General features: G+C 43.7%; 3 protein-coding genes across 4 annotated transcripts; all 3 read left to right on the top strand.

Annotated features, from left to right (window-relative positions):
- Positions 1–11,290: 11,290 nt before the first annotated feature.
- LOC129324775 (serpin A12-like) lies at positions 11,291–32,371 on the top strand. 2 transcript variants are annotated; one of them, XM_054972168.1, is made up of 5 exons: positions 11,291–11,392; positions 15,904–16,602; positions 25,489–25,759; positions 29,192–29,339; positions 31,219–32,371. In XM_054972168.1, the coding sequence occupies exons 1-5, from the start codon at positions 11,386–11,388 to the stop codon at positions 31,408–31,410; spliced, it is 1,317 nt and encodes a 438-aa protein (XP_054828143.1). In that variant the 5' UTR covers positions 11,291–11,385; the 3' UTR covers positions 31,411–32,371. The 2 variants fall into 2 exon arrangements, with proteins under 2 accessions (XP_054828143.1, XP_054828146.1); XM_054972171.1 differs by lacking the exon at positions 11,291–11,392 and adding an exon at positions 14,994–15,032.
- A 13,979-nt stretch (positions 32,372–46,350) lies between these two features.
- Positions 46,351–80,223, top strand: LOC129323641 (alpha-1-antiproteinase F-like). Its single transcript, XM_054970170.1, has 5 exons — positions 46,351–46,358; positions 55,602–56,285; positions 75,230–75,500; positions 77,689–77,836; positions 80,032–80,223. Exons 2-5 carry the CDS (start codon positions 55,622–55,624, stop codon positions 80,221–80,223), a joined length of 1,275 nt encoding a protein of 424 aa, XP_054826145.1. The 5' UTR covers positions 46,351–46,358; positions 55,602–55,621.
- Positions 80,224–90,719: 10,496 nt separating this feature from the next.
- On the top strand, positions 90,720–106,226 carry LOC129324805 (alpha-1-antiproteinase F-like). The gene is made up of 5 exons (XM_054972211.1): positions 90,720–90,783; positions 96,957–97,640; positions 101,701–101,971; positions 104,083–104,230; positions 105,921–106,226. Exons 2-5 carry the CDS (start codon positions 96,977–96,979, stop codon positions 106,110–106,112), a joined length of 1,275 nt encoding a protein of 424 aa, XP_054828186.1. The 5' UTR covers positions 90,720–90,783; positions 96,957–96,976; the 3' UTR covers positions 106,113–106,226.
- Positions 106,227–120,199: the final 13,973 nt, after the last annotated feature.

Genomic DNA, 120,199 nt, shown 5'->3' on the forward strand with positions numbered 1-120,199 from the left:
AGGGTTACAGAGGCAGGCAACAGCAAACCACCTCTGTTAGTCTCTTGCCATGAAAACCCCACCAGGGGATGTCTTAAGTCAGCTATGACTTAGTATGTATAAGACATTAAATACCTTAATTCTTCATAGGGTTTTCCCCCCCTGGTACATATTTTTCTAAATGATGAATGCCTGCTTAGGACAGATATCACTTCAAACGGATGGTGCAAGCTAGGAGATCTCTCTCACACACATTTCTGATTCTATATGATTATTCTGGCTAACCGATTGGTTCTGGCTGTTTCAAGGTGTTTTTTCAACCCAAGTAACATACCCTTCACTCCCCTGTACTCTCTCTTTTCTCTCCCCCTCCACTGCCATCCCTTACCCTTTGGACAAAAGCTAGAGAGCATGCTTTTTATTTTATTTAATTATATACTTCATTTATACCCTACTTTTCTCTCCAAGGGGGACCCAAAGTGGCGTACATCATTCTTGCCTCCTCCATCTATCTTCATAACAACCCTGTGAGGTAGGTTACACTGAGAAAGAATGACAGGCCTAAGGACACTGAGCAAATCTCCACGGCAAACCTGAGTCTCTCAGATTCTAGTCCAACCTTGTAACTACCCCACCACTTTGGCTCTCTCATCATCCACTTCCCATCCTTCTTTCAAAACTTGGCAGGTCTGTGCATAGTAGAAACTAAAGGTGCGCCAATGCACAGCTTGGCCTCAATAAGTTGGGTCTCATGGTAGTCTGTTATAAACCGAGAGCACATCCTACAACTCACGGCACATTTCATGGGAAGATCATCATTGGTGAGCCAGTACACCAACTGAGAGCCAAGCTACAAGTGACACCTGACACAGGTTGGACACTTGTTAGCTTACCTCAAGTTTTGATGGGAAATGTAGGTGTCCTGGTCTTACAGCTTGGCTCTCCATTTAATTAAAGTTTACAGAACCTCCCCCCCCACACACACACAGAGGAGGGGAAGGGGGGCGCCCGGCAAGAGCCCGATGCCTGAACTCTCCTCCCGACCGTATGTTCTCCCTCCCATAGACTGCTGCTCTGTAAACTTCTGTAAGCTGCAAGACCAGTATGCCTACATTTCTCATCAAAACTTGAGGGAAGCTGACAAGTGTCCAACCTGTGTCAGGCGTCACTTGTAGCTTGGCTCTGAGGGCGAAGCTACAAGTGACGAACGACACTTGAACGGCAAGTGTATTTCTCCCTGTTCACTTGCGCTCCACTCAATCCACTTGCTGTTCAAGTGTCATTCGTCACTTGTAGCTTGGCCCTGAGGCACCTTGATGACTTTCTAAGGAACCCTGGGCTTCCTAGTATTAGAAATCATTATATTTAGTTTGGTAGCTCAGGTGAGTCTGATCTTGTCAGATCTCAGAAGCTAAGCAGGGGCGGCCTTGGTTAGACCTCCAGTGAAGACCAGGGTTGCAGAGGAAGGCAATGGCAAACCACCTCTGTTAGTCTCTTTCCTTAAAAACCCCACCAGGGGTCAGCATAAGTCAGCTACGACTTGAGGGCACTTTCCACCACAACAGAGTTACTTAGACCTCCTTTTTTGCAATCATAGGCTCAAGGCAGGACTTTGCCTGCATCTATATCTCACCTGGAGAAAGGAAGGCAGATCACCAAACGAGAAGCAGTTTAACAGAGAGTTTAGCTTGCCTTCAGAAAACTCAAGCATCTGAAATGTTTAAAAAGATTTTCCAGGGCTAGAAGGCATGAAGGAAAGAAATATAAATGGAGATGGAGGGGAGATCTATTCTGAAACTTGAACTATATACTATGCATTGTATATACAATGTATGGTATATACTAAATATAACTAGGTTATAGAATGTTTTGCTTCTCTCTCCTCTTTAATATCTTTTTATTGCTATATTTTAATGAGTAGATGAATTTCTTTATATACACAGGTCAATTTATTAAATTTAGAATATATAATTAATATTAAAATAGATTAACTATTGAGCTAAAGAGCCAAACTAATAAGTTAATATACTAAATAGTATGAGGCTGAACATAAGGTTGAACATAAAATGCTTAAAGTTTCGCCTAATGCTGCTGAATCTTTAAAATATGTTATTAGATATTTTACCTAGTAGTATTATAGTATGAATAGGTGTTTATGGGGAAATTAGCTGCTTTTTTATATAATAGACCAATCTTAGAATTTTAGAAAAAATAGAAAAACTTGTTTCTTTTGAATAGGTGGTAGTATTCTAAAGGAAACTAAAAATGCCTACTGTTCAAGTGGATTAATTTTAAAGTCAGTATTTTAGAATGTTGAATAGAAAATGCTTGCTGAGTAGGAGAAATTTAAGAAAAATGAAGAATGGCCACTGTCGAAGTGGATCAATTGTAAAATCAAAATTTTAGAATATTGAATAGAAAATGCTGAGTATATGCAAGTAATAAGACGGAGAGAAGAAATAGTCTCTAGTCATGTGTTATACCTTTTGCTTTTTATTTTCATGTAACTGATCTTCATTCTCTTTGTATTACTCTATGCACTGTTTCTCTCTCCTTTGTTGTTTACTACCTATAACCATGTTATATTGTGCATGGTTTACTATTTTTATTGTTACTGTAATACTCTCTATTTCTCCTTTTAAATAAAATCATTTAAAAGCTTTTTAAAAAAAGATCTCCTGGGACTCTTTTTGGAGACCCGCTCATTTCCCTCATATGACTCCAAGGCCAACACTAGGCCTCCAAACATGAGAGAAATAGTCGTACTCGTTAAAGGAAACAACACCACTTGGCAGCTTTGCTTCCACCTAAGACCGAAACCTCCCACCTACCCCTACACACCCAAGTCTTGCATCTTCTTTGCCCTGATACATGAGCCAACCATTAGACGAGCCCTGTTTCCTAACAAAGGTTTCCTAACAAAGAGAAAATAAGCTCTATAATTAATCTTTCACAGTTAAGCAGTAGAGAGCTTTGCAGCCTCAGCAGCTCCTGGGGACCTTTGAGTGGGTGTGAAGGCCTCAAGACTTGCCCTAGGAACTATTCACCTAAGGCTGTGAGCTTAACCTGCTCCCCTGCGCTTGGAGCCCTTACATGGGATATTCACTATGAATCCCAGTCCCGTAATGGTAAGAATCTAGTCCTCTGCTCTTGCCTGGTGAGTCCTCTGCTCTTGCCTGGTTAGTCCTCTGCTCTTGCCTATGGCATTTTTTATCTGATCTTTCCTTCAAGGAGCTCAGGGCTGCATTCAATAAACTGCCTCTAGAATTTCTAGGCAACTGGCAGGAGAGTGGGAGGCAGGGAGACGTGTGTGTGTGTATGAGCAACGTCAGTTATGAGTATGACATTACTTCCAGGTAAAATATCCCATTCCATCTGTACATGACAATATACAAAGCTGTACATGTTTCACCTTTGAAGCTAAAATGACAAAACTGAGTCTATCGCACTTTGATCATATCATGAGAAGACAAGATTCTCTGGAAAAGCCAGTAATGCTAGGAAAAGTGGAAGGCAGTAGGAAAGGAGGAAGACCTAAAATGAGATGGCTTGACTCAATAAAAGAAGCCACGTCCTCCCATTTGCAGGATCTGAGCAGGTCTGTTAATGATAGGACATTCTGTTTCATTCATAGGGTTGCCATAGGTAGATGACTTGACAGCACATAATACACATGCAGGGCTGGCGCGCCCATTGAGGCCAGGTAGGCGGTGGCCTCAGGGTGCGAGGGCACCGGAGAGGCGCTGGGAGGGGATGTCGGGGGCGGACGTGTGCGCTGTGGAGCTGGCGTGGCTGGCCTGCAGCTGCTGCAGCCAGCCAGCCCCATGCCACTGCCGCTGCCACATGCCCCCAGCTGGGCACAGCAGTCACGAGTCGCTGCCGGGGTGGCGTGCGGACTGCAGAGCAGCCTCCACCTGCCACCCCAGCCATCCACCGGTGAATGCCTCCGGCTTGCGCTGTGTGATGATGTCATTGCGCGATGACATCATCACGCAGTCCATGCGCGTGCGCTTGGGGGGGTTGCCACAGGTGCCAGAAACCCTGGCGCCGGCAGTGTACACATGTTACACCAGAAGTGCTACAAGGTCCAACTGAGACTTCAGCTTAGACATGGAAGAATCTCTGCTGTCAGTGCAGGTGTAGGCTGGTTGGAAAGGTGCTGATTCCGCCCCCCGCCCTTGACCTCAAGAGAACTAGCATGGAAATATGACCTGAATCAACAGAATGTCCCTCACGGACATCTTGCCATATCAGACCAAGGCTTCTTTTTTCAACATTCTGTTTGCAACACTAGCCAATCCAGTGACTCGGAGGGCATAAGCAGGGCATGAAAAACAATGACGTCGTCTTGCTCAGAGGTATAGTGCCCCTGCTCATGGAGGGCCCATTTCATTATTGTGATTAATAAGCATTGAGATGCCTGTCCTTCGTGAGTCTCTCTCTCTTTTGAAAAGCCATCTAAGATAACTGTCATCATCATCACATCTTTATGTTTATTTTTATTTTACTTTATTCAGCTTGCACCCCACCCATTCCCGCAAGTGGGTTCAGGGCAGCTTACAACAAAAATATATAATTAAAGCATCATTACAGCATAAAACCAATTTTACAGCTAAAACCCAGGTGCCTCTAAACAATACCAGTCTACTGCAAAACTACTATAAAACCACGAACACCACCATAACATAGGCCCAGGGTGGTTGCAGAGAGGGGCGTGGCCGTTAGAAAAGGGGACAACATGCTGGCTGTAAGTCAAAGGCCCAGTAGAACATCTCCATCTTGCAGGTCCTGCGGAAATGTAAAAGGTCCCACAGGGCCCAGATCTCCATTGGGAGAGCCTTCCACCAGGCTGGGGCCAGGGCAGAGACTTTTAGTGTATGAACGAGTACAGTGTCCTGTCTTCCTCCTGTAAAAGGTTGAAAGTTGGACGTAACTTCTGGATCTGCAAGCAATGCTATTTAGTAGACAGCAGCCAGACAGCTGGTGCCCATTGCAGAAATGCTGTCTATTGTGATTTTCCATAGATGCCTGGCACTTACCTTTCCCAAGGCCCCTTGGAACACTGAAAGGGTTTTCCCCCCTCCTTTGCTTAAATTGCTTCCACATTTCTATGGCGAATCTCAGTGAGGTAACATTTCCATTTATCATTCCAATCGCTAAAACCAGAACCTCAAATCTAAATGAGAGGGGAAAGTATCTCTAAACAAAATGTTGCCTAGACTCTCTTTGAGTGTATCACTGCTCCCCATAGAAAACAGACTTTGTTTATGATGGCATAGTTCTGCTCTTTATCTGTAACTATTCGTACATTCTGGCTTCCTTCCCCCCTTCCCCTACACACACTTCCCCAAATCCACGTTTCCGCTTTAGCCTCAGGGTTTGGAAACATCACTGGATTCTCTTTTCAGTTCTCATTCAAAAATGCACATTCCATACTTTCAGAAAAGCAAACTTGCTGTGACCAAAGCACATGTTCTGGGGACCAAATACGTATTGCCAATTTGTCTTTCTAATTTGCTGTTCTTCCACAAAATGTGTTATTTATGGTGTTCCTGCAAGACAGAAAGTTTTAACAACACACAACACCACAGACCTTAACACACAGCACAGGCCTTTTCAATCTCTTTCCTAGGTGAAATTTGTACAAGTACGGTTCTAAACGCCTAGTGACTTTGCTGTAAACCAATGATGGAGTGTCTCCCCTGAGTGCTGCTGCACAATGAAACCAGGACCAACAACTAGTCTTGTTCTCCAGCCCCCCCCCTAAATGTTGCCTAGAATGTCTGCAAAAACAACCTGCTTCAGAGACTTATAGGTTAGCTCCACAGAGTTCATAATAACCAAGGAGAATAGCAGGGGAGGGGAGACCCAGCATCATTACTTTGTTCTGCAATTAACAATGGCATACAAATGCCAGAGAAATGTGCTATTTAAATCAGAAAGTTAAAAAATGATCAGGCCAAGCCTAGACTATACATTAAATGGATTGGGACAAACCTCGACGAATTCACATTTAATGTGTGATCCAGTACTACTCACCTTAAAAACAGTGTGTACATGTGTGTGTGTGTGGGGAGGGGGGAATCAGCTCTCAAGAACACATCTGGCAGCACAAGAGGCTTCACTATTCCTTCCTTTGCTTTTGCTCGCAGAAAAGGGCCTGGGAGGTGACCTGTTTGTCTCGCTGCCAGTTCCATGTGTCTGCCCACCCGATTTCCCTGCCCCATACATGCTCATTATTTTTAGGTGAGTGCTAGGCCACGAATTAAACACGAGTTGGGTTGGGGTTTTCCCTCAACCCAACTCATGTTTAACGTATCATCTGATCAGACCCTTACTTGCCCCAAAGGGTCGGAGCAGAAAACACTGTCACTAAGAGCTGTGACTCTGACAACAGCCAGAGCTGAACCAGTTGTTTATAAGGGTGAATGCCTCCAGCTGTAGCCGTGGGCTGAAGTCCACTGGCAATTGCAACAGGACTTTGGTGCGGCCTCTTGCAAAGCCTCGTGGGGGAGCTTGATCTTCTAATGCCTGATGTTTCAACATCTTTGCACTGCTGTATACCATTTTGTAAAACTCTTACTCGTATTTTCCGTTTATACAATTTTATTTCCTATTTAAGGGGTGGCTTTTATTTGTATTAATTGTACTTTTTTGCCTTTGTGGTTCTATGGTGGCGGGCGGGCAGGGGGAGTGTCCCAGAGACCACAGAGTGGCTTGCATGTATTTCTCTCACTAGAGATGACAAGCTGTTTGTTACACTATCAATAGACATGACATCTCTTTTGGCAGCAAAGCCAATGCCACTCCTGCCAGCTGACATATAGCGCAAGCTGGTTTGCCAGAGGCTGTTGCCTCCCTCTTAATTAGAGCTCTGAGGAGCTGCTGCGGTTTCCATGGGAAGGCACAGATTGATGTGCTCTCTGCAAACATGTGCACACTTAAGCCATGTTTAGGTTTGGCACACTTTAAGGAGGAACTCTCCATTTCATGAAGGGGGGAAAAAAAAAAACCTTTTTCCAGATTCCCACAGTTGTGAAGGTCAATCCAATACCACCAATCCAAGCTTCTCCGTTTCTTCCTCTGGCAGCCTCACCGTCAATACTCTCTCATTTAGATTTTCTTGGTCTTTAAACCCCATTGATCATGGTCAACCACTTTCAAATTTCTTGCACTCTTCAAGACTTCTAGAATGGGTGGTCCTTACATCAAATTTGCAGGAATGTAAGCCTGTAAAGAAAGGGCTCCAGTGATGCTCTTAGCGCATGGCCTTAAGGAAGTTTAATCTGGCGCCACAATCAGGAGAATCATAAAAGTTTTCCAAAGCAGGTACTTTATCTTAGCCTGATATAAAAGGCGATGGAGTCCCTAACTTAAGATGAGACCAGCCCATTTTTCAACCTACCATCACACTGTCATTAACAGTAACAACAACAACAACATTCGATTTATATACTGCCCGTCAGGATACTCAGAACACTTTACAAAGTATGTTATTATTATCTTCACGACAATTACCCTGAGAGGTGGGTGGAGCTGAGAGAGCTCCTAGAAGCTGTGACTGACCCCAGGTCACCCAGCTGGCTTCAAGTGGAGGAGTGGGGAATCAAACCCTGTTCTCCAGATTAGAGTCCCGCGCTCTTAACAACTACACCAAACCTGATTTGCTGCAATTAGCAAGTATTAGTGTTTGTTACTAAGCTGTGAAAAACTTCTGCTCATTTCATTGGATCTGCACAAGATTTTCTTCCCATGTTTCCCCTATTTTAAGCTGTTGGGGAAAGGTGAAGGGAAGCCAAAATATTCTACATCTAAATTGGGTTTTCTTTTGAGTTATCTTTCTGGATATTTGAACAGAACGTGCCATTTTCTCCAGATTCACAGCTATGGAACCGATTCTCACTTTCTTGGTTACCTGATATTTGAGTGCTGGTGGGTTTTGCCCATACACATTTAATCCTTGCGAGCCCCGTGCATGCTTAGCTGAGCCCATGCTAATTTTCTGAAGTAGAAGAGTATGATAATGGCATTGCTATGTATTGTGTACTGAGCCTGGAGCTCAGAATGATTTCAGCCCAGAGTGATTCAGCTCAAACAATATGCTTTATTGCCAACCAGAACAGACAGACATTCAGCAGAACAGAACCCCTCAATATATACATACAAACCCCGCCCCTGGTTTAACCATAAACCAATAATAACGAACCTTCCTGGATACTATCATTTGCATGAACTATATATAATATAACATATTTACAAGAATGTGATTGGCCTTTATTTAAAACGGGCCGTTGGCTGCCTGCCAACTGAAACCTCCAATGAGAATCAGGGTCAGGGAAACCTAACTTTTATTCAAGCTAGGGCCAGTACATAACACCTCTCCCCCCTAAGCTTGGGACAACCCGTTGCAGACAAAGTCCCGTAAGTGACCCGTGGGGTTCCGAGTCCTTTGAGACCTACGTAACTCCCGGGGAGTTTCAGGCTCACTGGCTGGCAGCCGACCGTCTGTTGCGGGCTCCCTTCTCTCGGCAACAGATCTCTCATTGCTTCCAGCAGCTTCAGCTCTGCCCTCTATAGGTCGCAGGTTAGGATGGGTCCTTCCCAGGGGGACCCCTTGGCTCTCGGTTGCCACAGCTGAAACAGTCCGGTTGTCCACAGCAGCAGCAGGGGCAAGTCCCATACTTGGCTCCTGTTTGTGCTCCACCCATTACCATCAAAACTGGTCTATGTGCTGGTGGTAGACCTTGCCGGCGGAGTTGGCCACTTTGTAAGACACCGGCCCTGTGGGATGGGAGATGGTTGCTAGGAACCACACAGGCCTGCTTCCGTAGCTCCGTGCATACACAAGGTCACCTTCCTGGAACCTCCGAGGTGCCTCAGAGGCCCCGGACTCTCTCTTGATGTCCGGGGCGAAGTCAGGGTGCAGGCGGTCAAGTAGCATTGTAAGCTGCCATCCCGTAAGCAGTCCAGTCGGGCTCCTACCGGTGATGGCTTGTGGAGTGATATGCTTCCTCCACCCGGCACTGACCCGATCCGGGCTGTTTTGGCCCCGATTGTGGCCGGTTTGGCCTGAATCAAGGCCTAAATGGCCCAAAATGTTTTAAAGTCAGGTGGGCGGGGCCACTTGACTTGGGGGAACTACTGGAACGGCGTTCTGGTGGGTTCCCCCTTGAAATGAAACCTGTTTACTTCATTTATACCCTTCATTTCTTCACAGTGGGATCCAAGCAGCCCCCCCTCTCCTGCATTTTATTCTTATAACTGCATTGTGATATAAGTTAGCCTGAGTGTGTGTGACTGGCTCAAGGTCACCAAGTGAGCTTTCACCCCAGCGTGAGTTTGAACCTGTTTCCCACTTAGAATCTGAAATTCTAACCTTTATACAGCACTGCTTATCATGAGTTGGTTGCTATTGAACAGTATTAAGAAGCCAGGCCTCGGTGGATTATGCAAGTCGAGTGATACCACGTTGCCTAGAGGCTGTTGCCTGGCCCTGATGAGTCCTTGCTCAAAGGCCAAAACAACACTGGAAAGGACTCTAGCCCTCTCCCTGCCTTTTGTTGACAGAAACCAAGACTTGAAGGCTAGTAATACTCTTGTGGTTGCCTAGCCACAGCCACTGAGAGTTTTTCTCTTAAACTTACAGTCACTGCTTCTATAATTTTGGAGGGTTTAAAATTACACAATTTTTTTTTTAGATTTCAGATTTTTCTGCAAAACTGGGACTTTTCTCAGATTAGTAGAAAGATCTGTATTATTGCCCCAGTCTCCAGATTTAAGTATCCACTGACGTGGCCACACTGAGAGTTAAATATATACAAACAGGGCCCGCAAACATTGCCGACAAGGAGGGGGGATTCCAGGGAGCCTTGCAAGGCTTCTGTCCCCTCTCTCAGTAGCACAGGGCCTTTCCCTTTTGTACCTCCCTTCTAAACACTAAAAGGGCCTGGGGAGGGAGGGGGGCCAAATGGGAAAGTTGTTTGAGATGGGGGTGGCAAAGTGGAAAGGTGTTTAGGACGAGGGTGTGATGGATATAGATATAGATGGATAAAGGGGAAAGTTTTTCGGAAGGTTCCCCCCACACTCTCTAACACCTTTTCCATTACCTCCCACCTCCCAGCCTTGGAGCTGCTCCTTACTGTGGCACCAGCCTCAGTGCAGCTAGTTCCAGCCATGCATGGCCTCACCACAGCTTGGAGATGTGGCACCCATGCTCTCCCAGCCTTGGGACAGCTCGTTCCAGACACGCACAACTTCAGTGTGGCTCACTGAGCCGGCGCCTGGGATCTTCCATCCTTGGCATGGCTTGTTGAGGCCACAGCAGGGCTCCTTACCATGGTAGCAGAGCTCTACCAGCCTCAGGACAGCTCACAGTGGAGCTGCCCAGGCTAGGGGCAGGGAAAGATGAGGGCTGGCACTCAGGTTGGCAACTCTGTGGTAAATTCTGTGGTAGCATTTCTTGCCTCTGCCCCAGTGCCTGCTGAGAATAGTTTGCTGTGCTTGCATAGTGAATTGTTCTCGGTTTTTCAGAGTTTTTGGAACCCTCGCCCCCTTTTTTCCCCTTCAGATTTTTTTGCAAACCCGGGGGGGGGGGTTCCCCAAATTTTGGAGGAAAATATCCCTTGTGTCAAGGTGGCCCCAATCCATGGATTTAAGTATCCGCAGATCAGGGGCACTTAGTCATTGGTATATAAAATATGATATTTTTACAAAGATGATTGTCATCAACTTTGGCCACATTTAATGAAGAGCACAATTTTCAATATATCTACATGCTTATGATGTAACACTTTGAATCTTCTTTAATCTGGACACTCATACTTCTACAACTACTTAGTATAAATAAACACTTCCGAAAGGGGTGGTGGTGGTCTTTATCACTTTCAGTCAGCTTTGTATTAGCAATACCATCCATTTATTTAAGTCTACATTTCAAATTAATTTTCCCTGTTAAAATATTTTTAAACATGCTAGCTGGCTAAATGTAGAACAAGGAGCTCCTAAAAACCTCCGGCTGTTTCTTCCTGGATAGATCTTGTCTCTACCTATCTAATTCACGTTGTTTGGATTTAATTGTAATTTTTAACTATTTCTTTTGTTTATAATCAGTTGAAAGATTACAACAACTGAGGTGTGGATGGATAATTATTTATGCCTTCACAAGGGATTAAGTTTGATGAAAAGCTGTTCCCAAGCATCAAGACATAGAAAGGTCATATAAACTAAATCACATGTCTCTTCAGCCCCACTGAAAGCCTAGTAAAACTAGTTCTCTTGTGGTTATGAGTCAGAACCTTTTGAGAAACTAGTTAGCCAACACAAAAGATGCTCTGCTCCCTTTGCCATTTCCAAAGGAAGTGAATGAGAGGTATTGCAGACAGCAAGAGAAAAACTGGATCATATTGAATGCGCCGTAAGTAAAGTTCTCTTGGAATAGTGGCATTTGTGTTATGTTATATGAGAGATAATGACTTATCTGAAATGCAGGCTTCTTTATACGTTGCTGACAAATCATAACAATTTTTGTAAGCTTGTGTAGGGTAACATGCTGATCATAAACACATTCTGAACAAAGTTAACTCTAGTAGACTTATTGACTTCAATGAATTTAGATGCGCTCAGCTCCACTTAGGATGGCAGACAACCAGCTGCAAAGATGATAAAGTTTTTTTAAAAAAATGTAATTAAAAGTGTAAGATATAGGGACTATTTATTTGGAAACTGTCAAATTGTACAAAGGTACAGCGACAAAATGAGAAAACCAAAATGAGGGGGGAGTGAGACATGCACGGACTTGAAATTTTAAGAGAGGAAGAGCAAATGAAACACAAAAATATTTATTACAGTTGAATAGAGAATGTTTCAGTGGTGATTTCTGCAGCTGAGGTCAGAGGGAGTGTGGAAGTTCAGGGGCAAAAAGATGGAATGAGGATTTAGCTATTTGTCCCCCTCCCCCCCACCGCTGCCTGCCAGCTGATAGTTTAAAGGGATCTACCTCTTGCAAGGCAGGAAAGGCCCCTTTAAACTGCCAAATGCCCCTTTCCCTGCAGCTGCTAAATGGCCGGAAAGAGACATTTAAATCCCACGAACCACAAACCACGAACTGGTTCGTAAACTGGACCCAGTTCATGCCAGTTTGTGATTCATAGTTCGTGGGGTTTAAATGCCCCTTTCCGGCCACTTAGCAGCTCATGGTTCGGTTTTTTTTGTGGTTCGTGCCCACGTCTAGTTTTTAGCTACCATTTCGACAGTTTTACTGTTTTGGTGTTATTTTCTCTTTTTTTTCAACCAATGTTTTTAATTTTTTTAATTTGATTTATTGTTTTGGGGTTTTTATTTTATTGGTTGGTATTTCATTTTATTTATTTATTTCATTATATTTATATGCTGCCTGCCTGGCATTATATTCAATATGGTTTATAATAAATGGTAGGCAGTCCCTGCCCTGAGCCTGCCCGTGTGGGGCGGGCAGAATAGAAATTGAAACAAACAAACAAACAAACATGCACAACACAAAAGGAAAAGAAGAGAGGGGAGAAAGCATACACATTGCTCCCCTCCTCCAATTTATCCCCAGAGCTACATTTAACTAGGTGACAAAGTATGACTGGCTCAAGGTCAACTAGCAAACTTTTAGTTGAGCAGGATGTCCTCAGACCTACTCCAGTTCCCTAGCCACTATACCACACACAAAATTTCATAGAATCATAGAATCATAGAGTTGGAAGGGGCCATACAGACCATCTAGTCCAACCCCCTGCCCAGTGCAGAATCGGCCTAAAGCATCTCTGACAAATATTCATCTCAGCCTCTTCTTGAAAACTGCCAGTGAAGGGGAGCTCACCACATCCCTAGGCAGCTGATTCCACTTTTGAACTACTCTGACAGTGAAAAAGTTTTTCCTAATATCTAGCCGGTACCTTTGTGCATGTAGTTTTAGCCCATTGCTTCACGTCCTACCCTCTGCTGCCAACTGGAACAGCTCCTTGCCCTCCTCCAAATGACAGCCTTTCAAATATTTAAAGAGAGCAATCATGTCCCCCCTCAACCTCCTCTTCTCCAAACTAAACATTCCCAAGGCCCTCAGCCTTTCCTCGTAGGGCTCAGTCTCCAGACCCCTGACCGTTCATTTCCTGACCGTTCATTCCATAATAACCAGATGACATGATTCCTAGGAATGAGGGAACCAAATTACAGTTGGTGTAAGGCTGTCTGATGGAGCAGGACTTGCTGACTCACACACTGTAGATTACAAATGTCTGTAGAAGTCAAGTATGAATTGTGGCCTCTTTCCAATTCCTGTACATGCCATGCTGCTTGTGCAGCCTGAGAAAATACTATTTGTGGAGAAGGGGCTTCAGTCTCTCCCCTCATGCTGTTTTCCTGACGTGAAATGGTCCCGGGAACGTGAATAGGTCAGCTGGGGAATCCTACATTACCGGGGTTATGTGTAGGGTTGCCAGGTCCCCTTACCCTCCTGGGGGTGGGGGTGAATGGCACTCACATTGTGTTTGCTCCTCATGCTTGTGCACTTCGCAGCAGGCCAATTTGCGCATGAAATAGGTGGGAAGTGATGTTGTCATGCTGCCCCAGGAGTGTGCCTGGAAGGCCCGTTTCCATGCCTCCCCCCCCCACTGGCCAGGTGAGTGGTGGCTGGGGGTGGAAGGTGGGAGTGGTGAATCCCCTGCCCCCACTGGAGGACATGGGATTCCTAGTTAGACGGGTTTTCCCAAAGGAACAAATAGTGCCTACTCAGGCGAGAATTTCAGGTCAGAAAAATGGGCACTGGATGCATGAGAATTGTGAAGTTCTCACAATTTATGTCTGTTATATAGGACAGGGACCTCAGACCCAACCTGTGTACTATGTAATGTGTGAATCTGCACACACCACCCTCCCTTCAATGCAGTAAACATAGTATCTTATTGATGTTGGGAGCCACCCCAAACATTTTATGAAGAGTGCAGTCAATAAATATTTTAATCTTGATTAAAAGAAATTTTATTGGGTAGGTTAACATACATTTCACAGATTACATATTCCATCCATTTCCTTTTCAATTTCCAAGTACTAATTGTCTTACGTTTATCAATTAAAATACATATTTCCCACCCTCCCTCCCCCTTTTACCTTAGACCCCCAACAGCACTAAAACCTGTTTAAGTCTTATAATTTCCTTCTATTCTAATATTTGTCCCAGTTCTCAAACGTAAAGTTCTTACATAATTTCTAATTCTATTATCATATACACATTAATAACTATCCATAGACCATAGTTGTCCTTTTACATCCCACTTGTTTTCCAAGTACTCTTTAAATTTTTCCCAGTCCTTTAAAAATTCATTTGAGCTTTGTTCTTTCAATTTTCTTGTCAATTTGTCCATCTCCACCATGTACAACAGTTTTTGTATCCAATCCTCAATTTCTGGTATCTCCTCTTCCTTCCAGTATTGCACATATAATAATCTTGCTGCCACCAACATGTAGTACAATAATGTCCTGTCCAGTACATTAACTTTTTCCATATTAAGCCCTAACAGAAACAGTTCAGGGCATTTTGACAAATTACCTTTCGTAATTATCAATATTTCCGCATATATCTTAGACCAAAATTGCTTAGCTTTATCACAAGTCCACCACATATAATAGAAAGAGCCTTCATGTTGTTTACATTTCCAACATTTGTTTGACATAGCATTACTCATATTTGCTAATTTTTTCAGTGTTAAATACCATCTACACATCATCTTATATCCATTCTCTTTTAAAAACACATGTAGATATTTTCATAGTATTTTTCCACAAAAATTCCCATGCCTCCATTGTAATCTCTTTATTAAAATTTAATGCCCATTTGACCATTTGTGTCTTGACCGTTTCATCTTCTGTGTACCATTTCAGTAACAATTTGTAAAGCTTAGAAATTATTTTTGTTCCCTCTCCAAGTAGAAGTTCTTCTAACTCTGAATTTCTAGTTCTGAAACCTACTTTCCTTTTATCTACTTCAAATATATCTTTAATTTGTCGGTATTGTAACCATCCATATTTAAAAGGTAAGTCTTCTTCTTTCTTCATTTTAACAATGTCTCTTTCTATCAACAATAATTCCTTATACGTTATCCAGTCTTCTCCTTGATAGTCTGTATGTGGTTTTATCACCTCTGCCGGCACAATCCACATAGGCCTTTTCTCCTCTATATATTTTTTGTATTTTTGCCAAACCAAAAAAACATTTCTCCTTACAAAGTGGTGTTGAAACATACCATCCATTTTATATTTTTCATTACATAAGTATGCATGCCAACCAAACAAATTGTTATGACCCTCCAAAGTTAACAGCTTATAATTGGATAAATTTACCCAGTCTCTTAACCATGTTAAACATATCGCTTCATGATAGTCTCAAATTTGGTAGTTGTAATCCGCCCCTTTCTTTTGCATCACACAAATATTTTAATCAATCTATCAGTTGTTAAAAGTTTAGTCAATTGATAGATTGATTAAAATAATCCAAAATTGAGGGTATACCACAAAGCAAAAAAGAAAAAAGTCCCATGGAAATAAAGGGAATTTCTTCATGGATTGTGTCTTCTTGACACCAAGGGTGAAACTACACAGATTGACCGCAAATCCATGTGGGGAAACTTGGATCTTACCCAATCACTTGAAAAAATATGGTGGCATCTGATATAAAAGACAAAAGAGGTACATGGGGAGGAATAGGCAACTGTCCCTAAATCTTGCCCCCCAAGGTGATTATTTCCCTGTCTGCTTGGTTTCTGATACCGGAAATGTGCGTGGCCTGGGGTGTGTTTTACTGGAACACATAAGTTGAACCAATTCCATACTAACAAGGCTTTGGCAGAAATCATTCTTGTTTAAACATACAGAACTGATGTTTTTTTCTTGGTTGTTGTTTTTTAGGGAGAAAAATGAAGCCCATTGTTCTTCAATTTTTTGTTTCTGGGATCCTAGCTAACAATGTTTTCCCTCCCAGTTCTGGAAATCAATACTATAATAACAATTGTGATCACCTTCAGTATCCCCTAGAAAGGAACCGTCCAAATCAGCCCAGTCAAGGAAGAGGTCAAAATCGAAATGAGATTGTGGTAGACAGTAATTCCAAATTTGCATTCAGATTCTTGAAGCTGGCTTCTTCCAGTGGAGACCAGAGGGACAATTTAGGCAAGAAGAACCTGGTCTTTTCTCCCATGTGTATCTCATCTGGGTTTGCTATGCTGGCTTTGGGCGCCAGGTCACATACTTTAGATCAAATCCTCAAAGGACTGACCTTTAAACCAACAGAGATTGCAGAAAGAAACATACACGAAGGTTTCCATGATCTCATCTATATGCTGAACAGTGAGGACTCTGGCCTTCATATGGAAATGGGGAGTTGTCTGTTTGTGCAAAACAAGCTGCATCCACAACCAGATTTCTTATATGGACTCAAAAATATTTACAGAGGAGATATCTATATGGAGAATTTTAAGAACACAGCAGAAACCATGCAACACATCAATAGTTATGTTGAAAGGAAAACTCACGGGAAGATTTCTAAGCTTGTGGATAGAGTTGATCCGATCACTGAAATACTAATGGTTAGCTACTTCTACATAAAAGGTAAGGGATGATAGTCTGCCTTTAATCTCATCTGTTTGCACCCTAGACAATCTAGACTGTCACCACATTTCATAGAATTCTAAGTGGAACTTTATTCTCTGCACTGAAATTAGGGGTGGTTTTAAATTTCTGAACCAAACTAGTTTAAAAAATTATTCAAAAATATCTAAATTACATTTTCATAATATTTATTATCTATGATCAACAAATAAGATAAAACATACACTAAATGAACCTTTGTTACAAAAATTCCCGTTTCCTTTACCTTCTTCCTTGCATGAATCAATCCGTTCTAAGGATCCTTTTTTTTGCACCATTTTCTCTTTCCTCGTACCCAGATTTCCCCCTAAAATGTACTGATTTTTCAATTTCATCTATGTGTTAATATATTAATATTGTACATGTGTCTTATACATATAGATGATATACTGTAGGCATAAGTACAATATAATTGCATAGTAAAACCATAAATGTCCCTAAAGAATGTCAATAAGTCTACAAAAGCAACAGCGGAAAGCAGAGATTTGGAACTGTTAACAAAAATACATAAACCTTTGCACAGCTCATCCCTTTCCCCTTAGAAAATCTATTTGGACTGGCCATTGATTGTGTTCCCAGTAATATTCTGACTGTGATATTTCAGTAGAAATGCTAAAGAAATGGACATTCTCGACTTATCAGTCCTATTACTCACCTTTAGCAACAAGCAACTACATGTTTAGGAACACCATGAGTGCAAATTGTTTAAAAATCAGCTACAAATTATATCAATCATTTATAATGCCAAGTATTTTCAAAAATCCTACTGTTCGGTATTTATCAAGGTATTTCTTAGCAACGTGAATGGCTGCTGATTTGTTTGGATTAGCAGCATTTTCACACATGCACAGCTTTTGGGGGGAAAACACACCTGTTTGTCAAGCTTTCAGTTATGCAGTGCCAAGCCAAACATAACCAGTAATCAGCTCACATCTGATCAACAAAGTCAACAAATACATTCAGTGCAAAATTTGCAGTGTTCCTAAGTGGGATCAGCATGAGGGGTGGAAGTCACATTTTCAATGTAAAAATTCCTGCAGTTCTTAAAAAAATTAATGTAACAAGGAGAAATGCTGTAGCTCAGCCTATTGTACTAGCGTTGCAATTACAGGGAATTAGTAACATAATCGTTTTATTTATTTGATGCATTTTTATCCCATCCTAAATGCAAGGTGGCATACATAGTTCTCCTTGGGGCTTTTTTTCTGGGAAAAGAGGTGGTGGAACTCAGTGGTGGGACTCAGGACCACACAATGACGTCACTTTGGGTCAGCTGGAACAAGGGGGGAGTTTTTTAAAGTTTAAATCGCTCTTGGCGAAAATAATCACATGGCTGGTGGCCCCGCTCCCTGATCTCCAGACAGAGGGGAGTTTAGATTGCCCTCCATGGCAGACATGGAGGGCAATCTAAACTCCCCTCTGTCTGGAGATCAGGGGGCGGGGCCACCAGCCATGTGACCATATTCAAGAGGTGCCAGGACTCTGTTCCACCACGGTCCGGCTGAAAAAAAGCCCTGGTTCTCCTTGCTTTATTTGCATCCTCACAACAATCTATGAGTTAGGTTGGGCTGAAAGATCACCTAACTTATTACATGGCAGCATGGAGACTAGAACACGGTTTTACCAGTCCCCTTGTCCAATGAGGGTTGCCAACCCAGCACTGGCAACTAGAGGGAGACACTAGGGGGCAGGGACATGTAGATTGCCATTGCCACAAGGCACAATATCAATTTTGGCACAGTCCTGGAAGGACAACATTGTGTTGGGCTGACACTAAAGAATATTCCACTGAAACTCTAAGGATTTACCGTAGAGGTTCAGTGGAACACTAGAGCATCACCCGCAACAGGATGCTGTCAGTTCTGAGTTTGTGCCGGAAGTGACATCACCTAATTGGAGCAATGGCAATTCCTCCCCCCCCCCACACACACACTGCCCAACGGATCAGAGCTTTCAGGGTGGAGGTCTCCCACTATAGCACAAGACCTGGCTACCTTAAGTCAATACAGTATATACAAATACAGAGGAGTTAGGCGTGTTAGTCTGTAGTAGCAAAATAGAAAAGAATCCAGTAGCTCTTTTAAGACTAACCAACTTTACTGTAGCATAAGATTTCAAGAATCCCAGTTCTCTTCGTCAGATGCATGACAATTACTGTATACAAATACAGTAATTATTATACCATTCTGGCTGTCAAAAACTTGAAAAATTTAATCCTTTTCCTGCAGTCTGAAGTGTAAAATCCATCCCACCACCTCAGCACTCTGCTACCTCATTCTGCTACACGTGTAATCCAGGTCTATGTTTTGTGTGATGAACTGATACAAGAAACAATAGGAAGATCTGCAAACAATTGCCTAGACTCCATAATAAATGACTGAGCAAATACCATTTCCTGTCCACTTCCCCCTGAACAAATATGAATGGCATAGGCTGTCAAAAGACTGAATTACATTCCCGCTTTTCATGTTATTTATGACTGTTAAAGGGATGTGTGCCCCCCCTCCTCATTTTAGCCACCATCTCCCATTGCAAAACAGAATGAAGGTGACTCTCCTGGCTAGTGAGGGCAAGAAATGCTTGGTACTTTAAACTTTTCTACATTGTTTGAATTATTATAGTCACAAAGCAGCCACTTTGATGTTCCAAAGTATTAATTATTTCTTAGGACACTTCCAGTAGGTAGGAAAGCATTAGTGACCCCGTATTACAGATGAGGAAACAAAGGGTGTATCAAAGGATTATGAGGCTTGCCCGAGGTTTCCCCATGACTCACTGTGAGAACTGGGATCTGAACTCATGAGCCTACTGTTCTCCATTCCGGGTTTAAACAACAACACTGGTTTCTTAACTGGCATGAGAGGATTGTTTTGTTAGCTGTTTTGTTATCTGTGCGTCTGGAGGTGTGTGGGATTACCTGGGATTAACCATTTCTAAATACAATCTGTTCTCACTCATCCCCTAAGTTCCCTCAGGGCAGCATATGTAGTTAGTTACCTTTCTCCTCCATTTTGTTTTGTAAGATAGTTTGGTTGAGATGTGGTAACTATCCCAAGGTAACAATATGAGTTTCATTACTGGGTCAAGATTTGAGCCGAGGTCTCTCTAGTCCAGAACTTGAACCACTATACTGCACAGCTGTAAGGAAAGTTGATCCCCTCTGACTTTTCCATTTCTTTCATACCGCTATTCACCCAAGAATGAACTCAGGAATAACTGCATTCACAAGCTCTTCCAAGCAGTCACCCAATAATATACCAGTGGTGCTTTGTCCCTGTCTTATTTACACAGAAAGGCCTTTAGAATGGCCTTCAGAGTAGCAAAACATTCAAGACAAGTGAATGCCAAAAAACAGTGATAAGGGCTATCAGAGAACTATACCCTTTTGGTGGCAAGCTGACCGGGACATTTATTTTTATTTATTTATTTGTTGGATTTATATCTCACCCTCCCCGCAAGCGGGCTCAGGGCTAGTCACATCATAAAACCAGTTTAAAATACAATAAATAACAGTTAAAATCATAAAACAATAAAATCAACAGATCTCATTGGCCAGTGGCGCAGAACAAAACAAAACAGGCAAGGGATCAGCAGGGTAGTTCACCAGCTCCTCAATCACTCTCATAGGTCTGGCTTAACATCTCCATTTTACAGACTTGGCAGAACTGTAATAAGTCCTACAGGGCCCAGGTCTCAACTGGGAGAGCATTTCACCAGGCCAGAGCCAACCAAAAAGGCTCTGGCCCTGGTTGAGGCCAAGCAAACATCCTTGGGGCCAGGGACCACCAGCAGATGTTGATCTACAGAGTGTAATGCCCTCTGGGAAATATCCAGGGAGAGACAATCCTGAAGATATGCAGGACACAGTCCATTAAGGGCCTTAAAGATTAGCACCAGCATCTTGAACTTGACCCAGAATTCAACAGGGAGCCAGTGCAGATGGTACAGTACACGTTGATTATGTGTCCTAAACAGGGTTCCCTTGAGGATACGTGCCACCACATTCTGGACCAGTTACAATTTCCGGGTCAGTTTCAAGAGAAGCCTTGCATAGAGTGAGTTACAGTAGTCCAATCTGGAGGTGACCATTGTGTGGATCACTGTAGCTAGGTCATGGATGGAGAGGTAGGGAGCAAGTTGCCTGACCTGCCGAAGATAGAAAAATGCAGATCTGGCAACCAACGAGACCTAGGCTTCCATTTATAAGGAGGCATCCAGAATCATACCCAGGCTCCTCACTGGTGACGCAGGCATCAAAGGCACCTCATCTAAGGCTGGGAGATGGATTCCCAAGCTCAGCAACCCCGACCTAGATACAGGACCTCTGTCTTCATAGGGTTCAACAGCTGACTCTGCTTCATCCACACAGTCACAGTGTCCAAAGCCCTGGCCAAAACATCTGGGATGGCATTCCGGACGGCTGTCCATCAACTGGGTGTCATCAGCGTATTGATGTCATCCCAGTCCGAAACTTTGGGCTAACAGGGCAAGGGGGCGCATAGAGATATTAAATAGCATTGGGGAGAGAATCGCTCCTTGAGGAACACCACATACCAGTGGGTACCTTAGCGACATCTGCTCCCCAAGCACCACCCTTGCATTGCACATTGCACTCAGGTTCTGCATTTAACAAATGCTGAACAAGCTGTTTGATTCTGGGCTTCTCTGTCTGCCATTAGGCTGGTCACTAGTTACTTTATTACACACCCTTTTCTTCAACAAAGAAAGTATCACTCAGATATACCATGATGCTTGAAAATGATGCGTGTTCATCTTGTAGTGAGGGAGCAGGTCTCCATTGGCTCTCCATTCCCCACTACTGCTTCAAAGGCTGGCTGGGGGGTGGGGGTGGGAATTGTCAGGCTATGGATGACAGGATATGGCAGACAGATTCCTGGACCATTGTAGCAAGACACAGGTCATTGGTTAAATGGTTTTTATTCAGAAATCACATCATTTCCATGTATATGTCCATAGGACTGCTCAGAAGCAAGGTAAGCACCTGAGCAGCAAGAGTAAAAGTTGATAGGAATGACATCATGTGAGAGAGACTTCTCTTTTAACATTCAGGTCTGCTCTTTTCCCCCCTCCCAATTATAAACAAGGTTTTGGCGCTCTCCTTGTGGGAGAACGTTCTACATATTTGTACTATCAAGTTGAGTCACTAGGAAGTAAGACATAGCAAAGTCTGAGAGGGAATAGCATACAAGGTCAACAACACTGGAAACCGTTGCAGTTCATTAAATAAACACCTGTGAAAGCTTGGGAGAGAAATAGTTATGACATTGGTAACATGACATTTAGTTACAGCAGGATACATTGGTTCAGAACAGCAGGATCATTAAAATTAGCATGGATGGGGCTCAGACATGACAGGAATGGAGATGTTCATCAGCACTGAACAAATGCATGACATCACTTCTGGCACAAAATCAGAAGTGACATCATCAGGACCAGTTCCAGGTTTTGAGGCCCTGGGCAGAGAGTGCTCAGGCCCCATGGTATACCCACTACTAGGCTCCTCTTCTTACCCTCCCACCAATGTGCCCGCCTGCCTGCTCATTCTTCCTTTGCCCACTCACAAGCTGTCCCACCACCTGCAGTCATAGGTGCCTATGCTGCTTGCACACCCTTTCCCCAATGGTGCTGAGCGTAGCTAGAAGTTACCACTGCCATTGTCATCAGGAATGCTGATACCTTGTGTTCCACCCACATCCCCTTCTCCAGCAGTGCTAGGTAGCATATGCAGGTGGGAGCAGAAATGGCATGTACTCACGAGCAGGAAGGGTGTAAATGCAGGCATCAGAGGAGAGATGTGTGAGTAGGGTGCAGTAGTGGGCCCCACCAGAATCCATGCATCTCACCAGAATCCAGGGGAACCTGCCTCACCTCACCATGTGCTAACACTGGCCTTGAATGTCATCTTGTCAAGATGGCATTCTAGGATTTGCCTAAAACTATATGGTTTAATCATAAAATTTGGGACAAATCCTAGAGTATTGTCCCGATGTAATGACATCACTTGTTTTTGTGCCAGAAGTGACTTCACGTTAGGGTTGCCAGGTCTCATTACTGTCAGAGCAGGAGGCTGGGAACCTGGTGCTTTCCTGTCTTTCATGCGAGTGGCCCCACACCTGCACAATGACGTTACTTCCGTTGATGTCACTTCCAGATGACGTCACCGCACGGGTGCAGGAGCATGCATGCACTTTGCAATGGGCCGATTTGGGCCTCAAATGGGTCCAGTTCAGCTCATTTGGAGCCCAAATTGGCCCACTGCAAAGCGTGCGTGCTCTTGAGGTGCTGCAATGATGTCACTCCTAGGAGTGAAGTCGTTGTGCTGCTCCTGGGAGCGCCCCCAGGAGGCCCATTCCTGCATTCTTCTCACCCACCTACTTTACGTGTTGGCAGGATGCTGGCAAACCTGGCTCCGATCCCCAATTTCTCCCAGCAGTTTATCAGTTCTGAGGCCTAGATCCCAGTATCTGGGATGCATCACTGCTTCGGACTGCAGTTTGGGCTCACAAATTGAATGCTTTCCCATATACAGTATATTTCCTTCACAAAGAATATAAGATGTCAGGGTAGGGTTGCCAACTCAAGAAGCCTGTGGAGGGCACAGAGTATGGGGAGGGGAGGGTCCTCTCACCAAGGTATAATGCCTTGGAGTTCAAAAATCCTCAAAAGGATTTTCTTTAGGGGAACTGATCTCTGTAACCTGAAAGATCTCCAGGCCCCACTTCGAGATCGGCAACCCTATATCAGGGACCTCCTTTGTCACCCACCTTTCTAATTGTAGGAGGTTTTTTTTTTTAAAATGGAGGAGCATTTAGCCATGGGAGCACCCACTTTTCATCTGAAGAAGTACAGTCCAAACAGATTATCACCATATTGAGAACAAGGCCACAGAAGAGAAATAAAATAGGCCGGTCAATATTTGGCATGCATCCCTTAGTTATATATTTAAAAGCCTCAGAAACACAGCTGCGGTGTGGCTGTGGGGAACCTGAGTTGGGACTGGGGAACTCTTTAATAACCTGCATGTCTAGTTTGACCCTAAGTAATTTTCCTTTCCTAGAGCTCTTAGCACAACCAGCCTAGGTTTTCTTTCCTGCCATTTTCCCATAGAGCCAAGTTCAGTGGCTGGTAAGCCATCTACTGACAATTTTCATTAAGGCTCAGGAGAAAGGAGAGAAAAAAACTTGCTAGGGAGAGAGAAAACCCTGTGGAGATTGCTGACAGATAGATTAGGTTGTCATACCTATTCTGATAGACTTGTTGATATTCCTCTTGAACCAGCCTGGAGATGCTTTGCTGTTTATGGAGAGTTCCTTACACTTGAGTAGTGGCTGACCAGTCTATTGACTATGGGCTGGTGTTGTTAAGAGAAATTGTTGTAATTCCTCTTTACCCAGTTTCTCTCTGAAATCTAACATTCCATTTATTTTCCTGTATTTGGAGTCTGTTTCTAGTCAACTTAGTTTTCACCAAAGAGAAATTTGAAGCAAGTAGCAACAGGAATGAAGTTTCTGCAAAATTTCAGAATTTCATTTCCCAACCTCTTCAAGCCTGTGGGAACATTTGGAATTCTGGCATGGGGTGGTGGGTGCAGCAACAAAATGGCTGCTACAGTTTACCTTCAATCACATAGTGAAGATCCTTGTGCTATGGAAGCAGCTTCTGCTAAAGCAATGTTTTAAAAAATCTGCACAGCCAATCAATATGCCATTGGCCAATCAGAAGCCATGTTTTGCAAAAGCCCCACCTATTTTCTACAAATACTTGGCAGGCACTGGAAAAGATGTTGGTGGGCACAATTACCCTTACAGGCACCACACTGGGCATCCTGCTGTACATGCTCAGAGACATAAAGTGCCTTCCCAAACATTCCAGTCCTCCTGATAGAGAACCACCCTGTGGTATGTTACATAAACAGCCGCGAGGGCAGAAGTTATAAAACAGTGTACTGATTTTTCTTCAAAAAGGAATGAAAGACAAATCTTTTTAAAAGAAAAAAAGAGAATAAAAGGAATCAATGGATACATCTAAAAAAGTGAATTTCAGAAAAAGAAATTCCCCTCCCCTTAACAATGCTACTAAATTCAGCAAGTATTTATGGCACCTCTGCAAAGTTGCCGATAACAGAGCTGCAAAGGGGAGGATTCAATTATGCACGCACTGACAAAACAAAAAGAATCCATGATGTGCAAAAAGTTAACCTTTAATGCAATCAAGTTAAGAGGGTGCACAGAATTTATAAATTTAAAAAGAATGGAGAATTTATAAAAGAATGATCTTTCTTTACATACAGGCATGGATGTGTCCTCTCCCTTCAGTTGGAAAGAGTGACCCTTCTCTAAGTCCTGACTGGAGCTCAGACAGAGCCTATCGTTTAAGGCCCACTGAGGAAACCTCTGTGGTCATTAAGAAACATTACCATTCTTTTGTCATAGGTTCTACCTCCCTCTCTCCCCAAGTATGCCACATTAACCCAAGCCCAGAGGACAGACTGATCCACAGTAACAAGACAAACAAATAACAATATTCTAAATTTATGTATGCAATGCAATGGTGAAGAGTGCCATCAAGTCATATCTGACTTATGGAGACCCCTGCTGGGGTTTGCAAAGCAAGAGACCAACAGAGGTGGCTTCTTATTGCCTGTCTCTGCATAACAACTCTGTTCTTATTTGGAGGTCTCCTATCCGGGTATTAACCAAGTGCTTCCAAGATCTGATGAGACTGGGCTATCCAGGGCAGGGCAGGCAAGAATAGGGTGGTTTTAATTAACAGAATTTGTATGCCTTCTACTTAAAATGTCCACTTATTATTCCTTTCTTCTGTAAGCCAAATGGAAGAAGCCTTTTAATCCAAAGTACACTGTTCTGCGTGAGTTCTACGTCGATCCTTACACAGTTGTGAAAGTGCCAACTATGTTCCAGATGGGCATGTTTGAAAATGGCCGTGACGACCAGAGGGCTTGCACAGTTTTGAAAATGCCTTACGAAGGACATGCCGATGCATATTTTATCCTTCCTGACAAAGGAGAAATGGACAGGGTGATCAGGAGCTTGTCAAATGAAGCTGTGCAAGCTTGGAAGAGAATACTCTTCAAGAGGTAAGCGTTTGTTGATTTTGGTGCTGACTGAGCAACTCGGTTTAACAACACTGATGAACTTGAGGGATGAACTTTTGGAGAAAAGGCCTTGCTTGATGAATCAAAAGAAGCCAAAAGGGCCTCAAAAATTATTTGAAGAGGACTGAAAACGGGCTAGAGGGGCTGGAACGTTGAGAGCAGCTGAACATCATTTAAAGGGGAAGGATGGGGGTAAGAAATCAGCTTGTCAAGATCCCAAAGGAGCCAATTAAGTCTGACAGAAAAAGGGCTGAGGCCAACGTGGATAACAAAAAATATACAATAAGGCCACTCACAGACAAAAGAGGGGACTGGTGCTATTACAGGGGAAGGAGGGAGAAGCAGTCTCCTAGAAGTCTTTCGGTTATTGTCCACGGTCAGAATGTCTGTCCCCTCATTTCTATTGTCTCAGGGTTCTCTCTGGGAAATGGCAAGAGCCAATTCCTTGCATGAATTAATCCCCTGACTGGAGTTATTATGGCTGATTGTTCTCTTGTCAGTGATTAGAACAATACATTTTTGTAAATTAAAATTTCCTCCATAAACTATGTTGAGATTTTCTAGTTGGTATCCCAAAGTATGATTACAATTCAAACATCAGTTTCCCTGAAGGACTTGAAGAACGCTAAAGCTAGAAATAGGCAACCAGGTTATGAAGTGTTGGTCTGTATTGTATTTTAATGTGTTTGTAGTGTATTTAAGTCAACCATTGCTATGTTCATGGTTTGCAAAACCAAATACCTCATCAGTGGTGTATATGACTAGTTAACAGGGTTGGAGTGAGAGCAGAACCTGTTCTCCTGTCATCCAGTTCTTTGATCTATGGGAGTCTGTAATTATCTACCAAATGGAGAACTTATCATGGCTGGTCATAATATTTGTTTGGATACTTTTAACCTGCTTTTCTCTGCTTAGCATGGACTGAAAGTAGCTTGTGGTATGAGAAAACATTAGTAAACCATAAAATACAACAAATCTACCAAGATCTGAGCAGAGTGGAGCAAGTAGTAAAAGCCCAGCCCCTGATGCCACAATCTCTCCTCAGGCACCTCTTTATTCCTTCCAGGAGGCAGCTTTCCTTCCAGGGGTTAGAGGAGAGGAGCAGAATAGGTGGTAAAAGCTCTGCCCCTGGGGGCAACAGTCTCTCCCCAGGCACTTATGAAGGGATGGTGATTCTAGTAGGATTGTCTGCTCTATAGTGATATTAGCAGGGCCACATTATCCATAAGGCTGACTAGGCTGAAGCCTAGGGGCCTTTTTGCTGAGGCACTGTCACCTGCGCCCAGCTCACGCAATAAAAATATTTTAAAAATGTGAATAGAATTCTTCAGCAGACCCTCAAAATGGATATAGGGCTATGTACTGCAGTCTAGTACCTACCATACCAGGGACAGGCTGTCAGCTGTAGTGGGATGAAATATTGAAGTGCCAGAGGGGGCCCGAAGAACCTGAAAGCCTAGGAGCCTGGCCATTAGGGGAGATCAGTAGCACATATTTGATTATCTGCCACGAGGATAGTTTTAAGTGGGTATCCTTGTTGTTGTGCACTAGAACAGTAGGATTTGAGTCTAGTGGCATTCTAGAGATCAACAAGATTTTCAGGGTGAAAACTTTCGATAGTCTGAAGAAGGGAGTTCTGACTCTTGAAAGCTTACACCCTAAATATCTTGTTGGTCTCTAAGGTGCCACAGGACTCAAATCCTGTTGATTATCTACGTGTCACATCCATTTACACAACGCAACCATACATATTTTAAATGTGGTTCACCTGTTTTTGTCCAACCAATAAAGCATGCACATAGCTCTACTATATAAGGAAACAGTTACACAACTAAACAAGGATGTGGTACTGGACAGCAGATCCTCTTGTGGTCTTTTAGGTGCACCTCAGTACTTTCAGTTAACAAGGAAAAGGAGGGAATTGACTAGGAGTTGAGTACTAATCTCCCAACACTTCTCTCTGTATCCTAGCCTGGTTATGGCAATTTAAATTATAGCCACCTCTCAAGTAAGACTCTGAAGAGATGGCACAGAAATACCCTAGACAGACAGAGTGGGCTTCATGGGGAACCAGAAGCCTACTCATAGCTGATACGGGATCAGCTGGAAAAGGACTTCTGAACTCCATTCCCTCTGAGAAAAACTGTTATTCATTGGAGATCAGCAGTTATCAACTTCTTGATAGCTTGAGAAGGAGAGAAGAGATCTGTTTCTTTCCCCCTATCCCAAACAGAGAGCTTGGGCTGAGGAGAACAAGAATGGTCCCCTCCATTTCTATACAGGCTGAGCTAATAATTTAAGGTGGAGAGAAGATAAAGAGAATCAGCTGGCTTCTCATCATCACCTCCCCCTACCCCATCTGTCAATTAATTGGCTGCCTGATCACCATTAGCAAACAGAATGTGATCCGAACCAGCATTTATTTGAGCAGTCCTAGTTTAAACATGCCTCAGAATGAAATGAGGTAGAGGTGGTAGAATTCTGAGGTGCTAGAAAAAACAATACTACACAGGGCCAAGCTAGAAATGATGAATTACACTTGAATGGCAAGTGAATAGACTCAGAGCCAATCTACAAGTGATGCCTGACACAGGTTGGACACTTGTCAGCTTCCCTCAGGTTTTGATGGGAAATGTAGGCATCCTGGTCTTGCAGCTTGGCTCTCTGACTGCTGTCCAAAGGACATTTCAACTGTCACTTGTCCAACATTCTACCAAGCTGCCTACATTTCCCATCAAAACTTGAGGGAAGCTGACAAGTGTCCAACTTGTGTCAGGCATCATTTGTAGTTTGGCTCTCACATGAATTCCTCCCTGTTCACTTGCACTCCACTTGATCGAGTGGAGCACAAGTGGAGCACAAGTGAACAGGGAGGAATACATGTCTGTTCACTTGCCATTCCAGTGTAATTCGTCACTTCTAGCTTGGCCCACAGAGACATTATTGACTCTGGAAAAGTCAATGCTGGGAAAAGTGGAAGGCAGTAGGAAAAGAAGAAGACCCAAAATGAGATGGCTTGACTCAATAAGAGAAGCCACATCCTCCAGTTTGCAGGATCTGAGCAAGTCTGTTAAAGACAGGACATTTTGGAGGTGTCTCGTTCATAGGATTGCCATAGGTTGGAGGTGACGACGGCACATAACACACACACACATGGAGACAGATGCCCCATATTTTCAAAAGTCCTGAAAATGAAAAAGTGAGGTTCTCACCTTCTCACCTAAGCCTTTGCCCCCTGAGCTATTTCCTATATGTGTAAATCTATTGGGAAGCATCAAAAACATGGCCTGCATTCCCAAGTGGCACAGCCTCTTCCATCATCTCCTTCTGCTCCATGTATGGACTAAGTCTGATGAATTACATATTTTGTCCTAGGTTTAACAAATCCTTCTCTCTCTCCTCTTTTCCAACTAGCTCTGTAAATGTGTATATCCCAAAATGTACAGCTAAGGGAGAGGTGAATCTGAAGGACATAGTGTATTCCATGGGGATGGTGGATGTCTTCACCGAGAAAGCCGATCTGTCTGGAATCACAGGGCAGCCTCAGCACAGGCTTTCTGGTGTAAGTTATGGCATTTCCCCCCTTATACCTGCATGGACTAAGTCTGACGGATTATGCAGAAGCACTTTTCATATGCATATGTATCTATAATTTGTGTTCTAAAGAGGGGACAACTTGCCCTACTTGGAAAGTGTTATAAACATGTATGTCTCTACTCTGCTGCATATCTGCACACTGCTCACTTATGTTGGCTTGATGGCAGTTTCAACAACATGGCCTTCCCCAAAAGAGCACTGTTAGCTATCTCTAGCCCCTTTCACAGTTCCCAGGAGTCCCTGGAGTGAGAAAAAGGATTATTAGACCAGTTTTGTTATGGTTTCAGGGCCAAACTACATGTGGCTATATGGTCCGCTTTTTCAAAATGCAGTTGCTGAGACCCTGTTTGAGAGCAGAGCTGTGGTTAAGAGGAGAAGGATGGTTTAATCCTTATCCTTTTCTCACTCATTGCATCTGACAAAGGGAGCATTGACTCACAAAAGCTCATACCCTAGAAACCTAGTTGGTCTCTAAACTGCAAATGGACTTGAATCTTGCTCCTTACCCACTGTGCAGTTTTCCTCATGAAAGTCACAGACGTATGCATGGATCCTAGAGCTTAACTGCCCCCCTCAAGGCAAAAAGCAGCCTTGTAAGGTTATTTGTATCAGGAATATGGGCCAGGGAAAGAATGAACTCATGCCAGGGCTCCATGCCAGATCACTCCCCAGATTTCTTCGAGCATTTTAAAAAGTGCAGAAGGTTCACAGTGGCATTGAATCCAGTGAATTTAGAAGGGTGGTACTCTGCTTAGGATGGCACTGACTGTCATAGATCTCCTGCAGCCATGACTCATTTGGCCCGTACCAATAATTGTGTCAAGGACATCTTGGGCATCTCTCATGAAGCAAGGTACCCCATCCATTCTTATCCCTCCTTTCTCCAAGGCACTCAGGGGAGTGTACACACTTCTTCCCTCCCCGCTGTGTCCTTGCAATAACCCTAGGATGTTGATCAGAGAAAAAATGACTGGCTCAAAGTTGCTAGTGAAGTCCATGGCTTCAGGCTTCATTGGAATCTGAGTCCTCCCAGTCCTTGTTCAACACTAACCACTCCACCACATTGTCTATATCTCCGCTACCAATTGGGAAGGAAAACAACCTTAAGGAGTAAGTCTTATATGCCAATAATCAACAAAACCATCCTGCAGGATTCTGTCTATTGACTTCTGTCAATAGATGGGTAGCTGTGTTGGGCCAATTCCACACAGCTTACCTGAAGCTGGGACGTTGCGCTACGTTGTGGATCATGCCGGGAAAACCGCGAAATATCGTGTTTTCTCGCGCAAGTTTTGCATGACGTCGTGCAAAACTCGTGCAAGAAAACGCGATATTTCGCATTTTTCCTGGCATGATCCGCAACGTAGCGCAACATCCCAGCTTCAGGTAAGCTGCGTGGCATCGGCCTTGGTCTGTAGTAGAAGAACAAGATTCAGTTCTGGTTGGCACCGTAAAGACCAACAAGATTTCCAGGATATAAGCTTTTGAAACTTAAAGCACTTGATGAAGGGAGATTGATTCTCAAAAGCTTATCTGATGAAGGGAACTCAAATCTTGAAAGCTTATACTACCAACAGGTCTTTAAGATACTACCTGACTTGAAATTTGTGAAACAATAAGACAATATCCAATGATGTGTAGTTTGAATTTTTTAAAATTGGCTTTAACAATGAGGACCAGATGCTAAAGATGTATCTTCACAGAATGCAAAAAAAATAAAAATAAAATGCGGGAAGATAACTGAATTTGCAGTATTTGCAGAGTATGTTTGTAATTGTGTAATGGCATAGCCAAATTTATCTCTCTGTAGAATGAATGACACTTGAATTTTCTTTTCTTCCTAGGCCATGCATAAGGCTGTAATGATCATAGATGAGAAAGGAACAGAAGCATCAGCAGCCTCTGCGATGGATCTGGTGCCCATGTCTATGCCAACTATAATTAAAATCAACAGAGCTTTCTTAGTTATTGTTGTTGACGAAATGACCCACTGTATTACCTTCATGGCAAAGATCTCAAACCCTGCTGAGAGCTAAATAAGCAAAACACCGATGCCTATTAAGCTACAATTATTTCCTAATCATTTTGGCCTGATCTATGCTGAATTGACTTTTCATCTTTCCCACATGTCCTCCATGGTTAAACTGTAGAATTGGATTATGTGAAGAGAGGAAAGGGGAAGCAAAAGTAAGCTATGGGTAAAATTGGAAGACCTCATTCATAATACATCTCAGTGTAGTGACTGCTGGTCTGTTCTGCATACTGTTCATGCTTATTGCCTTGCTCAGCAGATTAATGCTCAGCACATGGTTTACCTCCAGTCAAGTAATAAATGTTCCTGATATTGACTTGCAGTGGCATAGAGATACACCACACAGTAGTAGCTAATTTGGGCAGGAAGCAGGTACACCAGAATGCTTCGTAAGGCTGAGCAGCTGCCCTGTGGAGGAAATTTCAAGGCAAATGTGTTGTCTTGAAGGATGCTCTTAATACATCTGCACTGAATATTTTTTCCAGCTCACTTTCCTCTTACTCTAGATATACTTCCTGGTGAATGTAAATAGCTGTTGAATAAGGAGCTTCTTTAGAATATTTATATAGGTCTACAGCTACAATCCTGAGCAAATTCACAAGTGAGTAACTCCCACTGAACTCCCTCAGACTTACTTTTGAGTAAACATGGTTAGGATCACATTGTGTGTTGTCGGTTCGCTTATTTGTTTCTCCTCTATCATGTCATGCTACTCTTAATTGGTGCTTTGCTGCCTTTCTGTTTACACGGCAGCAATATGCAAGCTTTTAGTCAGTCTCCCTACAAATGGGAATTGTGGATTACGGAAAATGTTATTTGTCTGAAAGGAACATATGTAGGAAAAGAGAACATTAATAAAAATTAAATTAACAGGTCCCAATGTCCCTGGATCCTTGTGGCCTGGATAGCCCAGGCAAACCTGTTTCTCATCAAATCTCAGAAGAGAAACAGGGTCAACCTTGGTTAGTAATCAGATGGGAGACTTCCAAAAAAGACCAGGGTTGCAGAGGCAGGCAATGGCAAACCACCTCTCTTGCCTTGAAAACCTCTGCAGGGTCACCATAACTCAGCTATGACTTGATGGCACTTTCCTCCACCACCGATGTCCCTCACTTCAGTTTTGTGGACCAATAATTAAGCAATTAAATAATTCAATTTCAGGTGTGGTAGAATGTGATAGCTTGCCTCTTAATGGAAGTAAATCACCATGAGCATGTTAGATCAAGTCTCCAGTATGGATGTTTTCAAATGTCTCAATCTCGCTGCTTCAACTTAAAAATCTTTGTTTCAATTTTGCAACTCCTTCGTGCCTACCAAACCCATGATTCTTTTTCCTCATGCCATTTTCAGTTTCCTACGACACATTTCTTCATCAATATATCTAATTCTCAACATAGCCAGATCTGTGGATACTTAAATCCAGAGAATGGAGCCATGAACAGACAAGACCTCACCTCTCACTGGGCAAGCCCAAGAGTATCTTGTTGTTTCTTAGCAATACCCAACACAGTCAGGCTCCACATTGCTGTGCATCCCGTCATGTTAGCAGCAGCCAGAGTCACTAAGTTTGGGTTGCAAAATTCCTGGAGGTTTGAGGGTGGAGCCCGGGGAGGGCAGGGTTTTTGGCAGGGGAGAGACTTCAGTTGGGTATAATGTCATGAAGTCTACCCTCTGGAGCAGCCATTTTCTCCTGGGGAACTGATCTCTGTTTCTAGCAGTAGCTTCACAAAACGTTGCTTCAGAGATAAATCTCAAACAGTACTTTGTTGGTTACAGATCTTGCGGGAATGAAAGGAAGGGCTTTGTCTTCTGTTGGTGGAAGTATATGTAGAAAAGGCTGTTGTGCCTGCCTGCACCCCTGCCGACATTTTCTCTTTCTTCTCCCCAGTTATAAAGGCAGGTCACAGTGGTACTGTATTGTGGAAACAGAAATGAAATAGATGTGGATGGATACCAACAATCAAAGGAATTTGTTGTGCAGATGTGTTATGCAATCCTCCACTTGAGTCCCATTTCATTAGGATTGTTACCCACTCTGTGCATAGGTAGAATGTATGCTGATGAAACTATGAACATCAGGCGAGAAACCTTGACAAATATTTATTATTTATTATCTTCTTCAATCAGTATTTACTTTCTGTTTAATGTTTAAACAAGGACACTCCATTTAAATGTTTTTTTAAAAATCCATGGAGAACTACAGAGAAAGATCTATTTAATGGAGTGTGCTCTGCCCTTTAATTAGAAATATCCTTTATCTAGCGACCCCTGAGATTGAATTTCCACACAAAGCTTGTATTCTACCATTGAGCAATGGCCTTTTCTCTTCATCAAACACTCAGGATGGAGAGATGGACCAGCTAAAACTGCAGAAGTGCAAATAAACTCATAAATAAACTCACTGCTCAGTTGCCTTTCCTAGAAAAAGCTTTTGGAGGACAACCTTGAAAGCATGGGTCCCAGCAATGCAAAGCCTTGCGTGTTGAGCCTTGGAAGCAGAGCTTAGCTGTAGAAGAAGGAGCCAAGCTGAGACAAACTCATGTTTGGAGAAAGGGAGACAGAGTTGAGGCTGAGAGTAGAATGAATGAGCGCTCTTCTATATACCTAATTCCTAAGTGGCTCCACTGTGTGGATCAAAAAATCCTCACAATGAGGCTGCCCTGAACTACAGGAGATGTTAAATAAACCCATGGGAGCCTCCAGGATTACAGAAATAGGTGTATAGAAATTGCTAACCTGGGACTAAGTCTTTAGAGAAAATGGCTGAACTTAAATTCAGGTTGTAAGTATTGTGAGGTTTGTGGCCTAGCACAGGAATGTGTTTGCTGGAGATGACTGGGAACACCTGCGGAACAGTCGCTAAATTCCCTAGAGATTTGACCTTGAAGAGACTGTTCTCAAGAGAGCTCATGGCTTAACTCCCTAGTTTTCACACAGCTGTGATGCCAATTAAGGGTTTAACCCTGATAAGTTCCTGCATCACTGGGTGATTCACTGAGGCCTGAAATGATGGCTCCTCAGTAGAGATGGGTACGAACAGCAATACGAACAACAAAAAAGCCACGAACAGCCCAATCTTTTGTTCGCAAGCAAGCTGTTCGTGAGGCCCCATTCCCGGTGAACATGTGTTCGTTCCAAGCCCTCGTCATGGCATTTGTCAGCCGTTCGTAAAGCCAGACAGTCTGGTGCCTTTCAATCAATTCCCCTGGCAACATAGGCATGGACTATCTGAACTCTGTTTGAACTCCTTCTGGCTTTCCTTCTGGCTTGTAACCCCTCAAAGTAGCTTCCAGCAGACAGTCCAGTTTTTTCCACTGTGAGAATGACAGGAAAGGGAGGGACCCATGGATCGTAGCTTTCCCAGGGTCCAATGTCTTTGAAACTTGGGGGGGTCTTCAAAGAACAGTGAGGACTATGTCCCCTGCATATTTGGTGGGTATTGGACATTGGGAAGGTCAATTTGTAACCACTCAAAGTAGCTTCCAGCAGACAGACCAGTTTTTGCCACTCTAAACAGAAAATGACATGAAAGGGGGAGACCCATGGATCATGCCTTTCACGGGGTGCAATCTCTCTGAAACTTGGGTTTTTTTCAAAGGACAGTGAGGACTATTTCCCCTGCAAATTTGGTGGGTATTGGACATTAGGAAGGTAAGTTTGTAACTCCTCAATTAGCTTCCAGCAGACAGTCCAGTTTTTGCCACTGTGAAGAGAAAATGACATGAAAGGGGGAGACCCATGGACTCTCCTTTCCCTGGCTCAAGTTCAGCTAAGTCCCAAGGGGGCCATTCTGGCTCCCACGAACTTTCAACTACGAACATCTTAAGAAACTGGAGATGAGAAAGCCTAGCCTTTGGGAAAGGGAGAGCTTTTAATCTCACAGTTAACTTGAATCACATTCTGCCTGCCTGGTTTGTGGAGTGGCTGTGGGCGGTGCTCAGAACTGGGAGGTGTGGTTGTGGGTTCGTACAAGTAGGGTTACTAACCACTAGGGAGGGCCAGACGTTCTTCTAAAATTGCAACTGCTCTTGAGGCTATAGCAATCAGTTCCCATGGAGGAAGTGGTGGCATTGGAGGACAAGTTCTATGGCATCACGTCCAGGTTCAATTCCCTCCTTTCCACAAACTCTGCTCTCCCCAAGCACTGCTACACAAATCTCTAGGGATTTTCCAAGCTTGATGGGGCATCTCTAATACAAGGCCTTAATGCTTTTGCTTTACCGGGTTCAGTCTTCACATCCAATGCATTAAGTATCATAAGTGTAGTGAATAATAAATGGCTGAAGATTTTGTCTTTGATTTGAATATATTTTAGATAATTTGATTTCTTTATGCTTTTGTGGGTTTTTTTCAATATGTAGTACATAATTTCATCTTTCCCTTATTTTATTTTTTACTTAATTTGTACCCCACCTTTGTCCCCAATGCGGACCCAAAGTGACTTGCATTGTTCTCTTCTCCTTCATTGTATTCTCACAACACCCCTGTGAGGCAGGTTAGGCTAAAAGTATATGACTGGCCCAAGATCACCCAACAAGCTTCTCTAGCAGAGTGGATTCGAACTTGGGTCTCCCAGACCCTAGTCTGATATTCTAACCACTATATAAGCCTCTCTTAGCCTTCATCTGAACCTGAAGAGACGATTCAATACTTTTTTCTTCAGATGAGGAATAAGTATGGGGCTACAAAGAATGAGAAACTAGTGTACCTTCAATTTCTGTGGTTCACAGAATATTTTTTTTCAAGTCTACATTTCTTTAAGCATTATCCTTCTCATCACAGGCCACTAGATGCCAGTATAAGTCCAAGGGAGTCATCCCTATTTTCTTTCCCCTTCCTTTTCTGAAAAGGCAAGATCCAGCTGTACTCACATAGCCATCGTTTTCTATTTGGAGAGGGCTTGGCTTTGTCTCTCTCCTGCAACAGCTGCAACCCAGGGCCTGAGAATACAGCTCATGTAAGAAGAACTGGAGAAGCAAATCAGATGCCTTGGCTTGGATTGCTATTGTTGTTGTTGCTCACCTCAGTGTCACTTGGGTCCCCCCAAAAGCCAAGCCTGCTGTAATCCAGTTCAGTCTCTCTCCTTTCCTGCTTTTCTACAACTGAGGCAAAGTGTGTACTGCCACACACACACACACACCCAGCAATAGATGGCAAGATGTGGACTGAGTGGCTCTGCCTCTGAGAGATATTTTGTAGTCCTGCTTCTTGAAGCAAAGCCTGGCTGTCTGAGGGCTGGTCATCATACCTGTTAACATTTGCGGATATCTTTTCTCCTGTGGCCCTTCCCACACAGTGTCTGAGATGAATTGTTTCACAGTGATTTTGTAATCAGTGGAGAGGGAGAAAAGAAGGCACGAAAGGTCTTTATAGTCAGAAAGTACAATTGCTAAGCAATGGCTGAGTTCCAGAACTAGGTCTGAAAAATCTTTAACAGGGAACAACCAGAGCAGTTCCAGAGAAATGGCACTTTGGTGGATAGAAGATCTGACCCAGCACATCCATGTGCTACTTCCAAGCAGAAGTGTGCATGATTTTGGCAGCTGAAAAATGCTCAGGTGACTCTCAAAACTGGATAGCATCAAGTGAAACTCTGGACATGTGTGTAATTTGCTTTATGAATTTCTGGCCATCGAGCAGAGTATGAAATCCTCTGTGACAGACTGTGCTTGAAAGCAGGTTTTCTAAGTGCAGCAAACAGAGAACTGGAAGGGAAACAGTTAACTCATGCTTGAAATAGAAAGCTGAATGAGAGGCTGCTCCCTCCTCTCTGATTTGTCAGTTCAACCAGCCTTTAGGTTGACAATGGGTTTCTGAAAGGATTTGAGGGAGTTTTTGAGTAAGTCTGACAGAGAAGGTTAGACAGGTTCCACTCTCAAGTGAGGGAATCTTTTGCCTTAACTGTAACATCACTGTCCTGAAGAAGAATATTTAAGAATTCAAAGTATGTGTCAGCATAAGCTGAAGCCTGCTTAACAGACACCATAGAACTGGGAGTGTGTTTTGGCAAGAATGATTGGGTAGTAGGTTGAGACTCCCTTTTAAGCCCAGTTTCTAGTTTGGCTCTGAGGAGGACCCTGGGTCTGTTGTTAAGGGAAAACAGTTTTAAAATAACTCCAGGAAACCTGAGCTGTCATAGGATACTGTGAAGAAACATGTTGCTTTAACTAAAGTATTAAGTAAAACACCTCTTACTGCTAAGAACCAAGAATATAAGAAGCTAAGCTTCAAAGAAACTATTTTGCCAGTTATTCAAAGTGTACTCTGTACTGCCAACAAAATTTTACCTCAGCTTTTTCATTCCCTGACTGAACTTATCCAACCCCTGTCTGTTAAATAAAGTTATTTCTTTTTGAATGTTGTATACAGTCTCCAGCACCATTTCCAACAAAAAGGAAGTGGGCTTCTGCTTCTCCTCAAGTTCCTGGGCTGGGCTAAAATGCCAAAATTATATCTCACTGTCAGTGTGGGACAAACAGACTTTCAAACCACAAAGATTAACGTGCTACTTGGGGCTGCTCAGCCAAAGCAGGCAAACTGAATTTTGAAGGGAAAATCTGCCTCAAAGTGGAGTATTGAAAGGATTGAAAGACTGTCATGTCTTCATATAAGAAATCCAACCTGAGAAGAAAGTACTCACTCCAAATTCTGTTGCTGAAGTTGCCGGGCAAAGAGGGAACATACCAAGTTTCCCTGGTTGGGACAATTGTTCTAAGAAGGCTGGGGAAATTTGCTCTGTCTTTTATCATATGGTATACTTTACCACCCATGCTTTTGATGAAGATTCATGGGTGTAGGCTTACCGTATGCCAGCTTTTGGCAGGCAATCTCCTGGCAAATGTTAGTGTTGGCCATCACCACTCTAGGAATTGCCAAAAACTCTATGGTAAAATTATAGAGTTTACCATAAAGTTTCTGATGATTCCTAGAGCTTCCAGGTTGTATCTTGAAGTGGTATAGTGACGTTGGTGATGTTGCACACCTCTCCTCACATCCCCATCCCCCAACCCTCCCACTGGTTGCCAGGCTTGTCCTGGCAACTCTACACACTACAAATAGCTGTCTCTTGCTCCTCCCCCAAAACAATGGTATCAAAATTAGTATTGCATTCAGCAATCCTGGAATCTCATTCCACATTCAGAAGGGGCATTTATATGTGAGTATACACACAGACAAACAATGTGGGGGTCAGGAGGTCTCCCACCCCATGCTTCTGGTCTCCTGCTGCTTCCTGATGCAATAAAGGAAAAAATGGAGGTGAAGAGTGACATCACAACAATGCCATGTCACTTCTGGTCATATAACTACAACAAGCAATGTCACATGTCACTGTGATGCTGTAGTAATTCCCCAGAATTTAATAGCATGGGTCCCCAACCTTTAGGCACACGAGGGTCGCATTAGAGTGTCCAATGCCTAAATCTTAAATCAAAATGCAACAACATTATTAACCTGCCTCTTTAGAGCAACAGTAAACATTCAGAGGTCAGTTGAGAAATGTTAACTTGAATGCAATCCAGTTTGGAACAATATTTTACTGTCGAATCCTTTTATCTAGCTACACATGCTAGTCAGTGTAGCTAGATAATCACACAGTGATTATCTGTGTGATTTTCGTGATTGTTTTCTGTTAGCCAAGGCATTAATGTCCAAGACAAGGTTTGTGACAGACACCCTTATAATGTCATGTAAATGGTCATCTTTAAGTCTTGACTTACATTTGCATTTCACAATTTTCATCTTGAAAAAGGTTTGTTCACAGATGTATGTGCTGCCCAAAGACTGTGAACATGCCCGCAGCAAATTTCTTTAGGTTGATAAATATATCAGGTAGACCACAATAGAAATCTAATAGATTATTTTCTTTGTAAATGTCTCTGAGATGATGATTGACTTGCAAATCAATTTGTTCCATCTGAAACAAGTTATTTGCATCTTTTTGTTCTACTTCAAATGGATTCTGAAACATTCTTATTGCTTATGGCAATCAGTGAATGGTTCACCATAATACATCCTACACTCGAGTATAATGGAGGTAGGGCAGGCAGGCTGCAGCAGAGAGGCTGACTGGGCAGTTCGCCCATGCCAAGGGTTGCCAGTCCCTCATTGGGAAGCAACGACACTCAATGTGCAAAATCTCTCTTATAATAATAAATATTTGATTTACAAAGTGCACGTGCCTCTTACTTCTTCAAACAGTGTTACAAATCCATTCATAACTACAATTCCTAAACATACAATAATCCAAAGACGGCGCAGTATACAAATGGACTTAGGTTTGGTAGAAACTCAGTCCAGCTCCAGTCCTTCAAATACTTCCTTTAGTTAGTTTGTTCATTCTTCTCATGTTGTTATTTCAATCCCAGGTTCTTCCAGGTAGGTGATACCGTTCTCAACGTTAAGGGGAAAGAAGGACCGCCACGCTCAATCTGGGGCCGGCTACGAACACAGATTTCGTGCCACCTTCTTCAGGAGCGTGTCACCTGTGGTTGACAAGGATCTATGAGTCTAATACCAGCTATAAACACTTCTCCCACATTTATACTTGTCATTTTGTACTCACACTCCCCCTCCGAGGAACCATCACCACTTCATATCTCTCCCGTCCTGGACAATGGCTAGACCTGCGCTCTCTTGCGTATTCACCCCTGTGAACTGCACCCTTATCTTCTACACCAGTTGATTGGGAACACTCCTTCTTAAAAAGACAGCACATAATTTTCACATCACCTAGCATAATCACTGTTCTACGTGGACCACTCACAAAAAACAACTCAAGGACAGTTCATTGTTCAGTCCCTTGGGCCTGACGGTATCAAGTCTGTGTATCCAAAAGGCTTCTTGGCGGAGAAGCCAAGTTTGTAATGTGTCAGCACTACTCCTAGTAATGACCTCCAGAATCATTACCTTAAGGGCATTCTCTACATGACTATACTCCTTGTAATGTTGTGTAAGGGGGGCTTCCTGAATGTTGTTGCGGATGCGTGATATGTGTTCTAATATTCTCACTTTCACAGGTCTTAACGTGCACCCCACATACAACAATCCACAGGAGCACTCCAAAGCATATATGACCCCTTTAGTATTGCAATTTGCAAAATGGTCAATGGTCACCCTAAATCCTCTTATCATAATTTCCTTCCCCTCACAAAATACATTACATATTTGGCAGTGGCCACATCTGAAATTCCCCCGTGGTAAGTTGTGTAACCTGTCTCCGTCTTTAATATCTGCCCGTATCAGATCATCTCTCAAGCTTTTAGTTTTACGAAAGCCTATTCTGGGTTTCAATTCACAGCCTTCTATGCCTTCTAACAGCGTCCAATGTTGATACACTATCCTTTTGATCTGATTGGCTCTCGGGGTAAAATCCAAAGCCCAGACCATTCTTTTTTCCTGGTCCCTAACAGCTGGTTTAAAGAGCGACTCCCTTCCTACACTGTTTGCTCTCTCCCAGGCTGTCTGTACAACCTTTTGAGGATAGCTCCTTCTACTGAACTGATTGCAAAGCTTCCTCCCGTCTGTCTCAAAATCAATTGTGGAAGAGGAGTTGCGCTTAATTCTTAGTAACTGGCTGAAGGGAATATTCACACGTAGGTGCCGGGGATGGAAGGACTTAAAGTGCAAGTATGAGTTCTTGTCAGTTTCCTTGTTGTAAGTCTTTACCTTAAGCTCATTTCCCACCCCCCTGAACGTAATCACGTCCAAATAATTGATTTCATGTCTATTATATTGCCAAGTAAATTTCACATTGGGGTCTCTAGTATTAAGCCACCCACAAAACTCCTCCACTGTACCTATTCCTTTGTACACAAAGTAAAGATCATCAATGTACCGGAAGTACTGGATGATCTTTGTTCCGAATGGATTGGATGGGTGTAAAATATGTTGATTCTCCCATCTACTCATAAATAAATTTGTTATGCTCGGCGCTGCCGAGCACCCCATGGCTACTCCCCTACGTTGAAAAAAGAACTGGTCCTGGAAGCGAAAATAATTTTTTTCTAGCACAAGGTCTAATAATTGCAACAGGAAATTTTTATCTAGTTGCTTCCCTGTCTCACATTCCAATGCCTCTTCCACTACTATTCTAGCTAGGTCATGCGGGATGATGGTATATAAAGACGCTACGTCCATGGTGAGGAGACAAGCATCCTCCTCCATGTAAGTGCCTTCTATCCTCTTAATAAAGTCTCTGGTGTCTAATAAGAGAGGGCGTATAGCTGCTACTGCTGGTCTCAGGGCCGAGTCAATCAGTATTGCTAATGGTTCCAAAATGGACCCACACCCCGAGATGATCGGGCGGCCTGGGGGGGGGAGTCTTTTTATGTATTTTAGGTAGTATATAAAAGACCGGAATGCGTGGTGTCTTAGCCTGTAATAACTTGTGCAATTGGTCATCAATTTCCCCCATTTCCCTTGCCTCATCAATGACCACCTTAATAACGTCTTTGATGTGGTCCGTTAGATCAGAGGGAATCCACAAGTAACTGGAGGTATCTCCTAATTGCCTCATAACTTCCCCTATGTACATATCACGGTCCATTACTACCACCCCTCCTCCCTTGTCAGCCTGTTTTATTATTATGTTCCTGTCATTCTTTAAGGTGTTAATTGCTCTTTTTTCCGCACTAGATAAGTTTTGCCATACTCTCATGGGTTCCCTTTCCAATCGCTCAATGTCCCGCATGACCATATATTCAAACGTGTCGATCCTGTGATCAGACGTGGGAGGCATGAAAGTGGATTTTTGTTTAAGGCGGTTTGGTATCTCAAACTCTGGGTTGTTGTTACTCCCAGATGTGCCACTGAAAAATGCTTTTAATTTTATCAGCCGGATCAATTTGAAAACATCTATTCTTGTTTGAAAAGACTGGTATCTAGGTGTGGGCACATAGCCCAACCCTTTGTTAAGCACCGAATACTCTGCCGGTTCTAAAGTGCGTGTGGAGAGATTGACCACTAAGGTTTCTGTCTGGGTTTGGGAAATGGTCTTTTCTTGCCTTTGCCTAAAAAAGGTTCCCTATTGCTGGAAAATATCGTTCTGCTCCGCAGTCGGCGGTTGCTAGGTCCCTCTTCCCCAGAGCTGTCAGAGGGGCCAGAGGTCTCTGTCAGAGAAGGATCCTAACGGTTCTGCCCAAGTGACCCTGCGATTTATGTCTTTACTGGTGTTGGAAGTATCCCACCATAAATATACTCTGTTGTTTGTGTAATCTAAGGAGTCTCGCCGAGAAGCCTTTTGGATACACAGACTTGATACCGTCAGGCCCAAGGGACTGAACAATGAACTGTCCTTGAGTTGTTTTTTGTGAGTGGTCCACGTAGAACAGTGATTATGCTAGGTGATGTGAAAATTATGTGCTGTCTTTTTAAGAAGGAGTGTTCCCAATCAACTGGTGTAGAAGATAAGGGTGCAGTTCGCAGGGGTGAATACGCAAGAGAGCGCAGGTCTAGCCATTGTCCAGGACGGGAGAGATATGAAGTGGTGATGGTTCCTCGGAGGGGGAGTGTGAGTACAAAATGACAAGTATAAATGTGGGAGAAGTGTTTATAGCTGGTATTAGACTCATAGATCCTTGTCAACCACAGGTGACACGCTCCTGAAGAAGGTGGCACGAAATCTGTGTTCGTAGCCGGCCCCAGATTGAGCGTGGCGGTCCTTCTTTCCCCTTAACGTTGAGAACGGTATCACCTACCTGGAAGAACCTGGGATTGAAATAACAACATGAGAAGAATGAACAAACTAACTAAAGGAAGTATTTGAAGGACTGGAGCTGGACTGAGTTTCTACCAAACCTAAGTCCATTTGTATACTGCGCCGTCTTTGGATTATTGTATGTTTAGGAATTGTAGTTATGAATGGATTTGTAACACTGTTTGAAGAAGTAAGAGGCACGTGCACTTTGTAAATCAAATATTTATTATTATAAGAGAGATTTTGCACATTGAGTGTCGTTGCTTCCTGCAGGGAATTTTCCCTTCTTCTTTCCAACCGGTATTGTTGCAGGAACAGCCATTTTTGGGTTGCAGTCCCTCATTGGGGGCAGGGGATCCCCTACTTCCACCCTCCACCCCCACTTAACTGTTCAGCATGGGGGGGGGAGACATGCCTCCCGGGGTGTGCTCCTGGGTCATGTGGCGAGCTCCTGGGCCATGCGGTGTGCTGCCGTGCACTGCAGAGGCCTGATCTGGACCTGAATCAGGGCTGGATTGGCATGGATCAGGCCACTGTGGAGGGCAGCAGCACTCCACAGCAGTCCAATTTGGGCCCCTGTGGAGCACAGGAGCGCTCCCAGGGTGGCCTGTGCCCTGCATGATGATGTTACTTCCCAGAAGTGATGTCATTGCCCAGGCCGGGAGAAGTACCGGGCCTCCCACCTCCCACCCGGGGGGTAGGAGGACCTGGCAACCCTACCCACGCCTCAACCACTACTATAGGCCTGGTGGGACATCTCCATCTTACAGGCCTGGCGGAACTGTAACAAGTCCCACACGGCCCATTGTACTCCTTTAATACTGAGGCAATTTCAAGACATACCAGGCAAACTACTTTATCCTTGTTAAAAACAAAGAAGTACGCAGTAGTCCATTTGTCATCAAAGACGTCGTTCTCATCTGCAATTTTTCATTTCTTTGAAACAGCACTTTCTTTTCCAAACATCTTCTTACAGAATTTTTAGCAGAGGAGTAGAGATTCAAGATTATCCTTGAATAAATAAAAATATGAGGAGCATAGTTGTAGGAGACTAACGCTTCCCTTTCCCATCAAATCCACCCCACTCCAGCTGCTGTTAGCTGAGAATTTGCAGTTCAACCATGCCAAAGAAGAGACATTTGCCTCTACAGTTCTCAGGCATATTGGGCCTTATGCACAGGCTAGGAAGATTTTTTAAAAAATGGATTATGAATCTGACCTACCAGATGGCACAATTGCAGCCCTAAGAGCAGCCTTCCACCTGGAGCAGAGGATATATCATTGTTGGCTTCAAATTATATGCAGGGTGCACTACACATCACTGCCTGCCAGCCAAGCCTCACTCAAGAGAAGCAAAATGGCAGCTGGGGGGAGGGGAACTTGGCTGGAGGAAGATGTCTAAAGGGGAATCCCATAAGCTTCCCTGCTAAGAGAGTACTCCTTCCCTCTCTACCTAAGAGGCCGCTCACCGGCTTCTGCAATCACGAATGTATGAGAAGACTTCTAGCTGGAGTGGGTGGGAGAGGAGAGACAGAAGCAAGCGAGGCAAAAAGCCAGAACAACCAGCTCTTGTTGAGGAAGGAAGAATGCTTTTGCCTGCAGCAGCAACCTCCCTGGTAACCTTGGAAGCCACTTGGAGCAGCCTTGACGGGTGGAGCATCTAGAAATGTTCAGCATGCAAAAGACTTTGTATCCTTTTTTTATATGTGCAAAAATACCAGCCCTTTTGCTGTCCTTTAAAAGTCATATATAGCCTTTAACATGGTAATGCATAGAGAGAAGGAGTGAAAAAGCTAAGTGGTACAGATACCTGAGTTTTGCTGGCCATTAAAGCACCCAGAACAGCCTGGTATGGAGGATAAGACCAAGAGGAGGCTGACAGAAGGATCTATGGAGACCAGAAGAAACAATGGTGCTATTGTGTTTTTTGCCATAAAGGAACAGGAAGAACAGCAGTCGGAAGAGGCAGGAAGCATATCGTGGGTCTGAGGGAAAATGCCTTGAGGGTGATAGCAGCAAACAAGCAGGTTGAAGTGCCGCACAAAAAGAGCTCAGGGGCCACAGGCAGCCTATGGAGCACAGGTTGGGGACCGCTGCTCTATAGTAAACCCATGAAGTTTGGGGGGATTGATAGAGCATGTGGCAACACGTGACATCACTTCTGATTAAGTGACCAGATTTGGCATTGCAGCATGGTTTTTATGTATGTATGTATGGTTTTTGTACAATAATTTCATAAGTCACAATTCCACAAGTCTCATTTATAGTAGAAGACAGACAGGAACAAAAAGTCAATGCTAAAAAGCAGAGAACCTCAAGCCTCTATAAATAATCCTATTATAGCAAGAAATTTTACTTCATTTAAAGTGCTAATGCCGGTAAGTCCATTCATAAATAAGTTTCAAAAAACATCTGCAAAGTCCTGCTACATAAGAAATAATCCAAGGAGTCCAGGAATCACATGAGAAAGTCCCAGTCCACCTGTGACTACAACGGGAATCAGGCTGTAGTCCTGTTTCCAGAGATCTTCTTCAGAGTCAGTGGTATAACGTGATAAATGTAATAAAAATTACAAAAAGTGGAATTTTGAATTGTGACATGTAATCATTGTACAAAAACCATACATATTTATTTAAATCAAATATATTTATTCTTCCTTGCACTTTACCAAAAAGATATTGATATTGCTATAAAACTCTTGACAATTCCTTAACTGTTTGTCATTAGCTTTCACAATGTTCTGTTAACTATAGTTCTTGTTCCGTGATACTCTGCTGCTATATAACCACTTGGATGCTGGCAAGTTGGCAACTCTATTTTCAGGCAACGTCTACTTCTTAATTAATAGACATGGTTGCTACATTACAGCAATAATAGCGATTTCAGTAGGGATACTCCATAATAATGGTTTCCTGCATTGCAACCTTATTATCAGAAAACAAACCACAAGAAAAGTGATTTGTCAGTTGTTCTGATATGGGACCAGAAATTGCTCTTATGCATCATCCTGACAATATATTTGCTGTGGCTGCTTGATCTAGGGGACAATTGGCAATGGACTTAGGACTCAGGGTGTCCATGAAAAATAATTCTTGATCAATATTTGTTCTTCTCGCGCCAGCCTTACAGTATCTATTTATTGTTTAAAGGAAAGCATAGATTTCTCAACAATATCCCACCATATAAATGATAGTTTTACACAGAGATCTCCTTCCTCCTCCCCTCTCATTTTCAGACAGAGACCTTTGAATGTAAAGGTAAGTCTTGAAAGACTCTTTTCTGACCAGTATTAAAACTGGTCAGAATGGTTTGCACAATAGCTGATTGGTTTCACTGGATGAATTTTTAACATTTCTGATTTTTCAGGAGGGACTGTATTTCACTGCATCCATTCTCTTCCCCAAGTCATGAGTGTATTGTCAACCACAGGTGAAATACAGAGTGGTTCTATATTGACTTTCTTGTGGTCTCAAGGGAGAAAAGATATAGAAGACCATCGAACATTGTCTGAAAAGTTTTTGAAACAGGAGTGTGGGTTACAAATGTTCTAAACAAGCAGAAAAGAGAAGATTAGAGTCTAATAAATAGCAAAGTACCTGCTAAATTATTGCTCTTGCACCATGTAACTAACTCCACAAAGAAATGGTATAACTTAGAATCTATCAAGTGCTAATTCCAATTTTCCTTCCCTGTTTCATGTTGTTTTTACCATTGTTTGCATTGCCGCCTGTTTCCCCCAGTCCTTCTCTTTAGCCCCCTTGCATCTGGCCGCTACTGGGCTGGCTGACTGCAAGGTTTGGAGGTGAAGGGCAGCCTTGGTTCTTCCTGGTGCCTGTCACTGATCCCTCCATCAGAGGAGTTGGGCAAGCACTGCAAAGAAGAGAAGCAGCAGGGTCAGAGCTGGCAGTGAGCCCCTCGTTGCCAGGGCTCTTGGCTCAGTGGTACTGCCTCCTGTCACAGTCTCCTTGTCTACTTCTGCTCCTTCCCTCAGGCCCCTGCTGCTTCCTTTTTTTTCTCTTCCCCCCCCCTGCATCCACCCAATTTTCTATACTCCCCATAGTACTAGTCTCTTTTCTTTGACTCTTCTGTGCCTCTGTCTTTTCCCTCCAACTTTCCTTCTGTCAGGCCCCTTGCCAAAGTCTGCTTTGTCCTGTGGCCCCTTGACCTGATGTCACTTTCCCCCACTTCTCAGCTTCATTCCCACCCAGGGGAGGTCCTTCCTAATGTCCCAGAATCAAAATGAACCAGTGGCTATGGCTATGGTATATAAGCTTGGATGAATAAATGGTATGTAATTAGTAGAGTGTATGGTTGTTGCATTACCAAAACCACAGAGAATGGAATTTTCCACATAGGGTCAGCATTTTGTGGTTTCCCTGTTGCTGGTACAGCTGCAGATAAAGCACATCAGCAACGAGGCTTCCGCATAGCTGGTTTCCTCACAGTTTTCCTGCCCCAATCCCTCAGAAGTGACTACCCGCCTTCCCTCATTCTTTTTTTTTTTTAAAGAAAATGGCAGTACAATATCATTATATCAATTATATCATTATAGCCAGTTTGGCATAGTGCTTAAGAGTGCAGGACTCTAATCTAGAGAACCAGGTTTGATTCCTCACTTCTCCACTTGAAGCCAGCTGGGTGACCTTGGGCTAGTCATGGCTCTCTGGAGCTCTCTCAGCCCCATTCACCTCACAGGGTGTTTGTTGTGGGGATAATAGTAACATACTTTGTAAAGTGCTCTGAGTGGGTGTTAAGTCATCCTGCAGGGTGGTATATAAAGCAAATGTTGTTGTTATGATGATGATGATGATTATATACCACAAAAGTAGTTGTAGCAGGTTTGCTGAATTCCCAGTTTTCATTTAAAAAAAATAAGTCTCTAGCCCCTTCCCTTGCTGAGATGTAAGGGGAAAGGTATATCTTTGCAAGGGAAGGGACTGCAGCTGGGGATTCAAATAAAATAAAAAGCACCCTGCTAGCAGGAGAAGAAAGGGGCAGCTGCAGGGACAGGGTCTGGGAAAATGGATGCCATGTGGCTCAAGAATCCAGATTTCACACCCACATAGCATCCATTCAGGCTTTACTGTGATCTTTCACAAAACTTCAGAGCAAAGCATGTTTGAGAAAGATTTGAGAAAATCCAGGGGGACCCATGTAGGTGCATGAGTGCATTATGATCCTGTGTGGAAGCGGGAAAAAATGCTTCCCAAAAGCATTGAACTTGGGGCAGATAAGCAGAATTTAAAACCCTAATGTGTTCTTGGGCTGGATCTAGTGGAGGATTTCCACAAACAGAAGGGATGGCCATAATGCAGAACTCTGACACCCCTATCATGCTATTCCTGGAGACCCTGTCCCCCAGATACAACTTTGGGAGGATCATTTGTCCTTCTGCAGGAGAGGAGAGATGAGGAAGTCGCACTCTGCAGACAGAAATCCATTCTGTCTGTAGAAATTGTGTTTAGATCCAACCCCTTGCTCCCCAAAGTCCTACGCTAGCATATAGGTGTGTACCTAATGGTAGTTTGTTGTTAGGACTGCCAAGACCCCAGCAGGGGCAGGAGATTCCCCCTTTCCAAGCTCTTATTTCCAAACACTGCTCCAAGTGAAGGGGGTAAATAAAGAAAACAGCACTGTCACAAGAGTGATAATATCATTTTTGTGGTTTCCCAGATGGTGGGTAGCTCTATGGTAAAACCATAGTGTTTGAAGCGATTCCTAGAGCTACCAGCCATCATACCATGTCCTGCCCCTAACCCTCCTCTATTTGTTGATTCTGTGTCCAAGCTGATTCTGACTCATTTTATCCATAACAATCTTTGCCCCCTATAACAGATCTCAAGATTTCCTTAGATGGTGGTGAAATTTTTGAATTAAAAACCCTGCAATGTTTCACAGATGAGAATCAGATATATTTCTGAGCATGACTGCGGAAGTCTGTGGACAATAGTGGAGCCAACATGATCACGATTAAAATGTTCCATAACCTGCAAACCATAAGTCAAATCAATTATCTACAGCAGGCATATATACCCTTAATGACATATTCAATTCTAACGACATTTGTTCCACTTTAAAGAAGAGGGACAATAAGGCACAGTCATAATAACTCACTCAATGATCTATCACAGAGAATTCTGATTCTGATGAGGCATAAAAGTTTAGTAATGAGAGAAGAGTGCCTCTGAACATATGCAGAGTGCTTTCAGAGTGAGTGATGGCAGCCTTCCTCACTACACACCTTGAATGAAGGAACAGCATGCATTTGAATGTAAGCAAAGTGACTTTCACTTCCAACTCAGCCTCTCTTCTCACAACACACTTAAAAAGCGGTAGTGATGGGATATCTCACATGTTTATTAAAGTCCTAGAACTCCTAACTAGTTGTGCTCAATTATTATCTAGAACCTGCTTGACAGTTTGGTGTAGTGGTTAAGAGCACGGGACTCTAATTTGGAGAGCTGGGATTGATTCCCCACTCCTCCACTTGAAGCCAGTTGGGTGACCTTGGGCAAGTCACAGCTTCTAGGAGCTCTCTCAGCCTCACCTACCTCACAGGGTGTTTTGTTATGGGGATAATAATAAACAAGGAAGGTGCAAGCACAAAAGTAGGCATAAGCAATGAATCAGTTACAAAGTATCAAATGTGTTCTATTGGAGTACCAACACTCTCCAATATATCAAGAAATAACATTCAACAGTGAACACAAAAACAGTTAATTGACCAGTGTACAAAGAATCAAAATAAGTACAATGGTTAGAGAATTCCAAGGAAGAAATTGGGTCCAAAAACGGTAAGTCCAACAGAGTAAATATTTCTTTTCAAATAAACTTCCTTTCTTCCAGGTAGAAAAGGGAACCAAAGGGCTGCTGAATAGCTGCCTGTTGTGCCCTGCTGAATAGCTGCCTGCTGCGCCCAACAGTCAGGGCCGGCTGAATACTGCTGTTTCGTGATGTTCACGTCATCAGGGGCGAAATTCTATCATTAACAACATAAAAAAGTGTAACAGTGCACATATAATCAACCATAACATGATACTTATAAAGAACAAAGTATGAAAGACTTACCACCAGTCAAAAGTAAATTCTTACAGAGTGCACATGAAGTCAAAGATGAGTCTCAGCCAGTATCATATGGCACAGTAGCACCATGCAAAGCCACCGGGGCAATTATATATCAATGAATAATAGCAGAGAAGAGATCCTGACAAAACTTACTGTTTTGTATATACATCAACAAAATACAACTCACAAAAAACAGGAGAGATCAAGGTCACTATTCAAGCCTCTGGGTCTAAGGCTCTTTAAGGTAAATATCCATTGTGCTTCCTTTCTGAGTAATACTTTCTGAAGATCATATTTAGGGATCCTTGGATCAGAGAACAAAACAGTGAATTTGAAATCATCATGTCTATGATTATTGTTCACAAAATGTTCCACCATAGGTGCATCCATTACTTTGAGTCTAATTCTGGACATATGTTCCAGTAACCGGGCTTTTAAATGTCTAACTGTGCTACCTACATACACCATATTGCATTTACATAGTATTAAATAGACAGCACCCGCAGTTTGACAGGTAGTAAAGGTTTTAAGTCTAATTATCTTGTCATAAGTAGGAATCTGGACTTGGTCTCCTGTGATAGCAAGAGAGCAGAGATTACAATGACCACACCTAAAGTGGCCAGTAGGACGATTACCATCAGCTGTAGATGTTTTAAAGTCAGAGTGGATAACTAAATCCTTCAAGTTTTTAGTACGACTAAACCCTATTGAGGGGGGCAATTCACATCCCCCAATATCATGCAATAAAGACCAATATTTATGGACAATGTTTTTTAACTGTTGTGCCTTCGGTGTGAAATCCACTGCCCATCTAATGCGATCCTCATAGGGCTTATGTTTAGGTGTAAGTAACCCCTGACGTGATGCTAATTGTGCACACTCATGGGCGGCAAATAAAGTCTTTTGGGGGTAACTCCTGTTGTAGAATGACTGTAACATCTTTCTGGATTCCTGCCTAAACTGGGAATCTGCAATGGCATTACGTTTCAAACGGAGTAATTGTCCAAGGGGTATGTTAGTTTTTAAGTCATGGGGATGATAGGAGCCAAATTCTAAATAAGAATTCCGGTCTGTGGGTTTCTTATAAGGTCTGACTTCTAAAGTGTTCCTAGGAGATCTGTAGACTGTAAGATCAAGAAAGTGTACCTATCCAAACTGGCTGTCCATGTAAAGTGGATGTGTTCATCAACTGTATTGAACCATGTTCCTATCTCATCAAAGTTATCCACACACTACATGCATTTGCACATGACCTCCTTATGTGAATACCGTAGACTACAGCAAATTCCACGTGGTCTGCGTATGAATAAGCCTCCGGGCATGTTTGGAGAAAAGGATGCTTTTCGCCAATGCTGGGCCGCTATCCTTAATAAATGCAGCCTAGATTTGATTGCTTTGATTTTGGAAACTTGCAAAGAGGAGATAGCAGATCTTGACAAAGAGATCACTCGGGTTTCAGAAACACTAAAAGTGTCGGTACCCACCACTGAGTTTGATAAAAAATTGGAAGATTTAAAGAGACACATTCAGGAATATGAGTCCAAAATTAGGACAATTAAAGCCAAAAATTAAAACGTGACTCGAATGATTATGCCACTGGGAAAATATACCCATGGTGGGACCAGGAGTCCTTTAAGAAAGAGAGATTCACTTGGGCTAGACCATTAACACAATACTCCGACTTAGATACTTCGGAACCCTCCGAAACTGATAACTCAGGTGATGAGGGTACCAGCAGCCATAATCTCAGAAACCACACCGTTTACCCTAGGTCCTCTTTTTTGGCCAAACGCTCCTTTCACCGCAACAGAAGGAAAGTTTATTTTTTAATTTATCCTCCAGACAGCTTAATTCCATTGAGATGGATGTACTTAATAAAGGTCTTTTGTTTGTGCCCACACCTTCTTATAATGCCTTTCCGAGCAGAATTGATTTATTTAAACTGATTAGGTTAATCAAATTGAAAAAGTTTTTTGGCAATGAGCACAGCCAGGGGGACACCTTTAAGAAACTGAAGAGTCATTCTACATTTGTCCCACCAGTATTTGATTCCAGTATCACTACTTTTGAGAAGATGGTGCTTAGGGACCTAGAGAAAATAGAAAGCTCCCCTGATCATGTTTGGTATAACTTTACTAAAATGGAATGGGAGGCTCTGAGATCCCTTGATCAAGGTCCTACTATTACTATCAAAGCAGCAGATAAAGGAGGAGGCATTGTCATCCTTGACACTGATGTTTACGTGGGTGAGATCATGAGACAACTTACTAACACAGAGCATTATCTCCGTATTGCTCATGACCCTACTCCCCACATACAATTGTTAATTAGGACAGTTCTGGATGAGGCATTATTATTAGGAGAAATTGATGATAAGACCCATAGAGCCTTTTTGAATCCTTCACCTAGGATCCCTCTCTTCTATATAATGCCCAAAGTCCATAAGGAGGTATTTCCACCTCCTGGCCGCCCCATCATTTCAGGGAGTAATTCCATATTAGAACCTTTGGTGAGATACATAGACTCATTTCTCCAACCTGCTGTGCAAGTTACATCATCCTACATCAGGGACTCTTGTGACTTTATACATCACATTGAGGGCATGTTGATTGACAAGCAAGCGTTGCTAGTTACTATGGACGTTACGTCCTTATATACAAGTATATCCCATGAGGGTGCTCGCAACATTATTGAGACAGTTTTGCGTGCACGCCCTGTTAAAATGCCATCCACAGAATTTCTTATTCAATTGTACGATCTGGTAGTTGAAAAGAACTTTTTTCGATTTGGTAGTCAGTTTTACTTTCAACAAAAAGAAGTAGCCATGGGGTGTGCTACAGCCCCCAGTGTGGCTAACCTTTACATGGCTAGCCTGGAAGATTCCTTCATATCTAATAGACTCACCAATCCATTTTTTGAACAGATTGTCTATTACTGTAGGTACATTGATGATTGCTTTTTGGTAGTATGGGGTGTAGATAACTATGATGAGATAGGAACATGATTCAATACAGTTGATGAACACATCCACTTTACATGGACAGCCAGTTTGGATAGTGTACACTTTCTTGATCTTACAGTGTACAGATCTCCTAGGAACACTTTAGAAGTCAGACCTTATAAGAAACCCACAGACCGGAATTCTTATTTAGAATTTGGCTCCTATCATCCCCATGACTTAAAAACTAACATACCCCTTGGACAATTACTCCGTTTGAAACGTAATGCCATTGCAGATTCCCAGTTTAGGCAGGAATCCAGAAAGATGTTACAGTCATTCTACAACAGGAGTTACCCCCAAAAGACTTTATTTGCCGCCCATGAGTGTGCACAATTAGCATCACGTCAGGGGTTACTTACACCTAAACATAAGCCCTATGAGGATCGCATTAGATGGGCAGTGGATTTCACACCGAAGGCACAACAGTTAAAAAACATTGTCCATAAATATTGGTCTTTATTGCATGATATTGGGGGATGTGAATTGCCCCCCTCAATAGGGTTTAGTCGTACTAAAAACTTGAAGGATTTAGTTATCCACTCTGACTTTAAAACATCTACAGCTGATGGTAATCGTCCTACTGGCCACTTTAGGTGTGGTCATTGTAATCTCTGCTCTCTTGCTATCACAGGAGACCAAGTCCAGATTCCTACTTATGACAAGATAATTAGACTTAAAACCTTTACTACCTGTCAAACTGCGGGTGTTGTCTATTTAATACTATGTAAATGCAATATGGTGTATGTAGATAGCACAGTTAGACATTTAAAATCCTGGTTACTGGAACATATGTCCAGAATTAGACTCAAAGTAATGGATGCACCTATGGTGGAACATTTTGTGAACAATAATCATAGACATGATGATTTCAAATTCACTGTTTTGTTCTCTGATCCAAGGATCCCTAAATATGATCTTCAGAAAGTATTACTCAGAAAGGAAGCACAATGGATATTTACCTTAAAGAGCCTTAGACCCAGAGGCTTGAATAGTGACCTTGATCTCTCCTGTTTTTTGTAAGTTGTATTTTGTTGATGTATATACAAAACAGTAAGTTTTGTCAGGATCTCTTCCCTGTTATTATTCATTGATATATAATTGCCCCGGTGGCTTTGCAGGGTGCTACTGTGCCATATGATACTGGCTGAGACTCATCTTTGACTGTTTGACTTCATGTGCACTCTGTAAGAATTTACTTTTGACTGGTGGTCTTTCATACTTTGTTCTTTATAAGTATCATGTTATGGTTGATTATATGTGCACTGTTACACTTTTTTATGTTGTTAATGATAGAATTTCGCCCCTGATGACGTGAACATCACGAAACAGCAGTATTCAGCCGGCCCTGACTGTTGGGCGCAGCAGGCAGCTATTCAGCAGGGCACAACAGGCAGCTATTCAGCAGCCCTTTGGTTCCCTTTTCTACCTGGAAGAAAGGAAGTTTATTTGAAAAGAAATATTTACTCTGTTGGACTTACCGTTTTTGGACCCAATTTCTTCCTTGGAATTATCTAACCATTGTACTTAATTTGATTCTTTGTACACTGGTCAATTAACTGTTTTTGTGTTCACTGTTGAATGTTATTTCTTGATATACTGGAGAGTGTTGGTACTCCAATAGAACACATTTGATACTTTGTAACTGATTCATTGCTTATGCCTACTTTTGTGCTTGCACCTTCTTTGTTTATTGTTGATTAGTAGCTGCCTCTCTTTTGCTAAGGTGGGGATAATAATGGCATACTTTGTAAACCGCTTCTAGTGGGCATTAAATTGTTCTGAAGGGCGGTATATAAATTGAATGTTGTTGTTGTTGCTTCTTGGCAATAGGGAGCTGGTGGTGGGCACAGTTTTGCCACTGGGGAGAACCTCATGTTCCCTGGGTTTCTACGGTGGGCTCAATAGATCATTTTGAGTCAGGAAAGTGGGAAGAGCCAGTTTGGTGTACTGGTTAAGAGTGCGGGACTGTAATCTGGAGAACTGGGTTTGATTCCCCACTCCTCCGCTTGAAACCAGCTGGGTGACCTTGGGTCAGTCACAGCTTCTAGGAGCTCTCTCAGCCCCACCCTCTTCACAGGGTGTTTTGTTGTGGGGATAATTATGACATACTTTGTAAACTGCTCTGAGTGGACATTAAGTTGTCCTGAAGGGTGGTATATAAATCAAATGTTGTTGTTGTTATTAGGAAGAGGGGAAGACGGAAGCTCATGGTATTCTGTATTCCCAATCGAAACTGGGCTCCTCACACACAGGAACTGAGGTGATCTCATAACTGTCATCAGTGTTATAAAGGGTGCGAACTCCAGACCTAAACTGTGTGTTCTTCAATGTATGAAGTCAAGGATGGCACATTTTGATTACAGGGCAAATAAACATCTTTCATTATATTCTTGAGGTCTTCAATGTGAATATGACTCTCTTCTTTTTTGTATAGGTCCTCTCCCAAAGGGCACCATGTCGAATATCTACCTGTGTGTGCTACTTGCTGGTCTCTGTGTGCTTGCCAACTGCCATCATGTCCCTGGACACCAGGGTGGCCACGATGGGCATGAACATCCACAGGAGGACCAACCACCAACTGAAAGTCACCAAGAGAATGGCCTTTTGTCCTATTGGAAGATAGCCCCAAGTGCTCTTGATTTTACCCTTAAATTCTACTACCAGGTGCATCCCGACACTGATGGAAAAAACATTTTATTTTCTCCAGTGGGCATTATCAATGCCTTTTTTCTGGTAGCCCTGGGAGCTAAAGGAAACACGGTCGATCAGATTCTTTCAGGACTTTGCTATAACCAGTCTGTGAACAGCTTGCAGGAAATAGATGACGGAGTCTACCACCTCCTACAATGGCTGTACCGTCCAGAGGCTAAACTTAAGCTGAGGCCTGGGAGTGCCCTTTTCACAGCTGACAAATTTCAACTGCAACAGGAGATCCTGAATAAGGCTCAAGATTTGCTCCATGCAGATGTCATTCCTGCAGATTTCAAGAACACTGAAGAAGCTGTGACCCAGATCAACAGCTACATAGAAAGTAAAACCCACGGGAAACTGGTGGATGTTGTCAAGGGTCTAGACCCAGAAATGGCAACGGTTCTTGTAAACTGTGTTTTCGTGACAGGTGAGGCACTTTGTTTTTCCAGGCTTATTTTATTACAGAACACAATCTACATAATATTATGTTTTAAAACCAGCACTGTCATTAACAACTTCTTTCTTATTTTATTTTACTCCTTTTACGTAGTATTTAGATGTCCATTAGATTTCATAGAATCATAGATCTGGAAGGAACCTCTAGGATCATTAGTCCAATCCCCTGCACAATGCAGGATATTCAGAACAACCTCCCCTCCCCACACACCCAGTGACCCCTTGCTCCATGCCCCGAAGATGGCAAAACACTGTCAGGATCCTAGCTGAATTGGCCTGGAGGAAATTGCTACCTGACCCCAAGGTGGCAATTCTCATTACCTTGGGCATGTAAGAAGGGGCCACAAGAACTGAGCACTGATGTAACCCTTCCTGCCTCCCCTCTCTTGATCTGCCTAGGTTCACAGAATCAGCATTGCTGTCAGATGGCAGTCTAGCCTCTGCTTAAAAACCTCCAAAGAAGGTAACCTTTTTGGGGTTACCTGCCCACATTAAGGCTGTTTACACTCTGAACTCCACCTTCTCAGAAGAAGCAGAAGCTAGCTTTTTTCAGTTGTTAAGATCTTCTTCTGGAACATCTTCTGGAAATGTGGTTATCGGGTGTATTTTTAGCCTTGTTACACTCTGAACAATTAGGGTTATGGAATGTATGTTCTGAAGCTGGAACTTACGAGTAGAGATGGGCACGATCGGCATTACGATCGGAAAATACCCCCGATAATGGCGTTCGTGCCATCGGGACCTGGCTGATCAGTGCCGTCCACGTCAACAGATCCAGCGGTCGGGGGCGGGGGGAGCTTGTTCAGGGCTTGATCAGGTCGATTGGTATCTGATCTGGATGCAGACACTCTGATGCCAGCAATCTATTGCCCTGGCAACAGAGCCAGGGGAATGCCTGAGCTGTGTTTCCCCTCCTTCTGTTGCCCTGGAAACCTGAATGGAAGCCCAGATTTCCTTGATCAGCAGGGCTTCCTTCCAACCACAGAGCAGCAATGCACTCACCAGTTGGGAGAAGACACCCAAGGGAGGGAGGGGGAAGGGGTGTTCTGTAGCCATGGGCACTCCAATCTCATCCCTGCAAACCCTGAGAGGCAGCTCTGACGGCCAAACACAGCCCTCCTGTATTGGTCTATGGGACCCAGGCTTATAAATAGCCACGTGCGCCGAGGCTGGATTTCACTTTCTCCTAGCGGTGGAGTGGGACAGAGCTGTTGTTTGCCGCTTTTGGAGAGAAAGAATCATAGAATCATTGGGTTGGAAGGGGCCATACAGACCATCTAGTCCAACCCCCTGCCCAGTACAGGATCAGCCTAAAGCATCTCTGACAAGTATTCATCCAGCCTCTTCTTGAAAACTGCTAGTGAAGGGGAGCTCACCACCTCCCTAGGCAGCTGATTCCACTTTTGAACTACTCTGACCGTGAAAAGTTTTTCCCAATATCCAGTTGGTACCTTTGTACATGTAGTTTTAGCCCATTGCTTCGCGTCCTACCCTCTGCTGCCAACTGGAACAGCTCTTTGCCCTCCTCCAAATGACAGCCTTTCAAATATTTAAAGAGAGCAATCATGTCCCCCCTCAACCTCCTCTTCTCCAAACTAAACATTCCCAAGGCCCTCAGCCTTTCCTCGTAGGGCTCAGTCTCCAGACCCCTGATCATTCTTGTCGCTCTCCTCTGCACCCTCTCAATTTTGTCCACATCCTTTTTGAAGTGAGGCCTCCAGAAATGCACACAATACTCCAGGTGTGGCCTGACCAAGGCAGCATAGAGAGGGGCTATGACCTCTTGCGATTTCAATGCTATGGCCCCTTTGATAAAACCCAGGATTGAATTAGCCTTTTTTGCCACTGCATCACACTGACTGCTTATATTCAGTTTACAGTCCACTCTTACCCCAAGATCCCTTTCACATATACTACTGCCCAGAAGTGTATCCCCCATCCAGTATTTGTGCTTCTCATTTTTGTGGCCCAGATGTAATACTGTGCACTTGTCTTTGTTGAATTGCATCCTATTCACAGCTGCCCACTTCTCCAGAGTATTCAGGTCTTGTTGAATTTTAATTCTATCTTCTTGGGTGTTTGTTACTGCTCCCAATTTGGTATCATCAGCAAATTTAATGAGCAGCCCTTCATCCAGATCATTGATAAAAATATTGAAAAGTACCGGGCCCAAAACCAAGCCCTGCGGCACCCCACTGGACACCTCCCTCCAATCTGATGAAACGCAGTTGACCACCACTCTTTGAGTGCGGTCCTCCAACCAGTTCCCTATCCACCGAACTGTCCTATAGTCTACTCCACAGTCTTCCAGTTTGCCCATCAGAATGTCATGGGGACCTTATCAAAAGTTTTACTGAAATCCAGATAAATCACGTCAACAGAGTTCCCCCAATCCAGTAAGCTGGTCACTCGATCAAAGAAGGAAACCAGGGATTCGGTTTCGTTTTCTCAGCCATGTCGGACGCTCCTCTCCGCGGGTCCGGGAGGAAGCGCCCGAGCACCCTGACCGGGCGGCTGATCTGCAAGGATTAGCCCCCAGGACTCCCAGTTAGGGAGGCAGGGTCCAGGACGCTGCGGGAAGAACCCCCCGAAATCTATGCGGGGGGGGGAATTGCCCATTTGTCCCTATGGAGGCCGGCAGACGTGCGCGGCGCCTTGAGTGCCGCCGGGCAATGAGAAACGGCAAATAAAAGAAACAGGCGGAAGCCTGTAAACAAGCGAATCCCTTCTGTTCTACAAGCGTTTGTGAAGGAGTGGTGGATCTGAAGAAGACTCGCTCTTCCCCTTCGGTGAGTTCCAGAATTCGGCTGGCGCCCCCCCCCCCTAAAATGGCTGCAAAGAAGCAAAGTCCCGCTCTGGGTAAGTCAATCTCGGCTACCTTACAGAAGGGAGACTCGCTCGAAGAATTGGTGCGCAGGGCGGGGGTGGAAGCTATAAAACCCTTTGTTGACAAGCTGAACGAAACTGATCAAAGGGTGGGCTTAATTGAAAGCGAAGTGAAAACCATTAAGGAAGCAGCGGGGGGGGCAGAGAAGTCTGCTCTGGAAAGTGCGTCACTTGTGAAGGCTACGAAAAAAGAGCTGAAGTTGGTGGAGAACCAGCTGATCGGGCTACAGGTGGAACGAACGCAGACAATTTTGCACCTCCAAAATATGAAAGAGGAGGAAAATGAGGATCTGTGGGGTTTGGTCTCGGAACTACTGGCGACACCCGCGAGGACAACTAAAGAAGAGGTCAAAAGCGCCATTTTGGAGGTCCGTCGGGCTTCTTCAAAATATGCAATAAAGCGACAGCTGCCTCGCGAGATCATCATTGACTTTTCATTTAAAAAGATTCGGGACACTATCCTATATAACTCATACAATGCGGATTTGGACTTTATGGGCAATAAAGTCAAGATTCTGAAGGACGTTCCATTTCTAGTCCGGAAAAGACGTTTTAAGTACAAAAAGTTCGCAGCTCTTCTGAGGGACCGTGGAATAAAGTATAAATGGTTACTTCCGGAAGGAATATGGTTTGGACATAAAGATCAAGCCTATAAGATATTATCAGAAGATCAACTAAAGGATTTTGAAGAGAAAAACCCGGAATTCCAGTGCACCAAGCAGGAAGAAAGGGAGAAGTCTGAGGGGGGGGGGGAGGAGACGAGCACCGCAGTGGCGGCTGCTCAGAGAGAATTGCGTCCGGGACCCAGAAGGTGGAGGAATGTTTAATTAGAATTTGGAATGTGTATTCTGTATGATTAACCACTCCATCATTATCTTATTGAGCTATTTTTTTTATTATGGCAGTACGAAGGGAAAACATTGAAGTGTAGTGTTGATTGTAGGTTATCCTCCCTTTTTTTTCCTAATCTCCCCGCTCCTTTCCCTTTTCTCCATCTTTTCCCTTCCCTTGTGATAGTCTTGTGTAGTGTTTTGTATATTAAAAAATAAAAAATTATTAAAAAAAAAAAACAAAGAAGGAAACCAGGTTGGTCTAGCAAGATCTGTTAGGAACAAAACCATGCTGACTTCCCCGGATCACTGAGTGGTCCTTCAGATGCTTACAGATTGATCCCTTTAAAATCTGCTCTAATATCTTCCCAGCAACAGAAGTCAGATTGACCGGCCTGTAGTTTCCCGGGTCATCCTTCCTCCCTTTCTTAAAGTTTGGGATAACATTCGCTCTTCTCCAATCTTGTGGCGCATCCCCAGTCCTCCAGGAGGCCTTGAAGATGATGGACAGGGGTTCTGCAAGTTCTCTGGAAAGTTCTTTCAGCACTCTTGGGTGCACCCCATCCGGCCCAGGGGATTTGTATTCATCCAGTGCAGCCAAACGCCTCTCCACTACCTCTCTGTCAATGTCAATTAGCCACTCAGGTGTCCTGCCACATTTTCTACTATCTCTAGATGTCCCTGAGTTCTTCAGGGAGAAAACAGAGGCAAAAAAGTCATTAAGCCTGTCTGCTTTTTCTCTGTCCTGCATCAGAGTTTCTCCATCTACTCCCAACAGCGGTCCAATTGCCTCTTTTACCTTGCGTTTGCTTCTCTCAAAGAGAGAGAGAGAGACTGAGAGAGTACAATTGTGCTGGGCTTTAGTGGATAGGGAATTAGGGATCTATCTCCTCTGCTTCCAGGGCTGCTGCCTGGCTCTGGGACCAAGCTCTGTGGGCACCTTGGCTGAGGGCTCACATACATTAGTGCCTGGTCATGTCTGTGGGAGTGGTGGTGGGCTAGGACTCTAGTCCCTCTCTCTCTCTGGTTCCAGGGCTGCTGCCTGGCTCTGGGACCAAGCTCAGTGGGCACCTTGGCTGAGGGCTCACATACATTAGTGCCTGGTCATGTCTGTGGGAGTGGTGGTGGGCTAGGACTCTAGTCCCTCTCTCTCTCTGGTTCCAGGGCTGCTGCCTGGCTCTGGGACCAAGCTCAGTGGGCACCTTGGCTGAGGGCTCACATACATTAGTGCCTGGTCATGTCTGTGGGAGTGGTGGTGGGCTAGGACTCTAGTCCCTCTCTCTCTCTGGTTCCAGGGCTGCTGCCTGGCTCTGGGACCAAGCTCAGTGGGCACCTCGACTGAGGGCTCACACAATGTCATCTCCTCCTGAATTGTTGGCTAGCACTATGGGGCTCTGGGTGGGGGACAAGAGTGGTCGTGGGGGGAAGTGCATGGATTGTCCCAGTTGCAGCACCGGAAGCAGTGCTGCACAGGGCTCTGGAGCAGCAGGGAGTCCCACTCCCCCCAAATCATCAGTTGAGGCTGTGGAGGAGGCCCAAGAGCTCTTGCTGGCGGCGGAAGAGGAACTCCTAAAAATTTTTGGGGAGGAGAAGGAGGCCGAGGGATCTTTGGAGGAATGGTTGGGGTTCGAGGAAACCTCCAGCCTGTCCCCATCCCAAACTACCGGTGCTGCTGTCCCTGCCTGCAATCCACCCACCACTCCGTCTTCCGTTGCCAGCACCGTGGCACAGCCAGCAGCAACCCTTCGTCCTCCCTCCCCTGGAACCATAAGCTGGCCACGGTTGAAAAGCAACGTTTGGAGGCACTTTTGGGCCATTGGTAATGATCCCCGTGCGGTGCTGTGTGTGTGGGCCCCTGGTGCAAAGAGGCAACAACCTGCAGCACCTGTCATCGTCGAACCTCACTCTGCACCTGAAAAGGTACCACCCGAGCCTGTGGTCTCTGTCCTCAGGCAGCAAAACTTCTGTCGGGGGAAAACGGAGGGCCACCAGTGAGTCTGATCCAGGATTGGTGGGAGGGTCTCCAGAATGCACCCAGAGCAAGAAGCCTTGCCCCGAGGATGCGGCTGGTGGGAGCGGAAGGCTCAGGCAGGCCTCCCTGGGGGAAGTTGTTCCCTCAGGGTCGAGGGTGGTGCCGCTGAAAAGGGTGAGGTCAAGGGCTCAGGAGGCGGAAATTCGTGCAGCGGCACAGATGATCGCCCTGCAAGGCTTCCCCCTGTTGGTCGTGGAGGGCATGGGTTTCCAACTGCTGTTTGAGCACTTTGCCCCATGGTTCTCGATGCCATCACAGTGCACCATTTGGCGTCGAGTCATGCCTGCCCTGTATGAGGCGGTGCGAGACATGGTGCACAGAGACCTGTCAGCCACCAAGGGCAGAACAGTCCACTTCACGGCCGACCTGTAGAGCGGCTGCCATCACGAGTACCTGGCCATCACTGCCCACTGGTGGCAACCACAGGAACTCCACCTCCCCAGGCCAAGATCTGGTCGATGTAAAAAGGCGCCCAAATTGAGCCCAGACTATAGAGTGGTTCTCCTTCAGGCCCGGGGGATGGATGAGGTCCACACCGGCAAGAACATCGCCACCACTGTCAAGGCGGCTCTGAGGGAGTGGATGTCTGGGGTGGACCATGGCTACATGGTCATGGACACGGGAGCCAACATGTTGGCAGCCCTGAGAGAGGCATCCCTCCCGGGCCTGGTGTGCATGGCACAAAAGCTGCACCTTGTCATGCGGGACGTGCTCGGGCTGGGGAGCAAGCTGAGGGACAGCTGGGACGAGGGAACCTTGCGGACGCGCAGTGTGCTGGACAGCTGCCGTCTCATTGCTTCCCACTTCTCCCGCAGCATCAATTCGTCCCGAGAGCTGTTCCAGAGGCAGAGAGAGGAAGGGGACCCCGAGCACCAACTGTTCCAGGACCTGCCCACGCGCTGGAACTCCACCTACGACATGATCTGTCGTCTGGTGGAGCAGCAGTGCGTGGTGCAAGACATCTTATTGTCCTCGGATGTGCTGAGTAGGGGAGAGGAGTTGGGCCTCAGCGCCATGGACTGGAGAGTCCTTGACCAGATGTCCCAGATCCTCAAGCCCTTCAAGGATGCCACAGAGCTCCTATACTCCTACGAGGCCAGCCTGGGTTAGGTCCTCCCCATGATCCATGGCCTTGACCAGTTTCTGGCCCAGGAGCTCCAGCGGCAAGAGCTGCTCCCCAGGGTCCGGGAATTTCTCCAGAGGATCCATGCCTGTGTCGCTGAATGCCTGCATCCTCTCCACCGCGAGGCACCCTACTAACTTGCCTCCCTCCGTGACCCCTGCATCAAGGGCAGCATTGCCATGCAGGTGGGGCAGATGCAGCACTGGAAGAAGGAGCTCCGCAGAGCAGTGCTCCGTTTCCAGAGACAGAGGGCAGGAGACAAGGAACTGGGCAGCGGCGAGGGGCAGGCGGCGGAGGAGGAGGGTGAGGGGCAGGAGGTGGGAAGAGAGCCAGGCAAGGGAAGAGCCATGGACATCTTCAATCTGTGCGCCTCGTCGGTGGGCAGCGTCGTTGGCTGCAGCACGGCGGGCAGGTCCCACCCGGGTCCCACCCAGTAGAGGACTCAGCAGGGGCCATGGTGCGTGAGTACCTTTCGGAGCCCACCGAGCCTCCCCCCCATGCCAACCCATTGCAGTATTGGGCGAGAAAATCAGACCGCAGGCCGGACCTGTCTATCGTCGGCACCAACATCCTTTCCACCAGCGTGCAGAGCGAGTGGGTGTTCTCCCACCTGGGAGACCTCTTCCGTCCCCGCCTGGTGAGCATGTTGATGTTCATCAAGGTGAACCTCAACCTACTGGGGCACCCTCCCGTGGACCTGGACCTCCCCGGGCTCTGAGCCCCCCTAGGGTTGTGGCCAGCCCAGCTCATCCACAGCGGGCTCAAGCCTCCCTCAGTTCTCGGGGCTGTTTCCATGGATGATGACCCTTTGCCCTCCTCTTCCAGACGAGTTCCCATTCCCTCTTCACACCTCTGGATCTGCTCAGATGCCTCCCAACCTCTCCTGTCTTTCCCATCCCGTCCTTTCCGCGAAGGCTGGAACGTGCTGTGCTGCTTGCTGATGCTGCTGCTGGCCACGAGAAACAGCTCTGCTGCTGTTGCTGATGTCAGAGTGGCACTGTACGCCCCCCCCCATCCATGGCACCTGGTGTCCCCTCTGAGCAGGGGGTATGGCTCCCTCCCACCCTTTCCACGAAGGCAGGGGTGCTGTCTGCTGCTGCCCGTTTGGACCCCAAGGGGCAGCTCAGCTGCTCATGCTGAGATTGACAGGTTCGAGCTGCATGGGGCACCCCTATCCATGTGCACTGGCTGACCTCTCTGTGCATGGGGGGAATGGGTCCCACAACTGATGTCCTTTCCATGAAGGCAAGAAGGTGGGTGGTGCCGACTGCTACTGCTCTTGAGCACGGGGAACTACCATGCCACAGCCACCTTCTTTGGGCCTTTCCAGTCCTGCTCTGCCATGTGTCTTTGACAAACAACCGTTTTTGCAACTCTTCCAATCAAGGTCATGGACATTCCCTCATTCGAACTCACCCTCTCTGAAACTGCTCCAACTCCTCCCCGCGACCTCTCCTTTCCAGGCCACCCCATCCTTTCTGCAAAGGCAGGAAGGTGGTTGATGTCTGCTAGTGGTGGTTTTGGCCATGAGGGGCAGCTCAAGAGCTGTTGCATATATGGTTGTGCAGCATGGAACGCCCCTTTCCATGGGCACATGCTGTATGCGAGGGCAGGAAGGTTGTTGAGGTCTGCTGCTGCTGCTTTGGGGCATGAGGGGCGGCTCCGGAGATGTTGCCGATGTGAGAGTGGGACTGTGCGTTGTCTCCCCCTCCTGTCCTGCCCATCCCCCACATTCCGCAAAGGCAGGATGGCGGGTCAGGTCTGCCCCTGCTTCATAAGAGACGATCCTGTTACTGCTCCCTCCTTGGTTACACAGCTTGGTTGCGATCGAGCAGCCGATTGTACCATATAGGGGAAGAGTTGGTTGACAACGTGGTGGTTACCCTGTCTACGGGACTGATGGGACCTCTTTCAGCTGGGTGGGAATGTGTCCTGCAATTCTGGTCCTTTATGGTGAGGCAGGAAGGTGGATGGGTGCAGTCAGCTGCTGTCGGCTATCTTACTGCTCTCCCTTTGGTTACACAGCTTGGTTGTGATCATGCGGCCGATTGTAAGGATGCAGTTGGTTGACAATGTGGAGGCTCCCCTTTCTTTTTTTTTAATTTTTTTTTAATTGGGTGAGTAATAAAAGACAGGAAAAAAATACAGATTTTCCATTAATCCCCTTGTTTTCTTATTCCTCCACCCTTTCTCCCCTCCTTATCTTAGACTTCCAACAGTTTTCCAACCCGCTGTCCACCTCTACATCTAATATCTCTATTTAACTTCTATAATTAATTCTTATAGCCTTAATTACCTTCTTTAAATGCTTTCCATATTAAAATACATTTCTAAACCATAAATTACATTTCTAACTTACCTATATTTCTTGTAAAGATCAACATCTCCTCTCTAGTTATTCAGTTAATAATTATCTAGCCCCCATAACTCCCCCTTCACGTCCCATTTCTTCTCTAAATACTGTTTCAATTTTCCCCAGTCATTAAAAATTTCTTCTGAATTCTGTTCTCTTAGCTTCCTTGTTAGTTTGTCCATTTCTGCCATGTACAGCAATTTTTGTATCCAATTTTCTATGGATGGTATTTCTTGCGTCTTCCAGAGCTGAGCTTATAAAATCCTTGCCACCGTTGTCATATAAAATACTAGTGTTCTGTCTTGTACGGGAACCCTTTCTAAATCCAAATTTAGCAATAGCAATTCTGGGTTTTTACTTATTTGCCTTTGTAAAATTTCTGACATAGCTTCTATAATATTCCCCCAGAACTGCTTTGCCATTTCACAAGTCCACCACATGTGATAAAACGATCCTTCATGTTTCTTACATTTCCAGCATTTATCTGACATTTGATTATTCCCATTTGCTATCTTCTTTGGCATTAAATATCTGTACATCATCTTATAGATATTTTCTTTAAGATTGGTACACATAGATATCTTCAAAGTATTTTTCCACAAGTATTCCCATGCCTCCGTTGTTATATCTCTGTTACATTTTATAGCCCACTTCACCATCTGTACTTTAACAGTCTCATCCTCTGTGTGCCATTTAAACAAAATCTTATAAACTTTAGATATAAATTTTTTGCCATCTTGCAATATACATTCCTCCAATTCAGAGTTCTTCATTTTAAATCCAGATTCCCAACAATCTGAGTCATACAAGTCTTTAATCTGTGTATACCATCCGTAGTGGGAGGATAACTCCTTATTTGTTTTAATCTTGATCATATTTTGTTCCACTTTCAGCATTTCCTTGTAGGTCAAGCATTCCTCTCTTTTATAAATTATTCTTGGGTCAATAGCTTCCGGTGGCACCACCCACATCGGAATACCTTCATCCAACTATTTTTTATATTTTAACCAAACAGTGAAGAGGCTTCTCTTTACATAATGATGCAAAAACATAGAGTCAGCTTTAATTTTATCGTACCACAAATAGGCATGCCAACCAAAGAGCTTTTTATAACCTTCAAGTGTTAAGAGCTTAAGGTTTTTTAATAACATCCATTCTCTAATCCAGACAAGACATATTGCTTCATGATATAATCGTATGTTTGGTAGTTGTAGTCCCCCTCTTTCTTTAGCGTCACATAACACTTTCATTTTCACTCGGGGGTTCTTCCCAGCCCATACAAAGTCCGATATTTTTCTCTGCCATTTATCAAATTGTTTGTTGTCTCTTATTATTGGTATCATTTGCAATAAAAACATAATTCTTGGTAACACATTCATTTTAATTACTGCTATTCTTCCTAACCATGACAGACTTAACTTATTCCATTTAATCATATCTCTATCTATTTGCTGCCACAGCTTCTCGTAATTGTTCTTGAATAAATCAATATTCTTTGCAGTTAATTCACTTTATGTGTTACCTCACAGCTGGTAATGTCCATTAATTCTTGTTGTTTTTGCTTGGTCATGTTCTTACACAAAATCTTTGATTTTCTTTTATTGACATAAAATCCTGCTAAATCTCCAAACTCTTTTATCTTAGACAACAATTTAGGCATATTTTGAATCGGATCTTCTACTATAACCATTACGTCGTCTGCAAAAGCTCTTAGTTTGTATGTAAATCCCTTGATCTTCATGCCTTTTATTTCGTCATCCTCTCGTATCTGCATTAACAAAATTTCCAAAACCATAATAAACAACAATGGAGACAATGGGCACCCCTGTCTTGTTCCTTTCTGTATTTCTAATCTCTTAGTTAATTCATCATTTATCACAATTGCTGCACGTTGGTCTTTGTATATTGTTCTTACTGCTTGAATAAAGCCTTTCCCCATCTGTAATTTCTCCATTATGGCGATCATAAATCCCAATTTAAATTGTCAAACGCCTTTTCAGCATCCACAAAAAAGAAACCAACTTCTTTTTCACAATGTCTGTCATAATATTCTATTGCATTTAACACTGTCCTTAAGTTGTCTTTAATCTGTCTGTTTGGCAAAAATCCTGCTTGCTCTTCTGGTATAAATTCAATCAACCACTCTTTCAGTCTTTCCACCAATATTTTAGCAAAAATTTTGTAGTCATTGTTGAGTAAAGATATAGGTCGATAGTTCCTCATGTTAGCCAAATCCTGCTCCTCTTTTGGAATCAGTGTTATATTTGCCTCGTTCCACGTTTCTGGTATGTCCTGTCCCTTTAATATTCCATCCATCACTTTTTTCAGGAAAGGCCCCACTTCTTTAACCGTTACCTTATAAAATTTACCCGTTATCCCATCAGGTCATGGTGCCTTCCCCAGCTTTGTCGATTGTATTGCCTCTGAAATCTCATTCTAAATTATTTCTGCATTTAGTTTTTCTCTCAACTTTTCTGGTATTACTGGTAAGTTAATTTTGTCCAAATATCGGTCAATAGCGTTCACATCCACCCTTTTACTCTGATATAATTTAGCATAAAACTTGTAAAACACTCTACTTATAGCTGATTGGTCCGTTAACATTTTGTCATTCTCCACAATCTTAGTTATCATTCTCTTTTCTCTTCTTTTTTTCAATTGTCAAGCTAAATATTTCCCCGGTTTGTTGGCCCCTTCAAATGTCTTTTGTTTTAACTTTTTCAATTCCCACTCCAATTCCTTATTCTCCATAACTCTTATTTATTCTTGTAACATCCATATCTCTTGATGTAATTTCTTTTTCCCTGGTCTTTTCTTTAATTGCATCTCTTTAGCTTTAATTTTTTCCTGAATTTCTTTCCGTTTTTCCTCTTTTCTTTTCTTGTCTCTTGCATTTAAGTCCATTAAGATGCCTCTCATAACAGCTTTATAAGTGTCCCATACCTTATGCGTTGGCACTGATTTGTCTAAGTTGTATTGTATAAAAAATCTGATTTCTTTCTGTAACATATCTAGGTTGCTTTGGTGTTGTAATAAGTCTTCATTAATTCTCCATCTATACTTTTTCACACATTTTCCAAATTTCCACATGATTGGGTTGTGATCTGAGCTCACTTTAGGCATTATTTTAACATCCTTAGTCCATATTGTTAAGTCCTTTGAAGCCCAGATCATATCAATTCTCGATAAAGATGAGTGTCTCACAGAATAAAAAGTATATTGCTTAGTCTTAGGATTACTTCTTCTCCAAACATCTTCTAAATTCTCCTGATTTTGTATTTCAAATTTCTTTTGTATTCCCTTCATTTTTTTGTCTGCTTGCAAATTTGCCACTCCATTAAAATCGCCCACCAAAATTATTTGAGCATATGTCACTTGATCTAGTTGATTCATCAATTCTTTAAAAAAATTATCCTTCGCTCCATTTGGTGCATAAATTCCCACTATCAAAATCTTTTGCATATTCCAAATAAATTCCACCGCCACATATCTGCCTTCCAAATCGTTAAATATCATTTTAGGTTGTAGCTCTTCTTTAATATACAAAACAACTCCTCTTTTCTTTTGTTTAGTTGCAGTCACAAATTCTCTACCCAATTTGCTATATTTTAAATATTTTAGATCTTGTTTTTTAACATGGGTCTCTTGTAAACAAATTACACTGCATTGTTGTTTAAATAGCCAATGAAAAATAGCCTTGCGTTTGGAAGGTGAATTTAGTCCATTTACATTCCAAGATATTACTTTACACTCCATAATTATATTCTAGGTCTCTTAGGTAAGTCTTTTTCATTCTCAAGAAAGAACATCTCCATCTCATGTCGTGATCTGATGGTACTTCTAGTTGATTTGAATTCAAAACACAAACCCTCTGGTATCTCCCATCTGTATCTTATATTTAGCTCCTTCAGGATCTGGGTAAGTTCTCTATATTTTTTCCTTTCCATCAAAATTCTCTTGGGTAGCTCTTTCATTATTCTCACCTTTTTCCCCTCGATTACCAGTGGATTTTGGAAATGTCTGCTAACAATTTCTTCTTTCATTCTTTTTGTAATAAACTGTACAATCATATCTCTTGGCATTTTTTTTTGAGCTGCGTATCTTGAATTAATTCTATACGCCACATCCAAGTTACTTGTAATCTCCTCCAATGTTTTATTCAGAAATCCTGTTAAAATCTCCAAAATCTGTTCTTGGGCAGTTTTTCCTTCCTCCTCCGCGACGCCCCTAAATCTGAGTTGCCTATCCATGTATTTGCACTCCATCACAGCCATTCTGACGCTTAACACTGAGGTTTCCACTTTGAGAGAAATAGCTAATTTTTCTGTCTTTTCTTCAACTTCATTAACTTTTTGCTGCATCGTTTGCAGTTCCTTCTTAACATCCTCCATATTCTTTGCCAGTTCAGCCACTTCAGATTTAATTGTTTCCTTAAGATCTTTCAGCATCTCTTGCATGGTGTCTTTTAACTCCTTATTACCTTCCACCATCTTTTTGTCCAGATTATCAAATGCCGATTGCCAGTCCTTTTTCAACATCATGGGGCTTAATTTAGTCCGCTCCCACGAGTCTGCTCTCTTCCTCAAATCCGTGATTTAAACGTTTTATCTCCACTATCTTAATCTGTTAAAGTCAAGTTGTTTTTTCTGTAATTGGCACTTTATGTCATCCAAAATGTCGGGCGTCTTTTCTCTATGGTTTTAAAGTTGAAGTCTTCCCCTTTCCCTTCTTCAAAATGGAGCACTTCCTTTTACACTGAAGTAATGCCCTTTCCCTCTTCCAAAATGGCGCTCTTCTACTTCCTTCTTCCGTCAGTGGTCCCGCTGTCGCCTCCACTCGATGGTTTCTGATGCACTTCCTGTTCCTTCTCCCAGCCCACAGCTACCTTCTCAAGATGCTTCCTCCTTTCCCACAGTTCGTTATCTCTCCAAACCGCAAGTATATAAACAATAGTCTCTTTTCTTCTCTAACAGCTTTAATTTTTTTTATTTTCACATAAATTCCTTTCCAGAGTGTGCTTAATTAGTTCTTTACTCAATTTCAAAGTCCAATTTCTGCTTTTATTTTATTTTTCCAGTCCAAATCTAGCATCATAGAAGAGATATCGATCTTTACCTTTTCCGCTTTTTTCTAGGTTGTAATAGCTGTTTCTGCTGTTCAAATTAGTCCATTTATGTTACTGAAGCTTGGATACGGAGGTCCTATGCCAATTTAATGACTCCAAAGCTGCTGCAGAGGTTTCAGCCACCCTTCTTAGAGTGGGACCTCAAGGCTGGGTGGGAGTCCTTTATTCAGAACCCTCCCCTCAGCCGAGATCTACTCACTCTCAGGGTCTCAAGTGTTCTAGCCTGCTCTCTGCCTGAAAGCAGGGGGCCGCAGGTGATCTTGCACCCCACCAGCCCGGACAAACAGCAACTTGGACAGCCCAGCTCCCTGAGCTGCTTCAGACCTCCATGATCCCCAAGCCAGAAGTCCTGGAGGCTCCCCTTTCAACAGGTCCTTTCTGGCAAGGCAGGAAGGTGTGTGCTGTCGGGTAGGTCCTAAGCTGGAGCCTCAGGAGAGGTCACCTGGTAGCTGGGGGATCAGGCTGCCCCCTGGCAAATGTGGCCTCCTTTCCCCCCCTCACCAGGAATACCAGCACACTCTATTTTGGCCTGTCAGGAACAGGGGGAACCTCCCTCTCCCTCTCCCTCTCCCCCTCCCCCTCCTCAAGATGACACGTTGTGCCCATCATATCCTCCTCATGATGACACATCCTGTCCCTCCCATTCTTTCTGGCGAGGCAGGAAGGTGAGTGATGTCGGCAGCCGCCATGTGTCAGCTAAAGAGGATTCCTTAGCTGAGGAAACCTGGTAGCTGGGGGATCAGGCTGCCCCCGAGCGAATGTCACAACTCCTCCCCCCGGCGGGAATACCAGCACGCTCTACTTTGGCATGTCGGGAACAGGGGGAACCTCCCCCTCTCCCTCCCCCTCCTCATGATGACAAGTCCTGTCCCTCATATCCTTCTCATGATGACAAGTCCTGTCCCTCCCACCCTCCCCCTCCTCATGACAACACGTAGTGTCCCTCATATCCTCTTCATGATGAAACGTCCTGTCCCTCCCACCCTTTCTGGGGAGGCAGGAAGGTGGGTGAGGTCTGCTGCCACCACCACAATGTTCCTCGGTGGGACCCTCGGCTAAGGACACTAAGTAGCTGTGGGACTTTCCCCCTCCTCATGACGACATGTAGTGTCCCTCGTACCCTCCTCATGATGACATGTCCTGTCCCTCATATCTTCCCCATGATGACACGTCCTGTCCCTCCCACCCTTTCTGGGGAGGTAGGAAGGTGGGTGAGGTCTTCTGCCACCACCACAATGTTCCTCGGTGGGACCCTCGGCTAAGGATACTAAGTAGCTGTGGGAGTTTCCCCCTCCTCCCCCTCCTCATGACGACACGTAGTGTCCCTCGTATCCTCCTCATGATGACACGTCCTGTCTCTCATATCCTCCTCATGATGACACGTCCTGTCCCTCATATCCTCCTCAAGATGACACGTCCTGTCCCTTTCTGGGGAGGCAGGAAGGTGGGTGAGGTCGGAAGCAGCTGAGTCTCCGCTAAGCTGGAGCCTCAGGTGAAGTCACCCAGTAACTGGGGGACCAGGCTGCCCCTGGGCAAATGTGGCCTCCTTTCCCCCCCCTCGATGGGAATACCAGCGTGCTCATCTTTGGACTGTCGGGAACAGTGGGAACCTCCCCGTCCCCCTCCTCATGATGACAAGTCCTGTCCCTCATATCCTCCTCATGATGATACGGCCTGTCCCTCATATCCTCCTCATGATGACACTTCCTGTCCCTCATATCCTCCTCATGATGACACGTCCTGTCCCTGCCATCCTTTCTGGTGAGACAGGAAGGTGGGTGAGGTCGGCAGCCACCGAGTTTCCGCTAAGCTGGAGCCTCAGGTGAGGTCACCCGGTAACTAGGGGATCAGGCTGCCCCCGGGCAAATGTCACAACTCTCCCCCCCCCAGCAAGAATACCAGCCCGCTCCATTTTGGCCTGGCGGGCGGGCACATGGGGTGCTGCCGGCAAGTGGCCAGATCCTCCACCCCCTGAGTGGGGGCAGGTCATCACCATCTCCCCGTGCCCACCGGGCCTGGCGGCCACCATCCTCACCCACCTTGTGGACTCCGCTGGGAATAATAGCCCACTCCATTTTGGCCTGGCGGGCGGGCACATGGGGGGTGCTGCCAGTGAGTGGCCAGACCCCCAACCCCTGAGGGGAGGCGGCTCATCGCCATTTCCCCGTGCCTGCCAGGCCCGGCGGCTGCCATCCTCACCCACCTTCTGGACTCCGCCGGGAATAATAGCCTGCTCCATTTTGACCTGGTGGACGGGCACATAGGGGGTGCCGCCGGCGGGCAGCCAGACCTCCCACCCCCTGAGGGGGGCGGCTCGTCTCCATCTCCCTGTGCCTGCCAGGCCAGGGGCCACTGTCCTCACCCAATTTCCGGACTCCACTGGGAATAACAGCCCGCTCCATTTTGGCCTGGCAGGCTCCATTTTGGCCTGGCAGTTGGGCACATGGGGGGTGCTGCCAGCGAGCGGCCAGACCCCCCATCCCCTGAGGGGAGCTGGCTCATTGCTGTCTCCCCATGCTCACCAGGCCCGGCAGCCACCGTCACACCACCCACCATTCCTGTATCACTGGGAACAGTGGGGCGCCCCTCCACTTTGGCCTCCCCGATCCCTGATCCCCGATCACGGATCGGAAACAGGAGTTGATCAGTGTGGATCGGTGATTCGGGGTCGTTGCCAGCACAGATGCACGATCAGCTTGATCAGTATTTTGGGGGGGATCGTGTCCACATCTACTTATGAGTATGGCCTGTTTCAGACAAAACAGTCATTGCTCATACAGGGAGGATTGTGTGTAGTGCGCAGCTCTGATACGTGCAGTAAAACATAATGACTGAAAGGTCTTATGAACATCCTGAATCAAGGGCGAAAAACACCTTGATCTTTCCCCCACATTAGCTGGCTTTTGCAGGTACTGGTCTACCTAAACCGAACAGCAAAGAACCTACAACAATAAGGGTATTCTCTATCTGCTCAGTGACACTCACTGCAAAGTTTTCTTAGGATTGCACTGGTAGGCTATTTTCTGGCTCATAAAGAAAGACTGCAGCGCAAATGGGCAGAAGCTGATATAATTCACACACCACATTGCTGCACTTGCAAAGGCATGAATAGTGAAGGAATGGGAATCGTCAGGGTTAAGGAAGGTTTATACCTTTCCCATCAGTTGGTGAAAATGATCACATAAGCGTATATAGTGCACATTTAAATACATGTGCTTTAAAAGAGGGGTGATCTTAAGCAATTTCTCCTGGTTTAAACCTGTTTATACACATTCAGGTGTATGTAAGTATTTTGTGTGTGTGTGAAGTCTCAAGCACAGATACTATCAGATTGAGCACCTTTAGACAGAAAAAGTGTTATTGTGTTTGGAAAGTTGATAACTGATATTGTCTGCTTCCACTTGGAGATGATTCTTAGTGTAGTTCTTGTTGCTGCAGAGTCATGTGAAGTGACAATGGAGCATCCACGCAGATATTTTCCCTGCAATTTCCTTCTCTTTGCCCTCTGTTGCTGCTATCCATCCCCTCATCAAAGAAGGACTACTTTATGCCCTTTTTAAAAATTCACAATTACTATAGCATTATAACGTTATAACGTTCTGTTGCAATAATGTGCTAACTCCCAACTTTCATTTTATTAAAAAAAAAAGGTCTCTAGCCATCATAGCATAGTGGTTAGAGTGTCAGACCAGGATCTGGGAGACCCAGGTTTGAATCCCCACTCTGCCATGGAAGTCAACTTGGTGACGTTTGGCCAGTCTCACGTTCCCAGCCTAACCTACCTCACAGGGCTGTTGGGAAGCTAAAATGGAGGACAGAACAATGTAAAATGCTTTAGGTTATAGAGTCCTTTTGTTTGGAGAGTTATATAGAGAAATGTGCAGTCATTACCTTTCTCCTTATAACTCTGCAACCCAAAGGGCTAGAGACATACCTTTAAAAAAAATCGGCGGAATAGCACATAGTAACAATGCAAAGAAATAATGATATAGTGCTATAGCAATATAACTATTACAAATTAATAGTGTGTGGAGGGAAATTGCCTCCTCAAGGACAGAGGTAAGGAAAATGATGCTGATGTGGGGAAGCCCAGAAAAAATGTGCAGCTTCCTATCCATATGTTATCCAAACGCACTTTAACTCCAATCTTTTCCAAAAGATCATATCATAGCAGAAAAGGACTGTATCAAAGCAGGGGAAAGCCTGGGAACAGGAGCAGTAAAAGGACATCACGTGGGAGCTCCACCGAACAGCCATCCTTTAAGGAAACCAAGGAATGGCAAAACATCCTTGTGGAAACAGTGACTGTTGAAATCCATCACTTTATATTTAACTTTTTAACACTAACAGTGTATAAATCAATGGGCTTAGGCTCTAGTAACTCGGCTTAGGATTTCACGCTATAATTTTCTGTCATCAGTGAGTACTAAAAGCAAACCAAGAGAAGATTCAAAATTCCAAATGGTCACGTAACGTTCAGATTTGGACCTGTTTTTGAATTGGCATGACATTTCAACCCTCATTACGGCATCTCATAATGTATTCCTTAATCTTTCTTTTCCAAAGGTTATTGGGAAAAGCGTTTCAATCATGAGTTAACTCGGAAGATGGACTTCTTCATCAATAATGAAACAACAGTGCAAGTGGATATGATGTACAGAGATGGATATTATCTTACCTATCATGACGATGAGCTGGACTGTGACGTGGTGAACGTCCCTTACAAAGGCAACGCGACAGCGCTCCTCATTCTGCCTCAGAAAGGAAAACTGCACGAGGTGGAACATGGTCTGAGTGGAGAAGTTTTCTTAAAATGGAAGGTTTCCCAAAAACTACAGTAAGTCTGTCTAATGTTACAGAGCGCGAGATCCAGACTGGGAAGACTTTTCATCAGGTGCCTTGGGCCAGTGACTGCTTCTCAGCTTCACGTACCTCATAGAGCTGTTGCTATTTCATAGGCTCCAACCACTCGTATTTATCATGTTCCTATTCACTGCTTTCAGTTCCTCCTACTGTTCCTATTTACTGTTTTCAGGTTCTTGTCCTTGTTCCAGTTCTCTTCCTGATTTTGCTCTTCGCTTTTTAAAATTTAGTATTTCAGAGGCTAGAGTTGTCATTTTGCTGTGATGTGTCTCCCCCCCCCCCCGCAGAATTCCTATAGTTTAAACTTCTGAGTGGGAGACTGGGGGACACACTTGGACTTGAGGTCACATTGTATAAAAGTATTTGCCCGTGAACGCTAAGGTACCCTGTAGATCAGCCATTTCTTGCCCATTTTGAGGCTGTCATGATGTGAACCATTGCAATTATGGTAGGATGGTGATTTAAGAAAAAAAAGATGACAAGAAGGTCTTGAGGCATCTTATGGCATACGCTTCTATAGTGAAGGAAAGTGCTATCAAGTCATTGCTGACTTATGGTGATCCCTTCTGGGGTGTTCAAGGGAAGAGACTAACAGAGGTGGTTTGCCATTGTCTGTTTCTGCATAACAACCCTGGTCTGCTTTGGAGGTCTCCCATCCAATTACATACCAATCAAGGCTGACTCTGCTTACCTTCCAAGATCTGATGAGATCAGGCTTGCCTGGGCTATCCAGGTCAAGGCATACACTTCTGTAATGCTAGGAAAAAAGGAAAACAGTATGAAAAGAGGGAAACCCCCAAAGAGATGGATTGACCCAATAAAGGAAGCCACCACCTTCAGTTTGCAGGACCTGAGCAAGGCTGCCAATGGCAGGACATTTGGGAGGTCATTTATTTAAAGGGTTGCCATTAGTTGGAAACAACTTGACAGCACATAAGATGAACATACATTTCTCTTTGCTAGGATCCACTTGGGTTCTGGCTCACCTTAGGCTATAACACAGTCTTCAAGGTGCCACAAGACACTCTTATATTTACTTACTCCCAGGGAAAGTGTTCTTAGGATTGCACTGTAGCACAGCTACCCTGCTAGAATTTGTTGCAAAAGACCCCAAATCATATTTATTTAGAAATGAGTTATGGGCAAAAGACAGCAGAATCAATGCAAACAAAAGAGGTTGCAGATAGAGCCTTCAGCAATGTGCAGCAGTTAGAGAGCTTGCAAAATGCTCCTGATTTCTATGAGAAAAGTGCCATTTTGCATGAATTCTTGAAACATATATTGCTCTTAGGATATTTAAAAAGATGTCATCCCCATCATCCTGGTATTAAACACACAACAGTTATGGGGATAAATATACTAAACACAATTTAACACTATTCCAAAAGATTTTTATATTCAAAATTCAACAAAGTGATAAATAAATGCATAAACTCTATACCACCAATCAAAAATCCATCATGAATAATGAACATAAGGAACAAATTCTCTTCTTCTTGTAGTCCCCGACCTTCAAAACAGTCTCTTGGTGCTGGATTTAATCTCTTAAATGAATTTAAATTTGTAGAAAGATTGTGGTGGAATCTTGTGTGGCCCCTGAGGAAGTTCCTATAGGATGAAACAAGCTTATTGATATTGCCGGCCACTTGTAGTGCAAGATTGGAGATCCCATGGGCCCCCCTCCCCATCTGTCTTCATCCACCTGCAGAGAGAACAAACACAAGAGATTAAAGCGATATTACCTTATCCACTTACTTTAACGTTTAATCCATCTACCGAAACGACAGCCAAGCTGGAGCCTTGGATGACTGGCTGATATAGAGAGGAATGAATTCACGGACTTTCATTTAACAGATTAAGTCCAGCACCAAGAGACTTTTTTGAAGGTCAAGGACCAAAATTTTGTATTCAGTTGGGTTCTGTGGCCACCATGGTGGCTAATTTGTGTGAGGGCTCATACATTATTAGTATTAACCAATTATTTAAAGGAAACCAGCATTTTCAGCTAAATACATGACTGTTACATAGCATTTTAAAACCATTTTAAAAAATCCATTAAAGTTCTTTATTAAGTCAAAATATAAATTTCTATTCAATGGGTCTTGTATTGTGCACCCTCTTAGAGTAATACCTCAACCAATCTCTGACATTTCTTTCAACAGGAGAATACAGCTGTCACTTCCAAGGCTTACACTCTATACCAGCCACGATATAAAAGAGGCATTAATAAGATTAGGTGTTACTGAGGTATTCACAGACCAAGCAGATTTGTCTGCCTTCACTGGGCATCCCAATTTGAAGGTTTCAAAGGTAAGTGCTCGTGAAACATAGCTTGCCCTTCAAAGTAGATTTTATTGATTTCTGCAATTCATGTTCATGGATATAATTTCTAAGAGTGCATTTCTATCTTTACATTTTATGGCCCAAACCTTCAGAAAAAAGGGCTTATAAACCAATCCACACCTTTCTTCAGGTTAACCTTGTCCTGTTGTGTCTCATGACATCCTATATCATGAAAACGATCATGTGCCAAAAATAGAGTTCTAGAGCCACCATTTTAAGCCCAATGAAACTGTTTAGGCTTGCAATGTTATTTATTTAGGTTATTTTTATCCCTACATCTTCAGCAACTGTTCAACATGTTTAGCAAAAGAATATACCAATAAAACCACATTTTTAAAAGCAGGTTTCCTGTAGAGGTGACATTAAAATGTTGTGTATATATATGTATGAATAAATGAATAGAGAGTAATGCATTAATTATTTAAAGCCAGTGCAATAAAACTCATCTATAAACAATAAGACTATCTATATATGTGTTAAAACCTGCAGATGATAAAACCGGCAGCAAAATGATCATAAGCACAGAACTAATAGAGCTGAATAATATTAGACAAAAAAGGCAGACCCTAAAAACATCAGCAGGTAACCTGACAAGCAAAAATGCAAATCATGCATACTGGATGAGGGGTAGCAGTATGTGTGAAGAAGACCTTGGGATACAGGTGGATAGGAAGCTAAATATGAGTGGTCAGTGTGACGCAACAGCAAAAAAGGCAAATGCCATCTTGAGGTGTATCAACAAAGGCATAACAGCCAAATCACAGGATGTCATTTTTCCACTATATACCACATTGGTCAGGCCTCACCTGGAGTACTGTGGCAGTTCTGGCGGCCTCATTTCAAAAAGGATGTGGACAAATTGGTACAGGTGCAGAAGAGATCAACCAGGGGGCTTGTTGGGGATGCTTTAGGCTGTTCCTGCACTGGGCAGTGGGTTGGACTAGGTGATCTGTAAGAACCTATAATTCTATGAAAACAGATCAGGTTAACAGAATAATTGAGTTAAAAGGCTACGTAACAGCCATATATGAACATAAATCTTTAAATATGATGCCTAAATGCTAGTAAAGTAGATGTCAAGTAAGTGTCAAAGAAGATGACATTCCAAAGATGGAGTGCCACCACTGAGAAAGTGTTCTCTCTGGACACCACCCACCTAATTCTAAGGGAAGATGCTCATAGATCAAGGGCTGAGTTGAGCTGAAGACTTTACCCGCAAGCAAAACAATGTAGGAGAATCATGGAAAGGCCAAGGATTTCTCTGCAGTCACCAGAGAGAATAATTTATTGATATTCTGATAAGAAGCCTTCAAAAAGTTTCAGATATTACCTCTCAAACTATGTCACGGGATTTTTTTAAACTGCAGGACCAATTAGCTTGCAAGGGAACTGACTTCCAGAAACCTTAGCTTTGGCCCATCAAGCACTCATTTTTGACCTAGGGTTAGGTCTTCCTCTCAACATGAGGCAGCAACAGAGCAGGATCAGTGACCATATTTTTTATGCCCATGATGGAAGGCTGTAAAGGAGTGGGGTGGGAATCAGGGAGACAATTTGAAGTTCTCAATCATATGAAACTTCAGGGATGATGGATCGTCTTCTTATCCAATAAAGAAACACAAAATTTGAGTTTGTATTCCGGCCTTATGGCTAGACATACTCAAGTGGGTGCCACTGATTTCAATGTGGCTTTCTCCTAAGTGAGTGTGCATAGGATTGCAACCTTTTTTAAAAGCTGCAGACCATCCTACCTTGAATAATAGTTGCTTTTTCTGTTGGGAGAAGGTGGAGGTGTGCCTAGCCAGACTGAGAGAGAAAAGTGATCGATAGATAAATAAATAAAACCAATACTGGTTTTACTTCATCCTACAAAAAGGCCAAGATTGGATCAAAATTTAGTGTGAGTAGGAGGAGACAGTACATAAAGGAGAGCCCCTCTCTCACACAGAACAAATGCTGCTAGAATGTGACATCTAATCCCGGATAGCCAGGGGAATGATCAACGATGGGAGAAGCTAATAACAATGCAACGAATGTCACCTATGATATTACATATGTTCGTTTGCTTTGGAGGACTTGAATAAACCTGATGAACACAATCTTGTACTCGCGCGCTCTCTCTCTCTGTCTCTGGTATTACTTCTTGCTTATTTTCCTTGCAGGCTTTCCACAAAGCTTATTTGAATATTCATGAGAATGGCACTGAAGATGCTGCTGCCACCGTCATCGAAACTGTCCCTACTACTCTCGCCCCTGCGGTTATATTTGATAAACCCTTCCTGCTAGTTCTTTATGAGCAAATTGCCCGTGTCCCCATATTCTTTGGGAGAATTATGAATCCTAATGAGCATTAATCTCACTGTTAGGATGCTAAGGAGGCACACTTAGCACCCAAGTGCTGGCTTAATGTATACAAAGAGATTGCTGTTGGTGTACATTCTTGAGCAAATTAAAGAATGATGCAATAACTTGGAATCTGTGAAAAAAACAAAGCCTTTGGTTGTTCTTTCTCCTTTAAAGAATTCCTTATCTCTCATTGTCAATGTGGGAGCTGTATTGTGGTTGCCAGCTCCAGGTTGGGAAATTCCTAGAGATTTGGGGGTGGAGCCTGTGGATGGTGTTGGGGAGGGGATGGAGTTTGCCGAGGAATACTGCCTTAAAGACCACTATCCAAAGCAACCATTTTCTTCAGGGGAGCTGGTCTCTCTCATCTGGAGATCCATTGTCATTCTAGGAGATCTCCAGCCACCACCTGGAGGATATATAAACATTCACCAAGGTAATGTAATTTCAAAATACATGCATAAGCAATGAATTGCTATTAACAGTATACATTGACTCCCAATGTCACCATTCACCTGTATATTCAATGGTTAATAGACCATGATCATTTATCTATAGTCCATAAGTGCAGTCAGAATCCAAGCACGTGTATCAATAAAATCCTATGAAATCCACTTGTAGTCTTGTCATTCTTCAGCAGTTGTTTTCACATATCCAAAGCATTCCTAAGCTGCTTCAAAGTAACAGATTACAATATCAAGGTTTATGTCCTCAAATGCCTTAAGTGAAGGAGAGAGAAGCACGTTGGAGTAGGACCCCAAAAGGTCTTCCTCCTCACAGCCCTACAAGTGGCCGGCGTAAAAATGCTCAGCTTGTTTCACACTTTTTCATTTCTTCAGGGGCATACATGTCATTCTCCATAGCATAAACCTAAAACAATATTACAGTTCATCAGTCACTATATAACAATCATTATTGTTGGACCCCAATTACATTAACTTCAATGCTTACCAGCATAATGAGTCACAATAGTTCTGGTGCACAATTCAACGCACTCAAATCTGGTCAAATTGACTAGAATCACCTGTTGCACCTCCATTCATTATATACTAGGATGGCTCTTACATTTTAAAGACATAGAATATTAATTACAGAGACCGCAATACCAAAGTGCCTTAACAACCGGAAAGTTTATTGAAACCCCTTATAGAAAGCATGATAAATTCTGCTCTAGGTTCAAACCTTTCGGTGTCAAAGTTTGCAGCTTGTGAATCCACTCTGCCTCTCATTGTAAAAGGATTCTCTGTACTAAATGCTGAGAACCACTTGGAGACACACACAGAATAGTGAACTTGAAATTGACTAAAATGCTCTACCAACGGTGCCTTCATGACTTTGTTTTTAATCCTGGATAGGTGTTCAAGCACTCATGTCCAAACAGACCTAATCGTGCTCCCAATGTATAATTTATTGCAGATGCACTTGATAAGATAAACAACTGCAGCCGTCTGACATGTTGCAAACTGGATAAACTTGATACTCTGTGTCTTCCTTTCAATCTTGATTTCTTTCCCTGACCACATCAGAGGGCAGGCTCGGCAGTGTCCACAGGGGAAATTGCCAACTGGTCTACCCTCATCACATATCTGTCTGGTGGGACCCGCATGAACCAAAATATCTTTAAGGTTCCTAGTACATCTATAGCCTACCCTGGGTACTTTCCTGCAACCCTCTATGTCTGACACTAAGTGCCAGTGCTTGTGAATGATGTCTTTAATGTCTGATGCTAAAGGGGTGAAGTCTAAAGAGCAGAAGACAGATTCCTGAATGTGAACTCCCTTTTTCTTAAAGAGATCCCCTCTAGGGGTCTGCTGAACCCTGCTCTCAGCCTCTGACAGCAAGCTGCAAGGGTAACTTCGATTCAGAAACTCCTGTTTCATCCTATGGCAATTCTTCACAAAATCTGCAGATCTAGTGGAGTTGCGTTTGATTTGCAACATTTGGCCAAAGGGGATGTTGTGCCTAATATGATGTGGATGAAAGGATCTGTAATCTAGGTAGGAGTTGGTTTTTTGTAAGGTCTGACTCCTACCTTGCCATCGCTACCCCGGTACGTGACTACATCTAAGAAGCTTATGCAATTAGGACTACATTGCATTGTAAATTTAATATTGCAGTCCAACCCATTCATCCATAATGCAAATTCTGGAGCTTGTTGTTCTCCCTCAAACAAAATATAGAGTATGAATCTCTGATAAATTACCATTCTCCCATGGAACGGGTTCTTAGATGGTTCCAAAATGAATTTGCTTTCTAAATTTGCCATGTAAAGATTTGCTACGGATGGTGCAGCTGCGCACCCCATAGCAACCCCCTTCTTTTGCAAATAAAATTGCAATTTAAACTGGAAATAATTCTTTTCCAAGACAATCTCCACCAGCTGTAATAGAAATGGGGTACTTGGGGAGGGATCCTCTCTCTCATACAATACAGCCTCCACTACGGCCCTCGCCCCTTCATGGAGGATGGAGGTGTAAAGTGATGTGACATCCATTGTAATGAATACATAGTTCTGCAACATCTCCCTTCCCTCCACCAACTGGATGAAGCTATCCATATCTTTCAGGAAAGCTGGAGTTTTTTCCACAAAGGGCTGCAGGAAACTGTCAATATATCTTGGCAGCGGGTCTAAGATCGAATCACACCCAGATTGCATAGATACTTTGAAGGAGGTGGAAAGGGTCAATGATAAATTAAAGGAAACATACACGGATATTGAGTTTTGTACTGGGGGACTTGTTGTCACGCAATTACTTGTTTTTTTCCCAGAAGTGCCTCTTTTTTGTGATACCACCTGGAGGATGGCAAACTCTAGAACTGATACAGCCAGGTAGCTAAGAAAATGAGCTACAAGCCACAGAGACTCATATACAAATCCTACCTCCACCAGTGACTCACTAGGTGGCTTTAGGCAAACCATTCTCCCTGAGCCTTGCATCTTCATCTGCAATATGAGGGTCTGTCATGGCAATGAGGAGGAATGGTGGAGGAGAAGAGAGACGAGGGAGACTTCTGAGGTAACTGCTGTCTGGACTTCTGGCTGTACTTTTGTTTGTTTAAATCCCTCTCAGCCCCCCACAATCAGTAAAAAGGGGAGGCAGAAGTGTTACGCACTTGGTCAGTAGCATGTAAGTTTTGTGTTACCTAAAGGGTTCTTATGTGTGACCCTAAAAGAAAAGCCTGGTACTTAATAGTGAGGTAAGTATAACCTGCAAACTAATGCCCTTATCCAGGACTATAATTTCCTGTTTGAAGGGGAAAGTATCTCTTTCCCCTTCTTAGATCACAACAAGATATTGAGTGTGCAAGGTTTAAAACACTGAAAGTCCTGTATAAATGCAAATTATTGTTACACGGAACTTCTTAATAGGCTTTATACCCAATATTTGCTTTCTTGGGGGGAACAGTGCCTATTCAATTGAAGATTTTTTTTAAAAAAATCAGCCACAAACACACTATATCAAGCAAGAACTATGGCTTGGTGGTAGAGCACCTGCTTGACTTACAGAAGGCTGCAACTTACAGGTTCAGTCCGCAGCATCTGGAGTTAAAAGGAACAGGTAGTAGGTAACAAGAAAGCCCTCAGTTTGAGATGCTGGATTGCCACTACTGGCAAGGGTGGCTTGGCTATTTTTGCCATTGGGAGTTTCCTGGTGGCCAAGGTTTCTAGCCCACTTGGTCCTGTCTAGCTGTGATGGTCAATCCAAAAAAACAGGGGCACCTTTACCCAAAACAGACAGTTCAAAAATAATCAGGTATGAACAATTATAATCAAGGTGATTTATAATTCAATCATAAAGTGCAAATGCATGGTAAACCAACCAGTACAAATCAATATATACATCAAATCAATATGCAAATCAATAAACACGTATATATAGTTAACAGTAGCAATCAAACGGCAAATGAGCGACCAAATAGTCCAACTGGTGCCTTATATTCATCATGGGCTAAAGTGCAGACCATCCGCCGAACTTGTAGAGATAAAGCCGTCTTCTCAAACAGCCAACAGGTCTATACCAGCCTCCTTTTCAATCCCCGTTTCACGGATTTCGCTTCCTCACAGGCATAATAAGATAATGGTTGCACAAAAGTACATTGCTTCACTGAATATTTCGTCTCCAACCAGTTGTTATGGCATTGTTCCGTTGACCGTAACAACTGGTTGGAGACAAAATATTCAGTGAAGCAATGTACCTTTGGTCTGCACTTTAGCCCATGATGAATATAAGGCACCAGTTGGACTATTTGGTCGCTCATTTGCCATTTGATTGCTACTGTTAACTATATATACGTGTTTATTGATTTGTGTATTGATTTGATGTATATATTGATTTGTATTGGTTGGTTTACCATGCATTTGCACTTTATGATTGAATTATAAATCACCTTTATTATAATTATTCATACCTGATTATTTTTGAACTTTATTTTTGAACAATATTGCCTTCCCTTTGGATGTTTGTTACAGTAGCTGTGATGGTCTGCAAGTTTCCAAAGAGAAACAAAAGAGCTCTGGGGGAGGGGGGGGAAGGTTAATTATTCGCTAGAATGGAGAGTTTGAGTGACAGGTTGTTCCTTCTTCTCTGATTAGTCAGTTAGAACCAGGCCACCCCCTGTCCTGTGGGGCAAGCAAAAGGCAGCGTGGGGGGCTGCGAGGCTGCCCGTGCTGCCGCCTGTGTACTCCGGCAGCTGGGAGCTGCTCCCGGCGCCCCCTCCCTGGTGGCACTGGGGGCAGACTACCCCCTGCCCCCCCTAGATCCGGCCCTGGCGCTGGGGGAGGTGGGGAGGTTAATTATTCCCTAGAATGGAGAGTTTGAGGGCCAAGCTACACATGACGAATGACACTTGAACGGCAAGTGTATTTCTCCCTGTTCACTTGCCCTCCACTCAATCCACTTGCTGTTCAAGTGTCATTCGTCATGTGTAGCTTGGCCCTGAGTGACAGGTTGTTCCTTCTTCTCTGATTGGTCAGTTAGAACCAGTCTGAAGGTAGTCAGTTGGTTTCTGACAGGATTTGGAGTCAAGAAGTCTGATAAGAAAAGTCAGACAGGTTCACCTTTAGAGTGAAGGGAGAAGACACTTATGCCTTAATTATAGTATTACTTTCCTGACAAAGGTACATTTCGCACTCGGTTTTTAGAGCGCGTTTGTACCTGTTCCACATCCCATGTTTGCAAGGTTTTCACACTTAAAAGCAGTCATGGGATGCAGTCCCGCTTTTTGTCCGCTGTATCCCCGATTTTTCCCCCTGCGGACATACCCCGATGTTTTTTTAAGTTCACTGCCGACTGGCAGCTGGCCCGCATTTTGCTAATGTGAACACTTTTGCCCCCTTTTTGCTTCTCTCCCCCCCTCTCCGTTTCCCTGGGAGCTGATTGGTTTGTGCAGAATTAACCACTCCCACCCTCCTCAGCTCTCTGAACTCCTTGTCCACCATTTTTTTTAGTAAAGCGAGCTGAGGGTCATAAGGCTGCTTCTTCGTTGGTTTCCTTCCTCCCGGTATGCATGCTGTTTTATTTTTTTTCAAAAGCCAGGAATGATTCCTAAACTTGCTGCTAATTCCCTGCTAGCTTTAAAATCAAGGAAAGTGTTAAATAGCTGCTTTCTCCTTCCTCCCTTAGGGTATGCACACACATTCTTTTTTTTTTTAAAGACAAGAATGGGTTGCAACGTTGTAATGTTCCTGCACTTTCTTCCTGGCTTTAAAAGCCAGGAAAGGATTAAATGGCTGCTTTTCCCTCCCTCCCAGGCATGTTTCAGACTTTGCCAAAGAGGGGGAAAAAACCCAAGCATTTTGCACAGCCCTTTGGAAACAAGCCTCTGCTTCCTGGGAGGAGATTAATCGGCAGCATTTTAACCCTTTCCTGGCTTGATTTAAAAAAATGAGAGTGGTACATGTTTTCCCCCAGAACTCTGCCACCAATTGCCTCTCCGGTGGGCAGGGGACAGCCCAATCAGCAAAAAGGGGGGAAGGGTTCCAACATTGCAACATTACTACGCATGCTGAATTTTTTTTTTAAAAGTGTGACGTGAATTGCAAGGCCCCAAAAGCCCAAAATTGCACCGAGGTTTTGAAATGAAGCACAGACACCAAATCGAAATTGCAGTGGACAGTGTGAAATGAACAGGTGCAATGCCAAAGCCACTGCGATCCGGGCGAATGCTCATAAACGGCGGTTTAAACCTTAAGTGTGAAAAGGGCCAAAGACTTTTGCCTCAGACTTCAAAGTCTCAGTGTCAGCATAAGCTGAAGTACGCTTTACAAAGAGAACTGGGAGTTTGTTTTGGGTGAGATTGATTGGATAGTGGGTGAAACTCTCATTCAAGCCAAAAACAAGTGGGGTTAAATCTTCTGAGAAGAAGAATTCCTGCCCAGTTTTGAAAGGGGTTTGGTTCTGAGGACGATTTTGGTTGTGAAAGGAAAACAGTTTTAGACTACTCAGAAGACAGAAATACCCTCTCGTTTCAAAAAAGGAGTGAGTTAGTTGCACACAAAAAATGACAAACTCCAGTAAACTTGAACTGTCATAGAAAACTTCCTGAAGAAACATTGTTGCTGTACCTAAATTACTAAGTAAAATACCTCTCACTGTTAAGAACCAAGAATATATGAAAATAAGCTTCAAGGATACTATTTTGCCATTTACACAAAGTATATTCTGTAATACTAACAAAGTTTTACCTCCACATTTCCATCCCCTGACTACACTTACTAAATCTCTGCCTGTTAAATAAAGCTGTTAATTTCTTTTCAAATGTTATACAGTCTCTAATCCAATTTCCCACAAAAAGAAAGAAGGCTCCTGCTTTTCCTGGGCTGGACTAAAAAGCCAAAATTTTATCTGCATGTCGGGGTGGAACAAACAGAATTTCAAAACCACAAATATTAACATACTCCTTGAGGCTGCTCAGTCAAAGCAGGGAAACTGAATTTTGGCGGGAAAATCTTCCTCCCGGTGGGGAGAGTGAATGGGCATCCATCTTACTAGTCCAGAGTTGAAGGGCTGTGTGCAGCCTAAGGAAGTAGGTTTATGGCTGGTGCAACCCTTGCCTGGCACAGGGAAGGTGCTGATGGCAATACCTAAGCCCAAAAAAGCAGCAAGGCTGGCTGGCTGCTTCTCTCTCCCTCCTTCCCTTCTTACTTTGTTGGGGTGGGACCTGTGCAGGCCCTGCTCCAGGGCCATTTTGTCCTGCCACTCTGCCCTGACTGCCCGTCAGAATAAACAATACTGACCTTGACAGGATGGCCCGTCAGAATAAACAATACTGAACTTGACAGGATGGTAGTCTGAATCAATAAATCATGTATGTTTACATAGAAATTCATGTCCTGTGATTCAAATGCCAAAAATGGACTAGAAGTGAATTATGCCTAAGATTCATATATTTCTTGAAGACTACAGTATGCATGTGCAAAATTGCCAGCACAGATCAAGGGAAGAGATTTCATAACACAGGTGACTTCTTTAAAGACAGAAAGTAAATTGGGGGCCTTGCTTTACCTGATTGGAAAACTTACTATCAAGCGTGTTGCCTAGTTTGGATGAGAGATTGGATTTTATTGGAAAATCCAAGACTTTTAGCTCTTGAAGGCCATGATCTACAGTTAGGATAGCGTGTGTTCATATGGTATGGAAAAGCAACTGGACATAAATATTTTAAAAATCACTTGATAAGGAAATCTCTTATAACGACATGGGATAGAATCGCACCGCAAATATATGTGAAAATCCCACAATGGGTTTCTCCATTAGAAGCATTTACACAGCCAAATGTATTCTCTGTAGATAAGGTTATTAGATATAAAGAACTCTTAGATGATAAAGGAGTATTAAAAATGAAAGAGGACTTACAAAATCAAGGTATTAACTTAGATTGGTGGTCAAGAGCACAGACTGAATCTAGATATAATAAAGATAAAACTATCTATAGCATCGTCCTGGAAAAGCCCACAACCACTTTCTTTAACAACTTGGCACAATAAGATCTGGGATGCCTTCTTTATGGAAAAAAATTCCTATCAATTGAAGCTAATGGATTTTGTTAACCTGCAGCAAGACTTTTGGGAGAATTGGTTACCAGTAGTTGATTATATGACCGCTCATGAAATATCACCTTGTACCCCTTACCCAATTGATCCTTTTAGTTTTTAAATTTCTTATTTTTCTTTTTATGATGGTGTATATCGATATACATTGATACCTGTACTGTTATGCGTAACACTCTTATATGCCATGGTTCTTCAGCATATGCTTATTGTGGACTGTTATACTTACCTTTGAGGTTACTTGTTAGTGTGTTTGCTTGTTTAGTTTCATTGTGTTAGATGTATTTAAAAATATGAAAATTGTCAAAAATAAAGAATTTTTAAAAAGATAAGAAAATGGGAGGCTTCTATCTAGAACAAAAAGACTTTGAAAAACTGTTATGTGACTCATGAAAAACTGATTAAGAAAATGTACCTATTTTTAATGCAAATGAAACTGAATGAAGGGGTAGAAAAGTGTAAAACTTTATGGGCTCAGAATCTAGGAGATAATATTGATTCAGCACAATGGAATAAGATATGGAGAGTGAATGTAAAAATAATTAAATCTGTCATATTTAAAGAGAATATATACAAGATGTTTTACAGATGATATTTAACTCTGGATAGATTGGCTAAAATGTATAAGAATATGTCAAATAAGTGTTGGAAATGTGGGAAACATACAGGGACATTTTTTCATATGTGGTGGTCCTGTAAAGAGGTACATCGATTTTGGATAATGGTACATACTTTAATACAAACTATTTTACAGATTTCGATTCCTTTTAAACCAGAGATATTTTTGTTAAATTGTATGCCAGATATGAATAAAGAACAGATGTACTTTATAGTCCATGTGGTAACTGCAGCTAGAATATTATTTGTATCATATTGGAAACAACAAACAGTACCGCAGCAAGAAGAATTAACAGTGAAGATAATGGAAACTGCAGAAATGGACAAATTAACTTCTCAAATGAAAGGACAAATGGAAGAAGACTTCGCTACACCTTGGAACCCCTTATACAAATGGATAAAGAACAAATATAGAGACTAAAATCTAATAATAAGGCAATACTGTATGAAATATTAGAATTCACAGTTAAAGTTGTATTAGGATAAAATATAAAACTGGAGAACTAGAATGTGGATATAAGCAAGCTTAATGGATTTTGCAAAATTGATTTGTTTCTCTTTCTACTCTGTTATCTATCTCCTTTCTCTTTCGTACCTTCTAAAATAATAAAATATATTTTTTAAAAAATAAACACAGGAAGTAAAAAGGTGTGGTCTTGTGTCAGGAAGCATAGCTCTCAGTGTCATACCCTCCTCCAGGTCTTCACTCTACACACTTTCCCTCCCTTGCCATGAATTACCTAGTTCCCAGGTCCATTTCTTTCTTATGCCCAGAGATCAACCATGTATTACAGCTAAGAACAAAATTATTTTGCTACTGCAAACATATGAACTTCAGATAATTGCAGGATTTTACTCATCGACCTATACAATAATGAAATCTGTGTAACAGCCTAGGGACACATCAAGCAAATCTTTTGGGAGAGAATTAAAAATTAGGGTATCCAGGTCCCCTGCCCCCCACTCCTGGCAGGAGGTTGGAGGCCCAGCTCCTACCTTATCGCTTCCCCTGTCACGTGCGTATTCCCAGCCTGCATGATGACATCACTTCTGTGAAGTGACATCATCATGTGGGTCCCATGCCACCCTGGGAGCGCTCCTGTGCTCCCCAGGGGCCCAATTTGGACTGAATTGGGCCTGAATCAGCCTGAATCTGGCTGCTGCAGAGCGCAGGAGCTAACCAGGTAAGCAGGGGTGGGGGGTGGGAGGGGGAAATCCCCTGCCCCCCCCGGTGCGGGACTGGCATCCCTATTAAAAATGTTGCTTTTTTGATTTCTTAACAATGTTTTCAGATAGAGTTGTCAACTCTGGCCAGGGAAAATCCTGGAGATTTGGAGACTGATCCTGAGGAAGGTAGGGTTTGGGGAGGGAAGGGACCTCAGCAGGGTATAATGCCAGAGTCCACCCTCCAGAGCATCCATTTTCTCCAGGGGAACTGATTTCTGTAGCTTGGAGATCAGTTGTATTTCCAAAAGATCTCCAGGCCCCACTTGGGTGTTGGCAATCCTATTTTCAAGCAACATCTACTTCTTACTTTATAGACATTGTTGGTATATTAGTTCCTGCATTGCAACCTTATTATCAGAAAACAAACCACAAGAAAAGTGATTTTTCAGTTGTCCTGATTTGGGACCAGAAATTGCTCTTATGCATCAGCCTGACGATATATTTGCTGTGGTTGCTTGATCTAGGGGACAATTGGCAATGGACTTAGGACTCAGGGTGTCCATGAAAAATAATTTTTGATCAATATTTGTTCTTCTCGTGCCAGTCTTTACTGTCTCTGTTTAATGTTTAAAGGAAAGCATACATTTCTCAACAATATCCTACCATATAAATGATAGCTCAACACAGAGATCTCCCTCTCCCCCTCATTTTCAGACAGAAGGCTTTGAATGTAAAGGTAAGTCTTGAAAGACTCTTTTCTGACCAGTATTAAAACTGGTCAGAATGGTTTGCACAATAGCTGATTGGTTTCACTGGATGAATTTTTAACATTTCTGATTTTTCAGGGGGGTCTCTATTTCACTGCATCCATTCTCTTCCCCAAGTCATGAGTGTATTGTCAACCACAGGGGAAATACGGAGTGGTTCTATATTGACTTACTTGTGGTCTCAAGGGAGAAAAGATATAGGAGACCATCGAACATTGCCTGAAAAGTTTTTGAAACAGGAGTGTGGGTTACAAATGTTCTAAACAAGCAGAGAAGAGAGAAGATAAGAGTCTTATAAATAGCAAAGTGCCTGCTAAATGATTGGTCTTGCACCATGTAACTCCACAAAGAAATGGTATAACTGAGAATCTATCAAGTGCTAATCCCAATTTTCCTTCTGTTTCATTTTTTTAACCATCCTTTGCCTGGCCACCTATTTCCTCCAGTCCTTCTCTTTAACTGTCTTGCATCTGGCCGCTACTGGGCTTGCTGACTGCAAGGTTTGGAGGTGAAGGGCAGCCTTGGTCCATCTGGTGCCTGTCACTTATCCCTCCATCAGAGGAGATGGGCAGGCACTGCAAAGAAAAGAAGCAGCAGGGTCAAAGCTGGCAGTGAGCCCCTTGCTGGATCAGAGGATCTTGGCGCAGTGGTGCTGCTTCCTGTCACAATGTCCTTATCTACTTCTGCTCTTTCTTTCAGACACTGGCTGCTTCCATTTCTTTCCTCTTGCCTTCTGTATCCATTCCATTTTCTGCACACACCCAGTACTAGCATCCTTTCTTTGGGTCTTCTGAGCCTGTCTTTTCCCTCCAGCTTTCCTTCCTGGCCAAAGTCTGTTTTGTCCTGTGGCCCCTTCACCTGCTGCCACTTTCCCCCACTTCTCAGCTTCTCTCATGTCCCTGAACCAAAGTCTTCCTTTTCCCTTTCCCTTTCCTTTTCAAGCTCTTTTGATCCAATGTTATTGAGCAGGAGATAGGGAAATATGGTGGAGAGATACTTGGCCATGGCCAGCATAGTTCTTTGGCCTCTGTCCTCTACCAGATAGGCAACTATATTATCTTTTAATACAGTAGGAGGTAATTTAAAATAGGGGCAATCGATAATTTGTGATAAAAGTTATAATGAGAACATTCCAATATCTTAGGGGACAGAGTGTCAAACTTTTTCAAATCACATTGGCAGAGTCTGGCCAAATAAGGCAAATTACAATATCTCCCACGTAGGACTGCTGACGGGCAGCATTTAGGCATGAAAGCATGAATGTGTTACAGTAGTGAGGAACTGTTAGATATTTAGTATAGTATAGGCTGGAATAGTTGGAGGTGGAAGGATGCCAAAGAACTGGGAGGAATATACTCTCTGAGCTCGGATAACAGAGCTGGAATAATCTAAATTTTTATGCATTTCTTGATAGTTAGTATGCATTCAGTTTCCCCAAATCTCAATATATTGTCCTTTGCTAGACTGAGGCTTGATAGTTTCTTGTCTATTTCTTATATCCAACAGGTATAGAATTGATCTTGGTTTAGCTCATAAAGCAAACCATCCTTCTTTGTGGAGAAAAAGACACCGAAAACTCTCCCTTTTCCCCACAGTGGACTTGAGCCACACAAGAGTAGAGATTTTTAATTAGCCAGAGCAATCTCTTATCGATTACATTTTATAAATGCAACATACAGTTTACCTTTAGGCAGGGAGCCCTGAACCAAAGTGATCCAATGGCTACAGCTATGGTATATGGGCTTGGATGAATACATAGTATGTAATTAGTAGAGTGTTTTGTTGTTGCTTTACCAAAACCACAGAGAATGGCATTTTCCACATAGGGACAGCATTTTGTGGTTTCCCTGTTGCTGGTACAGCTGCAGATAAAGCACATCAGCAACGGGGCTTCCGCATAGCTGGTTTCCTCACAGTTTTCCTGCCCCAATCCCTCAGAAGTGACTACCCGCCTTCCCTCATTCTTTTGTGTTTTTTTTAAAAAAAAACAGCACTACAATATTATTATATCAATATACCACAAAAGTAGGTGTAGCGGGTTCGCTGAATTCCCAGTTTTCATTTTTTTTAAAAAAATAAGTTTCTAGCCCCTTCACTTGCTGAGATATAAGGGAAAAGGTGTATCTTTGCAAGGGAAGGGACTAGAGCTGGGGATTTAAATAAAATAAAAAGCATCCTGCTAGCTGGAGAAGGAAGTGGCAGCTGCAGGGACAAAATCAGGGAAAATTGATGCCATGTGAGTCAAAATTCCAGATTTCACACCCACTTGGCAGTCATTCAGGCAGCACAATATGCAAAAAGAGAGAGTAACGGTATAGACCACAATATCACCAAAATCACCGTTACCAACTAACTAATCAATTGTAAAAAAAAAAACTTTTAGAACACGTTATGTGCAAAATTACAAAATTTACTCACACAATATAAATATCAGCAAGTCATTCTAGCCACTTCTGTTAGGACAACTATAACAGTGTGTATATTGTCATTCCAATAAGCATCTTCAACAACTATAACAGTGTGTATTTTGTCATTCCAATAAGCATCTTCAAAGGGGTGGTGTAACATTCAAACCAAGCCCCTGTTGTTTGCAGAAACATCCAAGCTTATCAAAGGGCTACAATAGCCTCTGTATAGCCTCTACAATAGCCTCTACAATAGCTCACCGGCGTAACCCGGCGTAATTACACAGCGACTTTTTAGGAGAAGGGTTACTCCCTTTCTTTCACATACGCCGGTGAGCGAGCTGTAATTAGGAGAGAAATGCTGTTTGACGTGCTGTATTTGTAACTGCTCTGAAGAAGGGGATACCGGAAACGGGACCTCTTGCTGGCTGACCCGTTCAGTTACAATTCTGAAAAATGTCATTTTGAATTTAATAATTAATTTTGTGTTAAAAGTCGACTTGGGCAACAATTTTGTGCTTTGTACATATTGAGTTCTGCAGGAAACTGTATGATATTGTACAGAGGCTATTGTAGCCCTTTGATAAGCTTGGATGTTTCTGCAAACAACAGGGGCTTGGTTTGAATGTTACACCACCCCTTTGAAGATGCTTATTGGAATGACAATATACACACTGTTATAGTTGTTGAAGATGCTTATTGGAATGACAATATACACACTGTTATAGTTGTCCTAACAGAAGTGGCTAGAATGACTTGCTGATATTTATATTGTGTGAGTAAATTTTGTAATTTTGCACATAACGTGTTCTAAAAGTTTTTTTTTTACAATTGATTAGTTAGTTGGTAATGGTGATTTTGGTGATATTGTAGTCATTCAGGCAGAGCAAATAATGTTTTTGAAAGATAGGAAAAAATCCAGGCGAACCCATGTAGGTGGATGACTGCGCCACAATGCTGTGTGGAAGCAGGAAAAATGCTTTCCAAAAGCATTGAACTTGGGACAGATAAGCAGTGTGCAATACTCTAGTGTGTTCTTGGGCTGGATCTAGTGGAGGTTTTCCACAAACAAAAGGGAGGGCCATTTTCTCCCTTCATACAGCAGACCTCTGACTCCTGCTATTCCTGGAGAGCCTGTCCCACAGAAGCAACATTTGGGGGCTCATTTGTCCTGCTGCAGGAGAGGAGAGATGAGGAAGTCATGCTCCACAGATAGAAATCCATTCTGTATGTGGAAATTGTGTATGAATCCAGCCCCATACTCCCAAAAGTCCTATGCTGCCACATTGGCTGCTTCCACACATGTTGGATAATCCACTTTCAATACACTTTAGTGAACATTTGAAACTGATTTTCCATGTGTGGAACAAAAAATCCACTTCTAAAGGATTACGAAAGTGCATTGAAAGTGCATTATTCAACGTGTGTGGAAATGGCCATAGTTGTGTGTCTAGCAGTAGCTCATTGTTAAGGCTGCCAATTCCCCAGTGGGAGCAGGAGCTCCTCCTTTCCAAGCTCTTATTGCCAAATGCTGCTCCAAGTGGAGGGCAGGGGAGGGGGAGGGGAAATAAAGAAAACGGCACTGTCGCAAGAGTGATGATGTGGGTAGCTGTATGGTAAAACTATAAAATTTCTGGTGATCCCTAGAGCTACCAGCATGAAGCTGCCCCCTCACCATGTCCTACTCCCAACCCTCCTCTATTTGTTGATTTTGTCTCCAAACTCATTCTGGCTCATTAAGTACCAGGCCCTTTATCTGTGGCAATCTTTGCCCCTTGTAACAGATCACAAGTTTTCCTTAGTGAGATCATGAATTAAATATCTCACAGATGAGAATCAGACACATTTCTGTGCATAACTAGGGGTGTCTATGGTCAGACAACCGTGGACAATAGGGAAGCCAACATGATCGAGATTAAATTGTGCCATAAGCTGCAAACGATAAGTCAAATCAATTAACCACAGGACACATATATACTCTATATGATATGTATCCATTTCAAAAGACATTTGTTCTGCTTTAATGAAGAGGGACACTGAGGCACAGTCATAACTCACTCAATGAATTCATCACAGAGAATTCTGATGAAGCATAAAAGTTTAGAAATGATAAAAAGGAGTGCCTCTGAACATATGCAGAGTGCTTTCTTCTCACCAGTGAGTGATGGCAGCCTTCATCACTTTGAATGAAGGAGCAGCATGCATCTGAACATATGCAGAATGACTTTCACTTACCACTAGACAACTCAGCCTCTGCTTACCACTAGACAACTCAGCCTCTCTCCACACACTACATTTGTAATTAAAAAGCAGTAGTGCAAGTGATGCAAATAGAATCTATTTCATTCCCAACTTTCCTACAAGGAGCTCAAGGCATCATATGTGGTTTCCCCCTATTCATTTTATCTTCACAATAATCCTGTGAGGTCACATAGTAAGCTTCATGGCAGAGTCAGAATTTGAACCCAGCTCAGCTTGAACCTAGCCTGACACTCCAACCATTATACCATACTGAATGAGGACAGAGAAGTGCTTTGAGTGCTTAACTTTCCTAGCCACCAATAACAATTCTGAATTTCTTGTCCCTCCTAGTTCAAACTGACAAATCTCTATTTTGAGTTCATTTGTGCAAATCAATCTCTCTTTTCACACCAATCTCCTGCCTGCTATGTTTTGACATTATTTATGAATCAACAAATCAGCATTATGCATGACGTATGCATTGCATGCAGAAGTGAGACACACTGAAATATCAGTACCATACAACACAATACAAAGAATCTACAAAGTCAACAGTATAAAAGCAGAGATCCAAAACCACTACCCAAATCATAAATGAATATAAGAAGAAACAATACAGCGAAAACTTCCTTACCTGTTAAAGGCTCCATGTGTTCTTATGTGGGTGCCAAAGTTTCATAGTTTCATTTTCTAGCACATCCATACCTAGTGGATGATCACATTAACTGATGCTGTGTAATCCACTTTGAGTCTCAGTGAGAAAGGTAGACTAATAATATTAGGCAGGCAGGCAAGACAGACAGACTGACAGATAGACAGGCAGGCAGGCATGTAGGTATGTAGGAAAAACAGGCAAGCATGGAGGCAGATGATCAACACAGAATCTGTGGCCTACAGGGTTTCCTATTACAAACTAGTGTCTGCCACTGAGAAGGAAAGCTAGACATTAGTCCACATATCAAGAGGTGCTGCCAGAGCCAACTACTTCAGGATGTGTGAACCGCCAATTCACACATTATGGAGTATACAGGTTGGGGCATGGGAGGGTAAGTCATGAGTCATAGGTTCTAAATTCTGGCAGCGCCTGATTCAAAAAGGAGTTCAGCCTCTGCTCCCATGCCATTTCCCCAACTTAAAACAGTCTGGAGGGCACAATTTGGACCACTGGGGAGACCCTCGCATTCCTTGGGTTTCTATGGTGGGCTCAATAGCGCACAGCTAGATCGTTTTAAGTCAGGAAAGCAGGAAAAGGGGTAGATGGAAGCTCAAGGTATTCTGTATTCCCAATCAAAACTGGGCTCCTCACACAAAGGACCTGAGGTGATCTCATAACTGCCATCTGAGTGCTATAAAGGGTGGGAACTCCAGACCTAAACTGTGTGTTCTTCAACGTGTGAAGACAAGGTTTGCACATTTTGATTACAGGACAAATAAACATCTTTCATTATATTCTTGAGGTCTTCAATGTGAATATGACTCTCTTCTTTTTTGTATAGGTCCTCTCCCAAAGGGCACCATGTCGAATATCTACCTGTGTGTGCTACTTGCTGGTCTCTGTGTGCTTGCCAACTGCCATCATGTCCCTGGACACCAGGGTGGCCACGATGGGCATGAACATCCACAGGAGGACCAACCACCAACTGAAAGTCACCAAGAGAATGGCCTTTTGTCCTATCGGAAGATAGCCCCAAGTGCTCTTGATTTTACCCTTAAATTCTACCACCAGGTGCATCCCAAGGCTGATGGAAAAAACATTTTCTTTTCTCCAGTGAGCATTGTCAGTGCCTTTCTTCTGGTAGCCCTGGGAGCTAAAGGAAACACGCTCGATCAGATTCTTTCAGGACTTTGCTATAACCAGTCCATGACCAGCATGCAGGAAATAGATGATGGAGTCCACCACCTCCTACAATGGCTGAACCGTCCAGAGGCTAAACTTGAGCTGAGTACTGGGAGCGCCCTTTTCACAGCTGACAAATTTCAACTGCAACAGGAGATCCTGAATAAGGCTCGAGATTTGTTCCATGCAGATGTCGTTCCTGCAAATTTCAAGAACCCTGAAGAAGCTGTGACCCAGATCAACAGCTACATAGAAAGGAAAACCCACGGGAAACTGGTGGATGTTGTCAAGGGTCTAGACCCAGAAATGGCAATGGTTCTTGTAAACTATGTTTTCATGAAAGGTGAGGCACTTTGTTTTTCCAAAATACGGAACAGGCTTATTTTATTACAGAACACAATCTACATAATATTATGTTTTAGGACCAGCATTGTCATTAACAACTTCTTTCTTATTTTATTTTACTCCTTTTACATGGTATTTAGATGTCCATTAGATTTCAACAGTACAGATTGGTGGCCCCTTTTTGTCTAGGGTTACCTGCCCACATTAAGGATGCTTACACTCTGAACTCTACCTTCTCAGAAGAAGCAATATCTAGCCCTTTTCAATTGTTAAAATCACATCTTCTGGAAACCTGGCCATCATGTGTATTTTTAGCCTTGTTACACTCTGAACAATCAGGGTTCTGGTATGTGTGTTCTGAAGCTGGAACTTCTGAGTATGACCTCTTTCAAACAGAGGCCCCTTTCGCACTTACAGTTTAAAGCGCTATTTCTGAGCATTCGGGGCGATCGCAATGGCTTCGGCTTGGCACCCACTCCTTTCACACTGTTCCCAGTAGTTTCAATTAGGCCTCTTGTGATTCCATTCAGACCTGCCTTGAAAGCCTCTGTTCAAGTTTCGGGCTTTCGGGGCATTGCAGTGCACGTCACTTTTTTTTTTAACTTCGAGCATGTATAGTAACATTGGAATGTTACTACATCTTCTGACCAACAAGCCCCCCCCATGCCCACTCATATGTCAACCACCCACCCCCACCACACTGTTCTCAGGAGTAAGGCAGGACTTCCCTTTGCAGGGGGTGGGGGTGAGCAGACTAGTACTCAGCCTCAGCTCAGTGGAGCAAACAGTGAGCAAGAGAGTGGCCGCCCCAGCTGAGCCTTGGCTCAGCATGTCTCAGCTGAGCTGGGGCTGGATACGAGTCTGCTCACCGCTCCCCCCCCCCACACACACACAAAGGGAAGTCCTGCCTTACCCCTGGGAACAGTGGGGTGGGGTGGGTGGGCAGTTGAAGTGTAGGCATGTGGGGTCTTGTCGGTCAGAAGATGTAGTAACATTGAAATGTCACTACCCATGTTCAAAGTTTTAAAAAAATGGAAGTCCTGCCTTACCACTGGGAACAGTGGGATAGGGTGCGTGGTTGACAGGAGGGCTGCAGAGGAGAGTGGCTGCCCCAGCTGAGCTGCAGCGAGCCTGCTCCACTTGTCTGGGAGGGCTGCAGAGCAGCCAAAAAAAATGGTGGAAAAGGAGTTCAGAGAGCTGACTTGGTTGGGTGTGGTTAATTCTACGCAAATCAATCAGCTCCCAGAGTAAAGGGGGCAGGGAAGCGCTGCAAAAGCATTCACACTGGCATTAATTGGGCCGGCCCCGACTGGGCAGCTGATTCAAAATTAAATCGTGGTATGTCTGCAGGGAGAGAAATTGAGGTAACATGGGCAAAGAGTGGCACCGCGTCCCATGTCTAACTTGCAAGTGTGAAACTCCTGCAAACATGGGACGTGGAACAGGTACGGACACACTTTAAAATCTGAATATGAAAAGTACCAAAATGGTCATTGCTCATACAAGGAGAATAGTGTATAGTGCACAGCCCTGATATGTGCAGTAAAACATAATGAAAGGGCTTATGAACATCCTTAATCAAAGGAGGACCCCCTCCCTTGGTCTTTCCCCAAATAAGCTGGTTTTTGTAGGTCCTGGTCTACCTAAGCAGAGATTTCAACAAAGCAAAAGACCTACAACAATAAGGGGAGTCTCTATCTGCTCAGTGGCTCTCAGTGCAAACTTTTCTTAGGCTATTTTCTGGCTCATAAAGAAAGACTGCAGCGCAAATGGGCAGAAGCTGATATAGTTCACACACAACATTGCGGCACTTGCGAAGGCATGAATAGTGAAGGAATGAGAATGTTCAGGATTAAGGAAGGTTTATACCTTTTCCATCAGGTGAAGTTGGTGAAAGTTGGTGAAAATTATATTGTATATAGTGCACCTGTGCTTTAAAAGAGGGGTGATCTTAAGCAATTTCTCCTAGTTTAAATCTGCTTATACAAACTCAGGTGTATGTAAGTATTGTGTATGTGTGTGTGTGTGCAGTCTCAAGCACAGATACTATCAGATTGAGGGCCTTTAGACAGAAAAAAAGTGTTAACAGATATTGTCTGCTTCCACTTGGAGATGATTCTCAGTGTAGTTCTTGTTGCTGCAGAGTCATGAGAAGTGGCAATGGAGCATCCTCACGGACACTTGCCCTGCAATTTCCTTCTCTTTGCCCTCTGTTGCTGCTATCCCTCCCCTCATCAAAAGGGGGCTATTTTATGCCCTTTAAAGAACGTTGGCAATTTCTATAGCATTTTAACATTATAACATTCTATTGCAACGATGTGCTAATTCCCAATTTTCATTTTTTTAAAGTAGGTCTCTAGCCAGTATAGCATAGCAGTTACAGTGTCATACCAGAATCTGGGAGACCCAGGTTTGAATCTCCACTCTGCCAAGACAGTCAGCTTGGTGACCTTTGGCCAGTCAAACATTCCCAGCCTAACCTACTTCATAGGGATGTTGGGAGGCTAAAATAGAGGACAGAACAATTTAAGCTGCTTTAGGTTAAAAATTGTTATTTTGTTTGGAGAGTAATATGCAGAAATGTGCAATCATTACCTTTCCCCTTATAACCCTGCAAACAAAAGGACTAAAGACCTCCCTTAAAAAAAATGAAATCTGTGGAATAGCACATAGTTATAATGCATAGCTATAGCAATATAACTATTACAAATTAAAAAATGCTCCCAAACCCTCAGGTGTGGGGGGAAATGACCACCTCAAGTACTGACATAAGGAAACGATGCTGATGTGGGAGGGCCCAGAAAAAATATTCAGCTTCCTATCCATATGGTGTCCAAACACACTTTAACTCCAATTTTTCATAAAGATCATATGTTGGGGGTTGCAGCTGCAATGAGATACATGTTTGCAGAGTATCAGAGTGAGATAATAGCGCAGTGGAAATAAAATAAGTAAATAGACTTCTGTGGTTCTAGCTGTATAAAAATACTGTACTGCATAATAGGGTAAAAAGGGTACATTTGGTAGGAAAAACAACAAACACTCTCTGATTACATCTTGAAGTCTAAACAAGGTACTAGAGAGAGAAAAGCTTAGACTGCAAAGAGAAGTGGACTGTAGTAGTGATTGAACAAAGAGCAATAAAACCTTAGTATATGTTACTAGCTAATTGCCCCCAATAAACTGGCTCATCCAATAGACAATCCTAGATTCCCTCACTGAGGGCCAAGCTACAAGTGACGAATGACACTTGAACGGCAAGTGTATTTCTCCCTGTTCACTTGCCCTCCACGCAATCCACTTGCCATTCAAGTGGCATTCGTCACTTGTAGCTTGGCCCTAAGACTAAAGAAACCCACTTTCTTTGGCGGGAAGTTCTCTCAAATCCTAAGTGGTCCTATGCTAACTAGCTATCTGACTAAACAAACAGAACAACAGAATAACAATTTAACTCTTTCATGACTGAGCGTAGGACACTCGCACAGATTCCAACATCGTATCATACCAGAAAAGGACTGTATCAAAGCAGGGGAAAGCCTGGAAACAGGAGCAGTAAAAGGACATCATGTGGGTGCTCCACCAAACAGTCAACCTTTAAGGAAACCAAGGCATGGCAAATCATCTTTGTGGAAACACCGACTGTTGCCTTGAAATCCATCACTTTATATTTAACTCTTTAACACTAACAGTGGCCATTTTCACACACGTTGAATAATGCACTTTCAATGCACTTTAGTTATCCTTTAGAAGTGGATTTTGTGTTTCACACATGAAAACTCAGTTCCAAATGATCACTAAAGAGCATTGAAAGTGCATTATCCAACATGTGTGGAAACAGCCAGTGTATAAATCAATGGGCTTAGACTTGAGTAACTCTGCTTAGGATTTCACTCTATAATTTTCTGTCATCAGTGAGTACTAAAAGCAAACCAGGAGAAGATTCAAAATTCCAAATGGTCACATAACGTTCAGATTTGGACCTGTTTTTGAATTGGCGTGACATTTCAACCCTCATTACGGCATCTCATAATGTATTCCTTCATCTTTCTTTTCCAAAGGTTATTGGGAAAAGCCTTTCAATCATGAGTTAACTCGGAAGAAGGCCTTCTCCATCAATAATGAAACAACAGTGCAGGTGGATATGATGTACAGAGATGGATATTATCTTACCTATCATGACGATGAGCTGGACTGTGACGTGGTGCAAATCCCTTACCAAGGCAATGCGTCAGCGCTCTTCATTCTGCCTCAGAAAGGAAAACTGCACCAGGTGGAACAGGCTCTGGGGCGAGAAGTTTTCTTAAAATGGGAGGCTTCCCAAAAACTACGGTAAGTCAGTCTAATGTTACAGAGCACGAGATCCGGACTGGGAAGACTTTTCATCAGGTGCCTTGGGCCAGTGACTGCTTCTCAGCTTCACGTACTTCATAGAGCTGTTGCTATTTCATAGGCTCCAACCATTCATATTTATCACGTTCCTGTTTGCAGTTTTCAGATCCTCCAACTGCTCCTATTTACTGCTTTATATAATAAATAATAATAATAACATTCGATTTATATACTGCCCTTCAGGACAATTTAACATCCACTCGGAGCGGTTTACAAATATGTTATTATTTTTCCCACAACAATCACTCTGTGAGGTGGGTAGGGCTGAGAGAGCTCTGATAGAGCTGTGACTGACCCAAGGTCACCCAGTGGTTTCAAGTGGAGGAGTGGGGAATCAAACCCAGTTCTCCAGATTAGAGTCCCGCCTCTCTTAACTACTACACCAAAGTGGCTTTCCTTGTTCTTCTCCTTGGCTGTTTCTGGACGGCTTACCTCAACCCGGAACGCTGTGCAACATGCCGGAAAAAAATGGGAGATGGTGTTTTCTTGTGCATTTTGCACGATGTTGTGCAAAACTCGCGCGAGAAAATGCGATCTTCCGCGTTTTTTTCGGCATGTTGCGCAGCGTTCTGGGTTGAGGTAAGCCATGCAGAAGTGCCCCTTATTCCACTTCTCTCCCTAATTTTGCCCTTAGTGTTTTTTTAAAACATGTTAGTTTCAGAGGCTAGAGTTGTCGTTTTGCTATGATGTGTTTCCACCCTCCACCCCCAAGATTTCCAATAGCTTCTTAAGGGATTGAGGATGCACTTGGACTTGAGGTCGCATTGTATGAAATTATATGTCTGGGAACACTAAGACACCTTGTAGATCAGCCATTTCTTGCTCATTTTGTGGCTGCCATAATTTGAACCATTGTTAATACTGTAGGATGGTGATTTTTAAAAAAAAGATGACAAGAAGGTCTTGAGACCGCTTATGGCAGTCACTTCTATGGTGGTGGAAAGTGCCATCAAGTCATTGCTGGCATATGGTGATCTCCTCTGGGGATTTCAAGGAAAAAGACTAACAGAGGTGGTTTGCCATTCACTCATTCTGCATAACACCCCTGGTCTTATTTGGAGGTCTCCCATCCAATTTCATATCAACCAAGGCTGACCCTGTTTACCTTCCATGATCTGATGAGATCAGGCTTGCCTGGGCTATCCAAGTCTGGGCATACACTCCTAGGAAAAATTGAAGGCAGTAGGGAAAGAGGAAAACACCAAATGAGATGGATTGACTCAGTAAAGAAAGCCACCGCCTTCAGTTTGCAAGACCTGGGCAAGGCTGTCAATGATAGGACATTTAGGAGGTCATTCATTTATAGGGTCACCATAAACTTGACAACACATAAAATGAACATACACTTCTCTTTGCTAGGATCTGCTTGAGTTCTGGCTCACCTTAGGCTATAACACAGTCTTCAAGGTGCCACAAGACACTCTTACATTTACTTACTCCCAGGGAAAGTGTTCTTAGGATTGCACTGTAGCACAGCTACCCTGCTAGAATTTGTTCCAAAAGACCCAAAATCATATTTACTTAGAAATGAGTTATGAATGAGCAAGAGACAGCAGAACCAATGTAAACAAAAGATGTTGCAGACAGAGCCCTCAGCAATGTGCAGTAGTTAGAGGGCTTGCAAAATGCTCCTAGGTTATAAGAAAAGTGGCATTTTGCATTTCATATGTGAAGTCATGGAACATATATTGCTATTAAGATTTTGAAAAAGGTGTTTGTATTTTATAGCAGAACTTGAAAAGGAGGGATACGAGTCATAATTTATAAATCAAGGGGCATAGAATACCACACATACAGAGATGTACAGATATGGAGTATTCTCAGCCAACATTTCATATTCAGTTGGGTCCTGTGGCCATTAAAATCTATCTCACTGGCTAATTTCTGTGACAGCTGGGTCATTATTAGCATTAACCAATTATTTAAAGGAATCCAGCAGTTTTGACCAAAAACATTGTAACTGTTACATAGCATTTTAAAATCATTTTATATCATATTGTGCCCCCTCTTAGAGTAATACCTCAACCAATCTCTGGCACTTCTTTCAACAGGAGAATAGAGCTGTCACTTCCAAAGGTTTCACTCTATACCAGCCATGATGTCAAAGAGGCATTAATAGGATTAGGTGTTACTGAGGTATTTACAGATCAAGCAGATTTGTCTGCCTTCACTGGACATCCCGATTTGAAGATTTCAAAGGTATGTTGCTCAAAAATCACAACGGGGATTAATCCTTCCCCTTGTGTTATATTAGTATTTATTTATTTGCCAGAAGCAGGTAAAACAGGGGTCCTATGGGACTGTTTTATGTGGGAGAGATCATTTGAATGAAAAGCTGCCCCCTTCCCTTCCACTGAGGTTGAAATCTGAATTAAGCCTTCCTTGTATCTGTTTTTTTTTTTTAATTTTTAATGAGGTTCTGGGATTCAGTTCAGTTCATTCATTCAGTGCAATCCCAAACACAGTTGCACCTTTCTAAACACATTGGCCTCAATGGACTTAGAAGGGTGTAACAATGTTTAGGTCTGCTGCACTGCCAGCGTCACATTTGGTTTGTAGAGAACACTGTGCTACTTCCTGTCTGCCAGAGGAAGTCCGTCTCCCCTCCAGCAAGCTTTCAAACCAGCAGGGTTTCACATAACTTTTACCTCTTGTTCCTTCCTAATATAGGCTGACCCACAGCACATCACAAACTGTACAGAAAGAATGTTATAAGTGCTCATGGTACATAGTTTGCCCTTCAAAATAGATTTTGTTATTTATTTCTGTAAGTCTTGTTCACAGATATAATTTCTAATAGTGCATTTCTAGCTCTACATTTTAAAATGGCCTGAAGCTTCAGAAAAAGGGGTGTACACAAACCAATCCACACCTTTCTCCAGATTAACCTTGTCCTGTTGTGTGTCATCATGAACCATCATGTGCCAAAAATAGAGTCCTAGAGCCACCATTTTAAGCCCAATGAATGTGTTTAGGTTTGCAGTTTATTTATTTAGGTTATTTCTATCCCTGCATCTTCAGAAACTGTTCAACGTGTCTAATTAGGAGTGGTTAGTGTGATGCAACAGCAAAAAAGGCAAATGCAATCTTGGGGTGTATCCACAAAGGCATAACAGCCAAATCTTACGAGGTAATTGTCCCACTATTTACCACAATGGTCAGGCCTCACCTGGAGTACTGTGTGCAGTTCTGGAGGCCTCATTTCAAAAAAGATATGGACAAATTGGTACAGGTGCAGAGGACAGCAACTGGGATGATCAGGGTCCAGGGAAAGACTGAAGGACTTTGAAATGTTCAGTTTGGAGAAGAGGAGGTTGAAGGGAGACATGATGATGCTCTCTTTAAGTATTTAAAAGACTGTCACTTAGGGTAGGGAGCTGTTCCTGTTGGCAACAGAGGATAGGACTTGAAACAATAGGTTTAAACTAAAGGAGGGAAGCTACCAGCTGGACATTAGGAACAACTTCTTCACATTAAGAGTAATTCAGCAGTGCAATTGGCTGCCTAGGAATGTGGTGGGTTCCCCCTCATTGGCAGTCTTCAAGGAGCGGCTGGACGAATACTTGTTGGGGAAGCTTTAGGCTGTTCCTGCACTGGGCAGCAGGTTGGACTAAATGCCCTATTAAGGTCTTTTCCAACTCTATAATTCTATTAAAACAGATTAGGTTAACAGAATGATTGAGTTAAAATTCTACTTAACAGTCATATATGAACAGCCAGGGGAAAGATAAATTATGAGAGAAGCTAATAACAACGTGACTAACGTCACCTAAGATATTACATAGGTTCTTTTGCTTTGGAGGACTTGAACAGACCCAATGAACACAATCTTGCGCTTGCTCACTTTGTGTCTGTCTCTGGTATTAATTCTTGCTTACCTTCCTTCTAGGCTTACCACAAAGCTTATTTGAATATTCATGAGAATGGCACTGAAGCAGCTGCTGCCACCGTCATCGAAATCGTCCCTACTTCTCTCCCCCCTGCGGTTATATTTGATAGACCCTACCTATTAATGGTCGCTGACCACGTTGCCCGTGTCCCCTTATTCTTTGCGAGAATTATGAATCCTATTGAGCATTAATCTCACTGTTAGGATGCTAAAGAGGTACACTTAACACCCAAGTGCTGGCTTAATATATACAAAGAGATTGCTGTTGGTGTACATTCTTGAGCAAATTAAAGAATGATGCAATAACTTGGAATCTGTGAAAAAAAACCAAAGAATCTGGTTGTCATTTCTCCTTTAAAGAATTCCTCATCTAAAGAATAGAACATTGTCAATATGGGAGCTATGTTTGCCAACTCCAGGTTGGAAAATTCCTGGAGATTTGGAAGTGGAGCCTGGGGAGGGTGTTGGGGAAGGGATGAAGCTTGCCGAGGAATCATGTCCTAGAGTCCACCATCCAAAGCAGTCATTTTCTCCAGGGGAACTGATCTCTGTCATCTGTAATTCTAGGAGATTTCCAGCCACCACCTGGAGGATGGCAAACCCTAGAGCAGATGCAGCTGAGTAGCTAAGAAAATGAGCTACAAGCCACAAGATCCCATACTCAAATCCTACCTTCACCAGTGTCTCACTAGGTGGCCTTGGGCAAACCATTCTCCCTGAGCCTTGGGTCTCTATCTGCATTGCAATATGGTGATCTGTGGCAGTAATGAGGAGGGATGGGGGAGGAAAAGAGAAACGATTACTGTCTGGACTTCTGACTGTACTTTTATTTGTTTAAATCCCTCTCAGCCCCCCACAATCAGTAAAAAGGGAAAACAGAAGTGTGACCATAAAAGAATAACATGGTACTTAATAGTGAGGTAACTATAACATGCAAACTGTTGCCCTTATCCTGGGCTGCAATTTCCCTGTTTGAAGGGGAAAGTATTTCATTTCCCTTCTTAAGCTGAGGTTGGCTCACCCCTCCCATTCAGTGGAGTTTGAGGGGCTCCGAGATTCGCTTGCAATTTCCCGGATTTGCATAAGTCTTAAATCACTAGGATTGATTCAGACAGAGCCCTGGAGGATAGGACTTTGGGGATGGTTGCCATATGATTATTCCTGCTTGGGGCATTCATCATGATTGAATGCTGCAATATAAATTTCCCAATAATATTGGCCTACCTCATGGAGCTGTTGTACAGATCACAAGATATTCAGTATGCAAGGCTTGAAACACTGACAGTCCTGTATAAATGCTAAGTATTGTTGCATGTGACTCAATATTTTTATGCCCAATATTTGTTTTCTTGGGAAAGAAGTACCTATTCAGTTGAAGATTTTTTTTAAAAAAAAAATCAAACACACATTATATCAAACAAAATCTATGACTTGATGGTAGAGCACCTGCTTGACTTATAGAAGGCTGCAACTCCCAAGTTAAGTCTGCAGTATTTGGAGTTAAAAGGAACAGATAGATGGGAGTTTACCTTGTGGGCCAAGGGCTCACCTCCCCATTGGCCCTGTTTAGCCTGGAGTGGAAGGGCTGCACGCAGCCCACGGGAAGAGGTTCATGGCTGGTGCAAGTCTTGCCTGACATGGGGAAGGTACTGATGGCTGTACCCGAGCCTGGAAGAGCTGCAGAGCTGGCTGGCTCTTCCTCTCTCCCTCCTTTCTTTCTGGGGCTTGGACCTGGGCTTGCCAGGAGGTGGGGCCTATTTTCAGGGGCATTTCCCCCTTCCCAGTCTACCCTAACAGTCAGTAAGAATAGACAGTACTGATCTTGATAAGATGGTGGTCTGAATCAATATAAAGGCAGCATCATGTATGTTCACACAGAAATTCATGTCCAAAGATGGACTAGAAGTGAATCAGGGTGATGTCATACATTGCTTGAAGACTACCGTATGGGTTTATGGCTCTCTGTGTATACAACTGCCACCACAGATCAAGGGCAGATATTTCATAACACAAATGGCTACTTCAAACACAGGAAATAATATTGCCTTTTAATTTGCAAATCATGATAGAATATGTATGCATTTATGAATCACCTCTGACCATAGAACCAAGAAGCATATTGTTTTCACTTTGTGAGCAGCATCTTTCTATCTATACATGTTTTTGTAAAAGTACAGCATAGTCTCAACAGTAACTCCACACACAATAAGTTATCATTGAAACGTGTGCGTGTGTGTTGCTGACAGGTGTGTTGTTTGAAATACCAAGCCAGAAATCTTTCTGTATGTGCATAATTCCTGAGCACACACCACATATGACATTAGTCCTCTTAACAAATTACAGTGAATGCATGTAGCTAGAGATCTCGTGGAATTACGACAGATCTCTGCACCACAGAGACCAGTTGCCCTGAAGACAATTACTGCTTTCAAGGGTGGACTGTATAGTAATATACCCTTCTGAGGTTCCTGCCCAAACCCCACCCTCTTCATGCTCCACCCCTGAATCTCCAGGAATTTCCCTACCTGTAGCTGGCAACCGTATGCTTGACAGAGAGCTCTAGGGAGCCTTGACATTTAAGTGTGGGTGATTGTCTTTGTTTATGCTAAACAGTAAGATTTTGACCACTGTTCAAGACACTGTACTCCCACCCAATATCTCCCTCTGTTACCAAAACAGGTGGTCTTCTAACTTTGGGGAGGGGGATTAGCTTAAAGGAGACAAGTGAGAGGGGGGTAACTGGGATTCTCCACCTATGTTTATGGGCTTTATTCTCTTAAGAGAATTCTCCAATGAACCAGCCAGATGTTTAACTAGGAAGGGTTTTTTAAAAAAATTAAAAGAGAAATAAAAGGGGAAACATACAAAACATACAAAAATTACACACAGCACAGATACAAGGCTAACTAAAATGAAATTAGGAGGAGAGGGGAGAAAACAGTTTTGAGGAAAGCTACAGTTACCAGTCTTGAGGACAGACGTCTATGGAAGCAGCAGCAGCAGCAGCAGCAAAACGACTAGCATTTCACTGAGAAGAAAATGCCCAAATGGATTTGGGGGTGTATGTACAGATCCCAGAAAACACACACACAGCACTGGTGGCTAGGGACTCCAGATATAGGACAAAATGCTCCCTGGGGCAAGCTGACATCTCCCCCCCACCAAAAAAAACAATGACAATGGCATTTTGCTGAATGGCATTAAGTGGTGCTTAATCAAGTAAGTGGGTGAGAGAAGTGAGGCAGGGCATGGATGAGATTAGCCAGGAGCTTCCTGGGAGCCTCATTGTCCTAAGTTATGCATCTCTCCAGGACAAAGAGAGGGTCAGCCAGCCGCTCTGACTCTCCTTTTAAAATGTTTTTCCAGGCTCTTGCCCTGCTGGCATCCATTTTGTTTTATTTCAGGCCTAGCAGTGCCTTGCACTTATGATTTTATGTCTATAAATTGCCGTTCAGTGGGAGGAGTGGTCTGACTGCCAACACCTTCTCCAGGGAAACAAGCACTGGCACTCCCTCCCACTGTGCAATATGAAAATGTGGAGAGTTTCTAAAAAGGCTGTGTTGTATCAGGAAGCATGCCTGTCAGTGACACACCCTCCTCCAGGTCTTCACTCTACACACTCTCCCTCCCAGATCCTGGTTCCTAGGTCCACCTCTTCCTTAAGAGCAACCATGTATTACAGCTAAGAGCAAAAAAAAAAACCCTACAGTTCATAAGGAGTTTGTGAGTGACATTTGCCATGCCAACAAACCAGTCCCAGGATCAGCTCACCATAGCAGCTCCCCATTGGATGTGCGAAGTTTGACTGGGGAACTCATTCAGGGAGGCTCATAACATTCATAAAATACCATGAGTTAATCATAAAACTATAAAATCAATAATAATCGTAAAACAATCATTAAAATAGTCCAGCACAGGCTACTTAAATAAACAGTTGGGAGTCCATATATGGGTGTATATATGGGCGTAGCACATGGCCGAGGGCAGTCCCAGAAAAAGTGATGGTCTTAGGTGAAAGAAGGGGGACACCTGCTGGCCCTCAGACAAAGGTCTGGCGGAACAGCTCCGTTTTACAGGCCCTGCAGAATTGTAACAGGTCCTGCAGAGCCCGGATCTCCAGCAGGAGAGCATTTTACCAGGCCAGGGCCAGGGCAGAAAAAGCCCTGGCCCTGGTTGAGGCCAGACGGATGTCCTTCAGGTCAGGGACCACCAGGAGTTGCTTGTCTGCAGAGCGCAATGCCCTTCAGGGGACATAACAGAAGAGTCGGTCCCACAGGTATGCAGGTCCCAGTCCGTGAAGGGCTTTAAACACCAAGGTTAACACCTTGAACCAGATCCAAAACTCCACTGGGAGCCAGTGCAGCTGGCACAGCACAGAATGAATGTGTGCTCGGATTGGCGTTCTGGTAAGGACGTGTGCCGCTGCATTCTGGACCAGCTATAACTTATGGGTTAGACCCAAAGGCAGCCCAGTGTAGAGTGAATTGCAGTAGTCTAGCCTGGAGGTGACTGTTGCATGGATTACTGTAGCCAGGTCCTGGGGCAAAAGATAGAGTGCCAGTTGCCTGGCCTGTCGAAGATGAAAAAAGGCAGACCTGGCAACGGCAGCGAACTGGGCTTCCATTGAAAGTGTGGCATCCAAGGTTACACCCAGGCTTCTCACCATCGGCGAAGGTTTCAGTTGTACCCCATCGAGGGCTGGGAGCCGGGTCCCCAGCTCAATTCCCCCACAACCCAGACTCTGAAACTTCATCTTCAGGGGATTCAATTTCAGGCAACTCTGATGTAATGATGCCGTCACAGCCTCAAGACCTTAGGCCAAGAAATCCAGGCGAGATCAGACTGGCCATCCATCAACAGATAGAGCTGGGTGTCATCCACATACTGGTGACAACCCAGCCCAAAGCTGCAAACTATCTGGGCGAGGGGGCACATATGGTTTTTAAATAGTATCAGGGATAGGATCACCCCCTGAGGGACGCCGCATACCAAAGAATGACAAGCGGATATCTGTTCCCTGAGTGCCCAACCTCTGTCTCCAATTGTGGAGGAAGGAGTTCAGCCTTTGCAGGGCTGTCCCATCAATCCCCACATCGGCAAGGCAGTGGGTCAAACGATTGTGATCGACCATGTCGAATGCTGCTATAAGATCTAAAAGTATCAGCAGTGCTGATCCGCCATGATCCAGGTGTCGCCGCAGATCATCTGTGAGTGCAACTAGAGCCATCTCTATACCATGGCCAGGCCTGAAGCCAGACTGGAATGGATCCAGGATAGAGGCGTCATCAAGGTATACCTGCAGCTGTTCTGCTACTGCCCTCTCAATTACCTTCCTAGGATTGGAAGATTCAAAACTGGGCAGTAATTGGCTGGATCAACAGGATCCAGTGATGGTTTCTTTAATAAGGGCTGCACCACAGCCTCCTTCAGTGAGCAAGTGTGAAACCCCTGCAAACATGGGAAGCGAAACAGGTACTGAAAACGCTTTAAATACCCAGTGTGAAATATGCCCAGAACAACCTTGGAGAGGGGCATGAAGCAAAGGAGCAAGACATTTGTATATCTTATGTAGATTAGAAGAACCATCTAATATCAATAGATACAATGAATTGAAGCCTAGGTGTAGAAAGTTGCTAAGAACAACAGGAATGTCTAATTTTATAGAAGATGAGATACAGGGAAGGGTGTATTGGTTGATGGCCAAAAGATATTCATATGTGTGAGAAACTTGTAGTTACTCATTTTCCATAGATTTTGTTAAGATACAATGTAGCAAGAATAAACTAATACACACACACACACACTTTAAGAAGATGTTTCAAAAGGAGATAGCCTTTTCTGGTGTTTGAAGTTATAACATAATCAGTTAGCCAAGAATTATTTATTTATTATTTCATTGGATTTCTATTCTGCCCTCCATGCAAGCAGGCTCAGGGCGGGTTCCATCATTTAAAACACAATGCAGCAATAAATATACAAATTAGCCATAAAAACAATATAAAAACAGTTGCCATCAGGCAAAGCATGCAGCTGCTGTGGTTAAGTAGTTTGGCTGCAAAACAGCACTCTACTGGATTGAATCCCACTATTGCCATGAGCTCAGGAGGTGGCCTTGGGTAAGCCATTCCTCTCAGCCCCAGCTCCCCAGCTATATAGTGGGGATAATAACAACACCAACTTGTTCATTGCTCTAGGTAAGGCACTAATCTGTCTAGAAGAGCAGTATATAAGCACAGTTATTATTGCACCACAGTGCAATAATTCTAGTATATACTTGAAACCAATTCATGTTAGCTGTTGCTGCCTAGGTGGCAAACAATTGTCAATACACATCTACTTGACCAACTCTTTAGAGTATAGATTTTTTTTAAAATGCTTAACAGGCTTACTTGAGCCATTAACTGCACAACCCTAAGCCCTGAGTCAGTGCCCCCGCCTGTGCGGCGACATAAAAGTGGTGCTGCTCCGCCACTCCCTATGAACGTTTGCAGGAGAGCCATGCCAGCACAAGAGCACCTGCCCACCATTCCCCTGACAACCCCTCCCACACCAGCCAATGGCCGCACTGCTCCTCTTACAGGCGGGCAAGGGGTGCGGCCGATGGGGGGCCCACATCCCCCGGCCATCCAACAACCTCCCCTGTCAAGGAGCAGGCATCCCTGCAAGTGAGGGGGAAAGAACTGAAGGTGCAGATTGAACACCCACCCTCTCACCCATCCACCCCCCATTTCTGATGAGGGCCAGGCCAGTGGCACCTACAAATCCCCCCATCACCACCACCATGGGAAACAGATTCCCCTTCCCTGAAAAGTGGGACCAGAAAGGCAGCAGGACCCGGCAAGGGTTGCACTCGCAGCCTGTAGCACTTGGGATCAGCCTCCAGGTTCTAGAGAGGCAGATGGGGGGGCAGGTTCTTAAATGAGTGACAGGAATGCCCACTGAAATCCACGCAAGAGGCCAGAAGGCCCATTGGAGGTGATGGGTGTGAAAAGTGTGCACAGACTTGCAGCGGTGCCATTTGAACACATCACTACATCACAATGATGTGAGAACATGGGTTGGACCTCGACAACCATGCCCTGGTCCTGGGGTGACACCCCCCCCCCAGAGGGGACTGACAGCCTGCGGGAACAGAGAAACTTCTCCGGAGGCCATCGTCTACCCCCTCCCCACATCAGATTTCCTAAGTCACCCAGATAACTTGGGTGGGGTGGTTTGGTTTGGCCTGCCTGGCTGAGCTCAACCCCAAGCAACGATACCCACACTTTGCTGACTCACCATGACCCGACTGTCAGAGCCTGTTTAACCTGGGTAATGCCATGTTTAACTAGTGTTTAGTCTTTCTTTTCCTCCAGGCCCCAACACCTGCACGGAGCCGAGTCCATGGGAAAGGAAACTCTCTTATCTGTCTGCTCGACCTTGGCCAGCTCAACATGCCTCTGAGAAGCTTTGCTGTGCGAATTTGGGGGGAGGCTGGGCTTAGGAGTGTGAAATGTAACCACTTTCTCTTCATGAATCATTCTTGTCAATACTCTGGTTGGCCAGGATCTCTATCCTGGAATATGTATACTTGGAGATGAATGCTGTCTTTCACAATAAACCTTTTGAAATAAAAAAGACCTTGTCTTCTTGCAGAGGGGAGTGAAACAGACTATCAACTCTGGAGTAGCATAGTCTGACATTTTGACAAGAATCACCCTTTGAAGTCTACAACCCCCTCACCCAGGGCAGATGGATACCGAGGAATCCTTGATTGATCTACCTGTCCCTGGCCAGGAGGAGGATGACTCAATACCACTGGTACCAGCGAGTGGGTCGGGGGAGACCCCAGGCCCTACTGAAGTACCTATCGAGGCGCCTTCCGAAGTCCCTGGAGAAAGAGTTCCTGAGGAAGGAGCGGGAACGGTACCTGGCAGAAGAGCAGAGCAACCTGATCTGAGTGTAGCCGGCGCCCGGCCTAAGGTGCGAGAAGCTAACGGACAGAGCCAGCTAATTTCAATGCCGACTCCGAGACAGTGGGGCTCCCGACCTAGAGAAGCATGGGAGAAGAGAGCGGGGACCATGTTTTCCCGTTCAATGATTGACGTTCGGCGCACCGTTGGGTTGATGGAGCAGGAAAGCCCTAGCATCATATGGGATCTAAGGAGGGCCACCTGCACGCTGGAAGAAACGCGGGCCAGTAACCAGCCTAGTACAAGAGAAATGTAGCTGTGGGCCGCCTAGAAGAGTGGGATCCCCGAGGCTCAGACAGCCTCCAGGATTGGGAAACCACTAGACATGAACTTATGAGCTGGGATTACTCGGATGTGAACTCAGCTAGAGCGTGGGAGCGTCGTCACACTCAACAGTTGGAATATCGGACCCGAGCAGTGGATACTGGGATTTCAGCAATCACCGGACTAGCGAAGGGAATCCTAGCCGGTATGACCGAAGAAGAAGAACTACGGATGCAAGGCGACGCAGCATTAAGCCCAATACCCCCTGATGGTGACAGAGGAATAAGTCCCCAGGAAGGGGGTTGATTGGAGGTGTGGAGGGGCCCATACAGGCATGGACTTCAGACTTTGTTCCACCTCGGTCGCGAGAAACATCCGAACCCTCGGAGGCCAGTGATCGAGGAGAAGACAGAGCAGCACAGGAAGCTGCTGAATATCACCGACGCATGGAAAGTCGAATGGAGGCGATGGAGGATGAATTAGCTCAGGCTGTGTTTCTCATTGGTGAGCTGGTGAGAGGGCAGAGAGAAGGGCGAGCAGCGGCCAATCAAGTTCGACAAGTGCCAGCGGTGGCACAAGGACAAGCACCAACAAGTGCCCCAAGGTCGGTAGCCACGCAATCCACTCCGGGATCCAGCGTGGGCCTGTCACCGCTACTGCAGCAACAACTGCTTATTACAACGACGCGAAAAACGCCCGCCCCACAACAACAGCAGGTAGCTGCACAAGTGTCACAGACACCCTTGCCGACGCTACCGGCCCCAACTCAACCAGCACCTTTTCAAAGCGTTCAACAGCTGCCACCTTCGGGTCAAACTGCCCCTCCACGACAGCAGCTTCCTCCCCCTCCGAGGCAAGTACCCCCACCGCCGCCTAGACAGGAGGCACTTCAGCAGCCGTCACCACTACAAGTCCCTCCAGGAGCCCCAGGGGCACTCCCGAGAGCCCCACTGCCTGGAAACCCACCAAGAACTAGACCGATGGGAGTTCCGCAAGGGCAACCCAAGGGATTGCTACAAGGGCCCATGCCTCCACCTCCTCCGACACAAGTGTTGCAAGATAGAAGGAGGGAACCGGAGTTGCCTTGGGGCTGGATTAAATTAGAAGCCACTTTTGATGGAGATACGCAAAAGTTGGGATTCTTTGTAGTTCAAGCGCTTCAATTCTTTAATAGATGGGGGCATCTGTTTCCAGATGAGGAGAGCAGAATCGATCATTTGGCATCGAGACTGGAAGGCAAAGCGGCCAAATGGTATGTGACTTTATACGACTCTGGAGCCCCAGAGCTGGACACTTTACAAAGTTTTATGGCGGTGTTGCGCACACAATATGAGGACCCCCTTGAAGAGGACCGATTTCGTACGGAATTACAAGTACTGCATCAGGGCACTCAACCAGTCAGAGACTATGCTGCTAAGTTCAGACAATTTAGATTGAAAGAATGGCTGCTCCCTTAAGAACTGACAAGATATTGGGACTAACCCACAGGGAGCATTCAACAATATTAACCAGTTACTTAAATAAATTTTTATAAATTTTCAATATTCAAAGTGCAAGTGCTATTAACAAAGTCAGTGCAATACAGCAAATGTAAATAATTCTTCATAAGTACAATCAATTGAGCACAGCATAGCATCAACGATTCATATACAATTTAAATACACTCTACTAGAACAACCGGGTACAACAAAGTTAATGTCTATATCCTGTCTCCGTTGTCATTTCTTCCTGCGACTATGTTATGAAGTCTCCTCCCGATGGTAAGAAACGCCGCGGGGTTGAAGCTGGCAAAGCAATCCTCTTCAGCACCCAATCTGGGGCCGGCTGAAGCACAGATTTCACAAAAGCTTCCTCAGGAGTAACCGCTCTATTAAAAATACATACAAGCATTCTAAAACCATCCCAAAATCCAATGAGTTCTACTCAAAGTTCTCTCTCCTTCTATTACAAGCATACTCACACGGCAAAACCATGGAGAAATAATTGATTTGGAGACCCGGTCTGGGCGGCAGTGAATTCTAACGCGCGCCCACCCGCCGTTCCACGTTTCAATAAATAGGAAATCCAATTAGCGTATGACCTTCCTCTTAAAGATATCCCCCTAAACCTCTCTATAGGAGTCCAATCATAAGTAGCAGCTCAAAAGTAATTCGTTGTTTAAGACCTCTTGGTCTTATCGCATCTAACTTAAATATCCAAAACGCCTCTCTGCAGAGGAGGATCATTTGTAAAGAGTCCTGCGTACCTCTTACCACTTCCAAAACAATAATCTCAAACTCTCGGTCTGAGTGGCCTTTTTCTTTAAAATGTGCTGTCAGCGGGGCTTCCTGAACATTGTTCCGAATGCGTGAACTATGTTCAAGTGCTCTCACCTTAAATGGCCGCACAGTGCAGCCAATATAAAGTAGATCACATGGACACTTTAATGCATAGATCACTGCTCTAGTTTGGCAATTTGCAAAATGTTTAAAGGTGTATGTTACATTTCTAAACCCACAACAACCCACAACATCTTTTCCACACTGTGACACTGAGAGATCTCTGTCTTTTGGTGCTACACCTCTGAAGATGCCAGCCACAGCTGCTGGCGAAACGTCAGGAACTACAATGCCAAGACCATGGCAATACAGCCTGGAAAACCCACAACAACCATCTTTCTCCAGCCGTGAAAGCCTTCGACAATACAGAAGAAGTTTTGATGGAGCTTGATGTGCAACCCACTGAGGAGGAGGAAGAAGTACCCAGCCCCCAGTCGGGAAACTAGATGGATCTGTCATAAAGAGACCCGACCGACAGATCAGAAAAGAAAGCTCCCCATGAGAGGTGAGAGAAAAAGGGTCTACCTTATTCACACCAGTTATTTTGCTAAACCCCAAAAGGGGGACACATATATGTGTGGAAGCATTAATTGATTCTGGCTGCTCCAGAGACATTATAGCCCCAGCTTTAGTGAATGGATTGGGTCTAAGGGCTAAAGAACTGGAAAATCCTATTATTTTTGAACAAATTGATGGCTCCAACATGTCTCCAGTAACCTTAGAAACTGAACCAGTACCCACTGGTATCAAAAACCACTGGGAAAAAAGATGCTTCATGATAAGCCAAGTGGCCAAATATCCCTTAATCCTTGGCAGTCGTTGGTTATGGGATCATAATCCCAGTATAGACTGGGCTAAAGGAACAATAGATTTTAACCATGATAATTGCAAACATCATGACTGGCAAACAGAATGGGGGAAAACCAAACCCCCTGTAATGGATGTTGCACTTGTAACCAAAGAGGAGTTGAACCGCATCCCCAAAGAATATAGAAGTCTGAAGCAAGCATTTAGTGAGGAGGAGGCTGATAGTCTTCCCCCTCATCGCGCCACCGACTGCGCCATCAAGATCCTGCCACTGGAGAGAGAAGAACTAAGAAAATTCATCGACAAGAATTTGGAAAGAGGATTCATCCGCCCGGCTAGCAGCCCGCATGCAGCTCCTGTGCTATTCATTAAAAAGAAGGATGGGGGCTTAAGACTCTGCACACACTTCAGAGGGATCAATGCAGTGTCAGCAACCGATGCTTACCTCATCCCGCTCATCAGAGATCTTCTCAACATCGTGGCGCAAGGTAAGATCTTCTCCAAATTAGACTTGAAAGATGCTTACTTCCATGTAAGAATTAAGGAAGGGGATGAATGGAAAACCGTGTTCAACACGCCCTTAGGCCAATATGAATACCTGGTCATGCCTTTCAGCTTATCTGGCGCCCCATCAGTATACATGTCCATAATCAATGAAGTACTACATAAATATTAATATAAAGGGGTGGTCATGTATCTAGATGACGTGTTAATTTATTCAGAAACAAAGGAAGTGCATGTCAAATTAGTACGGGAAGTGCTGACTACGTTAATGTGCCACAAACTCCCTATCAAACTTTCCAAATGTGAATTCCATAAAACAGAACTAGATTATTTGGGCTACCGCATTTCTGGGCAAGGACTAAAGATGGATCCTGCCAAAATTAAAGCCGTACAAGAATGGCAGACACCCCGTACTCTAAAATCCTTCTTGGGGTTTGCCGACTTCTACAGAGACTTAATAGAAGGATTTGCTAAGATCGCCATACCGTTAACCAAACTCTTAAAAACTAAAGGAAAGGGGGATCAAGCAAAGAAACCCACTACTAAATTAGAGTGGGACCAAACTTGCCAGGCAGCCTTCTATGAACTCAAACTCAAATTCACCTCAGAGCCCATCCTGCAACACCCAGACGAAAATTGACCCTTCATAGTGCAGGTCGATGCCAGTGATGCAGCCATTGGCGGCGTGCTTCTACAGAAAGGGGAGGATGGGAAAACCAAACCATGAGCGTATTTGTCTAGGAAATTTTCAGAAGCGGAGTGGCATTGGAATGTATGGGAAAAGGAAGCCTTTGCCGTAAAAGTAGCTCTCACAATGTGGCGTCACTGGCTTGAAGGGGCTCGACACCCTTTCGAAGTTTGGACGGATCACAAAAACTTAGAAGCCCTAAGAAGCCCTAGACGTCTTAACGCTAAACAACTCCGATGGGCAGAATTCTTTTCTAAATTCAATTTCACTCTAAAGTTCTTGCTGGGCAAAACTAATTTCCTAGCGGACGCTCTTTCGCACATGCCCCAACATCAAAGTAAAAAAGAGGAAACCATTGACACTGTATTCACCCCCCATCAGCTGGGAAGAGTGGTTACCACTCGCAGTCAAACTGCGCAGAAGCAAGAGGCTGAAAAGGAGTGGAGAGCAAAAGTAAAAAGCGAGGTGGAAAAAGAAGGGGAGGGAGCGCCCAAAGCAAAAATGTCTCAAATGGCGGAGGGAGACTGGGTAAAAAGAGGATCGATTGTACATACCAGCTAGCCTCCGAAAAGAAGTTCTACAGCGTTGTCATGATGCCCGCACCGCGGGTCACTTCGGCTACTTAAAGAGTCTCCATTTAATACAAAGACAATTTTGGTGGCCGGGTATTAGGAAAGACGTTTCCCAATATGTTTCCTCTTGCCCTATATGCATAAGTGCCAAAACCAGGAAGGGAAAACCACCGGGACTTTTGCAACCACTAGAAACCCCAAGGAGACCTTGGGAAGTAATTTCTATGGACTTTATTACAGATCTTCCTACCTCCAAGGGATGCTCATGTATTTTAGTGGTTGTAGATTTATTCTCCAAGCAAGCACATTTTATACCTTGCACAACCATACCCACCACCAAGAAATTAGCAGAAATATTTATGAAACACATTGTCAAACTGCATTCTTTTCCCTCTAAGGTAATCTCCGACCATGGCGGACAGTTTATTGCCAGTTTCTGGAAAGAGCTGCTTCAATTAACTGGAATGGAGCAAGGAATCAGTTCAGCGTTCCACCCACAAAGTGATGGGCAGTCAGAAATAACTAATCAGATATTAGAACAATTCCTTCGATGTTATATTAATTTCCAGCAAGATAATTGGGTGGAGCTTCTTCATTTTGCCGAGTATTCATACAACAACGCAATCCACAGTTCAACACGTGAAACCTCCTTTAAAATTGTGCACGGCTACGATGGAAAAGCTTTTCCCTTTGAGCTTCCACAAGGAAAGCAGCCCGGGGGGGGGGGATCTACATCAATGGTGGACCTCCCTTAGCCAACAGTGGACAGCTATTCAAACAGCCTTAAATAAAGCTAAAGCAGATTACAAAAAATATGCAGATCGCCACCGTGCGAAAGAATGGGAATTGCACCCAGGAGACAAAGTATATATCTCAACAAAAAACCTTCGAATAGACCAAGCCAGCAAAAAACTGGCTTTGAAATATCTAGGACCCTTTCCTGTTAAAAGAGTAATCAACCAAGTAACTGTAGAAGTCCTTCTACCAAAAAACCTGCGCCACGTCCACCCGTCATTCCATGTAAGTCTATTGAAGAAAGCCCCTGCACCAGACCAATGGCATCCTACACCAACCACTCCCCTCCCAACAATGATCAATGATCAAGTTCACTACGAAGTGGAAGAAATATTGGACTTCTAAGACTCGATGTAACAAGCTGTTTTATTTAATTCGC

The sequence above is a fragment of the Eublepharis macularius genome, chromosome 2 (genome assembly GCF_028583425.1).
Source record: "Eublepharis macularius isolate TG4126 chromosome 2, MPM_Emac_v1.0, whole genome shotgun sequence".
NCBI classification, from domain to species: domain Eukaryota; kingdom Metazoa; phylum Chordata; class Lepidosauria; order Squamata; family Eublepharidae; genus Eublepharis; species Eublepharis macularius.

What these genes read in the sequence shown, in the direction of transcription:
- LOC129323641 (XM_054970170.1), top strand. Translation starts at nt 55,622, where the DNA reads ATGTCGAATATCTACCTGTGTGTGCTACTTGCTGGTCTCTGTGTGCTT. An exon ending in AAGGTTTCCCAAAAACTACA is followed by an intron (nt 75,501 to 77,688) that starts GTAAGTCTGTCT and finishes TTCTTTCAACAG; the next exon opens with GAGAATACAGCTGTCACTTC. An exon ending in CCAATTTGAAGGTTTCAAAG is followed by an intron (nt 77,837 to 80,031) that starts GTAAGTGCTCGT and finishes TTTTCCTTGCAG; the next exon opens with GCTTTCCACAAAGCTTATTT.
- LOC129324805 (XM_054972211.1), top strand. Translation starts at nt 96,977, where the DNA reads ATGTCGAATATCTACCTGTGTGTGCTACTTGCTGGTCTCTGTGTGCTT. An exon ending in GAGGCTTCCCAAAAACTACG is followed by an intron (nt 101,972 to 104,082) that starts GTAAGTCAGTCT and finishes TTCTTTCAACAG; the next exon opens with GAGAATAGAGCTGTCACTTC. An exon ending in CCGATTTGAAGATTTCAAAG is followed by an intron (nt 104,231 to 105,920) that starts GTATGTTGCTCA and finishes CCTTCCTTCTAG; the next exon opens with GCTTACCACAAAGCTTATTT.
- LOC129324775 (XM_054972168.1), top strand. An exon ending in TAGCTACTTCTACATAAAAG is followed by an intron (nt 16,603 to 25,488) that starts GTAAGGGATGAT and finishes TTCTTCTGTAAG; the next exon opens with CCAAATGGAAGAAGCCTTTT. An exon ending in AAGAGAATACTCTTCAAGAG is followed by an intron (nt 25,760 to 29,191) that starts GTAAGCGTTTGT and finishes TTTTCCAACTAG; the next exon opens with CTCTGTAAATGTGTATATCC.